Here is a 128,575-nt window from a genome sequence, read left to right as displayed (position 1 = left end):
TTTTTATGACTGACAAGCAGTATATAAACTGACGGCGGTGTTACAACTTGTATCGATTTGCTTTAAAAACTATGTTGAAATTCTTATCCTAATCAATTGCATTGTGCATCATTGATTAAGAATTGATTCTTAAAGAATTTCCTGGATATTAGAAATTATTCCCCGCTATTGTTTTCTTGGTTATGTTAACAATTATCGTTATAGAATGTTTTTCTTTTGTTCTAGGATGCCGCAGCGACCGGCTGTAATTTTATGGAGATCCTTGTTCATGATTGGAACTCTGAGGCAAAAGGATTTTATAAAGCAAAGGGCGCATATGATTACACCGAGAAAATGAAAGTACATTTGTTCAGGATGCCAATATCAGAATTGGAAAAACTATCAAAACCAAATTAAGAGAAAACAAAACAAGCAAAAAAAAAAAAAAAAAAACAAAAACAAACAAAAAAATTAACTGTGTTGTAACAAATCAATTATGGTGGTTTTATATCTGATTTGTTTTCAGATGTGAAAATGTGACAACATATACAGTTGTTTTTCGGCATAGCCGTATTATTTTCTTTTGGCCCCGGATATGACGCGACAGGTGGCGTTACTGGCCAAGATGAAGTATGTGATTGGTCAATGTAGCGGTCAATACAAAATGCAGATATGCAGTTAAAAACGAAAAAAAGATAAGATTTAATGCAAGCTGAATAAGTAGATTATATTTTTAAATGACACATTAATAAAATCAAATTCCTGATTCAAATGCAGTCTTATTATTACCGAAAATGATTCAAACTGATATAATTTTGTTATTCGTGCTAAAACGCTTTAGTTCGTTGATTTATTTCACCATCAGTTTTACATTATAACCACCAGCATTAAAACTATGCCGTTTATCTTTTTTAGAGATATTTCTTGTTTTATTTGATATGGAAGTCATCGTAAAGAATTGATGTAGACGTATCCAGCGTTTGACTCGGTTATATATATATATACAGTGTTTTAGAGCCATGCCTCTAGCTCCTGGTTTCTATTTGTATCTCATACATCTTGTGTCCTGCTTTAATTTCCTATGCAACCAGCAACTTATTCCGGTATGTATAAAGTGATGACCAGCCACTTATCACGAATACAATCAGTCGTATTGAAAATGAATTGTTTCATATCAAATATGGAGATGATGCCTATGTACAAGATTTTCTTCTTTGTGAAATGGATAAATCTGTTGCATGATCATTTTCGCGAGCCAAGGCTTCTGATTGCGGTACACTAATTTCGTGGAGTGTAACGCTATACAGAAGCCTTGGCTAGCGAAGATGGCGCACGATGTGCCGAAGAGAAAAACACGCTACAATAGAAAGTTTCAATATAACGTCAATGAAAGGTCAAAGCTTGTAATGTTTCGACAGTCCAGCGTAGACGACTTAAATATTCATAGGCGCTATATATGTCTCTGGCGCTATAAACGCAAGTATCAGCAACAGAAACCTTTATTATGATCAAACTGATGAATTATTCATTAACAAATACAGTAGTATGGATTTTAGGATAGAAATCTGTAAACTTTTTACCGTTGAGGACAGTAAATATGTCATATATGTGATATAAAAAAATGTATATATCCATTAACGGATGAATATTTGTTACTCTCCGTTAAAGAGGCTTACCCGCAGACGGACCGGTAAACGGCACATCTCCGATCACTAAATAAACTTCAGTACACGTTTCTATGTGACAAAATTAGAGGCTTTCCGACTTTATTTCTTGAAAACAATTACAGAATATGTATTTAAAAGACGTTTTAAAACTCAACCTGAGAGGGAAATGTATGGAATATAACGGCAAATCTTCTTTGTAAATCGCCGCTGCCTTTGAAGTTATCACTGTGCGGCACTGTGCACGTGCTTGTTTCTTTGATGTGTCAATCAAATTAGACTTATTGCGGGTTGCGATTAAATAAATAATATCTAAAAATGAGGTTTTAATATCACTTTTCAGCGTTTTATAAGGAAAATAAAATGAAAAACTCAACAATTCCAACAATCTGTCATGTGTAAAAAATCTTTTTCTATTAGCCAATTTTTCTGATCTCTCTGCGGGCAAGCCTCTTTAAACAAGGGTTGGAGTCGTGTAATCATTTGATGAACCAGTAATGACGAGAAGGAGACAATCACTCCCGCACCTCTTCCAACCTCGGGTCAGAGCATATATTAATTACGCTACCAGATCCCTTTTCTTCATTTAAATTTATCTAAGCTGGGTATATTTTGCATATGTAATTTTATTATGTACTTTAATATAATATCCAATGTTGTAGATGATCTTGTTCTTATTCCACGACATACTGCATATTCGTAAACTTAAGCAAAGGTGCTGTTGCAGGAATGCTCTAAAACCGCCCACGAAGGAAATCGATCCTTTACCTAATGCCCTGGATAGACATATCCATGGGGCATCTGATAGTACATATGAAAACCTTGTTCCGTTCCGGACATGCCAGAACGAGGCCATTTTGTACCAAAGTCGTAAATACTCACAAGCACACTTTATCAAGTATTTATAAGGTCAAAATGTTATTTGTTTGTGAGGAAAATTGTACTAAAATTACATTTATATATCGGGCAACGTAATCGGATATCGATTGTATGAATCTTTTCGTTAGTTTCTGTGAAATTTGACATCAAACATAAAAAATGATATTTCTCATAAAGTTGAATGCACGTTTAAACGGCATTTTGTCTAATTCAAACCCCGAGTACTATCGAATTTTGTCGATAGAAAATATCTTCATTTGTGTAATCCATGAAAAAAAATTGCGCTTCAGAATTACTGGATATGCCTCGTTTTTGCAACTTCTATTAGTCAACCCCCAATAAATCTTCATATAGATCAAAGTGCTGAAAGCACTGCATGCTAGTGAAGACATCTCGTCCGGACAAGAAATACGTTGAAATATTATAGGAAACACGATTGGACGAATTCGCCTTCAAGGAAACTATTTGTTTCAAGATTTTTGTCAGGATAATGTTAGTCCCTTTACCAATTTTCCTATCTCCATGACTTTGTTGTACAACTAATGTGCTTTGTTCTTGCTCATTCAGCTCATCATGTATTATTTGTGTATTTAGAACTTAATATCATATATATATGAGTATTATATTCCTTCACAGTTACATTCTAGACACTGTCGATCATTTTTGAAGAGTGACAATGACGCTACGTTGTGTATATCAGAAACATTCAATGTAGTATCTTCCCTACATTCTGGATTATATGTATTATTGGACACGTACAGTAGTAATTCTGTATTGGTGGTTGTTCGGTAACTGAGTACTGGATCCATATGTTGTATTTCGTTTGCGATTTATGACGAGATCGGATTTGACATCGAATCAGGTCAGAAGAGTGTTGGTATGCCATGACTTCATAATCTCCATCTGCTGTCAAATGTTCCGATATTTATCCGGGGGCCAACTTCACCTTGTACATCCCACATGCCAGAGTTTCTAGATATTCTTGGTCAAGACGTGGGAACTCGAGCTGGGCTGCCTCTAGCTTCTGCCATTGGGATTTGGCTCTCCGTGATAGGTCTGGCTCTTTCTCAACACGCTCTGCTAGGATGTTGGACTTGTTTAGAAGTGACTTCATCTCCAGAGCAACTTTTTCACCTTCGGCTGCTTTTGTAATGAGGTAAGTATCTTGTCAGTGATTTTGGCGTCATTATCACTACCAATAAATGGACCGACAGTGTCTAGAACGTAACCGTTAGGGAACACAATACTCATAAACTTCACGTAGTTGCCTTTTTTGTTGGACCGCAGTAACTTTTCCGCTGAAACTCGTGTTCTTCACTTTTGCCGATATATATATATATATATGTACCATCCAATATTACAGTGACTTTGTTGCCGAAGAATGTTTTTGTGAAAACTGTATTGTGATCCAACGCTTGCGCCCTAGACACGTGATCCGGACCAAGATGTTTGGGAACTACGGCTTGATTTAGAGCATCTGTAACGATCTGGAAAATTCTGCTGACGCTCGATTTGTGAATGCGGAAAAGAGAAGCCAACTGAGTGAAAGATATGTCTGTTTTGAGTTTAACCCAAAACATCAGAAGGGCATTCTTAGATGACAATGCTTTTGTACCAGTAATATGTTCGGAACATGCATCGTGTATTTGATTGAATTGATTACAATCCCAGCCTGTCCAAGCTTGGCAATCTTCATCATCCATGTTGTCGAAGTTTAATACAAGCGGTGACAAGTTCTGTATGATTTTGAGTAAATCGTTGATAACAGCTGGTGACTTGGTGGCTAAGTGATTAACAAGTTTATCCCTCCCTGTCAAAACCACAGGCGCTTGCATAGAAAATATGACTTTCATTTTTTTTTTGATAAGTACAAGGTTGGCAACAACGCCACGAGCGAAACGGCACCCCATCTCACTTCAATCGACTAAAAAACACATTTATTCAAACTGACACGGCGCACACTATATATACGACCGTCATCAGAAAACATTCATCTTTAACCTACCGTGTCACTCAATACGAATTGTTACATCCAAAACACAATAATCCATGAAAACATCGCCGACTTCCTCGTTTATGGGTCAAGTGGCAAATAACATCTGGTTCCATATGTATTTTTCATAGCTTTACTGGAAAATATAATCGATTGCAACAGCACCTTTAAAGTCAATAGCGCAATGTCATAAATCATGCACGAAATCCTACATATATAGATGAAGCATGTTTATACTCAATACACGCCAGAGAAAAAGAACATGTCATGCTTTGTGTTGCTATGCAGTCCACCGACAAATAACGTAATTCAAACCAACAATTTTAAGAACGACACATTCAACGTGGCCAGTGTCGTAGTAAAGAAAAAAAAACTCTTACTCTTTCGAAACGCATGGTCTTATTCTCCTTTGTATGTCGGTTTCATTTTTCACATCGTTTATGTTTGGTTGTAATATAAATTCTGGAATATTTCTTTACAGATGAAACACAATTACAAATTTTAAAATGTAGCTAATCGCATTGGTGTGGCAGATAATAGATTTGTTTCAGGGTTTTAAGGTCAATCTTGTCTAAGATATACTGTGCTGTATAATAACCAGTTTCATCAACGTCCCTATGTTTAATCCGTTAATATTAAATGTCCGACAGGATTATTGGATCGAAGGGTGAAAATGTAAGTTAAGGAACTCTCTTATAAAAAATCATGTAGTGCTTTTCCAATGTTAACCTTAAAGTTATATGATTTCATTAAGTCAAGAAATATTGATGAAAGTGAAACTGGTCAGAGCAGAGTAAGAAATGGCGGTGTTGTGAAACTTTAATATCAATGATGGAAACGAAACTTATTCGCCTTTTGTTATCCATGGTAAACTTAAAATCCAATGTATTGATAACCTTTCAACGATTATTGCACATGTATGTGTCGGAAAGGAATGTTGAATATTTACCCCCAGAATGCCCCCGACCTCAGCATACTCTATCGATAATAAACATAACAGAAAAATACCATGTTGCATGCCCACCTGATCAATACTCACAAACATGCTGGTCCCGACATAAACTGATATGATGGTTTTATATATATTCGTAAATACTATAATAATAATATGTTGGAATGATTTTCACCTATGTAGTTGATAGACTAGAGAGAGCGATCATTGATGATTAGGAGATCGGGAACTTCAGAGGTCAGTATTAGGGTCATATTTATTTTACCTTACCTTTATATAAATGATATTGAAGATCATTTAATCTCAATTATCAAATTCTGCCCTAATGATATGGTTTCATACTATATCAAGGAGAACAAGCAAACAGCTGCAAATATTTAAAAAAATGGTCTTAAGTTAAATATGGGCAAATAAATGGGATATTATCTATATTAGCAATGAAACAGAACAATTGTTATTCTCTAGGTGGAACGACTCTCGAAGTGAGTTTTTAAAACTGTCTGAGACTTTTGTCCAAATTTATCTGTACGGGCGTATTTAAATACAATGGAGATACAATTATTTTATGCCATTTAAGGTATTTGGTTCCCACCTACATTTTAGTATCTCTCTAAGTCATAGTCCCCTTTGCTTGTGTGACTCTCCTGTTGAGGATTGTGATCACTTCCTCTTACATTGATCACTAGTCAACGAAATCTTCTGATGAACTCGCTCTCTGATTCTTTCTTTCTATCAAATCCATGAATATTTGATTTGCTTTTGTTTGTGGTAAAGAGACATGTATATTTTCATTTTATTTTTGCTAATTCATCATTCCGCCATCTGATTAAGTTTGGTTATGGGCCAAGATTTGAGTGTGCCAAAACAAACAAGTTCATAGTTATTGTTTTTACTAACTATAAGTTACCATAAAATTAGTGAGCCAATGATCGACTAGGCGCACAGGGGCTCGGTTTCGGAATTTCTGAGTGACATATGACATCAGTTAACAACCACAACACTATACATTAAATATTCAATCGATTTTGTAAGGTTTTAGAATGTATATGAATACTTAATTTATAGTGTTGTGGATGTTAACTGATGTCATATGTTACTCAGAATCCGGAAACCGAGCCCCTGTGACTAGACGTACAATGTACACCATTTACCGTGTACAAAATTAATACAATAAAACTATATATAATAAGGTCGTGTGTTACGGAAGCATATGCGTTCACAGATGATAATTGTTTGTTTAGGGTAAAATGTAATCTGGTTTTTTGTTGTTTTTTTTTTAACAATTACCTTACCAGTCTTAGAAACAGTGTATAACAACTTAACATTTGAAGTACTATAAGCAGTACATATATGAAGACAGTTGCTATCTATTTGGAGCGTTGCATAAATCCCAAGCATTATGAAAATTTATATTGTAATGATTCTGCGATATCAAAATACACATTAACAAGTCCAAACACAAGGTTCTGAGAATAGAACATTATTTTGCTTTTCTGGTGGCGAACTGAACATAACAATTATGACACTTCATTGTTGTTTCATATGTGAACCTCAAAAATATGTCAGTTTTTCGTATTGCCACAGCTTCAGTTGCCCAAATGACATGTCAGATAACATAATCTAGCAAATGAGCAGATGGAATCACGATCACAGATACATTCCACTGCAGCCTGGTTTTATTGATAATGATCATTATTATTGCTATGTTCAGGTTGTGATTTCTTCAAAGAGCTATGAATTGTTTCTCTTTAATACAAACAGTTATAAGTTCTTTAAAATGTTTTATTTTACATACATGTACATTACTTCATACAATACATATACAAGGACACATTAAAATCTATACATAGAAAATTACTTAGTTAAACCACTTTGGTTAAACAACTGACAAATATCTTCTTAAAGGATACAGGTCAAAATCCTAGATTTTTCAATATTTCAAAATTTATTGAAATGATGTGATTTTTAACCAATTCCAAATAGCATTGCCTTTTCACTATTGATGCTTTGAAGTTTTCATTTAAAAAAATACAGTATACATAAGTATATCACCACTGAATAGCAGAGATGTGGACACTTTCATCCCTGCGGAATCTCTTTAGTCTAACCACTATGGTTTCTATATACAGTGGAACCACTTTAAATCAGAATGCCTTTAGTCCAGACACTTGTTTCTCTGTACAATGTTTAGTGCAGTGGTTTCCATACAAAGTGAATCTTGCTCACCAAATAAGACTCCACCTCTTTTCTGTCATATATGAATGTTCCATTGGTGAAATCATCATTCGTAAGTACTAACATATGACTACACAGATCTTCATTAGAACACATGTTACTACTGGTCAATGAGTGAGAGATGAACTGCTGATTTCAAAATGTCTAATGATTTTTACGAAATAAAATGTCTCGTGACAATAAATCACTTGACGTACTTTTCCATGAATTTTTTGTGAAACTCTGAACGTAAAGTGTCATTAATAAACAGCCCTTTCTTCTTGTCCTCCTCAGCCTTCGCACAGTTCTTAAACACCACATCGTCATCCCATCTGAAACATACCAGTAGGATTTTAGCATTATGTCTTCAGCATCTTGTACAAAATTTTGCAACTAACCTTTTGTCATATGGTACAATGATTCCAGTGTTCAGTTTGTTTATAATACAACCCAATACTCAGTGTAATGGTTCTCAATGGAAATACCATGATAAAACGAACTTAAAATGTCAACTTTCAAAATTGCCACTTGCAGCGATTTTGCATATCTACTTCATCCATAACATACACAGCTAGGAACTACAGTGAATATTACACAAAAGTTTCAAATAGATCACTTCAGTAGTTGTTGAGAAATGGCAGTAACAGGATTTGATTATGGGATGCAGATGAATGGAGCAACAACAACAAAAATTACAATCTGAAAAGCCCACCTTCTAATAAGCTAAAACATTATATATATGTGCGTATATAGAAGCATTTATGTGTTTCAAATTAAGTACTTGATATATCTGTCTTGTATTGATCAAGTCCACTCAATCATACAAAACAACCTACATGATGAAATGTGATCATATTAAATGTTCAAAAAGTACAGATCTTGTACAGCATAATGATTCAAACAGTACATTTTAAAGTTGGTATGATTTTTAAATTAGCATTTTAGCTACTTGTGAGTAGCTATATAAGTTACAGAAATCAACTACCGCTGCTGATACTGCTAATGTTTTCTTTAATACCCTACACAATAGTGACAAAGGGATACCAATACAAACCTTCTCTTGACTTTGAAGTCTGCTGCTGCCTTGGCCTCAGCCTGATTCATCAGTGGGTTTCCTTTAAGAATATTCTCAGTTCTAATTCTCTCCTCTTCAACTTTTTTCTCAGCATCCTGCATATCAGTTTTAAAGAATGTGTTGTGAAACATGAAAACTATCAATACTGTCATCTAGTCAGGCTACTTATTCGATTTTTTTACTTTGTTTTTTTTTCAATAATATCAAAACATCAAATGGCATATTAACAACCTATAGAACCAGTAAAGTTCAACGCCTCAAGCACAATGTATATACTAGGTATTTTTACAACAATAAATGACCCCTAATGGCCCCATTAAAATAGTATGGGTGAAAGTGTCCCAGTTCCTGAAATTCTAAATAGTTGGTTTTGTCAAAAGTTTAACATAGGCATATATATATAGGGGAAAATAATTCCAAAATACTGAATACAGCATTAATACTGAACACTTTCATCCATGAAATAGTAACAATGACCTCGACCCATCAACCCTATAACTTGAACTTGTTTAGAGATATTAAATAGTCCTTTATCATGGTGTGAAGTTTGATCAAAATCCCTCAAAGAATGAAGCCACTACAACACTGACAAACTTTGGCATAACTTACATATGTTCAAGAGGGACAGATTTAAAACCTTTAATCACCCTGTTTCACCTGTTTGGGATCGTAAATAGGGTCTAGCAATATATATGTACTTAAAAAAATAATTCTCAATATTAATGGAAAATTTATAACTTCAACATATTAAGCTACAAAATATTTCTCTCAATGACACCAGAGGTTCACTTACCAATCGAACCCGCTCATTGGCTCGTTCCTTTTTGATCTTCTGAAGTTCTGCCATCAACTCTGCAGTGTCATCTTCATCAGAGGATGAATCATCTTCATCCTGACAGTAACAGATATCAGGTGAAATACAAGGTATAAATCCTGACAGTAACAGATATCAGGTGAAATACAAAGTATAAGTTTACATACTGTATGTTAACACTCAAACTCCCACACTGTTCTTTTTTAACCCAGCAGTGGTACTTGGTAAGGTATGCAGTACTACATTAGGTCTAGTATTCATCTGAGTTAATGATTTATCTTCAACTCATTGATCTCCTAAATCATCGAGGAGTAACGTGATGCATTAATAGAAAACATGTTGTAATATGGAGAAATCTCCCAAAGGACATGGTACACCAAAATCAGCTATAGCCAGATATGATCTATATGGGGTTTGTGATATTTATTATTATTGTGATAGTTATTATTATATCTATTTATCACTTTCAAGAAAATAATCCCATCTATTAAAACTATAGATTTAATGAAACAAGGTAAAACTTAATGAATGCTTTGTTTCACTAGAGTATCACTCATTTTTTTTTCTACTGTATATAAATGTATATAAAGATTCAACAAATAGTTTGACAGTTTTAAATCCGTGTATCTTGTATATTGACACAATGTAACACATTGTAAGTGTTATTATCAGTTATGAATATCTTAATGGCATAATCATATTCCAGCCAACACTAAACAGGTTTTTATGCATGAAAAAAACCAATATGCCATAATAAAGATATGCATATATAGCAAGAAATGAGGAATTTTAACACACAATCTATTTACACTGCACAGTTAAATATTTATTACATTCAGTCACACATTTATGATTATAATGATATACTTCTGATGGTGTGTATATGTATATGTTTCTTCACAAATTGGCTGTTTTTTCGGGGAGAGGCAGACAGACTGACAGCAGCCACTGCCATCAACAATATTACAAACCCCATATAGATCATCATATGAAGATTTATCAAAGGGGCATAACTCTACAGCAAAACATAGGATCATGGACATAACTACCAGCAGATTAGTCCAAAGTAGAAAATAAAAGGGCAAATAAAAATAAATCCTCTTCACAGTAGGCATTACAATGTGTGATTGGACACACTGCCTTGTTAATGAGTTACATGTACATGTATATTAATTAAATTTGGAATTGACAAATCAGTAATTCATATACAAATATTTATATTTCCACTCAATTCAGACTCAATGAACCTACCACAGTTAACTCGAGTCATTTTTCAATGAACTATATCAAGTCCGGCGTAGGAATACATTTGTCGACCTTGGACTATATTTTTTTAATTCCTTTTCAAAAGTGATCATATTTATATGAAATAAATTCCTTTAAAACTAATATTTGTTTTAATTCGCTATTAAGTTCGTTCACGAAAGAAATCCTAAAAGTATTAACCATATGTAGACGAAGAGTGATGACGTACATTTCGGTAAGTTCTGTGGTAGACTTGCATAAGTCCCTATTTGTCAAAGACAAACTATTGTACAAAATATCAAAAAAATATAAATATAAGGATTGAATAAAGTTATGTTGAGGTGTATGGGGGTATAAACCTCAATAGGTCTTGAGACAAATTTTATGAACTGCGAAAGACCTATTGAGGTTTATACCCCCATACACCTCAACATAACATTATTCAATCCTTAAATGTACATCAGCATATTTGTACTACAGTCATATCTAACACATAACTTTGTAATGTTAATGGCCACATTACCCAGATTTCCAATTTCCTCTCGTCTCACATACCTCATCATCAACAGGATCATCAGCATCTAAATTTGCAGCCGGGATCTGTTCCAGGCGAGGACGCTTGCTTCCACTGCTACTGCTACCAGATTCTGTAAGACAATTGCAAGAACCACACGATGTAACAATCCTAGTTTACTATGATTAGTGACTTTGTAAGTTAAGTTTGATATAGTAAAGCCTAATATTCCTAGAATCTGTAAAATATCTTTAAAAACTCTATACTCATTTCCAGTATTGAATTTTTGGCATAAATCCTAGGAAATCTAACTTTGGCATTAATCAATTGTTAACTATAACAAATTTGTAATTAATAAGTCAGTAATTGCCAATTCACAAAGAAGCAATTTCAGTAATTCACTGCCAATGTTACTATGGTCAGAAATGGGCTTAGGGAGATAGTTTATGTGACATACAATTTTCATAAAAAAACTTTCCTGAGTTTCACCACAAAGATATTAATGATTATCACAGATTAAATAACCCATATAATTCCACTTTTCATGCTTCCCTGTAACCCTTTTCTGGAAATAAGAATGTTATGAACTTAAATGACCTCAGCCAGCTGTTCCACCATAACAATATGTAGTTACTGAAAGTCCAAGGGAGATAATTCATGAACTCTTAAGCACTCTTTAATAATTGTTAACATTTAAGACATGCTTAGCTGAGAAAACAATCAAAATAAACAAGAAGATAAAATAAAATAAACTATATTTTCTAGCTTCTTTTTAATATCCAAAGTAATGACCTAATGTAACCCTACTTTTTATTATCTAAATCTATTACCAGTAGTGACCAATCAGAATGGTTCTTTATGCTACATCAATGCCATTAGAATATTTTTGATGCCAAAGATGATATACTTCTGTCAAGTTTCCAATTCTTTAACTTATATTTAATGAATGAAAAATAAATTGGATTTCCATTGAATATATTATATTTCTCTCATACGACGGAGACCTACAATTGTATGTATAGTACCAATTTTGTATTTTTAAATCTAAATAATATGTAGCAAGTAGAAAGTCCTACACATCCTCTAGTTATGCTGTGAATAAGATTTGGAAACTGATTCTCAGACAATAAGGAAATATTACATACATGTACAGGTCAGATACTTTGCTGACCGATATGGCGCAGGCAGATATATATATAGGACCCAAATTTTACAACCAAGGTAGGATAATATAACGATAAAGTTATACCAAATTTTTTATCCTCAATTATCATGAAAATGAAGATTCTGAAACGTAACTGGAAGAAAAGAATTTAAAACCAGAACATGTATTTAAGACATAAATGCCCCTGCTGCTACCTGACACACCGAAACACAGTTTGGTGAGGATCACATCAGCAGTTCCTGAGATTAGTTAGTTACATTACATCAGGACGAGACAGGACGGGCATGGGTTTCACTGACTATATGCCCCTAACTTCATGGTTGGGACATAAAAAATATTAAATTAACGTTTGTGAGGATATCATACCCCTGTTCCTGTCTCGTTTGTCACGTACTGCCCTCTCACGATCTTCAAGATCACGGCGGAAATCACGTCCTCTCAGTTCATCAACAGTTCCCTGTCCTTCCTGTCTGTAAAATTTATAATTAGAAAATGTTTTAGTACAAATAATAGTGTGAACTTTTCTCGGCAGCTGCTAAATAAATGGATGAAAAGGTGTCCATTGTGTTTAGTTCAAGCAGACATTGTCCTGAAATCATGATCATGGAAAACTACACTGCAATAGGATCTGAACTACAGGGATGACAGATTGACAGTACTAGTGTACCTAATATAAAGTAACAATCCTTACATAATATGTTTTTGTTCATTATTTCAAGTTTTCTTTGTTTTGGTATTTTTTTAATACTTATATTTAGTTGTATATCTTACCTGTACTTGATTTTGGTATGTGAGGGTAGATCCCTACTGGAGTACTGTTTTGACAGGGCACTAAGATCTCCTTCATTCTTCCCTCTCCCTCCACGGGCAGGCTCAAATGTTGGGCGAGCCGCAGTTGTCATCCTTTACCTCGTGAGCAAAACTGTAGACAGAAAAATGCAGAAAGTAGGCCTCGGATATATAACTTTAGTGTATGGAATAGGCAACTTTAGAGCTCATCATATATGTAAGAGTTCAACTTGGTCTTTAAATCATGATCAATTGATCATAACTTCCCCTTATGGCCCGTGCTTGGCATATGGCAAAACACCAAACTTGAATGTTAACTTCAGTTTGCATGGAATCCAACACTTTATATATAGTGTGTATATATGCACTGAGGGGTGCCAAGTTGTTTACCATATATATATATATATATATTAATATAAATGTTCAAATCTTATCTTGAACAGTATGGCAATATGCAGCTGAATCCCACACTTTTGGTTTTGTTTGGTTTTATTTCTTCAACATCCTATCAACAGCTAAGGTCATTTAAGGACGGCCTCCCGTGCGTGCGACATGCATGCGTGTGGTAAGTGCGTATGTGTGTTTTGGGAGGCTACGGTATGTTTGTGTTAAGTCTCCTTTTGCCGATTCATAGTGCTATCTCACTGAAGCATACTGCCGAAGACATCCAGCAGGACAGCCCACATGGTCACATTATACTGACAACGGGCAAACCAGTCATCCCACTAGTCCTAATATGCTGAGCGCTAAGCAGGAGCAGCAACTACCATTTTTGAAGACTCTGGTATGTCTCGGCCTGAGGACAGAACCCAAAGCCTTCCTCACATGGGCGAACGCCCAACTAAAGGCCAAAAGTGAGACATTGTCAAATGAGACATTAATATTAGGAAGAAGAAAGTTGTTCAGAAAGGAAAGATAATATCCATAATTCACTCGCCTCTTACGATCATGCAATGGGGGCAGCAGGTACAATTCTTACGCCCTACCTGCATGGCAGGAATCCCACACAAAGGTAACATAATCATAATTAACCTATCAGCTTATTATCCGAGACTCAGACAGACGTACGCGTTATTATGCCGACACTGGGGACAGCGGTGTCACCCGTAATAAGTTTATAGAAGACTGATATATTTATTGACTTTGTCTGTTGTCTAATCAAATTGTTCTATTTTATCCTGTACAACAGACTTTGTTGAAATATGTTCTCTACTGTATATAATGTACTGTAGCATTGTTTACTTTTGGCGTTACAAACAGGACAAGCATGAGATGAAATCTGGAGATAATTTAGCGACATAGTCGTTGTAATTTAACGAACAAAGAGTAGCACGTATATAATGTCAAAAAGACTGTATTTGAATAACTTAGTCCTTATACATACCCACAGACAACGAACAGATGAATATACGAATACACACAACGTTGCTCCAGTAAAATTACCGGAAGTTAAAATGTAGTCTCTAAAAAATATTATTTAAGGTCCTAACATTTAAGTAACATTTTTTTTTATAAAATAGATAATTGTATTTTTAAACAACTTTAAAAAGATGATTTATCTCCGCATTTGATTATTCTAAATCATAGAATATCTTAATTTTCCTATTAAGAGATTAAGGTAGTCACTAATATACAAAGCCGGAAAGTTGGTCAGTCCGTGTACTTTCCGGAAAATAAGTTTAAACAAGAAAAAGAAGATAAACGTCATAGTTTTAATGCCTGTGGTTATAATATAAATCTGCTGGTGAAATTAATGAACGAACTAATGTATTTTAGTACAGATAACAAAATTATATCAGTTTGAATCATTTTTGGTGATACTGATAAGACTGCATTTGAATCAGGAATATAATTTTATTAATGTGTCATTTGAAAAGATACATCCACTTATTCAGCTTGCATTAAATCTTAACTTTGTTTCGTTTTTAACTGCATATCTGCATTTTGTATTGACCGCTACATTGACCAATCACATACTTTATCTTGACCAGTAACGCCACCTGTCGCGTCATATCCGGGCCAAAAGAATATTTACGGCTATGCCGAAAAAAAACTATCTGTACATGCTATATATTGAATACGTTTTTCGTAAAACAAAAACTAACGAAGCACTCCCTGTGTAAATATGTTTCTGTCTAAGTAAAACAACAATTACAGTGTATAGTATAGTACCTAATTGTTTCTTAGGCAGAAACATATTTACACAGCGAGTGTTTCGTTAGTTTTTGTTTTACGAAAAACGTATTCAATATATAGCATGTTACGCATCTACGTTATGATTATCCTCTTATTAGAGAACCTCGTCAATGTTAATCTCTCCGAATCTTCAATTATTGGAAAATTACCCACACACACAAAGAACAAGACCAAAAGAAACACAGCGAAACAAATACATCAATAAATAAACTGGAAAAACTTCTTTCTTGTCAATGCAAAACAAAACACAAAAAAACATACACACACAAAATTACTGGACTGAATTCTGAACACTGTGAGAGTCTAGCTCCTTTACATCACAGCTTTAGATAAGATATGGTTATCTTATGTAATCCCCAACTATTGATTTGAAATGGCTAACATTTCTATGTAAATGAAAATATCTTCATTATTTTTCACCATTGTGAACGTTTTTTTTTCGGAAAATCTTCTATTTCAAACTTTGTAGATTCTGATTGTTAGTTGAGTTATATCTTGACATCGTGCGACATACATTCTGGATTTTCTTTTAAAAATTTCAGCTCCTGAAAATTCAATTCATCATATTGATATACACTATAAAGATGGACAATCACTTATCTTATTCAATATCATTCCGCTTTCAGTCGTCCTATGCCAACACAAGCACGCTTATTTTATGCTTACACAAGTATAATTGTCATATTCTTCTGTTATAGGGTGGGCATAGTTTAAAGATACAACCCTTTCAGTATTTTAACGTAATTGCATATCTGGAGGGATAGCCTCAAAACCAAATTCTTCTTCTTCTTCTTCTTCTTCTATCGACGATAGCTGATGTATAATAAAAACGTAAAAAGCTATGTGGTAACTTACTGTTGGGTGGCCACAAGGTGGACCTTGTTGATGCTGTGGTAGAAAGTATCAGCGAATGGTGATGGCGCAACTGATGGTGGTAGGGGCTAGTTCCAAGTACTCACCTCAGACTGGGAGAGCAAATGTTTTAATGGCGACTGGATGAATCAATGTTTAGTTTAAACATATTTAATTTGAAAAATTCAATGAAATTGGACACAAATTATGAAACTTCGTAATGACCTCTTTCATAAAATATCATACAATGGTAAATACGTGACAGCATTTTATGAAAATTTATGTTCATGCACTCTAACCCTTAACTTAAGTCGAACATTATTTTATGATCCCCAGTAGACAAAGGAAGGAGGATGTTCCCTTGACGGCGATTAAAGCTCACTTGCCAAGCATACTCCCTCTCCCGTGTAGACTATCCAGGTACGGTTGCAAGGTAAGAGAGTCGTCACGAATGGAGATCGTTCTGTACAGCAAACAGGTCGTCCACAAACATCTGAGGAACAGAAGTTACACAAGAAGCTAGAACGTTGATGTCCATTGAGAAATAGAGGGGTCCGAGTATTTCTTCTAGGGACACCCTGGAAGTGATTGGTTGATGAATATGACTGATGACTTCCAAGAACTAATTTCGGTGTCCTACTATTAAGGGAATTCTTTATCTAACGGAGGGCATTTCAACGGATGCCATAGTGAATGAATTTACCTAGAAATATTTCGTGTTGGACCTTGCCGGTTGCTTTTGACAGGTCAGGATGATTGTTGACACTACTAGCAATGTCATCTATGGTCTGTGTTAACTGGTTCTATTCTTCTTTCTGAATTCGTGTTGATAGTCGGATAGGATGACGTGACAACAGAGGTGGTCCGTGAAGTAAAGTGTTGAGGATGTGCTCTAACAGCCTACTGCAGATGGACGTCAACGGAACTAATTAGATGATGTCTCCTTTCACGAAATAGGGATGATGTTCACTTTCTTCCAATAACCGGGAACGGTTCCAATGTCGATGGGTGTTTGGAGGTCCATGGTTTTCACATTATAGCTGAGATGGCATTGGCGCAGGTGCTGGGACTTCATCAGCACCCATGGATTTATACTTCCTATTATATGTGTTCTGAAGTAGCTGATACTTCTGACATCCACATGGATTGTTTTGACTGAGGTTGGGTATGGAACTTACGCCCTCTGTGATCTATGCACAGCAGTACTGGTCATTTGGAGATCTCAGCCATGACCCTGGGTTTACTTACCAGGATGCATTTCCTTGGTGAAGGATCTGGGGATACACCGGATGAGTCTGTTCTTGCTTTTGATGTGATTCCACAGTCTCTTACACGTTCCCTTATTTCAGTGATGAATAGGTTATTGCCATAGTCGCTGTGAATCCAGTGTCATTTATTGTCGATTGTGCATTGAAACTTCGTGTAACAGTTAGTCTTCTAATTTCTTTCTTTTCTCAGACGAACTGGCTTTATTGAAGACGAAATAATCTCTGGAGCTATCCATGAATGGTTGAACCTGACGGAAGTTGCTTTGTGGGTGGTTACGAGCTTCATACATTGTTTCGGTAACTCAAGGCCTTGTTGATGGTGTCGTTTAATAAATTCACCGCCACTCGATCAGCTCTGTCCTGGACTTCTCATTCCTTTTTTTTCTCACACGGACTAAGTTTGTTGAAGATACGATGTTTCTATCGATGTTTCCAGTTACCCGTGGTTCGTTGAACATGACGGAAGTTGCTTTTGGATGGTACAACCTCCATGAGTTTGTTACAACATTGCTTGAGTCGCTCAAGGTCCTGTTGTTACTTGATTAATTAACGGCCAGTCGATTCACTGTATCCTGGACTTCGCTGACTATTCTCTTAAATAAAATCAAGAATATTTTCACTTTTCCTTTCATTTACAATAATGCTAAAGAATCGAGCTTTAACAATAGATAATTAATTTCATATTAACTTTCAATATCACACAGTTCAAAACAATAGACATGTCATACGGTACACGTATTTGAGAACCGAACTCTTACTTGATTTCAAAAGGACTTTAGATGCATGACCGCATTCCCAGAATAGGACACACGGAGCTGTAACGTCACAATGTTATTTACTGGTTATGAACGCAATTGGTCAGCCTTATTTTGACTATTTTAAGTTCACGTCGGCCCGCGGTGAAGTTGCATATCTAAGTGATGAATGATTGAGTATTAGACAGACTGAGAGGAAGAATGAGTCATGGTTTACAAGGATTTCTCTCTTGTTACTTAAGTATGCTTTTTTGGTAAAATAATATCCACTTGCCTTTCAGACATGTAAATTTCTATAGCATTAGTTACTAAATTCATGGGGAAAGACTAGTTGTTATTTATAGGATAAATATTTCAAATGATGTTTTGTATGATTTTATTAAATACTAGATCAAAATTGCTCGAAAATAAATGACGACTTAGTTTGTAAAGGGCCTTTAAGTATACAGACAGGTATTTGGCATTATCTCCCAATTCACGAACTATCTAATGACACAGGGATTTTACACAATATCCCAACCCACGAATTATCTAATGACACAGGGATTTGACATAATCTCCCAATCCACGAATTATCTAATTACACAGGGATTTGGTATAATCTCCCAACCCACGAACTATAACCAATGACACAGGGATTTGGTATAATCTCCCAACCCACGAACTATAACCAATGACACAGGGATTTGGCATAATCTCCCCACCCACGAACTATAACCAATGACACAGGGATTTGGCATAATCTCCCCACCCACGAACTATAACCAATGACACAGGGATTTGGCATAATCTCCCCACCCACGAACTATAACCATTGACACAGGGATTTGGCATAATCTCCCCACCCACGAACTATAACCAATGACACAGGGATTTGGCATAATCTCCCAACCCACGAATTCTCTAATGACACAGGGATTTGGCATAATCTCCCAACCCACGAACTCTCTAATGACACAGGGATTTGGCATATTCTCCCAACCCACGAACTCACTAATGACATAGGGATTTGACACAAACTTCCAAACAACGGTACATCTGATGGCACAGGAACTTGGAATGTAACTGGAACGTGGACGAGAGTGACAATTATATACCAACAAGCGGACGTTTCAAAACCCAAAAGTTCCGTTAAGGAAATTCATTAGTTTATTGGGTACACTATAGTTTGCATACTTAAGAAAGTAGGATGACAATTAGTACGGCCCATACGACTAAATATTTTACCGTATGTTATTAATAGCGACTCTATCCCTTTATTCGCTCGTTTGAAGTTCAAAGGATGTGAAATGTATATCAAATCAAAGTTTTGAAGTCTTTTCTATCGGATAACTGTTGTTATTGTGTAGGTTTAATAGCATATTACAGCACGTGGGTACTCGAAAAACAATAACCCTGACATTAATTTTACAGTGCACTGAGGAGCCCCTACTTTGGGAATTCCTGCATTTTTACACCTGGAATCCTACGTTATTCTATTTTCAGTAGGAGTGTATATTTTCGATTTTGAAAAACTCAAGATCCTACCTTTTAGTCTCGTAGATAGAAAGTACCCATTTCAATGTTATTTACGCAGGAAAACAGCTACAAACCTAAGAAACGCATTTTCCTCAGGGACCTGGTTCAGCTGATTGGCTTAGTCCTAGTAGTGATGGCGGTAAAATTCAAAGCAAAATTTTTTTTTTTAGATAGTATCAATAAAAAAGGAATTTAAGAGGAGACAGGCGGGTCTATGCGTGAAATTTCGATAAAATATAGTATGGATATTTAATAAGGACGTTATAACTGTTGTTGCCTTACTGGTAGTAACAGGAAAGGGTTTATTCACGAAAAGTGTACAGGGTCCATGCCTATTATTGTGGCGAACATATTAAATGACGTGAAATGGCGCTGGATATTGAAAGGTCAGCATTAACTTATATGTGACCAGGAGCTTTTGTTTTTATGTGAATGAATACTTACCATGACGCAGACAGGAATCGCATGGGAAAAACCGCCAAGAAATTGCTTGCAAAAATCTGCGCAGTTTTACGTCACGGTAATATGTTCGTCACGATAAATAGGCATGGACCCTGAAAACAATTTACCGTACCAAAATGACTGTCTCCGCTTGATTATATCTTCCGCGTTTTGACTTTAAAAAATGTCTCGTGTAAGCTGATTTCTGATTTATGTGATAAAAAGTATTTATTTGTTTTCTTTTCCTGAGGGATTTTGTGAAACTCGTCTCGAAGTTTTAACTTTTTCACACCAAGGCTCGCAAAAAAAACAAAAACTTCTAAGACTCGTTTCATAAAATCTCATGAAATGCAAACCTAAGATCCTAACACTTATTGGGGAATACATACTATCTTAGCATGGTCTCTATTTAGATTTTATGGTATTCGGCATCGCCATTTGTGTTTTTACATCTTTCTCGTCGCAAGGTTTTTGAATTTTGTAAAGTCACAGTAAAACGATTCTCAGATTTTCAGAGCGTTGTTATCACAACGGACGTACCTTACGCGTTAAACTTATTATCCAATCCGGATCTTCAGTTCCGTTCCCGGTATTTGCTCCGCCCATTAGTTGACTACTGAAAATGTCAATAAGCCTCGGTCATGTCGGTGTATTCGAGGTTTGTGTATCGGAGCTAGCACAACAAAATGTCCTCACGGTGTTTTTACCTCGGATGTATCGTCGTATTTGGATTAATGACATGTCCAGCCGCTTATTTCAATATGTATCTTGACTCGGCGGAGACATTTAGACTTCTAGGTAAGTTGTAAACACAAGTTTGCTGCAGATGCAAAACATTATGTCGGGCATTTTGTTTTAGAGATGTGGGTTACTTGTACGGGTGTAATGTTGTTTACGGCGGTTTAAAGATGTTATTTGCCTCTGAGAAAGCAATATCATCCAAACAACACATTGTAATTCCTGTTATAACGGTGCTTTATTTTCAGACTTGTTCGGTTCGGGATTTGGGAGTTATTATATACTTAATGAAGCCTACTCTCATGAAAGGTGGAATACACATCATGTGTATTGCCCCAGATTTTCAGGGCATTGAAAGTTTCCTGTCTATTAGTCACCCCGAGAAAGTTCAACACTTAAAGCACCTTTTTTTTTACTGTCTTCTAGTTCTTAAAGTCTTTCAATATTACAGTTAACTGATCTCCTGTTAAATTTTATCTAAACTAATCGTAATATCAAGATGAAGCATACGAATAATTAGGTCTATCAGTAACGTTAGCAGTACACACTGCAAACACACGTGTGGTTCTACACATGTGGCACGAATACACGTGGTGCATATGTTATCACACTGATGTATTTACCAGAAATAATATGATTTCTTAAATCATTGGAATAAATAGTTTCAATTAAGAATTTTTAAAGCTAACTTTTAAGTTTTGATATACATACTAAATCCTTACTGTGTGTCAGTATGTATTTTATTATCCCATTACAAAATTTTATTGAACCTAGGTATTGGTTAAAATTAATTTCAATTTAATTTACTGGTGTTGTGTTAATCACACATAACATATTTTTTTTTATTATAGAAGCTCTGGAGCTTATGTTGCTTTTTACCATGTAAAAAATATAAATAAAAATAATGTTCAATATATATTTAAATGAATAATATGCACAAGGTACACACATTACAAATTTTCCTATGGTTTGTTTACTGGTATGTAGTGTAAAGAATCACATTTGAAAGTTATTTATAATCAATTGCAAGATTTCTCAAGTAATTAATGATCGATTATCGACTGATTATGAACAGAAATTAGGAAAATATAATCTATTTAAAAGCATTCAATAAAATGTGTTTAATGTGTAAGATGTGCTTATATTTTTTAGTAACTTAGGAATATAATATGGTAGTTTTAATGATTTTAAGGGAAAAATAAATTACCAAATTTGTTTAATTTTTCTCTTAGCTCTTAATTTTCATTAACTGTCAAAATTAACTTTTTCAAATCAAATCATGTCCAAGGCTTTATTGGGGCTGATAATATGGCACAGGCGATTGCATTTTGATTCCTATGACCCTAAATGAAAAAATACCGCTGCAACCCCTAGCTAGATTGCTTATCGTTGTACATGTCAAACCCATATGAATAATGGGCACCATTTTTGAAATTATTTTATATTCATCCAAATTACCAAATTTTGCACCCATGCAGAAGCAAGGAAAGAATATGCCTGCTGCATCTCACTGCATGCAGTAGGAGTTGACTAAATGTGGGTTACCCTGCAGGGTCGGGGTGGTTTCTCTGATGTCTTCGAATTCTATCCAGGGGGCACATTGGAGAGCCTAATAAGGCCCGCTGTATCCCACTACATGTTGATCGTAAAAGGCGACTGAAAGGGGGCCCCCTGAAGAATCAAGAATTGTCTGCCATGACTTCTATTTAGGGGACATTGAACGACTATGATACATCTTCTGCCTCTATTGCAACACTTGGGATCTTTTATTTTTTCTTTATTTTCTCGAGCTCACTGCTCTGTCTTTCTGTGCTTTGCTTTTCTTACTCTAGGAGTCTCCTTGACACCCATCCTCATATGACCCTGGCTGTTGTGAAGGCATTAACCACTGAAAAATAATAATAATAAAAAAAAAATTCTGTTTACTCTTGACAATTTCCTTTCCAATCACCAATATTCTTCCCAAAATGAAGCAAAAATGCTACATCCCAAACCTCTGAAAAAAACCAAACTGAACAGTCATAGAAATTTAAAGATGATCAATTAGTCATAGAAGAAAAATGACTAATCATCGATTAAATCAATTAATCCTAACGACACTACGTGTAAGCTCCTGATAAAACACAAGGTTTTCTGGTACTAAGCCGCCCTGTAGAAGGATTCTCACCCCAGTGTTTTGGGACTCTATAACGGGTCACAATACTGTTTGCATTAGCTATAGGAACATGTCTCTTGTCATTGTCCGTCTATAAAAAGATTCTATGTGGAGACCTATCCTGTTCTGTTATAACCATACAAATAGTAGGGGTCCTGAAAGAAGTCTTCATTGTTGAAGATCTTTTTTTTGTTGTGCCACCTTGATTGTTAAAGTGCGTCGTTATTACAGTGTTACAATTTCTGGTATTATTCTGTTGCAAACTTACATGTGTAATTGTGTAGTATATCATTACCAGTATATAGTACTAATCATTCCAGTCATATTATATACAGCCTCTGATTGAAGGCCACACACCGCAAGACAAAAAAATCCCACATTTCAATATTTGTTTTTTTTAACAATGTATTTTGAACTGGTCTGTAACTTTTTTCCCCCTTTATACATTTGTATCAATTAAAAAAAAAAAAAACTTTGGAAAAAAAAGATTGAGCTCATTATTTGTTTTTCTATATAGGAAATTTAAAAATTTCAGGACCTTTTGCAGCATGCATGACTGTCAAATTTTTGTTGTATTGATGTGTAATTTTCATTATGACCTTTTTAAAGTCTTTATATATATACACACTCCACAACCCACAATAATACCAACTTGTAAGTTTGAACAAAATAACCCACTGCGCCAACTGACCTACTATGAAAAAAATCCTGATTTATTTTGTAAGAATTATTAGCATAATACAATAGAAATGCTATTAAAAATAATGGTGATTATGATGCATGACTTCCTCTGAAAAAGATAATAGCATAATAAACGATTTAAAAAAGAAAATGTTGACACTTTTAATAGAACAAACAATTTCAAATAACAATTCCATCTTTTTTTTCAGTCCTTTTATCTGTACGTTACGACATGTGATACCTAAATTGGTGTAATTTGAGGATGAGATAGATTTATGGGTGCATTACGTTATTGTGGAGGTGGACAATACTGCATGATTTAGTTTTATTCTGGCATCAAATTGTTTGTCTACGGGTTTCCCTTTTGTGTTACAGTGTATTTAAGTTATTGAATACTCACAATAGAAGTGAATGTGGTATTTTCTTTTTGCTATATTTTTTGACATCTTCAGAAAAAAAGTTGTTCAGGGTAAAAATGCAAAAAAGAAAATAAATCAGTATTATTCACTGTAAATAACTCTCTCACTCCTTTGCATCCCCCCCCCCCCCCCCCCCAAAACCAATATAATCGTCATGATTGATGGAATTGGTCACATATATATAAAGGGTGAAAAGATTTTATTTTACAAATATAAAGCTGACAATCATCCTTTTACATATAGATACTTAAGTGTGGTCTTAGTTATAGATATAAAGCATTATGTATAATTTATTATGCTAAGATATAATGTTCGACCTTTTCATAAAAAAAATGTAGTTATAACTTAATATGAACCAATTCCTAGAGCATTGGTTTGGTTTTGTGTGGAAAATGATTTATTGTCTATTCGTCACAATGGTGCTATGCGTACCCTGTACTCATTGAAAAATTATCTGTTGAATATTGTGCCCTTGGTGAGGAGAAATAATTGTGAAATACGATTTATAGGCAAATATTTTAGTAACCCCTACTTCACAATCCCGCATGAGCAGATATAATAGAAAGCTTGATGGTTGATACCAGTATGCAAATCTACATCATTGGTAGATAATTATATGAATAGGATTGTTATAAATATCCATATTCCTCAAAAGTTAATTTGTAACACTACATTAAGATAAGTTTGTTAACAGATCTAGACAACTTTTGTTGTTTTTATAAGATAAAAAAAAAAAGCATTGTTCTCGGTGAATCTAACAATGCTTTTGAATAATAAGAATGCCTGCAGTTGACCTTCATACTTGATAGAACTCTGGTAATTATATTAACTTGGATCGTTAGTTAGTTTGTGTTTATAATCAATGAGTTGTTAATTCTATTCTGATAAAAATCTGTTAATTGGTTCAAAATTTTTAAACAGAAAGAATCTACTAGTGGAGATTTTGTCAACAGATTACAAAACAATATGTTACATAGTAGACACTATATTTCTGTTTGATCATTCTGTTGAGCCGAGATTGAATGATTTAGTTTCTTAAGAATAATATAATCATTGTGTGTTTTTGTACACATTGTGTGTAGATCATGTTTCATATGGACACTGAGATTAGAAATTATAAAACTTGGTGTAAATATTTCTTATGAGGTGTGAAGGTGGGCAAGAGGTGGAAGGTGGGTTTTCAGTTTTGGGAATTAGGATCTGATTGATCAGGTAGATCATAAAAATACTCAGAAAAAACATATCAACATGCATGCATCATGCTTTCTGGTCAGAGCATAATTAATTGAATTAATTGGGTAAAGTCTGTCTTACCCATAAACAAACCATGAGTAATTTAAATGTATGTCGCCCCCCCCCCCCCCCCCCCCCCCCATAAAATGGGGGTGGGGGGATCATAATAATAGTGTTACCCATGGCCGTCCTGTTCTGATGCAATGTAATTATATGTAAATAGCTAATCTCAGGAACTGCTGAGGTTTCGGGTATCATCAAGTGGCAGCGAGGGCATTTATATCTTTTCTTGATTTTTTTTTCTCGATTTTATTATATTTTGAAGATTCTGTAGAAGTAAAATATTCATTTTTAGTAAAATCTGTATACATACACATATATACACTGTAGATTGATCAGTCAAAATTAATCTTAAATCTGAAACATCAATTTTTATTTACCGGTATTAGTGTGTTGTACTTTTGGTACTGAGAGGAATCACTATATAAGTTGGGGTACATGTAGCTTACTATGTATCAAACTTGGCTTAATACAGACTTAATATTGAAACTTTCAGCCATGCTTTGAATGTTGATAAGAAGATTATATTATCAGGTATACATTTGTGCTGTATGATAATCATTTCATGAATGGGATAACTTTTGCAGAGAAAAACTTCTTGGGAACACATTTATTCTTGAAAACGTGTACATAAAGTGATTTGAATTTCATTATAAAGTTTGATTAAAATCAAGTCCTATTTGCATAAGCATTACTATTTCTCTTTAAGATGTTATTTTTCATTTTATACTAATCCCCATCTGTAATTGGTGTATAATGAAAACATGGTGATATTTAATATAAGTTAGAAATACATGCTGTGTTACAATGTTAACAGTGTAATGTATGTTGGGGCATGCGTTGACAAGGTGCCATATGTTCATTCTAAAAAGGCAAGAATTAAATTTTTAATTTCAAGGAAAAAAAAATCATAAGAAAATATTTTTCTCAGTAGAAGATAAAAACTATATCATAAAAACTAAAAAGAAATAGTTAAAATGTATTATTGGATATGATTACACATTGTATTATCCATGTGTGGTAAGCATTATAAGGTAGGATTTTTATTTGTGTGTACTTTTAAAACACTCTTATTGCAATCTGTCAGTTGAATTTACCTCCCAGAATTTGTTTCCACAGGAAGTGGTACTTGAAAGCTCTGTATAGCTTAACTACTCTTTGAAAAAATGAAATAATTACATTGTCTGATTTTTATGTACCAATGCTGTATACTAATTACTTTACAATTGTGGGGTTTTCTGAAAGTCATTAGCATGGTGATTCCTTGTACTTCAAAGCTTAAAACATCTAAGTTATAATCCAGGTAAACTACAAAACTACAAATACATATACAGTGTAGACTAGTGTACTAATAGTTATGCCATGAAATTGCCAGAGAGCTTTGTTGTTACTGCATAGCATAATCAAACGATGTATAGATGGTGAGCTGTTTGTTACCTCGTCCTGTGACACCTGAATGACCTTGGTACCCGTGTGACAATATTGTTCTCTGTGGGACACCTGTAGGACATTGTTACATGAGTGACACCTGAATGAAACCTGGATGACTTTGGTACCTGTACATGTGTAACACCTGAATGACATTGTTACCTCTGTGTGACACCTGTAGGATTGTTACATGTGTGACACCTGAATGACATTGTTACCTGTGTAACACCTGAATGACATTGTTACCTCTGTGTGACACCTGTAGGATTGTTACATAAGTGACACCTGAATGACATTGTTACCTGTGTAACACCTGAATGACATTGTTACCTGTGTGACACCTGAATGACTTTGTTACCTGTGTGACACCTGAATGACATTGTTACCTCTGTGTGACACCTGTAGGATTGTTACATGTGTGACACCTGAATGACATTGTTACCTGTGTGACACCTGAATGACATTGTTACCTCTGTGTGACACCTGTAGGATTGTTACGTATGTGACACCTGAATGACATTGTTACCTGTGTGACACCTGAATGACATGGTTACCTATGTGACACCTGAATGACATTGTTACCTGTGTGACACCTGAATGACATTGTTACCTGTGTGACACCTGAATGACATTGTTACCTCTGTGTGACACCTGAATGACATTGTTACCTGTGTGACACCTGAATGACATTGTTACCTGTGTGACATGTGATTGACATAACCGTGTGCCAACTAGACGACATTGTATTTGTTACCTGTTTGCCACTTGAATGTAGTGAACGTCATTGTAACCTGTAGGTGACACCTGAATGACATTTGTTACCTGTTTAACACCTAAATGAATTATTACCTGTACGATACCTGAATGACATTATTACCCTTGCGACACCTGAATGACATTGTTACCACTGTGTCAGACCTGATTGACATTTTTTCCTGTGTGACACCCTAATGATATTATTATCTGTGTGTCACCTGAATGACATTGTTACCTGTGTGACACGTGAAAAACATCATTACCTTTGTGATACTTGAATGACATTTTTACCTGTGTGACACCTGAATGACATTACTACCTTTGATACAACTGGATGGCATCTTACCCGTGTGACACCTGAAAGACTTTGTTACCTGCCACACCTGAATAACATTTTTTCAATGTAACAGTTTTTGAACTAATATCTAGTTAACTTCTTTTAAAAATTGATAGTTCAATCTTGATGTTGGCACTTTAATTTTGAGTTTGATAAGCTCTTATCAAACATGTTTCAACAATTCAAATCAGTAATTAAATATGAAACTTCTCTGATCACGAGATATGACTATAAATGTGGACCATTAAGCCTGGTGCTCCTCCAGAGCCGAGAAAACCTGTGTGTGCTAATTAATATAACAGTCGCTTGTTAGTATAGCACACTGGCACAATATCACTTACTTCTGTTTATAATATAACTATTGTAAAAGATTTAGGTTTATGCTGGAAACAGTATATTCCGAAAGGAAGGAGAAAGGCTGTTGAAGAATCGAGTGCTAGTGAGGAAGTTATGGATTGAGAGAAAGAGTGAGGAAGATATTGATTGAGAGAGAGAGAGAGAGTGAGGAAGTTATGGATTGAGAGAGAGAGCTATACTACTGGCCTAAAGGATAAATAGATCATATGTTTAGCGTTGAAGGAAAGAGATGATTTATTCCTCTGGCCTTGAGCTACGCACCTCCATTATGATGAACACATATACAGTCTGTCATTGATGAGAGTAGCTTTAAGTAGTGGTACTCGATTACTTGAGGAAACTACCCTGGATAATCATCTGTGTTTCTGTTAGAAAAACAAACTTTGATTGCTGTGTGTACAGTAGAATGTCATCTATCCAAAGGTCACATACATCCCAACTTTCAATTATCTGAACTTATATTGGTTTTGTCTAAATATGTTATGAACATCAGCATAATGAAAAAACAAAAACAAACAAACCACAAAATGAGCTGTTGATCTGTCTGGTCTGTCTGGGAAGGTCATGGTCATGTGATGAAATATAATATTGATTAAGTAGCCATTCCAGTTAGTTTAAGATATAATTTTTTTATGCTCAATATTTGCACCAATGTGATGTGTTTTGAATTCAACTTCTTTCTTTTTGTAAAATGCAAGACTTGATAGATAATAATTCTTAATCACATGTATATGGTTCCAAAAATGGTTTAGTAGTCTGTCATCATCATGAGAATTATAAGGCACTTTTGTTTTCATGTCAAAAAAGATCGTTGGATCTCTGTACTGAATTTAAATTAAGTTGTCGAAATATGTTACGATTTGTTAAGAAGTTGTCTTCTGTGGGAATAGAAAAGAATTTCCCTGAAACAGAGCTATAGGCCATAGGAAAAAAATATATCTGAAGAAACTTAAAAAAAAATGTTGTTGAGTAACGGAAAAAAGTCTGGCATTGTAATTTGTACACAGCTTGAAGACATGGTACATAATGATGTATTAGATGGTTATATACAGTAACCGAGTACACCGAGAGACAATTCATCATGTTTTCTGCTTCCAGTTTTAAGATCTGTCAATATACTGTATGGCTGTGCTAATGACAGAAAATCATTGGAGTTGAAATATATATTCACAGCAATTTGTATTCTGACGAAAACATTATATATTGTGGGTGAGTTTGCATAGATTCATCACATATTGATTTGTCTTTGGAGCGAAGAATATAGATCTAGAAAGATTACATTGGAAACATGTGGAAGGATGAGAAGATTATGACTGATGATGGAGCATTTTATACTGAGGAAGGAACTGGAAGGGAATTAATAATATAAGAAGGCATTTAATTAAGAAGGCTATTTCATATCTTAAAGATAATTTGTTACCTTTGATGAAATGAGTTATTTCCTGCCAAGTCTGCTGTATCTGTATGCCTGTCAACTATGGTTAAGATAAACCATTCTCTTCTTCATCGTATTATGAAGTTTGGTTTGGTTAATTTTGTTTAACGTCCTGTTAACAGCCAGGGTCATTTAAGGACGTGGCAGGTTTTGGAGGCAGAGGAAAGCCCGAGAACCCAGAGAAAAATCAATGGCCTATATACTACGTTTGGTCAGTACCAGGCAACTGCCCCATGTGAGTTTCAAACTCCTACGTATATACCCAGAGGTGGAGAGCTAGTGATGGAGTGTCAGGACACCTTAACTACTTGGCCACCGCGGCCCCAACATTAAGTTATTATAAATACATACTAATGTTATGATATGAGAATATATATCAATTATTGTATATCGTTGCTGAAACTGAATTGAACCCCAACCAATGAAACTGTGGGGAGGGGTGACTATATAAGATTTCCTCTCCATCTAGATCCGTCTTGTTTGTATGTACAGTACTTACATATAACACCAATGTCTGTCAGCATTCTAGCAGCTTCATTCCTGGAGGGATTTAGATCAAAATTCACACAATACAAAAGACTAAATATGTTACCTAGCTAGGACAAGTTGAACGTTCAGGGTTTTAGGGACAAGGTCAAGGTCAAGGTTATTATTTTCAGAAAATCCATATCAGCTCTCTAGTGACTTCATTCCTTGAAGGATTATTATCAAACTTCACACAAATACTAATTTAAAGGACCATATATATCTTGGAAAACTTTGAGTTTCAGGGATTTTGGGTCAAGGTCAAGGTCATTGTTGCTATTTTTAGTAGGGGTTGGTAGGGGACATGTATTGCTTTAGCATTACATCATGCAGTATGTTTGTTTTTTGTTCTTCTCTGTGTGTGACAGATTTAATTTCTGTTGGTATATATTAGCGAACCAGAACTGTGGAGTCGACCAATCAGAGAATTAATTGTCATGTAATGTAACATTAAACCAATTGCAATCAGTATTGTGGTACAATGAATTGACCAATCAGAATTGTAGTATGTGCATGTTGACCAATTAGAACAGTGTTTTTCACAAGCAAATCATACATTATAGAACACTTGGCAAATAATCTACCAATGTGAAGTTATATATAATTGTTGATCACTTAGAAAAAAACTAAAATTGGGATTTCCTGTGCAACTTATCTTTTCTTTTAAAATTTTTGCTTCCGTTTGATATCAAAGTGATTCTTCAATGTCAATGTGAACACAAGCTAATTGTAGCCTATCTTTGTTGCTTTAAACATATGCACCATTGTATGTCACAATACTGAAACATTTTCTTACGTCATTGGCTTTTAACTTACTGATATACATAATCTTTGTTTCGGACTGGAAACTGTGATGTAGGGTTCTGGCATATACATGATCATATCTTCAGGCCTGCTATAACACCATTTTCATATCTACGATTTAATGCAAGGACCATCTTATCGTAACAAATGTGATGCTTTCATACGTGATAGATTTAGTTTAATCAAATTTATGGGAAAACTTGGGGGACTATCAGCTTTTTGCCACTGCTACAGAAAAATGGGTGAAATTTCTAACAAACGGTCCTATTAGACATCAGCAAAATTTCCTACTTAACGACTTAGAAAAGGTCTTTAATGATAATTCAGATATACCAGATGGGTGTTGAAAACGGCAAAAAATTCTCCATAGGGCACAAAATAATAAACCATTTTTTGGCATTAAGAGTTTCAGCAAAATTTTGAATTATCTCTTTTAAAATCTATTTCTGCCATTATTACAGCCATTTGGTATAAAATGACTGGTATATTAGACGGCCATGTGGCCAGTTAATTTTTAATTACAAACTGCTATGTAGGTGATATTTTTATGATTGTAATGTTCAAGTATTAAAGGAATATAGTATATACTGCCCAATAATTCCATTTAAATTTGTTAGTTGGCCTTGCTGAGGTTTATGGTGCTGTGCTGTACGTGTCAGTCCTCAATTTGTCCTTCAAATTGATGTGTCCTCTCTATCATCCACCAAGCTTAATTATAGCAGTTACTTTCTTTAAACTGCTTCTCAATAACCAAGATGCCTATAGGGTGATGATATTGGATCTGTAACATCCTGGGAAGAAGCTTTAAGGGCTACCAACAAGTATATATAGAAATAAATGACCTTGCCCTAGCAGTTACTTTCAAGGTCATAAGTTTTAGTCTTGATTCAAGATCACTTGGCCTGTGACATGCTGGGATGAAAGGCTATTGGTAGTAAGTTTGCTCAAATAACAACCTTGGCCTATTTTGGTATTAGATTTTAGCTGGTATTCAGGACAGCATTCGCTTTATTAATGTTTGATCATCTGTGGCACAAAATTAAACCTTGCAGATTTGTTTTCTTAATTAGCTGCAGTTTTGATGAAATTGATTGATAGAGTACATGAATATAGAACCAGAACTTCTGGTTGTATATTTTGAAGCCAGATGAAGAGAAGCTCAAAGAACTGATTTGTGATTCATTTACTAGGTTTCATTAAGTTCATAACACATTATAGTTAGTTTATACTGGCATTTGTGCAATACAGGCCAATTTGGCCTCTTCTTTCATGAATATTTTAAAACTAGCTAAAGTGATGGTGTCTTAAGCATTCAATAGAGATCTATCTGTTTATCCCGATCAGACCACCTCTTACTAAATGGGTTTTTCTTTAACATGTAGGAATTATATATCAGTATTCAGGTTTTGAAAAAGTTTTGTCAAGGTTTAAAGACTTTGTGTTATTGTTTGAAGTGTCTTACCAAATCTGGGCCCCCAGGGATGTACAAGGCCCCCCCAAAGGAGTTCATAGTAGTCCTCATGATCAGTCCTCATGATGAGCACATAAAGCTCAACTATGATCAACTTATTGGTTGACTAAGAAGAAACAAATTTTATACATTAGAACTTTCATTCTTCATCTTTGAATTATCAGTTTTGTTTATCTCAATACAAAAGAATTATCTTATCTGAAAATCTTAAAGAGAATCTCCAGCTATTTCTTTTCACGTTGAAAACCTGAGGGTTGTCAAGCTTCACATGCTTCTGTCGAGATTTAAATGAAGCTTTGTACAGTAAGTAAAGGTTTGTCTGTAAACGTGGACATGAGATTATCACAGTATGATGGGTATTATAGTTGGCAGTTGTAAACTTACCCTGAGTGACACATAGTGACAAATTGCTCATAGACTGGAAAGTTTATGTCAGTTTTGAAATGGTAGAAATAACTTCTAGGCAAGACTTGTCAGATTTTTACTCATATTTCTGCTGAAAATCTCATATAAAATTTCAGAATGTAAATATATAATATTGTGTGCCAAAAAGGATGAAAACCACTTTCACTTCCTTCAATTTCTCCTATAACATATATATGTGATGAAGAATAATCTCTGAAATGATAATCATAGTGACCTTTCCACCTTAGAACCATCACCCTATCCCATAACCTACATTTTGTGAATACAATATTTAATGTATATAACCTAGTCACCTGTTTTGTTACCTTTTATAAGAATGTATTATAATAATTACTACAGGTAATTTCTAGCCCTCATGTTTCTGATGGGTTCTAACTAGAAATGGAATGCTTCAGGTATACAATATATGGGTATATATACATCGCTTTGTTGCTGTACTACCATGATATCACAGGACTAATGATATCATTTTCACAGATTTTGACCGTTTTTAACAAAGGAAAAATTCTTGTCTGGTCAATGTTGTCATTCAAAAACTGGAGTAAGAACTGACCCAGCCAGGAAAGCAATTATGATTGTCTTTAAATGTTGAAAAAGATAGAAAACATTCAATTGGCTTGATTCTCTTGAGCATAGACCCATTCAAATGCAAGCTCCCATCTGTATTGGATTTTACCGTGATAGAATATAGCTGGATTCTGTCATGAACACAAAAATATAAATAAATGTCACCTGGAATACTGTAAAATTCACAGATATTAGAGTTGGACATTGTTTTTCTAAATCATTTCCCAGTTTTTCATTATATTGCATCCAAATCAATGCATGACCTCCTGCCATCAGCTAGTATATTGTACAAAATATGTTCAAATGATGAAAAAAATGAGTGTTCAAGTCAGATTTGGAAAACAATATCCATGCAGTTGTAGCCAAGTGGCAGGTATAGACACTGCTTGGTTGATTATATTATAGTGTGTTACAACTTGAGGTACAAATAAACTATCCATCATGGTTAACCTTGAAGATTAAAGCTAACAAATTTTGTGATGTATTACAGACTGAGTTAAAAAGCTAACAAAACTTGCGATGTATTACGAACTGAGTTAAAAAGCTAACAAAGCTTGTGATGTATTACAGACTGAGTAAAAAAGCTAACAAAGCTTGCGATGTATTATAGACTGAGTAAAAAAGCTAACAAAGCTTGCAATGTATTACGAACTGAGTAAAAAAGCTAACAAAGCTTGCAATGTATTACAGACTGAGTTAAAAAGCTAACAAAGCTTGTGATGTATTACAGACTGAGTTAAAAAGCTAACAAAGCTTGTAATGTATTACAGACTGAGTAAAAAAGCTAACAAAGCTTGCGATGTATTACGAACTGAGTTAAAAAGCTAACAAAGCTTGTAATGTATTACAGACTGAGTTAAGAAGCTAACAAAGCTTGCAATGTATTACAGACTGAGTGAAAAAGCTAACAAAGCTTGCAATGTATTACAGACTGAGTAAAAAAGCTAACAAAGCTTGTGATGTATTACAGACTCAGTTAAATACACCTGATCAGCCAGGAAGACCAATTGTGCTCACTCATGTCTGGGCATAATCACTGGGTACAGAACCACTTCTTCCCTTCCCTCTGGATTTTTTCCTTCTGAAATATTTAAACTTAACTGGCCTGCTGTAGTCAGTTCTATCTGTTTCTCAGCTATAATACCCTATTTTATGCCAAGTCTGAGAATTTTGTATGGCAAGGCATCTTATTCCTTTTTTGGCACTTTCCTTTTGAAGAGGAATGAAACATTTGTAGTTTCAGTAGAGAGCAATTACCTACCTACGAAATAAATTGTACCCAAACGCACCAGTTTTTGAGTATGTGCCTACATCAGTAGTTTATATTGGATTAAGGGTTGTAGATGATGCTATTGTGAGAAACACTGAGTGTGGGGTCATGCATATGAAAAAGGGTGGTTTCTGTTATTTGTAATTTTTTCAGTTTCATCTGCTGTTTCGTTATTTGTTTATATATTTAGGGCAAGGGGTCCTTTTAAATACATTGTACACAAAATTTGTGTGTGAAGAAATTGTATTTTAATTAGTAATTGAATAATGTCTTAATGTATACATTGGATATATATGTATGTGGGCATGGTGATCCGTATATATGTACATCTTAATAAGACCCGGGCACTATTTCAAGTTGGGGTTTGATTCCCTGATCAGAGATGAAAAGGTATTCGGTCACCGGCCCAACCTCTTGGGTTTTCTTGAGGGTTTTTGGTTCCTCCAACAGTAAGACCCCTTGCAGTCTTCCATCTGCACTCTTCATGGGCCAACAAGAGTTATAATATAAGCTGGTATATATAAATTGTTTCGCGATTGCTGTCAGATAAATGAAGTCTATATATACAAATGTCCCTTAAAATTTAATCAGATCACCAGCAAAATGACCAACTGTATTTCTATTTCCTGTCATCGCCTTGAAGGATGTTGAATCGGTGGAAACTTCAGCTTATCAATATGTTGTGTTTTATACATTAATCCTGATAGATACTGACAGTATCTATATGTGGGTATATATATCTGGGGGGTTTAGCTGTGATTAATGGTTAGAATTCATGACAAGGCATAATATGTCTCCTTATCTCTCGACTGTATGCCATTTAATTCACTTTGACCAATGATAAACCTTTGATAAATAAATATCAAACAATCTGCCTGTCACTGACAAATTTGAAATAAAATCAATCATTCTCTATTCTTATCTCTAAATATTGGAGGGATTATGATTATGTATATATACACTGTATATTGAAACTGTCATGTTAGAAAAGTAAGATTTTCATGTTTTAAATTTGTAGAATATCAAAGTTGTCAGAAAAAAATTTCTTTGATCTGACAATGTTGAACTCTAAAATTTAATTATACTTACAACATACAGCAGAACTGCCAGAGGATGAAAAAAAAAAAAAGAAAAGTGGCCTGTATACTGGAAGACACATATATAGACAATCAAGAAGCTTTAGACAAAATATGTAAAGAAATGAATTTGATTTTGTCATCATGACACTTATTAAAATTGAGCAAATTTCAACTATTATATTATAGATATGCATGGTTTGTGCAGCAGAAACATCTGGTGATTTTAATTACAATTTTGAGAATGTGACTTCACTGGATTTGACCAAGTTTTACAAGGAAGTTGTCATCGATAAAGTAGAAGAATCCATTCTCCATGCAAGTCTCAATTGCTCAATGTAAACACTTAGCAACTTCACAATCTGTGACAGATTTTGATCAAGCTTTATACAAAGGTCAAGTATGAGTATACTTTCGGACAGTATTGTGTTTTATGGTTCCAAGGTCAAGGCCAAGGTCACATACTGTTGCTATGTATAGAAAATCATCAACTGATTCAATTTAATTAACACTTGGCAACTTCATGCTATATGCAAAAGTCAAATATGGGTATACCACCACTGGTGACTGTGCAGCTCTGATCATGACATCCTTGTGTTTCAGAGTTCCAAGGTCAAGACCAAATTCACAGTTGCTATATAGAAAATCATCAATAGTTTAAGTATCATCGCTCTAGCTTCTTCATTTCTTAATAGATTTAAAGATCAAAGTCAGGTTGTAACTTTTTATATAACACTGAAACTGATGACAGTGGGGTAATTTTTGTCTTACAAATATTTTCTAGTTTGTTGTTGATTTGCCCTTGTTTTATGGGTATTGATTAGAACTACTATTTGTTAGCAATGTCTTTATAAATGTAACTTGACAGAGTTATTGCCCATTTTGTATATGTTCTTGAGATGAAGAGATTACAGACTTGCTGAAACTACATTGTATGTCATTTATCCATCAGTTTAGTTTCTATTCTGTAATTGATCTGAAATTTTAAATATTACATCATGAGATACCTTGAATATTTTTCAAAATTGTTTCTTGAAAATTATATCTGAAAATCTAATACAGGATTGTAGAAAATCTGGTATGTTTGACAGCATTTGGAAATCACCATCTTCTGATTTTACACACTGTCAGCAAAATATCAAGATAATGACAAGAACAGCCATTTTGTGTTTCTCTCCTTGTTCATCTTTCACTAGACATGTCGGAACACACCTGATGTTTTCAGTTCCTGCATGATTGAGGAACAAAAGCTGATGGCTATTAGGAGAATTACCATTTAAAGGTTGAACCGTACTAATGGGAGGGTTACTGTTGAGAAAGGGTTAACCACACTAATAGGAGGGAAACCGATGATAGCAGGTTTAACCTTTGTAATGGAAGGGACGCATGGATGCGTTCCTGCTGTTTTGTAAGTGAGTAACCCTAGACAATGTTCCTATGATGTTGGCTGTGAAATCTAGTTGTCATCAGCGATGTCAAAACACCACTCTTTCACACATATCTTTTGTGTTAATTGGAACACAAGAAATTGGGAGCACCTCTCATAACATCTTTTTTACCTACTTAAACTGTGAAGACTTGTCATTTTAGCAGACTTGTAATGGAGGTGAACTTTCTGTTTAAATTTGATGAGTTCTCCATCGAGGGAGATGTGTATAGGTGTGTTTGTTGAATTATCCCAACACAGGTTTTGAAGTGTTAGGTGATTTGGCCTGTATAACAAATAGATTGAGTTCTACACCAAATTGTGTCCCGGCTTTCTTAGGAAATCGGCACTGAGTGATGCTCCTTATAACGGAGCTAATTATAACAGTTGCATGTTGAGTGCTTGAGGGTAAAACTAATTTCTGAAATAAATAAACATAGGAATATCCGTGTTTTAAGCATATCATTTTACTAATAAGGTCCCGGTTGTTCTTTTGGAAATTGTATACTAACACATATTCAACACGGTACAATAATGACAGGAAATCTTGAATTCAACCTTTGGATCAACAGCACATAGTGCATGATGATAGTATGTGTAAATAACTACCGGTATATAGGGTAGACATATCAAAAAGTAAAGTAAAATTAGAAAGGAAGACAATTTTATGACTCGTGCCCTAGGCCTGCTGACTGGGCCTGAAACTCGGGTCTACATGTACAGCTCCTAATCGCTAATTTACCTATATATAGCTGGTTTAAACCAGCATATGTTAGATATATATATATAGTCCTACAGTAAGTCCATCCCTAGTAATGCCATAATCATCCATATCTATTGCAGTTGAATAAAAATGTTCATTATTGTCCCACATTGAACCCATCCCCTACTTAATGTCGGGGTGAGTTTAGCTGTTCAACCCCACTACTTATTACACAATGATTATGGTAATTAATTCAATTATAGTGTTTGTTATTGCAGGATTGAAAGTATGTGTCATGCCGTTAGCGAATACTAGCCAATATCATATGTTGGATACAAAATCCATTCAGATATTGATAGATACTAGTGTTAGGAAGTACTGGAAATTGTGAAGTTGTGTTTCATTGCACGAGGTAAAACCAATTTTGAGTGAATGTGACTTTTAATGAGGAAAACTTACAGTAAGATGTAAAATATTTTGAATAAAAACTCTATCAAGATTTCATATTAAAGTCACGCTGTGACTGAAATTATAAGCAAATTGGTATTGACTACACTTAGTACAACTACACTATATAAAATTGATAATTTTAAAATTGTAACCATCATTGGCTAGCTAGCATACTAAAAATTCATTGAATTAAAGGGTTTTGTACTTGTTCAGTGAAGGGATGTTTGGAGTTGTACAATATATATATAAATATTAAATATCTGATGGGCACTGGAGTACTGGTGCTGACCGTACACAATACATCCCATGAATTTCTATACATTTGTCAGATGTGCCAGCTTCAAAGATTATTTCTTTAAAGAATTGTAAACTTTGTTTAAATTTCATTTAATTTAAATGTTGCTGGATTATGAAATATCTTTGACACAAATTAGAAGCTGAAACCTCTGAGACCCTGATTTAAGCCTTAAATTCCATTAAACACTTTTTTTTGCAGTTTGAGGCAATATGATAAAATTTTCATCATGACATTGAATTATTTTTGAAAGGCAGATTTTAATTCCTTATAATTCAGAAGTCATAAATATCAGATGTAAGGATGGGGCACCACTTCTCGGGCCATGTGACTTGCTTGTGTAAAATTTAATTCAAATATTATCATAACATGTATATTTATCTATCTCTTGATGACTAACAGAGGATATGAATATGAAATATTCACCTTAAAGATAAATTTTAACATTTACAGCATAAACGTTAAATTCTGTACGCAAAATTTTTGAGAATCTCCACCATTGAAAGCACTGTATATAATCAAGAGAGATACAGAAGATTAGAATCTAAAATTGTGTAGGCCGCTTCCTTTGATGAGTCAAATCTTAATTTTGTATTGATTTTTATATTTGTTGTATAGAAGTACTGCTGTGTTCAGATGTAGAAAGCGTAATGCAGTAATTTCAGCAGTTATAGCTTGTGCTCATATCACTTGGGAGGTAATATTCCAAACACGTCTTCATCTTCACTGTAAGCTTTATTGTTTTCCTGGCAGACTTAATAACCGATCCAAAATGAAAAATGCATGAAATGAAACCAAAAATAATTGAACGAAGAATTTCGGAAGCAGTAAAGTGTTGACCTAAACATAATTAAGTCTTAGAATGTCTGACATCGTAATGAATAGAATAATGCCCTTCTGTAGATGATACAGATTTACCTGTACCTGGATAAAACTGCAGATTGATTTAATATTTAAAGGAATTTAATGCATACTTAAATTGTTCAACCTTGACCTATATAGGAACATAAACTTGACCTATTTGACCTGAATGTATTGTCCTATCTACAAGAACATACACTTTATCTTTTTGACCTTAAGCTTGACCTTTATAAAGGAACATACACTTTATCTGATTGACCTTGACCTTTTATAAAGGAACATACACTATCTGATTGACCTTGGCCTTTATACAGGAACACTTGATCTGTTTGACCTTGACCCATTTGATACATGAGGAACATACCTTAAATTGTTTGACCTTGACCTATATACACGTATGTATACTGTACATGAATGTACATTTGACCTATATTGGTATTTGACCAGGATAAAGTTTATAGAATGTTTACTTGACCAGTATAATTTACGGTATACCTCTTAAATATTGTATATCATGGGAATTTCAAACAATATCCTATACACATTTCTCATTGATCTGATCACTGACAGTCTGAAGCGAAATGCCCCTTAAAATTCACATCGTTGTTCAGGTTATGCATTTCTTTGCATGAATGTACTAAAAAAGATTATTCCACACAAAATTGATACAGCTTGTGACATACATTCTAATACCCTGGTCTGTGGATAATGTCCATAGATAAAAAATCGGATAAAACTATGTAATACAGGATCAGAAAAAACTGCCTCCACTCTTTGAGTGTTGTCTTCATGGCTGGATGGTAATAAATGAGCACCACATTTCCTTATAAACAGATAAAATGGCACTATCTCAGCCAGATGTTCTGCTAGTGTAAGATTATAGCTGTGTTTTCTACTGTTACAAGCACTGAATTGATCCTGATCAGGTGTTCCATGGATGATCCAGTTTTTCCGTTTGTTACCATCAAATTGATTGCATTCAATTAATGTAACAATGATTATAACTATACATAATTAAGATTTCAAAGGGTACATCATGGTTTTAGGACTAATATTATATGTACATGTATATTATTTAACGAAAATGGAAACATTAATGAATACTAGTAAATAAAATGTCAGATTAGAATTGATGAACATTTTATCTTTTGTAAGAGTATGATAGTTTAAAAATGCACGGCCAGACTAGGGTTCGAACCCGGGACCTCCAAACACTTGCTAGATGCTCTACTGATTGATCTACCTGGTCTCCGATTATCGAACCGGTCCAGTTCCGCTTCATTCTTCCCTCCCTTTTAAAGTCTTCGACCACGAAGACCTAACAACTCACAACCCACATCAATTGAAACAACGTTTGGTCACACTCATGGCACCAAATGTAAGAGGAGTCGGAAAATGCACGGCCAGACCGGGGTTCGAACCCGGGACCTCCGAACACTAGCCGTATGCTCTATCAATTGAGCTACCTGGTTGCTGATGATCGACCTGGTCCAGTTCCACTACATTTTAATACAGGCCTGAACTTTTATCTTTATATTTCAGAAGTCACTTATGATTATACCAGCAAAAGTCACTAGAAATAAAAATATGTGATTGGTATAAATAAACAAAGATTCTGTGGTATTTGCATTGGCCTTGTAGGCCGGTGGGCATTTATCAGATGGAATGGGGACATTTCACCCTAGTGAGATTAAGCTCATCTGTGTCAACATTGATGGAATACTTTAATGGCAGCCACTTAAGATAAAACCTACTGAGTGACAGCCAGGTCGATTAAATTGAAATGTGACATCATTTTTGGAGTGACCTAAGTCTTGGTCACAAGGGTGTTTGTATGCTATAGGATTATCATTTCACAAGTCAAGTGTATTTTTTTTAACTGTAATGATAAAATCTTGTTTGCTGATATAAAACAAAATGGGTCTTCCATGTGAGGAGATTATACACAGACTAATCATTGTTTATCAAACAGCTTTGATAGGATACACTTTTCCATTTAGAGAATTTATGTCCTCCTTTAACCAGTTTGAAGTGACCCCTGAGAGACATATTTTTATGTTTAAAAATATGTGGAATTCGAAAAGTACTGTTCTTCATATAAAATATGTTTTTATCCTGATGCATGTATATCCTGTTTTGCCCATTACCTGTTGGATATTTGTGAGCATTTTTGTAGTTGTCTAAAATACAACATTTTACATTCCAAATTGTTGAAGATAGATTTCAGACTAAGTGGAATGTGACTGTTAGGAATTTAAAACAAGAAGAAGCTTAATTATTTGCAGCATTCCACATTTATTTTCTGTCTATATAAAAAGTTTAACGCCTCAATTTTCAAATTGTATGAATTTTAAACTGTCAGGAATTATAAAACCAAATACTTAGTTTTCTTACTGGCAGTTTTATGATTATACATTTTGTGGTTATTAAAATCCAGGTAAAATTCTGAAATGTGCACTTTTTAATATAATTTCAGTAACTTTGAAAATACTGGAGATTGAAAATCTGACATAAATAACATCCTTTAAAATACTAACAATGCTTTGAAACTTAAATTAACCCCTCCCCCAATCCTTCCAAGAGGAAGCCTGTCTGAATTCTGTAAAGTCTCACACATTTCACTGCTAACTGAGACCAACACATCTATCTTAATCCCAGAATGTTGTTACATATCACCTGTATAACCACCACAATAAATTAATTAATTTATCTCAGAAAAACATGCTGATTTATTCTCCGCCTAACTATTTTAAATTGCCAACAATCACAATTCATTTCAAGGTTGACGAGATTTAGGCATGGGTGTCAGTGTTACATTGCCCCAGGAACGCTGCATTTTGAAAGCACTGTTAGCGTCATGGATCATTCTGTATATATGTTAGTCCAATCCTAGGTTTGATATGAATTTAATTTCATAACTTGGTGAAGTTATTGTGATGTTATTATAATATTTGTTGTGTTAATGTTATAATGTTTTATTAGAGTTAAAATTAAGAATGAAGTTTCAGAGTATTTGATATATACTTTAAACATCACAAGTTGACAAAAAAAAATTACCGTAAAATGACCCTCCTTTAAGGATAAGATATACACCTTTATGAAAAAGATTGCAGTCTACCTTGCAGACTCCCAGCTGCTCCAAAAGGAATTCTGTTCTGGGAAGGGGTCATGAGGTTTAGTTAATGGAGATTATAACCAAAGGGTCCGGTATACTGGTGCATGTACTGTTGAGAAATTAATGTGGACTGTATCTAAATAACGATATTGTGATGTAAGATTGGGTAGAGATCCTGAGAGGAACCAGTCTGGAATCTGACAGCAAATGTCAATAGTTAACAAATTAAGAAATCCCTGTATACATTTTAATTATAAAACCGGGGATAGGCGGTAACTAGGGTCAATAGGGGTCATCAGGGTCAATTGGGGTCATTTTTTTATCAGGAAAGGGTCAGATAATCATATATCCGACCCCAGACAGCCATTGACATAGAAATTTTAATTAACAAGCAAATGGAGTCGACGGATACTGGTCAGCTTTTTGAAGTATTAGGATTATTTTTATATTAATTTCTATTCTGATGGATGGAACAGTGTACATAAACATATATTATCTAAGTAGATAGAATCAGTTATATGGGTCAAAACTAAATTTTACTTTTGAAAATGAAATCAGACACAGAAAAAAAGATGCATGATTTGAACTGATATCAGTCAGGATCTTCAATGATATAATTTTGAAAATATTTTTCACTCCGACGCACCCAACAATGAAAAGTATGTACATTCAAAACAGTTATATGTTTAAAATTAATTTCCTTAATCTTCAAATTGAAATCGGACACACCAAAAAGAGATGTATGATTTAAATTAAGATGACTATGCTTTCGAACAGCGTTACATGTGCAGAAATTAATGAGTTGAGTAGTTAGTGTGGGTGGGCACCTTATAGGTTTAGCAGATATCTGCCTTCTCCAGTGACATGCTAGAAAGTTTGACAGGAGATGATATTTATACTGGCCATCCTGTTTTGTCTAAATGTTATAGCATTTTCTACTTACTAAAACAAATTCTCCAACAATGTTTTCAGTTTGTTGAGTACAAAATGATGATGCTGTTTTCCTGTTAGGGTTTAATGTAGGTACATTTTGTCACTAATAAGTTGACTGCATAACTTGTCAGAAATATGAAACGTGTCACAGGATTTTTAATTCCTGTAGCAGAATTTTTAAAATCTTAATCAGGCGCATGACCTGGAGCCATGTTGGCATTAAATAGGTGTAAATGCCTTATACTCAACATAATTCTTAATTAGGTACAGATTAAGAAGTTCGTTTAGATTAAATCTGTATTGATAATTAATTCACTGAATATTTTTGCACAGTAATATCCTGTAATATCGTGTGTATCAACTTTAGTGCGTATAGATAGAATATTGGTGGCAATAGAAAAAATATTAGTATGGTACCGGTTAGTATGGTACCGGTTCACTCTGTGATTAAAAACTTTGGCAATTGTATTTGTATATATAAATGTTCTGCATTTTGATCCAGAATCCGAAACTCACAGGAATCTCCCATGATAATTAAGGGTGCTATATTTTAGTACAATTTGACCCCCTGTCTATAGAATTAGTAATCTTACATGATGATCATGAAGATGTTATATGTTTCAGTACATTTTGACCGAGTGTCTAGAACTGGTAATTAGTATAATCTTACATGATGAGGATGTTATATATTTTAGTACATTTTGACCCAGTGTCTAGAACTGGTAATTAGTATAATCTTACATGATGAGGATGTTATGTGTTTTAGTAAATTTTGACCCAGTGTCTAGAACTGGCGATCTCTTATGATAAGGATGTTACATTTAGGGTCTTCAAGTTCAGTTTTATCAAATCAGTGCGCGATATCCCAGATGACTAATATTTATTACATTGATTTAATGGTTAAACACAAAATCCTTCAGCCAACTTTTTTATTTTGGAGAGTTTAAATAAGTTATAAAGTGGTGTTTCATTACAGGACAGACTGAATGATTCATGGCAACTGTCTAGCAAAAATAAACAGTTCGTATAATATTTCAGTATTCTGACATTTTCAATACAGCTCAATTTCCTGCTAAAGTACAACTTGTACAGGACAGGTACACTCTTACTCACAGACAACAGGGAAGACGGCCAGTGTCATCTCTCAAGTATTACGTATAATTGTCGGTTTCTTTAGTGCTTAATGTAATTATAACATTTTTGATATATTCTGCTATTTTAAATTTTTAAGTTATATATATTATATCTGCTTGTGCTTTCTGAATGTGATGATATCAGGGAGCTAATTGATAATAATATGAATAGCTAATTAAGTATGATAATGTAACAATACCATTGATATACATGTATTATATGATTATCTGATTATAGTGTGGACCTTGATGCTTTTAATCTGGTTATAGTTAATTATAATGTGGAGAGTTATAACCTGGTTATACATATGTAGTATAGACACCTTAATCTGGTTATAATGGTTACCAGGTTATAATGTAGAGAGGGTATTGATTATAATACTAGCTAGACCTGGTTATAATGTAGACCTGTATTCAGATATCTATACCTGGCTAAGGTGTGGCCAGCTATTATGACCTGGTTTAACGGAATTATAATTTATAATTGGAAACTCAAACATGCAATGTTATAAAAGTGTCAGGTAAATATTAAAAATCAGATAGCAGTTCAGAAATGATTTCAAAGTTAAATTGATAGAATTTGGGATAATTAATGACCCCCCCCCCCCCCCCCCAAAAAAAAAAATAAAAATAAAAAAAAAAAAAATTTAAACAAGACAAATTCATTTACCTATTTGATCCATGTAGAACATTATAATTGTTAGTTCCAAAAGTGAAATTTTCCTTTATTCAACATATTTGGATTACAAGCTCTCGGAGAATGTAAAAGATTTTTATTTACCGATGGCCTGACTTTTGAAGTATTATCACTTTACCGGATATTACATAACTCATGTTTATTTTAAATCTGCCTGATCATTATCACTGAGAAGCTTTGACATGCAATAACAAACCTTGGATGGAAAATAATCTTTATTGACTGCTGGAGAAATGAGTGTTCTCTGAATCATATATCAAACCTTTCGACATTTTCATTATAATGTCACTCTATCAAGGGAAGTAACTTTATCATGATGCAAGTATAGAAAGGCCAATGTGGATTGAATTTACAATGAAAGTCAGACAGTTTGACCGTACTGTATATATATGTATATTTAGAGTATTTTCTAAAACTTTTATATTAAAACAGGAATTTGTAAAGATTATGTGACATCAGATAGTATTTGTTTGTCAAGAGGCCTAGCTATATAGGTTGCAGTGGTGATAAAGGGGATTCCAATACGAGACACTAGTACTGTTATCAGTATATCAGTACACTCCTTACATAAGCTGTGTAACATGTAGAAAAGTCTTTACGTAATTGGTTGTAATTTCACATTTTCAATTGTGATGTCATAACTTCTTGATATTACATGTGTTATGACAAAGAAAGAGGAATGGAGTAACAATAGCATTTTAGATTTCATATCTGTCTGATAAAATGCAGTTTTCACAATTTTTTTTTTTTAAATATCTTAGGTGGTTATATGTGATAAACAGTCTTTCATCCATATCCATTTCGTAAGAAATTTATGAAACTCATCACAATTTTTTTCATTTCATCTCATGATCACCACAGCTAAAATGTAAAATGATTTTTTTTATACTTGTTTCATAAGTCTTTTATGAAATGGAAACTTGAGTAAGAATTAAGCCTCTACATATTGTCCTTATGAAAATTTTCACAGACGACAGAATAATTTCTTTGTGCAGAATCTAAAATGTATACTGTACATGATTAAAATGTCTCCTGAGTGAAAAATTAAAAAATATTCCAGTTAGCATCACATAGATGTCACAATTAAAAAATACATTTCAAGAAGGTCCCATTTGCTATAACAGCTAATTGTTGGAAGCTTCCATGCAGATTGAGCCTTCAAAGCAGAAGAAAGGTATTAGAATTGTTAGCAGGCATGTTCATGGACAATTCTGAAATACAATCAAAATTTATGGCCAGTCTGGAAGAAATATTATCAGATCATTTGTCAAAAAACATCTTCTCAATTTCTTAACTGATTGCTGTAAACAATGGCCAGAAGATACAAACCACATACCTCGTAACTTACTTAAGGTTGATGCTGTGACACAGAACATATCATTATCTTAAGTACCAAGTGTTCATTTTCACAATGATCATGATAAAACTAGAGTATCTCTACCTAGAGCATTGTCAGCTCAACTGAGGTAAATATTAAGACTTTATTTGATGTCAAATGTAGAAAAATATGACCAAAGAATTCCTTTAAGTCTGTTACTCATCTTTTGTTGTGATTTGACAATTAAGAAAATAAATTTTACCTGTATGAACGTAAGACAATAGGTTTTTGGTTGACCAGGTGAGACTTGGTGAAATAAGGTAAATCTAAAGCCATAGAGTTTTATTGTAACCCGGCCTGTACCTATATCCTTCAGATTTATGCCCTGTTTGTTTTCAGGAAAGTCAGAGTGCAGGCAATTTAAGAGGAAAACACTTACAGATTGTTGTACTTGGGTCTGGCTAGTGTGCTTGTAACATGCAGGGGGCATTGTGTTGATGAAACAGCCACACACACACAACTGGTGGCTATATGGGGCACCAGAGAGGGGTAATTCATTGCAGCGAGGCCACATAGGGGTTGTTGTGTGTGGTATCTGTTAGGTATCATATGTAATCAGATTTTGTTTTGAGAGATATAAAAAATCTTCATGTGGGTGAGGGGGATGAGAAGGGGTGGAGGTGGGTGGTGATTGGCGGCTGGATACTTTTTTGATGGGGGATACAAATATGATATGACAATAGTGGAACATAATGAAGTTTCTTGAATTACGACCAAATCTGATATAGGTGTTCTTGCGTATTAGATGAGGAATTAATTACTTTTTACCATGATTGTTTTTTCTCTCATATCCAACAAGGTGAGGACTTTTGGCAAGAAAGGAAAGAATGCTTTTTTTTTTTCTATTTGTATCTGCCAAGCTTACTGTCAACACATTGATACTATTGTGGGATCAAACAGCTTTTCATTGTGATATCAGAAATGATTTTCAGTGTTGGCCATAAATAGCTAAAATTATGGACACAGATCAAAACCACTATAGGAATTATGTTTATATTATATAATCTATTAACAAAGATTCAAACACGACCCCACCTCCAAAACCTAGCTGGCACGTCCTTAAATGACCCTGGCTGTTAATAGGACGTTAATCAAAACAAACAACACAAACAACCCCAAGAGATGAGGCAACTAGAGGCTATAACTATCTGAGAAATTATCTGCAAATGTTTAAGGTGAGAGAAGACCTAATACTGGATCAATTGTCAATGTCCAGGTCGTTGAATTGGATATTGCATTCCATGGGCATTTTATTCGACAGACATATGAAGCCCCATACTTTATGTAAAAGATAGCACTATAGATCAGCTCAAAGTCATGTGTTGTACGTGCAGTGAAATTCAACTGCAACAATAATTTCAAAATCCTGAAAATATATCAACATCTTACAGTCAGTAATTTGATATATTTCATGCGTAAAATTATGTAAATTTAGATATATTAAACCAAAAGAAAAAGCATTAACCAAGCTAGGACCATAATTTTTCCATAAAATAATAGGAAACGTCAAAATATTTTCATATGAATAATGTAAAGTGCCTTAACTTGATGTTACCTGGTCGTTAGTCCAGCTCAGATAGCAGATGTACGGCATGCAAACAGGTGATGTTATGGCGTTAGGATTTTGCCGCACCAACTTAATTCATACATCACGAGAGATTTAAATCTGAAAGATGATTGCAGTCATATATAGCTCAGCAGAAAATTAACCTTTCCTGAAATTGTCATTGTTTCTATATATGTAGCTTTAATTTATACAAAATGCCTAAAGGATTCCAATATTGTCATCGTTTGTGAATCAATATTTCATTAAGAAAATTGACATTGGTAGTTGGTTGTTTCAAAAAAAAATTAATATTACATGTATTTTAAAAGAGCAAGATTTTGTCCATACTACTATATAATTAATGATGTAGTTTGAGAAACTATTACTCAAGTGAAGGAGAGTGTCATTTCTTTCCACTCAGCTGACAGAGCAGAATTTTTTTTGGCGTAGATGTTAAGAGGTACAGCTAGATCACTATCTCGCTGGAGGCCTGGGTTTAATCCTTGTTGGCATTTTCGATAAGAATTTGTTTTCCCTTTTCTTTCACATATATGTCCTTCCTTAATGACCATTTTGTAAGTGTCTGATGATGTTTTGTTCATCATTAAAGTATTAATGAAGACATTTCTTTTTCCACGTTGTTGAGTAATGACCACAGGCAGACTTCATTGAAGGAAAAAAAAATGAGATTCTGGTTGTAGACAAATTGGTGGAATCTTAAGAATTCAGCTGGTTAAATGTTACTTCGGTTGTTCATACTGTGGAACTGGCCTTGCTTGTAGAGTTGATTGCATCGAGATACAACAGGAGACTATTGTAGTCAGGATAATCTGATTTAAGATTTTGTTCAAATAGACTAATGTTTTATTGATACCAGGTTTAAGAGAGACTAATTAATTACAGACTCTTTTTCAAATGTTTACTATGAAATTGTTTAAATTCTGACTGAAATTTCATTTAAATCACTCTATTCTGCCGTAAACAAATTAACTTTAACTGCAAAATCTGATTAGTTATCATCAAGTCATCAAGTGTGCCACACTCAGTGGAAGAAGCCTGATCAAGGTCATCAAGATTTAAGCAACAAGGGGAGATAATTAAAGGAGATACCTGATGACAGTCAACAATCGCCAAGGTCGATGGTGTATAATATTTTTGAGAATGTAAATTACTTCTGCTCTCACAATTCAGCCTGATTGAGTATGAAATGGTCTGTGTGCATGCATGGTTTAACAGAATCTTTTTGAAAGCATAAGTACAATTTTGGTGCAAATTAATCACTTGCAAAACATGTTTATTTTTGTTTGTTTGCCGAGCTTGTAAACACAAACTGACACTGGTACGGAGCGTCATTATATAAAGTTGTTAAAGGGAAATAACTTGCAAGCTAACACATAAAGCTGTTGACGGGAGTTAACTGTTCAAGGCCATCAGGCATCGCTGTGAAGGGGAGATAACTGTTAAATGTCATTATATGTAGTTGTGAAGGGGAGATTATTGGTCAATGTCATTATGTTTAGTTGTGAAGGGAAGATAACTGTTCAATGGCATGGTGTTTAGCTGTGAAGGGGAGATAACTGTTCAATGTCATTATGTTTAGCTGTGAAGGGGAGATAACTGCTCAATGTCATTATGTTTAGTTTTGAAGGGGAGATAACTGTTCAATGTCATTATGTTTAGCTGTGAAGGGGAGATAACTGTTCAATGTCATTATGTTTAGCTGTAAAGGGGAGATAACTGTTCAATGTCATTATGTTTAGCTGTGAAGGGGAGATAACTGTTCAATGTCATTATATTTAGTTGTTAAGGGGAGATAACTGTTCAGTGTCATTATGTTTAACTGTGAAGGGGAGATAACTGTTAAAGGTCATCATGTTTAACTGTGAAGGGGAAATAATTTTTCAATGTCGTCATGTTTATAACTGTGAAGCTGTTTATGTTTAGCTGTATATGACTGGAACTGGTATTTGTTAAGTGTTATTTCCATGATATTGATCTTGTTTGCCTACCTACACCCAGGTATATATAGTTAGGGATGTTACACAAATTCCAGTTCACGCAAGTAATTTAAATATATTCGAAATATTTAGGTTGTCAGTGAAAAAATTAATATGACAGTCAATAATGATGGACTTTACATACGTGTCAGACTTAGAAGTACAAAAATGTATGTTTTTATATATCAACACTGTTGTATGCCATGTCGAAATTGGCTGGGTTTGGCAACACATTTGTCAGTTTTTATCAACATTATCAGTGACTATCAAATCAATTTATACTTTAATATTCTACGTTTGGCTGAGGAGTTGACAGGGTACAGCCTTCTGAAAAGAAAATTACCACACCGGTCTGATAAATCTGTTTGCAGAGAATTTATATACAGGGTGTCGACACACTGAGTGACAGACATGTACACTGGTCCTACTGTCAGTACTATAGTATGTGGTCCGGCAGAATAAAGCTAGATTGGACTTAAATCATAGGTCATCAACTGTGATCATTGAAATATAACACGGAGTAATTATTATAGCAAGATAACTTATATCCAAAAGTTTGCTAAATTTTTGTGATATGAATTAATATAGCTCTATAAAAAGTTCATAATTAATTTAAGTTAAGACTTGCAGGTCTTTAAATGTGACCACACTCCTTGCTTTTATCTTCCGTACGTGAATATTACGATTTCTAATTGTTATATCTGGTCATATATATAGTGTTTAATTTATCATCATGACAGTGTTTGATCTTCAGTAAGTACAGAAAAAATATAAGGTCAGTCTGTTACTATTGTTATGATTATAGTACAGAGTACATATTACTTAATATAATTATATTTTGGTAAGAATCATGTGCAAAATGTATCTTACATCTCGCATTTGGTGACACACACCTGTACTAATTTGCTCTATATAATGATACAATAAGCAATCATATGTATGATGTATATGGAAGATCTGTCTGTTTGTCTGTACAGTAAATTCTGTTGTTTATCTGTCTGTCTGTCCAGTTGATTTCTCTGTTTTGTCTGCCAATTTGTCCACTCTTTGTGTGATTTTGGAGATTACAGATGATTTTGTCCCTTCTTTGTGTGATTTTGGAGATTAAAGCCTATTTTTTCCACTCTTTGTGTGATTTTGGAGATAACAGCCGATTTTGTCCACTCTTTGTGTGATTTTGGAGATTATCTCGTGTAAAAGCACATCATTTGGTTTCCTTGTAGGTCAAGGTCACCTTTTTTTCTAAAAAAAAAGAACAAGGGAAGAGAAAAGTACTGGAAAAGTACAAATCTAAAAGGCACACAACTATGGGAATCTGTTCTAGGTCAACTTGTATTTGTATACTTCCAGGGAAATCTCAAGATTTATTATGAACTTCGGATTGATGAAGGGCTGACCACCCGAAAAATATGCCATTTAACATTGTATTTCATTTTTTATTAATTTACAATGAAGTCAACAAAACATAAAGAATATTTCCCCCTGAAAGCTGTGATGGTTATCTGTCAGTTTAGAGACATAAAGTGTGTTTTCCTTGGCACCAACTTTGCTGTAGACCTGTCCAAATGTTTTGTGAGATTTTTCATTATAAATCATAAATAGTGCTTGATTATACCACATTTTGCATCTGTTGAAAAGCTTACATGACACTCATAGTCAGAATATGCTGTATTTTAAGCTGACGATGCAATTTATTTACGGTTAATTTTTTTTTTCTATCTTGGGGAAGGGGGAGCAGGGATCCGGAGGTAGATTGGGTTTCAGATTCTTCCCTGGGTACCTCATGCAGCAAGTAACAAATATTGTTGTTTTGTTTTATTCCAACTGTCGCCAGATCTAGACCCTATATATAATATCAGGCAGATAGCATGCATGCGTCTTTTGTTCATCATGCACCCATCCTCAGAACATACACTGCCTTTATTTTGTGAGACAAAGCCTAGCAGAGTTATGTAATCACGAGTATAAAACCAGTCACTATATATAAACTGGAATCGTCTTCATCACTCCATGCTTACAGAACGCTGACTATTGCTGGTGAGGATTAATGTAGGTGAAGTACCATATAGGGAATCTGACATCAGATAATGTAGCCAACATGTCGTCATCGGTCTGCATATCCAGGGAAAAAACTACAATGTTGGGTGACACATGCAACAGTGAATGGTATTAACTGTCAATCACTCATTATTCACCTAGGTAGGTGGGAAGGGGATGCTTTAATAGCTCACTCGGGTCAGAGAACCAGCCATGTAACCTGAGGATGAAGATCTAAGGTGTGTGGTTTGATACTCCCTACCTGTGTTGGTTTGTGTTTCTCGGAAGCTGTGAAACAGGTTGGATTGTGCTGTATGTTGTAGTAATGTCCTTGGGCTAATTGCTCTGGATAGCATATGGCAGGCCTCTCATACGTTGTTCAGTGAGGTAGTCACCAACTACTACAGGGGTCCCTGCCTCAAAATGAACCCGGTTTTTCAAAGGGCAATAAATCCAGTAAACAAACCAAGGTAGCTAGGGTTTGATTACCTGTATAGATGTAATATGGGGGAGTGGTCATTAAGATCACCTGCCAGACCATTTGGGTTTTCTCTGGGAAATCAAGTTACCTCCCACAGTTTTTCTAATGTTTTGAAATGAATAAAGTTGATTTGATTCATTAAACTTTCATTTTTTTTTTACATTGATCTAAAAGTTGGAATTTAATTACATAATTAACTGCAATTAGTTGCTATTGAAAACTGTAACACACCTGCTTTATAATTATGAGAATATATTATATCTAACTAAAAGTACATCATGACATCCATTTCCTCTATGTATCTAGTAATGAAGGAATACCAAAAGGAACTAAAATCTTCAACTCGGAGACTTCCGTGATTCAGAAATATAATTAAACCAATTAAAATGACTGGAAGGTGTTAATCAACAGTTTATTTAGCAGGTGTTACATTTTACCTGATATCTTTAAATGAATGGCCTGAAGGATTTGACAAACAGGGGCAATATTGTGGTAGAAAAAAAAACTTTCCCAGGCTCAAATTGATTATTGACATTAGGTATGAAAATGGAGACTAAACTAACACAATCCATATCATTTGACCTGTGGCAGTGTTTGATTTTCATTTTAAACACCAGTGTGAAATCCCAATGTCGTGGCTGGTCATATTAAGCTAATATTGTATTAATACTTAAGATATTAGTATTTTCATTTTGAAAGATTTGTTATGTTTACTGGAGATAGACGGAACTTCTGTCAATTAAATTCTGCTCTGCTGATATTGAGCCAATATATCACGCTACCTAAACATTTTCATTTTGAAATTTATACCACATGGGTTATATTGCCTCAGGGATGCAAATTTGGCCCAATGTTATTTTAACTTTTCATAAAAATTGTATTTAGGTACTTATCTTGCTGAATTCCTGGCAAGTACTCAGAAATTTTAAATCGATGGATTTTTAATGCAGGAAACTTGTGACTGTTAATCAATCTTATATAAAATCCTATATAGATGTAGCAAGTACCCCACCCCGGTAATAAAGCTGGGGTGGGGTGGCCATGGGTGTTCTGGGATCTGTCCGTCTGTAACACGTTAGAATTTTGTCCGGAAATGACAACTACACCAGGCACTTAAGTTTTCATCCAAACTTACGGAAACTTCTGTAATATTAGCATCCTAAACTAAAGTTGTGATTCTGAGGTTATTGTTTTAAGTCCACCTGTAGTAATGGTAGTTATGCCCCTTTCAATTATAATTATAGACTGAATCTTGTCTGGAAAAGTCCTACAGTTGTCTTTATTTTGAAGCCTTGTGGATGTAGTACTCACATAATTAATGAACTTATTAAGTTGTCCATCTAGCTTATTTTTATATCAGTTATATATATCCCTTTTCCTGTGTTTGTTTTCATCCAAACTTCTCGAAACAGTACTCGGCATACATGTACACCGAAGTTGTGCATCTTTGCTTACTGTTTAATTTTTATCTGTTATTTTCCCCCTTTTCATACTTATTATAAAGTACTTTGGGCTGTCGAGTGGGAATTGGGTGGATTGGGGAGAATTAGTCAGCCATCCTGGCTGCAGTAATGGTTCTATACTTTTGTTTTATGTTTAATTTTCAAGTAAAACATCAACAGGAAAGCCACTGATGCAAACATTGAAAAAATATATGCTCCTTAATATAGAATACAAATAATTCATGATCAACTGGGTTTTGTTTTTTTATTTCATTTTGTAAATTTTTAGCAATGCTACAATTTTGACATATTACTTTTCATAAAAAAACACAAAAAGGGTTTAAGAGTATAAATGGTATAGCCAGGTCACATGATTGAGTTATACCTACTTGACGATATCACATTACAGGTGTTGTAATCACCTTTGTCAATACTATGATCCCAAGCAACAACAGCCACAGGAAGTTTACATCCAAATAAAAACGGGTGTTAATTGATTCATGAATCAGGAATGTGTTGTGAGATATAAAGTTTATCAAGCACCTGTCTATTACAGTAGTCTAAGCTGGCTCAACATCATAAGTCTTTACTGTCTTTTTCAACTTTCTTTATATATAATACCTCACTCTGTCACTGACTCTCCTTGTTTCATTTGCCTGCCTAAGCCTGTTTTTCTGTCACTGGGTTCTGTCCCCTGGCTGAGACATACAAGAGTCTTTAAAAATGGTAGTTGCTACTGACCTGATTAGCGCTTAGTATTTTGAGAGTGGGACGACTGTTTTGTTGGTTGGGACGACTTGTTTCCTGTTGTCAGTATAATGTGAACGGGTTGAGTGTTCTACTGAGTGTCTTCGTCTGTATGTTTCAGTGAGGTTGCACTATAAATTGGCAAAAGTTCCGGACTGTCACAAGAAGACAAATATACTTCAGACTCCCAAAACACACGCACTCACCACACGCATTCATGTCGCACACACAGGAAGCCGTCCTTAAATGACCTTAGCTGTACTATATATATAGTGCGTTAAACAAAATCTAACCGAACCAAACCAAGTTCATGATCATAGAACAAAACTTGCACTTGAACAGTCACCAGACAAGAGTATGTACTGGGATAAACACACAGTTATATATAGAGTTACACCATTATCATTTAACTTTTTATTGGAGTTATGGCCCTTTTCAATTTGAACTCTTCAAGCCATTCTCTGCATATTTTCTTGTGAATGCAATGAACTCACTAAAAAGTGCAAGTTTCATAATAATAAGAAAATTTTCTACAGGTTCAATTTAAGACATGATATATATTGAGGACCATCATCCAGTGCATTTTCATGCTCGCCAACATGTCTTTCTCTGAGTTATATGTACTCCTTGTAAATTTATATTTGGATTTTGCTAATATAAAGGTACTTAAGCTGTCATTCCCTTCCCCCAGCTTTTATCTGTTAATGGTAAATATTAAATGCATTACTTTCTGACTTCTCTGCTCCATCATACATGAGGTACAGAGAGGACGTAGTAATTACAAGGGTAATACTCTTACATACATGTATTTGTAAACTCTAAATTATTTCTTAAAATAGTTGGCTTAAATGACCTTTAGGTTGTTTATTGTAAAACATAATTTTTTCCAGCAGAATGGAAGTTTAAAACTGCACTGTGTGTTTTTGCAGCTGTTTGACAATGATTCACTTAAATCTAATTTGTATGTTAATTTGCAAGCTAATTACTTCTGAATTTTCTGCAATATTACTTTCTAAGGATAATTAGTGTCAATCTTAAGGAGCATTATCTCCCTTACCAACTGACTTTTTCTGCAGGCAGGGTTTATAGAATTAAGTACCTGGGAAAGAAATTGAAGAATTAAATCTTGAAATCCCGAGAAACAATTATATTTCCAGCACCAAAGTTTCTTTTACTCTTTCACTAACTGTTGATGTTTTTCTCTGCAGGTATAAATGCTGAGCTGTACTATGTGAGAAATGGCATCATCAATGACTACGCTTTGTCATTTGAACTTCTCATACAACCCAACATAGATAAGATCTACTTCACATGGCAAAGTATTCGCCAACAGGTAATTAATATATACATAAATAACATACAGTAATGGATTGTCCATTTTTGCCTGTCAAGAAGAACACTGATAATATATCCAAACCCAGATTTTTGGAACATTTAGTAGATTCCTTGAATTAAACCTTTGCCAACTTTTGCCAATTTTTTTCAACAATGTAGCCACAGGTACTCGCCTTGTCTGTAAATACAGCCGTTATGTAATGATTTAATATTGGGTGTATTGACAGACGCCTTTTCTGTAAATAAACCCAATATACAATGATTATATATCTGGTGTTGGGTCGTATTGACAAACAAGGAGGGTACCTGTGATGTAGCAACATTTTGAATACTTCCTAGTACTGTAAATATTTTACATGTATAAAGTTATATTAGGACAAAGTTTCAACAGGTATCAAAACAAATTTAAACAATTAAGAGACTTCCCATAATTAGTCTATTATTCTTTGCTGTACTGCAGGTAATAACATATATACACTTTCTTTCTGTTGCATGTTATTCCTTTACAGTGATTTTTCAGCCTCAGATACTGATCCCATTCCCAAAGATATTTCATTAAAAAGATACCCAATTGCCCCGCTGAAATTCAAATTGCGGATTTTGATTCCGGATATTTTGACCCTGACCGTTTTTTTTCCCCATTACGTTACATGTCACTTTAAAGCGCTTGGATGATCGTGAAATGCAAAATATGGCTGCACCATTATGATGAAAAAAGGAAAAAGAAATCAAACAACTTTAAGTGATCAAAATATATCCAATGTGTTTGTTTAATAGCTTTTATGTATACATTTCAAATTTCCCAAAAAGGTAAGTTTCTGCATTAAAATTTTCCAATTTCCTGAAAAATCACTGCTTTAGTTCTAAAGCAAAGTGCTTTATTTGTATTTCAGATCATGTTTTACAGTCTAAAGACTAACACCTCCAACCCGAGGGCCATGTTGGCACCTGTCGCTAACATCAGCAGTGAGGGCAAAGTGCCCACTACCCTCTCAGGTGAGTCATATGACTAGAGTGTGGGGGAGGGTGTTACTCAAATTTCACAATCTTCAGAGCAATTACTGGGGTACACATTTCCAATTCCACTTTACAAATGGGTAAGTTAAACAATTAAGTACTGCCTCTCATGTAAGGTGAGTCACCTTATAGTAATAAGAGGTTGTTTTTTTTGGGGGGGGGGGGGGGTCTTTGCCAATGTTCCTTACTTTAAGGAAATTCCATAAAAAAAATTTCATAAGGAAAGCATCACATGTATAGAATTTACAGAAAGTTTCCTTGGCCAAAGATTTTTTCCTGAACTAATTAAAACAGTGAATTACTGTAGAAAATTAAGAAATTGATGGAAGGTGGGCCTGGTCTTATTTTTCAAGGGTCCATATAAACCAGTATCTTTTGTTCAAATTTTCCCCCTTTTCTTCGCTTTTGAATTCGAATTTGTTCTGTGCACATGTCGGTATAAGACCCTGCCTACACTGCTGCGACGACCATCTGTCAGAAATTGTCCGTCCGTCGTCCAAAGCTACGTTATCACAGATAATATCAGTATTCTCCCTTTGTGTTGACAGTGTTCCATGTGAAGGTCCCATGTACAGGCCGACTAAATAGAGAGGTCCACTTCCTCATTCAGATGGAGGTCAGCATCTTCTCAGTAGTCAACAAAACTCTCATTAACATCCGACGCAAGAAGAACTGCCAGATAGGTACGTATCGGTCACATGACGTAAGAAATACATATATCAGTCACATGATGTAAGAAATACGTATTTATATCAGTCACATGATGTAAGAAATACGTATTTATATCGGTCACATGACGTAAGAAATACGTATTTATATCAGTCACATGATGTAAGAAATACGTATTTATATCGGTCACATGATGTAAGAAATACGTATTTATATCAGTCACATGATGTAAGAAATAGGTATTTATATCAGTCACATGACGTAAGAAATACGTATTTATATCAGTCACATGACGTAAGAAATACGTATTTATATCGGTCACATGACGTAAGAAATACGTATTTATATCGGTCACATGATGTAAGAAATACGTATTTATATCAGTCACATGACGTAAGAAATACGTATTTATATCAGTCACATGACGTAAGAAATACGTATTTATATCGGTCACATTATGTGAAATACGTATTTATATCGGTCACATGATGTAAGAAATACGTATTTATATCGGCCACATGATGTAAGAAATACGTATTTATATCGGTCACATGATGTAAGAAATACGTATTTATATCGGTCACATGATGTAAGAAATACGTATTTATATCGGTCACATGATGTAAGAAATACGTATTTATATCAGTCACATGATGTAAGAAATACGTATTTATATCGGTCACATGATGTAAGAAATACGTATTTATATCGGTCACATGATGTAAGAAAGACGTATTTATATCAGTCACATGACGTAAGAAATACGTATTTATATCGGTCACATGACGTAAGAAATAGGTATTTATATCGGTCACATGACGTAAGAAATAGGTATTTATATCGGTCACATGACGTAAGAAATACTTATTTATATCGGTCACATGACGTAAGAAATACGTATTTATATCGGTCACATGACGTAAGAAATACGTATTTATATCGGTCACATGACGTAAGAAATACGTATTTATATCGGTCACATGACGTAAGAAATACGTATTTATATCGGTCACATGACGTAAGAAATACGTATTTATATCGGCCACATGATGTAAGAAATACGTATTTATATCGGTCACATGATGTAAGAAATACGTATTTATATCAGTCACATGATGTAAGAAATACATATTTATATCAGTCACATGACGTAAGAAATACATATTTATATCAGTCACATGATGTAAGAAATGCATATTTATATTGGCCACATGATGTAAGAAATGCATATTTATATCAGTCACATTTTATATCAGTCACATGATCATGATGTAAGAAATACATATTTATATCAGTCACATGATGTAAGAAATACGTATTTATATCAGTCACATGATGTAAGAAATACGTATTTATATTTGAAAAGGAAAAGGGGCCTTGTAAATTTCAAGAACTTAAGCCACCCAATCCCTTTGATAGATTGCGGAAATAAATAATGTTTGAATGAACTACAGAACAAATTAGAGGGCCGTTTCGTACCTGTTATTAGAGGTCAAAGATGGAAAACAGGCGATCTCCAGTTTGGAAGGCATCAATATGCTTCACAAAGGGAGATTTTGTATTATCTTATAGTTTAATTCAAATTTTACTGTATTTATCCTCATAAAGCCTCCTCCCCTTAAAAGTCAGCTGCCCTAGTGTAAAAATCTGTTATAAGATTTTGGAGAGGGCTTAGTTGATGAATATTTGTGGATAGGGGCTTACTTGCGGATAAATATGGTAATGTCCAACTTGATGATAAACTCATACAGAAGTTGTTATTTCTAGAAATTTATTAATACACCATCTTCAGTTCATGGATATATATTAATCAGGAGGCAGGACCCATGGTTCCATAAAGGCGTTTGGATGAGAGACAGTCTTACTCTATTCACAAAGGGAGGGACCCTCTTAAGAAAGATCGTCTAAAAGTGCGATTCCTGACTGATTGAGTGTGTCTGATATTCTTCTCCTAGATTTACGCAATCATGAACAGTGTTGCTTATCAGCTATGATAGAATTACCCATATTCAAAGTACATATACACTGTATACCAATCAATTACACAACTTTTAAACTTTTGTACTCCTACAGAGTACATGTATTAGCTTTACCGATTAACAACCGATTTACAAATCACCTTAATGTTTATTTTGTAGTTGATGATGTTGAAATAATTTAAGTGATTGATGGATGCACCAGGATATATACTGAGAGGAAAGATTCATTTAACTGACACGGCAAATTGAAATTTGCTTCCAAAATGCATTACCAGTGTAATCTATGCTCTGAATAGCTATAGCCTTGAATTAGATATTTCGGTAAATGACACTTCTACTTAAAGATGTGAAGCGTATGAAAGAGTTGTGTAACTGCAGCAGTAACTGTATTTCTAACACGTAGGAATATCTTCCTGCACACACTGCGATGGCTATATTAGTGCTACTATTTTATCTTAACATAGAGTTACATATACTCTCTTAATTGAGTCAGTTATATCAAATTTAGATATAAAGTACTTTGAGACATTTTTAGAACTTCCCAAATGTACATGCATATACAATTATTTCTCCATGTGAAATACCAGAGGTAAAAATTGTCTCTGTGCAAAATGTCATGTCAGTAATTGTAAAATGTTATAATGTAAATCTTGATATCATGTATCTGTGCAGAGAATGCAGTATTTATACAGCAGTAAGGCTAGTTATATCTATCAGAGTTTTGTAATAAAGGCTCACCAATACTATTTACATTGTCCTGTAATAAGCCTAGCCTACGTGGAGTTAAACATGGTGTGATGGCCCCTGAGGAGGATAAATAACAGTACATGCAGATCAGCTACCATAATTATATAACATTCAATACTTTTTCAGTTACATGTACATGTACTAAAAATTTCTCCATCAGGTTCAAGATATTGTGGTACTAAAATCAAGAACCGAAAAACAGAAAATTGGAGATCAGATGTTATGATCGTTGTATTAGTCCTCTACTGGTAGGGTGGGTGGGGGAGGGGTGGGGCGACAATAGGTTTCCTCTCCACCTGTCTAGTACATATGTACGTATATAACGCCAAAGTTTGTTAGTAATCAAGCAGCTTCATTCCTTGAGGGATTTTTATCAAACTTCACACAATGATATCTCCGACTGGTTCGAATTTCAGGGAATTTGGATCAAGGTCACTGATACCATGTTTTAGCGGGGACTGGTAGGGAACATGTATTGCTTTAGCAATGCATACCCAGTATACATATTTTGATTATAATTTTGAATATAAGATGATTTTGCAGTGAAAATATAAGTTTTGCAGTGAAAATATAAGCTTTTCATTTTTGACCAATCTGAGCAAACCTTTGTATTCACCTCGTATGACAGAATATTTCGATATTTTTCAATCGTGAAAATATTGATATTCTGTCATACTAAACATATATGTTATACTAAACGGGAATATACAGATTGCCATGAGTTTTGTACAGATAATAATGAAGTATCAGTACAATGTATACGTAAGCTGTATAGTATCTGTATTCTTGCTTGATGAAGCAACTTTGTAAAACCCTTATTGCTATCACATCGGAAATTATTTTTCTTGTGAAAAGTACATGTATATGGAAGACAGATTTTGTATCTGACTAGCGTGCAGACATCATTAAAGAATCACCATCACGAGGATTTCATTGATGTGGTTTTGTCTAAGTCGGCTAGGTCAGTTGATATGAGTTGGACTCGTTTGTTGTTGTTTATATGGGTCAGATGATGTGTCATAGATTCGCATAGTAATTGGCCTGATGGTGTTCTTCTTGATGGAAATATTTTCATGTCTGATTCCAACTTTATGTCAAAATGTAAACAAAAAGGGAAAGAAATTATTTGTTTAGTAATGTAAATAAAAAATACCCTGGGCAGTTGCCATTGTTTCTCAACTGAGTTGATACTCTGGAGTAAAATAAAAGTCATTTTCATATAAAATGATAAGTTTTAGTATGAAAATAAAACCTTATATAATGCTTGATTATTATATGTTTTTACGTTCCTTGTGAAGTGAATTTGGTGGGTAATAGTATTTAGACTGGACTTTACGCACATATTCCTGCATGTACATGTATAGCAGCTGATTGTATGGGAGAGCTTCCAAATTTTATTTTTTTTTCAATTTTATGAAAAAGTTCAGATTTTGAAAGAAACAAAAAATTAAAGTTCTGTGCACCTCAGCTGGTAAAATTCTGCCTGTTATCTGAAGTTTTCAGTCGCAGTACAGAGTGTGTGTTTATATACATATAGTGTTCTAGATCTTCATCATTACTCATAGTTTAGTTAATATCCAAACATATAGAGGTGATTTTGTAGCTTTAACAGTATTCTATGTATGTGATATTTGACTTCTGTATGCATGTCCTACAGTCAATCTGCTCTGTATAATATACAACATTAATTTATTTTGCCCACATATGTGCAGATGACCCAAGAAGTTGACAGATTTCAAAATCCACATTGCCATATTTTTTCTGAATAAATACATATGTATATATAATTATGTAGTACATTTGCATCCATGTATATTATGATCCAGGTTTTCATATCATTTAATAGATGATTTGTTACGATGATTATGTCAGGGTATCCAGCTGACCATCACTGTGCCATTGAAATATTCTGACTAAGTATATACATGTATGTAGATGTGGTGCGGTGGTGTAAGCTGCAGGCTAGGTAAGGTCATGAGTTTGAGGCCAGTTAAGGGGACAAGTTTCAAATTTGTCTTCCTTCATCATATGTGTTACTTTGTTACATAAATAATTATGTAGTGATATAGATAATTTTTGAATTAGTACAACTCTAATTGTCAAGTTTCCATCAAATTTATTCACTCTTGAAACATTGTGATAAAGTATACATGTATATGTAGATGTGGTGCAGTGGTGTACGCTGCAGGTATTTCTGGCTAGGTGATTACAGGTGTCAAAGATCATGAGTTCAAGACCTGTTCAGGGCACAAGTTGTAAAATTGTCTTCCTTCATCATTTATGTTGACCTGGTATGTTATGTAAATAATTATCTAGTGATATAGATGATTATAAAATTAGTACAACTCTAATCGTCACGTTTACCTGCTTTCCATCAAATTCATTCACTATCTGAAATCAAACATGTACAATCAATTTCTTTTCATATGGATCTGAGTAAGACGGAAGAGCCCAACCTTCCTTGTATCTAATCTTGCTGACGTTGAATTGAGAACTAGATCTATTTCAGACAGACTACTCAGTACATGTGTTTTATTAGTTACAGGCAAACATTATCTACAATCTGATCACGAGGGTCAATTGTTTTTCTGACATTTGCTGGTTTCAACAGGTTTCCGATGTTGAAATACACAAATTCTTTAAAGACAGAATTACCTGTCTTCTTCTGCTGATTAGTGAGGGATAAAGCCCTCTTTATGGGTCCACGACTCTGGGCCCCTAAAAGGTGCTGAGGGATGCCATTGATGGGATATAGATAGCCCCAGGTTTGTTTTCCAGTGAAACTTAAAACTCCTTCAAAGGCCTGGTTACTGCCTCCATGGTGCATGGGTTTGAGGCATGAGGTCATAATAGTTCAAAGTTCATCTGAGGTCAAACAGGTTCAGATAAAAATTGATGCCTACTTGTGTGTTTAATGGAGTACACCCCTCTAGCTGAACATGGACTGATCAAAATGAAACATTTTGGCATGCTTAATGTTAGTCAATGGGGAGGGGAGGTACATATTGTTAGTATTAATTTACCTGAATAAAAAATTATAATGTATTACTGTGGTTTTACATGCAAACAGGTGTAGGGGGCAGAAACACTAAGTGACCTATTTTTTGTGCCATTCAAAAACTGATGAACTTAATGTGTTGGTATTGATATTTAATACTGAAGGATGAAACATTGAATTCAACCAAGCAGGTTATTTCACATGTATTTTTTAACATATCTGATTTTCATTGGGGTGATTTTTCAGCGATAACATGATTGAATGATACTGTTCTTAAGTACATTAACAGCTTAGTGATAACATGTCCTCTTTAATTTGTAGTCTCTTGAACATTCAGAAATTCATTATGAATCATTTGTGAAGTAAATTTTCCAGCCACCTATCATTGCCATCACTAATCATAAAGTTGTAATATTATTTAAATCACCCTACATCAGTGTTCTAGTTTGGCCTGTCTTTCTGTCATCCCTAAACCACCAGGCTACAGTTCAATTAAATCGCCAAAAGTTCTCTCTCAAATTCATATACCAGACATATTAGTTTGTTTATAGCTCTTTTAAACATGTTTGATTTTAAGACTATAATCAGAAAAGAAAGTTAGCTGACACTTAGCTAGTGGCCATCTTGGATTTTTGATGGTTGACATTTGTTTGTTATAATAATTTCTCATTATTTTAAGACATTTTCAGAGTTTGTAATTTACTCGGAGGGTCTCCTAAGACAATGGTCCCATGTAGATATTTCATTCTGAGATTGATAAAAATAGACTGGGGCACTTCTATTATAAAGATTGTTGATGCTATTTTGAAAACTTGATAACTCTTTTTCAACTTTCGTTTGTATATATATTCCCCGATTGTGCTTGCTAAATTTTGGAATTGATAATATTAAAACAAAAGCAGTATAATTTTGTCATTACACCATGTATATTGACACAATTAGAGCTATAAAATATGGCATGGATATCAGGCTTCAACATTTGAAATGAAATCTCAAAACATCAAAAAGATTATGACTGATCTCTATCAAGTATAAAGTCAGAAAAATGTTTGTAATCTACTTGGGGTGTATGTTGATTAAATTGGTTTGATAAGAAAAGTTATCAGATATATAAGACTAATGTTATGAGACCCTTCATATAAAGCTGTGTATACAGAAGTTTCTGCTTCCACTTACTTTCATTTTTTCACACATTATGAAACTAATTTCATGCAGAATGAGGCAAAAGTGAATACAAATTACAACATTAATGGAGTATAATTTTCTTTATGTGTTCAGAAAAAAACCATAATTTAAATAAAGTAAAAAGTTAAAAATGGTAATCTTCAGCTGCATATTCATTAAAACATCATTAGGGATTTCTAAATCTTGTCAACTTGATAAATTGTAAAACAAGGCGATAATTAATTAAATATCCTTACAGTGAATTAACACACGTGTTTGGCACAAAAATAAAACTTTATTAAACTTTTAAAAATGGAACACATTGAAAATAAAAGCAACATTTTTTTTCCAAAAAAAAAAAAAAAAAAACCAACAGGAAATTTGTAAACCAGGCTTTTGACTGGAGACCATGTAAAAGCTTATCTCCATGGAGAAACTGGGTGAGTGGCAGAGCCTAATAAACGGGGTACCTGTTGTGTGAAGATAGAAAGCTGCACTGAGAGTTGCTGAAGCTGGAGGAAGGTATTTGACGAATGATAATCAAATTAGCTGTTTGTGATAAAAGAAATAACTTTGTCAAAATAGGTGATGTATCACTTCTCAACTGAAACAGTTTCTACAGCAAAATATCTGTCTTTAGATAGATGGTACATTCTTGCAACTCTTGAGATTAGGATCCCTCAACTCACTGCAGTAGTTTAATGCATATGTATTACAAACTCACTTACACAAAACAGTTTTAAACACCAATTTTCATTACTGAAGCTAATGCTGACTTACAGTTATGTGTTATATTTAAAAGCAGCAATTTGTAACAGCGCAGTATTTTTATGATCAAAATTTTTCTTTTGGAAACCTCAAGGCTAAAATCATAATAGAAAAAAAATAGGGAAAAAAGTGTTTGTTTTTTAAAGAATTAATTTGGCTAAAATCTTATTTAAAATCCCACAAAACTTTTTAACTTGTACAATTACATAAGGCCTGTGTTGGGTTGTCATTCTTTGATAAAAGAGAGTTGTATTTTTTTCTTTTTTCTCTCTCTTTTTCCTTCTCTTAAGTTATTTCAAAGTCTTTGAACTTTTCCCAAATGGCAGTGTGATAATTTGAATTGTAGCTACAGTGTTCAGTTGTGGCAGTTCACAGGTAGGAAATGAGGGTAGAACTGTCAGACAAAATTTATGAGGAATGTTTGTTCCTGGCAAAAAAGGACTAAGTAATTGATTTCTCAAGTTCTTGTATAATGTGCAAAAACGTTTTCAGTACTTGGGGAAGGAAGAGTTTTTAATTTCTCATTTTGTTCCTCAGTTTTTCAGTGGAAGTTTTTACGGATGGTGTATACTTAGATAAATGATCCTTCTGTACTTATCTGTAGGGGTTGGTGCTACACTTATATAAGTTCACGGAAATTAGTCTAATTAATAAAATGGATGTCTTAATTCCACAAATCACCTGCCAAATTCTAACTGCTCTTTATTTCACTGCCCGTTTGAATTGAGGGTTTGGTATAATTGACTCTGTAAATTATCGTTGTTTTTTCTTTTCAATTTCTCTTTCTGTTTTTTTCCCAGGGGGTAGAAGCAGAACAACACAATTTGTGTACTCTTGTACAAATTTGTGCACACTTAAAAACAGTTTCTTGTCTTCATGCCTGTCATTAAAATGCAATATTGTTTTTATCCAGTTCATTTATGGACTTTAAATGTGGATATCTTTATGTTTTAGAGTCTATCTATGCATGAGATCTTAACGAGTTTTGAATATACCTGGAGTAGTGTACTTTTGTATATTCAGCAAATCGAGAACCAATCATAAAAAAGTACCCAGTACAGTACAGCTCTCCAAACTGGCTTAGAAAATGTACATAGAAAATGAACAGAAACATTTGGTCAGTTTAGGGAGGGTTCCGTTTGCAGAAATGGTTAATATATATAATGGTAAATTGTGTGGGTGTTCCAAAGATTTAAATCATAAGGATGGTGCTTCTCCTTTTCTGGCACATTTGATTTTTTCCAAAAAAAACAACAACGTATTATCAGCTCAGACTGTAATACGGTGTTAGAGGATGGTAGTTCCTGGGATTATCCAATGCTGGTGTAATTATCCTGCCAATGTAAATCAGGCCCAGCTCTCAAAACCTATCAACGTGTCAACCCTACAGTCTGATTGGTCGATTTAGTGTCACAGACAGCCATTGACCTAATTAATGGCGACACATCGCCATGGAAACAATAAACAATGGAGCAGTGAATCAGCCTTGATTCCCCGGCCAGGTGTAGGGTTAGCAAGATGATATCAGTGGGGAATTATGTAAGAACAGCCCCTAAAGGGATCAGCATGTCAGTCATCAACACCGCTAATTGGCACTCTTTTATTTGTTTTTTTCAGTTTCTTGGCAGATTTATTGGTTTATTAACAACCCTGATCTATAGAAAGGATTATGTATTGGCAGAAATGTTCAGTTGACATATTAGGGGAACAGTATAAAGGGAGCCATTTAAAAAAGTCATGATTTCATTTAGATCCGTTTAATATTAGTTTCACCATATGTATCTATGGAAATCAATCTGGATAGCAATAATGGTTGCTGATATAAACGTAACTTAATTAATTGCCATCAGGGTGTCGGGCGAGGGGATGGGGACCTGTAATCACCAAAGACCCATTAAAACAGATTTAACTAGGGACCTGTAATCACCAATGACCCATTAAAACAGATTTAACTACATGTATTTTACTGCTGTCGGGACGCATGACCTATATAAAAAGGTGTTTAATATAGAAAGAAGTGGCTTTTATAGGCAGGTAATTTCAGTTATAGGTGACACTTATAGACCTGTATTTGTGGTTCAAGGTAGCATTTACAGCTGATACTCAAATAATTCTCTCGTAGAAAATTTCTTCAGAAGAATTTTATTGGAGTCAGTTTCTAGAAAATACCATGTGAATAATTAATTAATCAATTAATCAAAATGATTTTACAAAGATTGGTGATAAGCGCTAAAAAATATTGTATGAAATATCCTAATGCTGACAGCAGCTAAGTCAATGGCCAGATTTGGGTACCCTATACAAATACTGTTCGTCCAATGTCAATAAAAGACTAGTACTTCATGTAAGAAGTGTCTATCCAGTGTCCATCCATGGCCAATACCACACAAAAAAGTGTCTATTCCGTACCTAATACAAAAGTGTCTGACCAGTTTCTGTGTGGTTTTAGTCCAGTACCCCTTACAAAAAAGTCTCTATCTTCCTAATCAGCTTAAGAAGAACAAAGACTGTTACATCTTGTATTTCATACAATTTCAAAAAAATGTCCATATGTTGTCATTATTTCGTGATTTGCCCTTTATTTTAAAAAACAGTTTGTATTGGTAAAGTTAAAAGCAGTGTTTGGTCATTATAGAAATCAGTTTAAGATCTGATATAAATGTGCCGCAGGAAGAACGTACATCTTATGTACAACGTTGCAATTGTTTTTGAACATGAAGCAAGTTAATACTTTCTTATTACTAGTTTTATTCAGTAATCACAACCTGTAATTAATTTATCTTGATGATTACAACAGGTCCAGTAGGGAGTTCTTCTCTATTACAGTTACATCCTATTTTATAAGATGTTTATTTTACAGATTCATCAATGTCCAGACCGTTCCTACATGATCAGCCATTGGGAGGAGTGTACCCCTTTACGTCACTGCCCCCGACTAAAAACACCACTGTCCATCAAGTCTCTCCTCCAGGTAGGTTCAATGTTATTTCCAAGATCAACATTTTTAATATAGCTCTAACTAGTAGCTCAGATTGGCCTAGAGGTTCGGAAATTGAAATTGTTAAATCTCTGTGTATTATGGTTATGACAATAAGACTCTTAGTGTTGGAAGCTATTTGTGTATGACTTTTACAGTTTCTTATACTAACTGTATTGGTACAATATATCTCAGGACAATTCTTGTGAGAGAATATCTTAAATAGTTCTTAATCTTAGATAGATTCTTTGATTAATGAGACGGTCCCATAGATGGAATATTGTTTCTTAAATCTACATTACTTTAGAATTCTACCTTATAAGCTACTGCTGTCCCTATTATCCCCCCCCCCCCCCCCCCCAAACTTCCTCCTCCCAACCCAGCCCAACCTCCACCTACATTTGTATTAATGTGAAATGATGGTCCAGAGAAGCTCTGAAGACAATATTTCTTAAAAAATAATTCATTTTTCCCCCGACCAAGATTTTACATGGAAACATATTTTCATGAAAACATAGTTCTAATCTAGCAACAACTTTTGTGATTTGTAAGAACATTGTACATGGTGCACTTTAAACAACCGAAAACAGCCACTCTAAGACAATGTAATCTTGATTTAACAGAACCTGCCGGAGCACACACAATGTCAACTCACATTTTCTACATTGCTGTCGGATGTGCTTGTGCCGTGATTCTCTTGATTGCTCTGGCGGTAGCTGTGTACTATCTCAACACACAGAAAAACAACAACCGCGGCTACACGGACAGGATCAAATACTAGTAAGTTACACCTGAAATGATATAAAAATTAAATAATAGTTACATACCAAAGACTAGAGTCAGGACCAGATACCATATAGACAAAATCAGATTCTATTTACATTTCTATAGAGATAGAATGTAATTACATTTCCATAGAAACAAAATCAGATTCTATTTACATTTCTATAGAGATAGAATGTAATTACATTTCTATAGAGATAGAATGTAATTACATTTCTGTAGAAACAAAACCAGATTCAGTTTCTAGTTACATTTCCATAGAAACAAAATCAGATTCTAGTTGCATTTCTATAGAGATAGAATATAATTACATTTCCATAGAAACAAAATCAGATTCTATTTACATTTCATCCAGACAGGATCATAGTCTATAATTAGATTTCTCTAGAAACAGAATCAGATTATATTGTTACATTTCCAAAGTGATGGGATAAAATTTCATTTCCGTAAAAACAGAATCAGATTATAGTTGCATTTCTTTAATTGGAGACAGAATTACCGGGGTAAATTCTTGTCCACAGAGACCGGATCAATTCCTCCTGTTATATTTCCATAATAACAGAATTAAATACAAATGTCGGTCTAGCTTCACTTCCATGTGAAAATGAAAAAGAAAATCAAATACAAGAATCATCATGCTGCTATCATGTCTAGATGTTAACAGATTGAAGTCGGTGTTATGTTATGTAATAACAGATTTGATAATTACAACATTTGATGGAAACAATGATTTTCTCGATTATATACAGAGTATACAGAGTTATCTACCTTATATCGTTTTATAGGAGTTACCTCCCTTAGGGTGCTTGTGAACTTAGGTGTCAGTCTGGGGTCAAATTACAACCGGTAGCTCATGATCACTGTGCAATATAGAAAAAAGATACATGACTAAAAAAAAAAAAACGAATTCAATTGATTTATATTTTCAAACCCCTGGTTGATTCATGTGTCAGTTACAAATACCTCAAAGGGTACATTTATTATCTTTTTTTCATTCTTTTTTAAAAATTCATAGTCCTAGTTGTAGTATTCATGATATACCTAATTTCATAAATTTCTAATTTCAGTATATTTATACCCTATTACTATTGGTATATACATTATACGTCTAATTACATAAATAGAATTACAGTTTATTTTCTCTCAATAAAGATATATTTTTGTGTTTACAGTGATAATACTAGTAGTTCTCAGGCGCTGACCAAACAACAAAGCCAGTCTTTCTTACGGGTTGAGACACCAGTTGACAGTAGTATAAAGGGTTCAGGTAGGACTGTCTTCTTATTTGTATTTGTATTCTGTGTATAGCATTCTACATAGCTTTATATATGTCAACTAGTCTACGTACTTTAAAATAAATATATCGAATGCTGAGTAATATTTCTGCAGTGATGAAAACAATTTTAACAAATGAAACTGAATGAGAAGTCAATAAAATATACATATAAAAGTTTTTGTGAAATAACTCCTTATCGTATGACTTATTTGTAACAAAAAACCTGTATATAAGTGAGGTAGGTCTATATGTAAGGAAAGTATGTATATATGTACATGTAAACCATACATACCTTACAAGTATCTACTGATAAGATATTTAAGCTATTCATACAGCACATGTTTATAGATAGGTTTTGAAACTTAAAAAAATTACACAACTATAAAACCACGTTTCATCTGATTTCAGTGAGAAATTGTTCAGTACTTGGACCATCTCCTATACCAGAGTTGTCTCCACCTGATCCAAAAGAAATTTTAACAGAAATTGCAATCAGTAGAAAAAGAATATCTTTAGCGGAAATGTTATTAGAAGGTAAGTGTGAAAACTCAGGAACACTGTATACTATATCAAGAAGTTGCTTTTATACTGGTACATGTAGAATTGATATAAATTCAGAATTTTTTCAAATTATAAAATTATAAAATATTAAGTACAGAATCTCAAAGCAAGCAGTTAAAAATCTGCATATTGTATAATTTCTGTTTATGTTGTGTATTATTTGTTATTTAAGTTTCCTTCATCTGTTGTAGGCACATTTGGGAAAGTCTATCAAGGGACATTACTCAGTGAAGGAGATAACAATTTTGGGGCTGACCAAGAGATTATTGTTAAAACAGTCACAGGTACCATTTAATTTTCTTAATCACTCAATGGTGTGATAACAAGCTTATTACATAAAATATATATGTTGTTTGAAAATCCATTATTGAGACAAGAAAGGAAAAATAATTATCTGGACAAGAAAGGGAAATTAACTATCCAGATAATTTTAAGGAAGGAGAAATAATTATCCAGACAATTTTAAGGAAGGAAAATTAATTATCCAGACAAGAAAGGAAAATTAATCACGAGATCAAGGCATTAGTGTTACCCGTGCCTAATTGCGCATGCGTGCTGTTTCAGCTTCCGTAAATAAACAAGTTGAACGTTATCAGTTTCTGGCAACATTCTGGATTTATAAGGTGATTAATTTAGAAGTATGAAATAACTAAGTACTGCTATATCATTTCAAGTTTTGTTTGATGTTAATTGAGATGTTATACATCGTTTTGGACCTGAATACGGGAACATGCTCAAGTGAGATCGTATGTGTACGGAACATGTGGCTCACGATCGACTTAGATAAATCCACGTAATTGCTGATAAATACACAATTTCAAGGAATTAAACATTAAAATAACTATTCATTTCTTTGATTATTTGTTAACCATTACTTTCTTAATGCTTTATATATGTTATATATATATATAAGTATTAAATCAATCCTGCTGTGAAAGGAAACGATCACAAATCTCAGTCAAATCACATTTATTCTGACCGGGAAAAGGCTTGTACTTGCGTATAGCGCGCAGTGGTCTTTTTCACTTGTCAATTTTTGAAAAAAAAGTGCGCACTATACGCGAATATTTACGGTACCCAGTTGAGAAAGTATCAACATGACGCACAATGAAATGTTCCATCAATTTGATAAAATTAGTACAGTTGACATTGTGATTAATATGCGAATGTTATTTAATTTCAAAATATTTTATTCAGTCAAATCATTTAACAGGGATTGGGCAACGGGTTATATGTATACAAGCCCTCTCCCTTGGGTTACACACATTTTAAACAATAACTGAATCACAATTCAGTCATTAGCATATTAGCACTGGCTTGGAACATTAAATAGTACAGTTTTAATAAATATTCAAAGTTTGGGTAGAAATCTTGTGTTCTACAAAAATCTTTTCGCATACATATATCAAATACTCTTACCAATCAGAGGAATCCCTTTCTACTTTTAGGATATCGCAAAAACATTTCACCCCAGATAAGGTATTACTTCTTATCCAGACAAATGATTAATGTATTTCTCCAAAGTGATTTTAGACTTCAGTTTTCTTCTGTCAAATGAAGATAGCAATTGTTTTTCATTAATATCATATTAATCCATAAATATAAGCCCCTGCTCACAAAAAATCCCCCTACTTCATATTTGCAGAATAATCAACTTTAGAATTGTAAGCTAAAAGGGGTTTATATATAAGCTCACCCTAAACTTTAATACTAACTTTAACAATAAATAAAAGGGGGCTTATTTCAGAATTAATATGGTATGTTTTGTTTTCTTTTATTGTCACCATCATCATATGAAATCGACTGTGAAGTCATTATGACACTTACTTCAGGAGAGTAGAGTTTATTTATCTACTTATTCTAGGAATGATAGCTGGTTCTTTTTGATTATGGAACACACTTGTGAATTTTGGAGAGTGAAATGTCATCCTTGAAATCTTACATAAAGATTATATCTAGAATAACATTATGATTTGAGTTATCTCCCTTCCTTTTACAGATCAGGCGAGATCGGATCAGGTACATTTATTTCTCACGGAGAGCTGTATGATGAAAGGCTTGGTTCACCAAAACATATACCCAGTGATTGGAGCCTGTGTGGAGGACCAGTTGTGTCCCTATGTAATTTATCCTAACACAACGGAAGGAAACCTTAAAAAGTTTTTACAGAAGTGTGGTGTGTCCGATACAGGATCTCACTGTGTATGTACTCAACCAAACTACTGTTGTTGTTTGACCCCAGTTTAATCAACATTCTTTAGCTTCGGGAAATTTCTAAATTTAACAGTTTTCATTGGGAAGCATTGCACAAATTAAGGATTTTTTCCGGAAATCCGTCATTAAATGCTTTCCTACGGAAATGTTTTGTCCTAGACTTTCCTTGATTTAAGGAAGGTTGATTAAGCTGGATCCAGCTGTTATCAGCGGTAACTGTCTGTCATATTTCCCTATTCCCTACTTCCTGTTCCATATATACAGTACTTGCCTGTCTTCATTGTTTATATCTATCGGTCCTTCCCATCAAATGATAATTCCTTCCCCCATCATACACCCATTCTACTGTTTTCACTTGTATATCTGTCTTGCAGGCCAATTTTCTTCTGTTTTTGACTGCTGCTGATTTCAAACTAAATAAATATGTGTATTGTTTGATATTTATCACTGAAGCACTCACAGTTGCAGATGTTCAGTGTTATGTCATAGCTGCTAAACAGAAATGAAGCAAACCAACATTAATTTTTTATGAAATTATTGCCAATAAATCTACACACAAAAAGAGCCACACAAATTAACAGCGCTTGAAATAAGATATGTAAAGTTGTTAATCTAAGTGCATTTGTATTTCAGACACTTTCTACACAACAGCTGGTATATCTAGCTATACAGATAGTTAGGGGTATACAGTTCCTTCACAGACAGAAGATCCTACACAAAGACATAGCAACAAGGAACTGTGTGTAAGTATATACAGACACTGTGAAAATTTGTGCCACTCAGTTTAGAAGTAGAATATGTGCCACTCCTCTAGCAGATCCAGGGGGGGTGGGGGATCCTGGGGGTTCTTAAATGAGTGGTACATAACTAAGTTGGGGGGGGGGGGGGGGGGGGGGGGGGGTTGGCGCATAGGTAGGGGGGGGGGGGGGGGTGTCCTGACCCCCAGGACCCCCCTCCCCCTTTTTCAAACGAAGAAATTTTTTTTTAGCCTTAATAAAAAACGCCTATGCGCCAAACACCCCCCCCCCCCCCCCCACTCATTTAAGAAGTAGAATATGTGCCACTCATTTAAGAAGTAGAATGTGTGCCAATCAATTGCAAAGTAGAATATGTGCTTCACACCTAAAAAGTGGAATGTCTGCCACTCAGTTTAAAGGTAACATTGGTGTCGCTCTGTTTAAAAGTAGAATACATGCCACTCAGTTAAAAAGTAGAATATGTGCTATTCAATTGCAAGGTAGAATGTTTGGTACACACTTAAAAAGTAGAATGTCTGCCACTCAGTTAAAGCATAACATGGGTGTCACTCAAAACAGGATGGGTACCATTTAGAAAGAGAAGTTATCTTTTACAACTCAGAAAAACGAAAATTGCATGCATGCCACTCTGGAAAAGGATGGATTGCACTTAAATGATGATGCATGCCACTTAGAATTATGTACTGTACTATAATGGAACATTATTATGTGTTTGCAGCATCGACAACGATTTGGTTTTAAAGATAACAGACAACGCTCTGTCACGAGACCTGTTCTCTGGAGATTATAATTGTCTTGGCGACAATGAGAATCGACCAATCAAATGGTTATCTATCGAAGCTCTGCTGGAAAAACGATTTTCGACAGCCAGTGATGTGGTAAGTGAATAAATATGTCTACTAATTTAAGTATAGGGGAATGTAAATCCTATAATTAAGTATATTATGCGTAACATTTTGTAAATCAAAACAGTACATCATTTCGGAATAATCAAAATAGATTGTATCAGGATTAAGTACATTTGTATTGAGTTCAAAGTGAATGTTTCACTTACAGTTTCATTTAACAGTTGTAACCAAACGTTCTCAAAGACATGCTATAGTAGAGTATCTATTAAAATTTGTGGAAACATTAACCCCCATTCATCTGTTCAGTGTTTCTGTTTCGTATATATACCAACAAATATCATTTCATTGTAGTGGTCATTTGGTGTGACTTTGTGGGAGTTGATGACCGTTGGCCAGCAGCCCTATGCTGACATAGATCCATTTGAAATGGCCGCCTACCTCCGTGAGGGTTATAGAATAGCTCAACCTATCAACTGTCCTGATGAACTGTAAGTCGCAATAGGTCAAAGTAATAAATTGTTAATGATAATGACATGCTATTTGTACTTCATATGAGGTGTTGTCACTATCAATAACCTCAAGAATACTCTGCACTGACTATCTACTGTTGAAGAGTTGACAGAATGGGAGATACAGTTAATGCAATTTAATGTAGTTGGATCAATAGCAACAAAAATTGTTTACATTAGTCTTAACCTTTCCTTGACCTGCTCACCTGCCTGAAGGAAAGGAAACAGACTTTAGCAACCAAATAGGACCTGTCACAAGAAACACAGCATTTAAGAAACAGACTTTAACACACAACACAAACCTGTAATAAGCAACACCACATTTAAGATACAGAATTCAGCAGACAAATAGGACCTATAAAAAGACAAAGTTTGAAGTTATTGTTGAAGTGGTCTAGTTCAAAGTGGGGAATAGCTTAATGCCTGCCTCTAACAAGAACTGGACACAGATTGATTATTTAGTCTGGTTTGATTTACTAAAACAAAAATTAGAGGAAAACTTTTGTTCTGTTGTAGGTTCTCTGTGATGGCATGCTGCTGGGCTGGAACTCCGGAAGAACGGCCAAAATTCTCACAGCTCCTTATATGTTTACAGGACTTCTACACAGCTCTGGGTCAATACATATGAACCAATTCTCAAAAATAACATTACAAGGTTCAGCTTCATGGCCAGTGCTTGTGTTCTCAAAAAGGACAGGGTTGTTTATATCTTAATATCAATTCAGTGCTATGTGTAAAAGAATGTCTCTAAACTGTTGTTAAATACTGCAGAATTACTTGGGAGATTACACACATCTGAAGATTTTTAAAATAATTACGGAAAATCATAATTAGAGAAATACCAAACGTTGCATGCCAAACTATTCAATTGACCTGGATTTCTTCCCCACTGTGGATGACTGCCAAAACTTGGATTTCTTCCCCACCATGAATGACTGCCAAATGGCAGTTGACATTTCATCATCTTATCCCACCTTAAAGCATGTGATTTTGTCGTGTTGGTGTCATTTTAATTTATGTACATTTAGGTGAACGAATAGTGTTGTCCCCATCTGGCACGTCTTTATGGTAGTCAAACATTCATATGACAGATTAAGTTTCAAAACACTTTATTGAAGTTTGAACCAAAACTTTCTAGGCATTATTTTGTGACAATCTGATGAAGAATGGTGTGATAGAGAGTATGATTACAACCTTAATACCGTATTTATCTTGTAACAAACCTACTCAAATCTATTGATTACTGTAAATCACTTTTATTTCATGTGGGAGCTCAAATCTATTGATAACTGCAAATCACTTATATTTAGCATGGGAGCTCAAATCTATTGATTATTGCAAATCACTTATTAGCTCACCTGGCCCGAAGGGCCGGTGAGCTTATGGCATGGCGCAGCGTCCGTCGTCTGTCGTCCGTCCGTCGTCCGTCGTCCGTCCGTCAACTTTTCCTTTAAATCGCTACTAGTCCTAAACTACTCAGTGGGTTTTGACCAAATTTGGTCTGAAGCATCCTTGGGTGAAGGGGAACCAATTTTGTATAAACGGTGGGTCTGGCCCCCCAGGGACCTTAGGGGCGGGGCCCAATAGGGGAAATATAGCAAATTCTTTAAAATCCTTCTTCTTCTGTAGAAATGAAGGGATGTGATTCATATTTGGTCTGAAGCATCCTTGGGTGAAGGGGAACCAATTTTGTATAAACGGTGGGTCTGGCCCCCAAGGGACCTTAGGGGCGGGGCCCAATAGGGGAAATATAGCAAATTCTTTAAAATCCTTCTTCTTCTGTAAAAATGAAGGGATTTGATTCATATTTGGTCTGAAACCATCCTTGGGTGAAGGGGAACCAATTTTGTATAAACGGTGGGTCTGGCCCCCCAGGGACCTTAGGGGCGGGGCCCAATAGGGGAAATATAGCAAATTCTTTAAAATCCTTCTTCTTCTGTAGAAATGAAGGGATGTGATTCATATTTGGTCTGAAGCATCCTTGGGTGAAGGGGAACCAATTTTGTATAAACGGTGGGTCTGGCCCCCAAGGGACCTTAGGGGCGGGGCCCAATAGGGGAAATATAGCAAATTCTTTAAAATCCTTCTTCTTCTGTAAAAATGAAGGGATTTGATTCATATTTTGTCTGAAACATCCTTGGGTGAAGGGGAACCAATTTTGTATAAACGGTGGGTCTGGCCCCCCAGGGACCTTAGGGGCGGGGCCCAATAGGGGAAATATAGCAAATTCTTTAAAATCCTTCTTCTTCTGTAGAAATGAAGGGATGTGATTCATATTTGGTCTGAAGCATCCTTGGGTGAAGTGGAACCAATTTTGTATAAACGGTGGGTCTGGCCCCCCAGGGACCTTAGGGGCGGGGCCCAATAGGGGAAATATAGCAAATTCTTTAAAATCCTTCTTCTTCTGTAAAAATGAAGGGATTTGATTCATATTTTGTCTGAAACATCCTTGGGTGAAGGGGAACCAATTTTGTATAAACGGTGGGTCTGGCCCCCCAGGGACCTTAGGGGCGGGGCCAAATAGGGGAAATATAGCAAATTCTTTAAAATCCTTCTTCTGTAGAAATGAAGGGATGTGATTCATATTTGGTCTGAAGCATCCTTGGGTGAAGGGGAACCAATTTTGTATAAATGGTGGGTCTGGCCCCCAAGTTACCTTAGGGGCGGGGCCCAATAGGGGAAATATAGCAAATTCTTTAAAATCCTTCTTCTTCTGTAGAAATGAAGGGATTTGATTCATATTTGGTCTGAAGCATCCTTGGGTGAAGGGGAACCAATTTTGTATAAACGGTGGGTCTGGCCCCCCAGGGACCTTAGAGGCGGGGCCCAATAGGGGAAATATAGCAAATTCTTTAAAATCCTTCTTCTTCTGTAGAAATGAAGGGATTTGATTCATATTTGGTCTGAAGCCTCCTTGGGTGAAGGGGAACCAATTTTGTATAAACGGTGGGTCTGGCCCCCCCAAGGGCCTTAGGGGCGGGGCCCAATAGGGGAAATATAGCAAATTCTTTAAAATCCTTCTTCTTCTGTAGAAATGAAGGGATTTGATTCATATTTAGTCTGAAGCATCCTTGGGTGAAGGGGAACCAATTTTGTATAAACGGTGGGTCTGGCCCCCCAGGGGCCTTAGTGGCGGGGCCCAATAGGGGAAATATAGCAAATTCTTTAAAATCCTTCTTCTGTAGAAATGAAGGGATTTGATTCATATTTGGTCTGAAGCATCCTTGGGTGAAGGAGAACCAATTTTGTATAAACGGTGGGTCTGGCCCCCCAGAGGCCTGGGGGGTGGGGCCCAATAGGGGAATATAGCATATTCTTTAAAATCCTTCTTCTTCTGCAGGAATAAAAGGATTTGATCCATGTTTGGTCTGAAGCATCCTTGGGTGAAGGGGAACCAATTTTGTATAAACAGTGGGTCTGGCCTCCCAGGGGCCTGAGGGGCGGGGCCCAATAGGGGAAATAAAGCAAATTCTTTGAAATCCTTCTTTGTTCCGTAGGAATAAAAGGATTTGATCCATATTTGGTCTGAAACATCCTTGGGTGAAGAGGAACCAATTTTGTATAAACGGTTGGTCTGGCCCCCAATGGCCTAACAGGCGGGGCCCAATAGGGGAAATAGGGTTAATCCTTTAAATTGCTACTAGTCATAAAGTTATAAATGAATTTAAACCAAATTTGGTCAGGAACATTCTTGGGAGAAGGGGAACAGAGTTTGTATAAATTTTTACTCTGAATCCCCAGGGGCCTGAGGGACGGGGCCAAATAGGGGAAATAAAGATTAGTCTTTAAATCGCTTCTCGTCATAAAGTTTTTAATGGATTTTAACTAGATTTGGTCAGGAACATCCTTGGGGGAAGGGGAACAGAGTTTGTATAAATTTTTACTCTGAACCCCCAGGGGCCTGAGGGGCCGGGCCCAATAGGGGAAATAGGGTTAATCTTTTAAATCACTACTAGTCATAAAGTTATGAATGAATTAGAATCAAATTTGGTCAGGAACATCCTTGGGAGAAGGGGGAACATAGATTGTATAAATTTTTACTCTGAACCCCCAGGGGCCTGAGGGGCGGGGCCAGATAGGGGAAATAGAGATTAGTCTTTAAATCGCTACAAGTCATAAAGTTATGAATGAATTAGAACCAAATTTGGTCAGGAACATCCTTGGGGGAGGGGAACACAGAGTTTGTATAAATTTTACTCTGAACCCCCAGGGGCCTGAGGGGCGGAGTCTAAGAGGGGAAATAGGTGTTAATCCTTTAAATTGCTACTAGTCGTAAAGTTATGAATGAATTTGAACCAAATTTGGTCAGGAACATCCTTGGGAGAAGGGGAACCGTGTTTGTATAAATTTTTACTCTGAACCCCCAGGGGCATTAGGGGCGGGGCCCAAAAAGGAAAATAGGGGTTTATCCTATGAATCGCTATTTATCATAAAGTTATGTATGGATTTGAACCAAATTTGGTCTGGAATATCCTTGGGGGAAGAGGGGAAAGAAAGTTTATGTAAATATTGGCTCTGACCCCCAAGGGGCCTGAAGGGTGGGGCCAAATAGGGGAAATAGAGATCTGTCTTTATATCGCTCCTAGTCATAAAGTTTTAAATGGATTTGAACCCAATTTGGTCAGAAACATCCTTGGTGAAAAGGGGAACAGGTTTTGCATAAATGGTTACTGTGACCCTCCATCCCATAACTATGTATAACATCGTTGGACATTAAGGGATAAACACAATTCTGATGTAAAAATAGGCCCAAGAGTCTTTCCCCACCCTAAGGGACTTAGTTTCTTAGAACACAATTAGGTTGTAAAAATAATCCATAGGGTCTTTCAGTCCCTTAGAGAGTATGTGTATTAACAATTTGAACATGAACATTATTTTGACATTTGGTCAAAACCAACCAGGTGAGCGATACAGGCCCCATGGGCCTCTTGTTTTTAGCATGGGAGCTGAAATCTATTGATTACTGCAAATCTCTTATATTTCGCATGGGAGCTCAAATCTATTGATTACTGCAAATCACTTATATTTTGTGTGGGAGTTATTTTCATGTTAATATGTACGGGGAGCCTCAGACACAAATTAAAATTCTTCGCAATTATTTGTACGAAAATAACACTTTTGGATGGTGACAAAGCTATCAAATTGAAAGTAATTTCTAGATCAGCATTCGCTTAATCATTTGTACATGAATATGTAAAGAGGTAAGTTTGTGAAATAAAGTATTTGTGAAATGTAAGTGATTCCCAGTAGTGGTGCTGGGACCGTGGTGGCCGAGTGGTTAATGTGTCCCAACACTATATCACTAGCCGTCCACGTCTTGTTGTGAGTTTGAAGCCCTCATGGGGCAGTTGCCTGGTACTGAGTGTATAAAGCTGGTTGATTTCTGCGGGTTCTCAGGCTTTCCTCCACCTCCTAAACCTGGAAGTCCTTAAATGACCCTGGCTGTTAATAGGACGTTAAACTAAATAAACCAATCACAGTAATTGGGTGAAAATGCTAGCAAGTACTATTTTATTGTCTTGCTTTCCCTAGTTTACAGCAAAGTGTGTTGGCGAACTAGGCTTATTACAGGATAAATATGGTTGTTAGGGTTCTTTTTGTATACAGGGTAATAGATGTGCCAGTTATCAGGAAGAGTCTATGAAACTAGATAGGAAGTATTTTCTGTGTAATAAATGTACTAATATTAGATAATGATTAATTGTGAAACCTCATGTTCAACACTGCCCAGAAGTTTTCATATTGACATGTAATAACAGAAATAACATTTCATATAATTAGAGATGTATGAGGCAGTCCTTGTTGTAAGTCAGTGTGTTTGTCTCATCCAAATTTCATATTTTCATGATAAAAAAAATGTCACTAAATTCTAATGTCTAGATAAAATACTGCAGAACATCCTGAAATTAAACAAATCTTGCACCTCCTCTACCGAAACTAAATAGTTCAGCGTCAACATAATTCTTACTCTCAATGTAATAACATTTTCTCGCTTTTTTCTGACTATGGAAAATTCTGCATTAAATGTTGAATATGAGTGAATTGATTCTGGATATAACATCAAATACAAAATCACAAAAGATAATATAACTTGAATTTTTTGTGGTTGTTGTCTTCGAATAAATTCACAGGATTCCATGGATAACGCATTAGACTATTTATCAACAGCATTATGAACAATATCTTTACCCTAAATGTTAGCAAAGTGTATATTTTGTCAAAGTGATTGACTTCTTTCCTCCTTGGGTACAAATGCTAAAGAAACTATGGTCATGTAGCCATACTGTCTTGTTATGTTGAAATAACAACTGAAACACAGGAGACAGCAGATGTATGGCTGTTGTTTTATACTTTTTATTTAAGTTCTTGAATTATATCTGTGGAAATGAAAGTAAAATTACCCCTATACTGTTTTAGGGTTTTGTATGCCCATACACAATCATAACCACAATCTTGTTTGGTACATAATACTAACAGATCGTTAAAATCTTATACAGGTTGTGGACGTTTGATAATACTGAAATTTTGAAATTCATCAGGTTGTTCAATTTTTTTTACAGTTTTATTATCCTTCTTTCAGATTTTAAATAATATAATTCTGCTAATAGTATATCTGTAAACAAATGTGTGTTAATTAATCCCTGTTTCTCCTAAAAGGTTGTAGGTGTCATCATTATTCCCAGCCATAGTTTATCCTTTGAGTAAGTGTGAAATATTATCCTGTGGTATCATATCCTCTTTCAGTTTTGTGTTTTCAAGGAAGCAGAATACTCGCATTGTCTTAAGTTATCTGTCTCCATATCTGTGAGATTATTTTGTATACAATTTCCTCCCTGGAATGAGTGAACTATCAATTTTGTACCGGAGAATTGATCTAATTAACAGAAACAAACATCACATGACCAGTCAATTCTTAACTGTTAATTCATTAATCAGCAGTAATAGATTTCAAAAGGAAATCATTGTATTTTAAAGATTGTAAATAAATTGCACATCCAAAATTTTCATTTTCAAATTTTCTAAATGAATATAATCAGCCTATCCCCCACATGATCGTTTGATTTTACATTTTATTTAAAATCGTTCGGGTAAAATTTGTCTAGTCTTCCAGAAAAGGTGAGACACTGCTGAAGAATCATCTTGAACATGAATTCAATTGAACTTTTTTCAGCAGTCACCAACAATAACAATGTTCAATGATTAAGTGTGTGCAGGTACCTTCAATACATCAGTTGTCTCCCCTTTAATATACAGGTTGTCTCGCCTTAACTTCGCAGAAGCTGATGAGCTCTTCCATGATATATATATATCTGATCACCTGTATGCATCATATGTTTAAGAAAGATTTTCATAGGATCCCCATACAGCATTGCAGTTAAAGCCAGATATTAATCTGTCTTCAATGAATTTCAGTATAGGCTCCAGAAGGTGATATTTTACAAGACTGTGACTTCCTGTATCGCTGTGGAAATATCTCTCATGTTGATTGGTCGCCAGGTGTATAAAATATACCTGTGTCACTTATTCCCCACCGTCTGTCATTATAAAAAGGAACAATAATTTTAAAATGCTTCAGGAACTATCTTATTAATTTGATGATGGGTTGTTGTTCTCAGAACAGTGGTGATACAACTGTCTATGAAGTAATGACAAACGCATATCAAAATTTGTAAGTTGTAATTATCTTAATGGGAAATGATCAAATGATTCAAATATGTATTTTAAATCTAATGTACTGAGTAGTACAGCCTAGATGGAAAAACTCGAGGGTTGTACAGAAATTGGAGCTTATGTTTTTTCTTTTCTTTTTTTTTTTTTAATATACATGTATAAATATAAGGTGTAATATTATCAGAGAATGTTGCTCTGAATTGTTGAAGTCCAGATAAATGTCTGATAAGAGGAATCAAAAGTCAGTGTCGAAGGTTCTGTATGTTGTAATTTCTCACCCCCGTTGTGTATTTTGTTCATCACTTTATAAATGATTATTTTTACTTGTGATCCATTTGTGAACTAATGCAGTGTTAGTGTTGAGACTGTGTTCCTGTAAGTCTTGTGTAGCATGATGTAGTTTTAAACTGACCTGGAGTTACAACACCACATATCTATATCTACCCATAGTCTTCATATTTATAAAGTCCGTTTTTTTTGTGTTGTTTAAATCAATTATGTGAACATGGTGTAAAATTTTGATTAGATTGAAAAAGGTTGTTTTCATAACTGTCAAAAATATATATTTATTCCAAAAAGAATTGAGTAGCTGCTATAAAAGTGTACTGAATTTTAATTCATTTAAATTATGTCTGGTAAAAGTTGACCTATATCTATTGGAGTACTGTATAAATGATTTAAATGGGCCACTTTTTTATATAGTATAGATTTATATACAATATTGGGTAGGATTAATAGATTAAATGAAAATGATTAATGGCCTCATGAAAATAAAATTCTCCGTTAAAATGCTAGCAAGTACTAAATACTAAATTATTTAGTATTTAGTACTTGCTAGCATTTTAACGGAGAATTTTTAAAATATTTCAACCATATGAACAGGTATGCAGAACGCATTTTTTTTTTTTACATTGAAGTCCTTCGCACATGTTTGACATTTCATTTCAGCCATCCTAATCGGAACTAGCCTGAGTTTCCTCTGGCCCTGGCACCATGCCTGGTACACCAGACATGGTGTCAGGGCCAGAGGAAACTCAGGCTATACCGGAATCATATAACAAATTATCCCTTTCCTTAATTACAGTACAATATTTGTATAAATTCACATTTCCCTGTGTATGTTTTGTGTGTGAAAAGTGCCAAATATTTTATTACTGGGAATGTGTGTGCATATTCTGTAGTAGAATTTATGATTTTGTAATGTTTTATAAACTTGTATATCTAATAGATGTATGGAACGCAAGCATTAAATATTGTACTAATCTAATGTAAGTTGATATATAATATCTAACATATGCTATGAAATATAAGTCATTAATTTACATTGTATTTGTATTGAACTGTAAGAATGTACTGTAATTGAGTACCAATAAGACAGTCTGTCAAAACTGTTTGTTATCAAGACGGGTGTATTAGAGAAAAATATACCTTTGTGCATTTGTTATTACGTGTAGAGCTTTTATTCTTTGAATATTTGCAAAACTTGCCAGATTTTAAGTAGTTTTGATATGTTGTCATTTCAGCTAGATTAAGCAAAGATGACTTTGAAAATGGTGATGTTTTCGTAATGACTAATTAATAGTTCACACATATGGGTTTTGATTGTTTTTCTTAAACGTACATGCATGTATGAAAATAGAATTTGAAAGCTGGGCATTTTCTTTCAGTTATTAAAAGGCTTTTGATCACAGTGTTCAATCTCAGCTAGCCTCTGTCTGAAACCCACGAGACTTGTGTTGTCGTTTGAGTTAAATGACAAGACCAGAGACTTGTGTTGTCGTTTGAGTTAACTGACAAGACCAGAGACTTGTGTTGTCGTTTGAGTTAACTGACAAGACCAGAGACTTGTGTTGTCGTTTGAGTTAACTGACAAGACCAGAGACTTGTGTTGTCGTTTGAGTTAACTGACAAGACCAGAGACTTGTGTTGTCGTTTGAGTTAACTGACAAGACCAGAGACTTGTGTTGTCGTTTGAGTTAACTGACATGACCAGAGACTTGTGTTGTCGTTTGAGTTAACTGACATGACCAGAGACTTGTGTTGTCGCTTGAGTTAACTGACATGACCAGAGACTTGTGTTGTCGTTTGAGTTAACTGACATGACCAGAGACTTGTGTTGTCGCTTGAGTTAACTGACATGACCAGAGACTTGTGTTGTCGTTTGAGTTAACTGACATGACCAGAGACTTGTGTTGTCGTTTGAGTTAACTGACATGACCAGAGACTTGTGTTGTCGTTTGAGTTAACTGACATGACCAGAGACTTGTGTTGTCGTTTGAGTTAACTGACATGACCAGAGACTTGTGTTGTCGTTTGAGTTAACTGACATGACCAGAGACTTGTGTTGTCGTTTGAGTTAACTGACATGACCAGAGACTTGTGTTGTCGTTTGAGTTAACTGACATGACCAGAGACTTGTGTTGTCGTTTGAGTTAACAGACGTGACCAGAGACTTGTGTTGTCGTTTGAGTTAACTGACATGACCAGAGACTTGTGTTGTCGTTTGAGTTAACAGACGTGACCAGAGCCTTGTGGGTTTCCGATGATGCCCCTTTGTATTGGTTTTAAACATTTTATCAAGATAAACCTGCATGTATATCGTTATGAGTGGACGAATTGTCTTATCGTGTATGCTTTCATTGTGGTATTTATGACACAAGCCTGTGTATTCACTTAAAAAAGTGTCCCGACACTTTAACACTAGCCCTCCACCTCTGGGTTGCGAGTTCGAAACCTACGTGGGGCAGTTGCCAGGTACTGACCGTAGGCCGGTGGTTTTTCTCCGGGTGCTCCGGCTTTCCTCCACCTCCAAAACCTGGCACGTCTTTAAATGACCCTGGCTGTTAATAGGACGTTAAACAAAAACAAACCAAACAAACCAATCACTTAAAAAATTGATGAAATAATTTGAGAAGTTTTCAATTTAAAGCAGTCCATCATAGTTGAAACTTTACTGAACAATGTATATGTAATTATATCTGGTAAAAACGCGGAACAAACTTTGGAACCACCTGTCAATCAGATTATGTTTTGAGGAAGGCTAGCTCCAGTAGGAGCTCGCCATGTATTCAGCTGGTAATTAGCCCACTTAATATCTGTTGTAGTTCTGGAAAAATGTCATAATAATATTCATTATTCTAGAATAATCCCAATCTCTACCTTAATGAGTTAAAGTTAAAAGTATTGACCCTCTGGGATTATTACATGTACATTATGGTAGTGTTAGGTATAGTTACAAAATATTGGTATTGATTGGAATGCTACTTTATATTTCAACTTCTTCTGAAAATGGATCAATTTAACATTCAGTTTGATGACTTAATAAAGTCAGAATATTTGAGGGATTTCACATTTTACTCCCATAAGCTTGTGTATTGGACTACATGTCATATTGTCAATCCAATTACGGTATTATCTTAACCAATTTTTGCATGGATTTATTGAATACACACTAAAGGTAATTGTTTGAATCAAAATGATTTAAAAACATCTTGATAATGATGTTTTGTATTTATTTATATAATATGAATTAATTTAGTATCAAAGTTTTGAGAAAGTTTATCAGAACCCACCTGTTTATCAGCTTGTTGGTATACATTGTATTTTTACTCAAAACTTATTGTTCATTATAATTCCTGCCAGAGCATTACAAAATTTTGTAGAATTTATTTCAAGGAAATTCATTCAAGATTGAAACAAAATAGGGCAAGATATTATGCTTAAAATGTATGCTTGTAGTTCTTACCCGTAATGAGTTTGACGTTTATGTGAGAGTTTGCAGATTTGGAGAGATGTTTTAGTTGATGTGCAAGTGAATTTAATTTGCTTTCTGAATGTAAGTGCTTTAATAGTTTCTGTTTTGACTTGATTTGCCAAATTTTATATACATTTAATATTATATCTATATATGTATTGTATAATCCAGTACTGTATGGAGTTATCTCCACCTTAAATACAAAACTAGTATTATCGTTTTCTATGATCAACTTACATCAATTTATATATAATCCCATATATATGTATATACGATTACTATAATATAATACATAAAACTCATGCATTTTGTTTTTTTCTTTTTCGTGTCAACTAATTTATGATTATAAATACGAAATAAAAGTATTTGAAATATAAATGTGTTGTTTCTGTGATTTATTGGTATGGTCTGTTAAGACAGATATGTACATAAAGCAAGGATATCAATTTATTGATATCATTACATTTTATTTTTTACATGTTGTATAAACAAAATCAGTTTGACACTTTAAAACATTGAATCAATCTACCCCCTGGACAGAATAGAATCAATTTGTAAGTGTTGAGAGATCTCTTATCACTGTAATATAAGTCTAAGAAGTAATTTTCGGGAGATATGCTTTACCTACGATTGCAATAATTACTGTTCAATACATACTATCCCAGACAATTTACCCAGCAGGTATATACATACTCTCAATTCAACCCCAATTCATGGACAAATGTCATTTGGTTTGTAGAACTCTGTACCTATATAACGGACTCATTTCCAGAGCTATGAGAGTCACAATTATTTGTAGTTAAAAGTATTTGTCTACCCTTACTTGGTATTTGTGTCCAAGGTAAATTTATTTGCTGGGATGATAGGGTTAAACTGCTACTCCAGCATGAATAGCCAGTGTCATTTTGAGGTAAAATCTCCTTATAGTAAATGGAAGCTAGCTACGTACCTTACTAAATAACATATGGGAAGCTAGTGTCACATGTTACTCGGAGCTCAGTGGGGTTAACTGTCTTGCCAAAGAACACAACCACAACAAAACGGGATGTGAAATGATCAAACTTACACCAAGTTTGGGGTGAAACATTCACTACAGATCTCGAATCAAAGACTTCATTGATGCTCTACCAACTCAGCTAATGCAGCTCTCGAGATGAAATAAAACAAAGGGGTAAAAATAGTGTGATCCGTTTTGCTACTGTATTTTGAAATAGTGACTTCTTGTGATGCACCATATAGGTGTAAATAGCAAGTCCATAAATGAAGTTGTGGAAGAGATAATTGTGGCGTGTTCATTCAAGTGGATAAACTGGTTTGTGAATCTTTTAATGTAACATTTCTGGCATACATCTTGATGAACTGTCCTGCAGTTAAATGTTGATATACATTTCATGTACATGTATTGGCTTTGATAAGTCTTTTAAGGTGCATCAGAAAGCAACATAAAATCACTAGATTCTTTATTTCATAAACATTTCCGATCTTTTACTAGTCTATGATCACAATAATTATGAAAACAGCACTGGAAACCTACCCAGTACGTAATACTTACAGTCAAGGGTCAAAAACAGCTCAGAGCTAACATTATATGTAACCTAAGAATATGTTTGCTTATGTTTTCTTAACAACCTTTTATTTTCCATGTTTCAGGATCTGATATACAAGTTTTTGGTTGATTTGTGGACGACATATTGACTAGAAGCTGGTGCCAACTCTACATATATTGGTTAGAGGGGTTGATTTGGTAATAAAGAGCTTACATATACCAGAGGCTAATCTGGAAGCGGTATCATTTGGTGGACCATGTAGACTCTAGACTTGTGTATGCCGAATCTTTGAAGCACTCCATCCTTGTTACCTGCTGGTATAATATAAGGCATATGCAAGTCTTAAACTTCAAAAGGAGATACCTGACTCTGGTAACTTTAAAAACAGGTCAAGGTCATCGGTCCGAGGAAATTTCACAGCACTCCATAGCAAGCACCTATAATGGCTACTGGCCAAAGATGGGACTTTTAGAACATGAGAGGAAGATTCACAAATAACTTTTAAAGTATCTGGCTCACAACTTTGAAAATAGGTAAATGGCATTCATGAGAAAATGTATTCTTTCCAATGTATCTCCTGGCCATGGTCAAATATCAGTAAATAAGTTGCTTAGTTTTCTAGAAGTGTTTAAAGTGACAGATGACAAACATCTAATCTTGCACCACACCATTAACTCACTGGTATATAGTGCCATGGGAGATATAGAGGTTACACAACGAGTGGTTGTTGGATATGGAATTTATTTCACACGAGTAAGTTATTTTTTAAAAGTTACAAAAGACACGAGCTTTAGCGAGTGTTTTTTGCAACTTTTAAAAAATAACTTACTCGTGTGAAATAAATTCCATATCCAACAATTTCGAGTCGTGTGACCTGTTTCTACCACAATAATATCGGCTTGAATCAAAGGGAAACGTGGCCAAGTATAATTTCGCGTATGCAAATAAAGTGTACCGGTGACGCCCGGGACCCGGTGATGTGACGTCATTAGATTATTGATGACGTCAATAACATTTGCAGCTTGGGTCAAAGTTCACCGTGTTAGCCAATCAAAATGCGTACAGAGTTTATACCACGTGGTATAAACAGATTGTTAATCAACAGCTGTAATGATTAACTGATAGTCTGAGAGTTGAATAACACAGGGTATTGTGGTAGAAAATAATGTATACGTATGGAATTGGATGTTCATAATCTTTGGCCTAGAAATTATAATGAACTACCATGGCCAGTATATTTCCATCTCAAAATTGTTTTTAAAACATTCTTGCCACACTGTTGAAATATAGCCATTCAGATTTGAGAGTGTTTGGGGTGATTTACAGAAAGCATACTCATTAATTACCAAACCATTAGGCACTCCAACACAAAAATGTTCTAAAGGGGCAAAGCTCCCAATGCAATGAAGGGCTCATATTTAATACATCAAAACTTGATTGAGATAAGTTTTGCTCTGAACATTTAACTTAACTTCCTTCTACAGACAGTTGTATGAACACTGCCTGGTCCCAGTAAACATGTTGGCTACTTCTGAAGAAAATATTTTGATTGAAAACTGTCGAAGTGTTCAGGGCTTCCAGTAGAACCTTGAGAGTATGTTTTTGACTCCCCTAAATGAGATTCGACTCTTGGACTGAAGGGACAAGTCCATTTGACATAAATAAGATATAGTGATATGACTAGCCGAATTTCGGGCTCAGAATTAATTTGAATGCCCGACTTTCTATTTCTGTTCCTGGTGTCAAGTGCCAAATCCTGTTTATGACTATCTACAGGCATATTCTTGAGAATAAAAGCAAGAAAACTTTTAAATTCACTGAAGCCAGACAAAAACGGATAGACATGCACGTGTACACAAATGACCTTAAAAAATAACACACAATAATTTTGTAATTTAAAAACATTTAATTACATTTAAATAAAACTTTTCATGTTAATTAAATGACCTGACTTTCTTTGCCTACACAGTAACAGTGTAGTACTTAACAATATTAACGTGGAATACTTCAGTTTGACATAACTTTATTCCAGTCTCTCTAATCCATTCATTCTTAACCTATGTCAGTCTTGTGTTGGAAAACTGCATAACGACCAGGACACCTTCAGTTAACAATGAACAAACTAGAGAAGGCTTGAAGCCATATTCACAAAAGACACATAATTTCTTTACAACATTGCTGTTTTGGGGAAAAAATAGGAAAGTCGACTATTTTTAATCCAAGAGAGACATGAAGTTGACGATGACTGGCACCCAATGTTAAAGCAGATGAACACATTGAGGAGTCGGTTCTCATCCATCCATTACCATGACAAAACACATATGAAATTCATGCGATAATGACTGCACAATGATTTATGATGAAGATAGTGATGCATTCAAGTTTAGTCCGTGGTCCGTTTCCTTGATCCCTTTAGAATGTCCATGTCATGAATTGTCTGTCCCTGTCAGCAGTGTGTTACTCACTACGTCATCCTGATGCTCTGGATGATCTGGAACACCGCTGCAAACAAAAATACAGAACATGTCAGGCCATCTTATACTTCTAATGTACAGCTGAAATTTGTTACAGCAATGTTAATGGGGCCATGAAAAAAATCAAGAAATCCTGAGTATTCAAGGTAAGCGAGAAGGAAGTGGTGTTGACTAAAGTTAAGTGGGATCTTCCAAGCTTTTTGGGTTAGATATAACAAGGTTTTGATATGATAAAGACTGCAGCTGTATGTGATGTACATATGCAAAGTGTTATTTTGCCTAAAGCAAATTATATATATAATTTCATGTGAATCAATAAATCACCACCTAACAGTTTTATTTTAATTGGTATATGAAGTATTACCTTATATTATGAACCTTGTATTTTTTTCATCTTAATTGATTGATATTAATCAAAATGAAGAAATATATAGGATGTCTCAATGTTTTGCCTGGGAATTCACTTGAACTAGTCCCATTGACACCTATATCTCTGAATTTCAAAGGTCAACATATGTCAGACATGTTCCTTAAAACTCAAGTCTAAAAATTCATACCTTCTATAGATCTGGAGCCATGTTTACAAAAAATGGAACCTAATTTACAGTAATAATTTTACAGTAATAATTTGCTCCTATCATTTTTTCATAAAAACTTACCTGACCCACAGACAACAAACACAAACAATGCTAAGAGCCAGGGCCCCACTGGATACTTTTCTTCTGATGGTTTCTGAAAATACATAATAATACAATTTTTTTTAAGATCGATGTAAAATTTGATCTGATCCTAGTGATCTGTTAATACTTGAAATGCATTAACTGATATATGACTTCCTAAGCTTGAAGGCATGCCATATTGAAAAGGCATATCATTAATTATAACCAATGGCAAATAATGCCTGAAAGCATACATATTAAAGTGTGGCACAGACAACCTGTCTCGAGGCATTCTTTGTCAAACACCCAGGAAGTTTGTATCTAAAAAGGAATTTTACAGAATTATAATCATAAAACACCATCTCCATAATTTTCTTATAATTGACCCAAAAAATCTAATTCAAAGAATGAAAAAAAAACTTTATTTATCAAAGGACAGTTCTTTACTTTACATTTAAAGTTGACTAAAATTGCAGAAAGAGCTGTAAAAAGCTGAAAACTGAAATGAAGATTTTTTAAAAGATAATATCTACATCCCCTCTACATCCCAATATTAGGTTTGTATATGATACAACTCATTACTAGTACGGTACTTGGGCTTTTATCAACATTTCACAGCTATAGCTATAGTCTACACTAATTTTAACCGCCTTCAACATTACTTATTTTATGGATTATTTCCATTTTTTATGTCTGAAAGTTTCTATTCAACTTATTATATTGTGTAATAATTTCAAAGAACAATAAATATTTTGGATTTTACAGTGGTTTATTGCACATTATATTACTTATCTTTTTTTTTTTTTTATCTTTTCAACAATCGTATATTATATGTAACAGATTCTTGAATAAAGACCTTTTCTTCTAAATACAAATAAGGTGCCCTAAAAAATATCTGGTACACGTTTTTTTCTGAAATGTAAACTTTAAAACCAATTGCCTGCTTGCATAATAGATGAGATTAATCAAATATTTCCATCACCTTATAGTTACTTTTGAATATGGAAAACTAAAATTTGTTAAATTGTTTATCTGTTGCTTCGTCATAATGTGTATTCATTAAACACAAAAAAAATAAAGTGTGGAAAATATACCAAACTTAATATCCAAACCAGGTAAGAAGCGATACAATATGTTTGACATGACACGTCCCAAAATCGGGAGCGTCAAACGTCAGGTGTGCAAGCGCATAATATTCTCACCAATGACTTCGGAACGTTTCCTCGAGTCGTGATGTTTTTACTGTGCTTGTCGCTAGCAATTCTCATTCTCTGTTTTGCAGCCATGGTTCTTCGTTTGCTTTCTCCGGATAAAAGATGTAAAATATCAGAGACACGATCGGCTCAAGCCTTACGGTTTTACACGTCAATATTGTGAAAAGGAAGTCGACCGGTTTTCATTCAATTAGTTCGAGCAATAAAATAGTGCATAAGTTCTTGTTGTTGAAGACAAATTTTCTTTCAAAAGACAATTAATTTTTATTTACAACAAAACGATAAGATAATTGATAAATTAAATGAATAATGTTAATAAAATCACACTTAAAATGAAAATATAGAAAGACTCGCGTATGAATATTTAACGGTAAATCACGCGATCAAAACGAGACTTTTCGTGATTAAGTCGACCGTACTGAAAAAAGCAGATGAATTCCGATTAAACAAAATGGCGCCCCCCTTGACACGTGAGTGAATCGCGATTTGCTTATCATCGATTCGTGTCATGTAGTCATAATATAGTACATATGTATGGCATATTTAGGTTCCTATGACATAATGTGAATTCAATCTGAACGACTTGATGTAATTTCATCTATTCACTGTAAGCTGGTAAAATATCTGTATCTTCAATTATCTTCGACTGAGGCGCATACCATATAAGCAGAAGTCATTATGGAAAACTAATTTTCCCATCTAGTACAAGATACAAACATTTATGCGTCTCGCATAAAGAGACAAACTCAGAACATATCCATTAATACCTTAATACCCCCCCCCCCCCCCCCCCCCCCCCCACACACACACCTAGTATGCATGTATAACTAAGGCAATAAGATTGTAATGGATGCACATATGTATATATGTAATGTTTTTTGCAACAATTGTGAAACTATTTAGTCACTGCAATATATATATTGACTTGTCATAGCATTTTACATGTACTTTTAGGACAGACTGTCAGTTTGTATTGTAGTATTTTTATATATTCTAGTAGTATTTTTCTAACATTCTATTTAATTACTGTTTTATGTACAGGGAATTTCCTACAAAAAAAACAGTGTCCGTTAAAAGAACCCATTCCCCTTAAAAAATTCTTGTGAAAATTGCCAATTTGCCACTGAAAAATTCCCAATTTTTAAGTCACTCTTCAATGATTATGTATGTTTCAGGCAATTTATAAAATCAGATAACAAAATTAATTCAAAAATGATATAAAGGCAATATTTACCAAAGAAAAAATTAAATTTGTATGAATTTCGCAAATCTTTGTTTTTGCCAATGTCACAATTTGTCACGTAGAAATTCCCAATGTATTTTAGTAGTGCATCTGTCTGTTGACCGTTAGTAAGTAGATGGGGGACACACCCGGCCGTTAATCTGTGAAGTAATTAAAGCTTTATGTCCGTGGCACTAATCATTCGCATGGCTGTCCTTCAGTTTTATTGCCCCATGTGAGGGAGGTATTTATCGCCTTTCAATCTCATTTATCTATTGCAGATGGGTATGCTCCTGCCATTTGATTGTCAATATCTATATATATTACACAAAGTCAACATTTACTTGTCGCTAATTGTTTTTGTAAATGTTATGTGTATTATTTATAATATTTCCACATTTAAGTAAAAGAAGCGTGAAGGAGCAGGTGCTCCTTCTACGAGGGCTTCTGCAGGTATAATTGGGGTGAGAGCGAGAGCGGTGTTGCTTTGCTGGATTTTACTGGTATTCCTTAGTCGAGAGCTGTGTTGCGAACTACTCTTAAACTGCAACAATGTCCTATGAACATAGCCTGAAACTGTACTGCAGTGTTGAATGTGTTTTCTCGACGACCCACTCTACATTTTCTCTAAACTCTGGTAATGTGGCGGGTGTCTGACACTAACTTGAAGACACCTACCGAGGGCTACGGCACTCAAATTCGACAGTTCTGCAGGGTTTGCTACAGTATATTATATATATATACATATATAAATAAAACAGGAAAGTGAGAAGTGTTTTACTGTGTGTCTCCACTGGAGATCGAACCTGTGACCCTTGACTTGCTGGTCCGCCACTCAACTAATGTATGAGCTAAAGGGAAATTGCCCCTAGCACAAAGCTACATATAGAAGGCAACATATCAATTAGAATGAATATTCACACTCTGCCTACACTGAGGACACTATTTACAATGAAAATTTAACCCTCTCAATGTTCTATAGCTTGGATTTAGTCAACAGCATAATTTTTATGCATGTTATAAAGTGTCACAGTAATGTTCTGCCTCCAGGGATTGAACATGTACACGTATCCCTGATCTTGCTGGTCCTTCACTCTACCTTCTCGGCTAAAAGGAAAATTTACCCTAGCTCAAATTAAAGCTAATAGGGACACTATCATATCACAGATTGTCACTATGTACACTATTTACCAAAGTTTCCTCTGAATCTTGATGAACATATGTCTGGTATATATGTATATGTTACCTAATATATCTGTCAAAATATCGGAATGTCTTGTGTTTCTGAACATTTGATGGGGATTGACTCTTTCCCGTTTCTTGGGTCCAGGGTCTCTGTGTCCAAATATTTCATGTGTGGCGACCTACTTTTTGTTATCTGGTATCAAAACAACTTATACGTGTATTACACAATTTCAAATTCTCTGCAACCCAAAGACCCAGATTTATTAGGGCCATGAAACTGGAACAATACAAGCCTATTGAATTTGTACAAACACAAACCAAGAGGCCTAGTGGCCAGTATCGTCCTTGGATCGAGTATATATATATATATAGTCAAATGATTCAATGGACTTGGCAGATTATCATTTGACAGTATAACATAGAAACTTGGCTTGCAATTGTTTCCATTTGTGGATTGATGTTTAACTTTTACTTGAAAATAATAATAATAGGCTTGAGTTCAAGTGGCTAAAAGATTTTAGCTAACTTTGGAATGTTTATTTTGCTGACAATTTGGTAGCCACTGCATTTAAAAGTCTAAGATCCAATTCACACTGCAGATATAAAGATTCAGTTTAATGTATATATTTTTTCAGTTGAACAAAACAATCATAGTTTTATGCTACCTCTATCAATATCTCACTTTTACAGTTCGTGGCTCGGATGGGATATGGATGGTCAATGGACCGCCAGATACTGGCTCGGCCTCACAGTTTCCAGGGTAACATAAAAATACCTCTAATCCTATAAAGAAACCTAACACAAATCATTAACACTTGTGTTTTTCATCCGATCACTTTAAAATATCCATTTGAAGATTTATTATGTAATTTTGCACATACGTAGATAACTTGATAGACTTGATAGGCAAGGGTATGCCTACGCTGTTAAAATTGGTGTTTATCCATCAAAATGTTCATCATAGTATCACTTTCAATACAAATGTTAACTTATCTGTGTTAAAATATTTTTATGAAGTTAGTTTCTAACTTATAGGTATGATATAACAACTTTTATATTAATTGGGATACAGAGATGATGCGATGTTTTTTTTCAGGGAGAAGTCCCATTGTCGGTGTATGGCCTACAATGACGATGGTTCTCGCCTTGGCTGGTGTACTGAAAATCAGTCAGTATAATTGATTATTTTTAGCATGACATTGCTTGCAAATATAATTTGAAATTCTTAAAAAGTCGTTATACATTTGACAAACAAATTCTTCATGAATGTCAGCTGATTTTAATTTTATTGTCCAGATTAGGCAAAATTATACCTCAAATATGTTTAAGTTTTTAAAAAAGACTTAAGATGTCAACTTAAAAATGTGTTCCTTATATGTATAAAAATTAAAAAAGAAATATTGCTTAATTGTTTTTAATGAATGAATTATTCTATCTTTGTTGATTTGACTGATGAGCTGTGATGTTTTACATCCAAGTGCTATAATATAAATATGATCAATAGTTGTTTGTATTTTTGTTTTATAATCAATAGTTGTTTTTATTTGTTTTTTAGGGTCATCGTTATCAACACAAACACTTTCAAAAAGGTTTTTCAACTTGACATCAACAAAGTTGTTTGTATGAAGTTTTCTCCTAAGGGCTCGGTCCTGGTGATGTGGCAGAATTACTCAGGTAAATATCTAAATGTAAAACCTACAGTTACATATCTATACAGGTAAATATCTACATGTTAAACCTACAGTTACATAGCTATACAGGTAAATATCTACATGTAAAACCTACAGTTACATATATATCTATACAGGTAAAAATATCCAATACCTACAGTTACATATCTATACAGATCAATATCTACATGTAAAACCTACAGTTACATATCTATACAGGTAAAAATATCCAATACCTACAGTTACATATCTATACAGGTCAATATCTACATGTAAAACCTACAGTTACATATCTATACAGGTAAATATCTACATGTTTAACCTACAGTTACATATCTATACAGGTAAATATCTACATGTACAACCTACAGTTACATATCTATACAGGTAAATATCTACATGTAAAACCTACAGTTACGTATCTATACAGGTAAAATATGCAATACCTACAGTTACATATCTAGTGTCTATACAGGTAAAATTACATATCTAGTATCTATACAGGTTAAATTATCCAATACAATTACATATCTAGTATCTATATAGGTAAAATTATCCAATACAATTACATATCTAGTATCTGTACAGGTAAACTTATCCAATACAATTACATATCTAGTATCTATACAGGTAAACTTATCCAATACAATTACATATCTAGTATCTATACAGGTAAACTTATCCAATACAATTACATATCTAGTATCTATACAGGTAAAATTATCAAAAACAATTACATATCTAATCATTATCTTGTATCTATACAGGTAAAATTACATATCTAGTATCTATACAGGTAACATTATCCAGTATCTATAAAGTTACGTATCTAAAGCATACATAAATTTGTATCTAATATGTAATCGGACACCAATAATAAATTTATAATAGACAAAATTATCTACACTGGTTGGTGCTTTATTATATATGAGAACTAAAGGCCTATGGGGTAAATTTTTACCAGACAGACAGTGGGGCACTAGGTTGCTGTCCTGTCAGTATTCTAGTATTGAATGAATAACATGATACTTCATAATTCCATGTAATCCGTAAGTATCTTTTATAATACACAAATACCTGGTAAATGTTATAATGTTAGTGTTAAACATAAGACACCCAAAAATATCAAAGGTTGAGCTGGTATTAAATCCACAGTTGTGTTCAGACGTAGATAATAATCCAAAATATCACGGGTAGATTTCATAATTCTCCGGTAGTGTTAAGCTGAATATAATCGAAAAAATAACACAGGCAGATCTGATAGTTAAGCTTAAGACAACCAAAAATATCACAGGCAGATCTGACACATAAGCTGAATACAATCGTAAAAATATCACGGGTAGATCTGATGACTCTAGAGGTAGTGTTAAAGCTTAGACAACCAAAAATGTCACAGGCAGATCTGATAATTCTCAGGTAGTGTTCAGTCATAGATATTAACCAAAAATGTTAAAAATTAAAAAGTCCCAAATGATAAGTATAAATAATCTTCCAGTAGTCGATGAAATGAAATGTCATTGCCCTGGACGTACGGTAGCATGACAACCCACTAGTGGTGCTCCAATTAATCGAGTATCACTTATTTGAGGTGTTTTACCAATTAAGTAATGTTTTATTTTCACCCTTATAATCGTAATTAAAAGGAAATGGGCGATTGTTTTCTGCCAATTCATTATTATCATAGCAATAAATTACCTACTGATTTTCAACATACACAACATTTTTCGTATAAAGTTTAAGAAATATTCATGTGTTTTATCATTACTCATTATATAGATATATACATATCAATTGAAACAGACAATAAATAAAGATACAAATGTATATCAATTAAAACAGACAATCTATCAATCGAGATATATCAGTTAAAGCAGACAATTAATATAGATATATCAATTAAAACAGACAATCAATTAATATAGATATATCAATTAAACAGACAATCTATTAATATAGATATATTAATTAAAACAGACAATCAATTAATATAGATATATCAGTTAAAGCAGACAATTAATATAGATATATCAATTGAAACAGACAATCAATTAATATGCATATCAATTAATAGACAATTTTTTAAAGGATATGTCTAAGATCCTATTTGTTGATGAATCATTGTGTTATATATGGTAATTCATTGAAGTTTATACATTCTCAAAGTCCCATAGACCTGATGTCTATAGAACTACATTTTTTTTTTTTGCAACTGTTTTTGACCTTTGAGAGCCTACTCCAATGAAATAACAGGCGGCTGGTTGCCAATTTACTATCTAACGTTATTGTGTTGACTGCAACACAGTGCCTGTCGAAAATCTATTGCTTCTTGAAACTTAACATAATTGAAGTAACCTTTGTGTTGTGCAAGGGAGAACACTTTTACCGAATGCCCTTTTTTTCTGTGCCCAGGCCTATGAGTCAGCACACAGAAATAATTTCAGATTGGTACAGTTTATTTATGGTCTTTGTTTCAGTCAACCCAGAAACCAAGCAGGGAAACCCCAACCTTCACCTCTATGATACCTCCACAGGCCTTCTCCTCCGCAGTTTTATACAAAAGAAACAGAAAAACTGGTGAGTTAGTCGTATAAACATCTAGTTGGCAGTCAGAATTGTGATTCTGATCACAAGACATTGATCATCGATTCTGTCTTGATTAAATAATCTTACAGGATCTATGTGATGGCCCTGACCATTCAAGAATGTTTTCCCTTTTGCAGGGATCCCAATTGGACCAAGGATGAAGGCATTTGCTGTAGAAATGTTAACAATGAACTCCAATTTTTTGAAAACAACAAATTCGGTGAGCATTTAAGCCATTTACTGCTGCTTATAGAGTCAAGTTATAGGAATATTCATAGGATAATACATTCACTTCAACTTCATACAGAAAGTCATTTAAGTTCAGTTAAAATACATTTCTTCCAAAATAAATTCTGCTAAAGCATTTAGGAACTATATATCAAAAGTTAATGCACCCCTTGAATTTTTTCGGATGCATATCTGTTCACTTGTATCAATTAGATTAAAAAATATGTTCCAACACTGCAATGGAAAATACAATGAAATATAGTTCAAGTAAGATTAATCATTTATCAGTTTCGTAGTCATTATATCAAATGAAATTGTCAATTTTCAGACTGCAATCTTGTATAAAAACATCATATTTTCAGATGAGATTAAAGTTAAATTGATGATGCAGAAGATCTCTGAGTACAGCCTGGCTTCCTGTGGGCCTCCGTATGTGGTAGCTGGCTATGTACCCGGAGTCAAAGTAAGTAACTTTTACACGTGTGTGAATATTGGAGAAGTACCCAGTGTGAACAGATCTTTGAGATTGCTTTCAAATTAGGATTTCAAACAGCCAAAAGAATTGTTCTGTCGATGGCACATTCAATGTACCATTGGTGAGAAAATCTTGACTTGTCTATAAAGGGAACCCCTGTCTATAGGGACCGTTTTTCTACCTCCCCTTGGGCGGTCTTTATAGACAGGTTTGACTGTATTATACTGTAAAATTGTGTATGAAATTCTATTTTTTGACTTATGAATGCATAGAGTATTGGGTAGTTCCGTCAAGATATACAAAAATAAAAAAAAACGAATTAAGGATTTTACAGTAAATTAAACACATTCTGAATATTCCAGGGTCAGCCGTCCTTTGTAAGAGTGTACCAGTACCCAAACTTCGGGGGCCAGCAGGCTGCTTTGGCCAGTAAAAGTTTCTTTAAATCTGACACGGTGACAATGAACTGGAACAGCATGGGGTCTGCCCTCCTAGTCCTGTCCTCCACAGAGACCTCGGAGCAAAATTACTACGGTGATCAGGGCCTCCATTTTATATCAACACGCGGGGAGGCCTGTCTCGTACCTAGATGTAGGTATCAATGTATTAAAGGGACATCACGGTAAAAACGTTGTAATTTTCAATGAATGTACGTGTTTTGTTCCTTTCCAGTTATATTTCTGTGCTGTCCCAATGTTCACAGTCGATCCTCATGTCCAGCTTGACCACTTGATTTAGTTGGGAATCCCCCTCTAAATTTAGCGCGGAAATTATTTTTAAATCATCACGTAACTGTTTTGAAATCGAGGCAACACAAACACACGATAGTTTACAAGGCGAATTGGATTAGTTGGACAACGATATTATACAGTGGTTTAAATGTTAAATAACACGTTCTGTATATATTCCGGCACATATATTTATGTGTAAATAAGTGTAAACACCGTACATATAGTATAGTGACAGTAGCAATGTACTGGTACAGACTGTATAAATATTACCGAGTTTGTGTAAATATTACCATTGTCATGGCCTACTATCCAGCAATCAAGCAGAATACGAGCAGCGTCCGTATTACTGCTGTTTTCATGTTTGAACTGTATTGTACTGCTTCCCCAGTTTAATTCTAGGATTGTGTTTGACCCATTTTCCAATTATTCTCTTCATTGCGGAAGCTGTTATCGTTTTCAACCGCAGTCGATTCACATTGGAAGCCATTTTTGTTTTCAGGTGTTTTAGTGTGTTGTGCGCATGCGTGTTATCGTATATGTCACAAAATTAGCATATTCAGACTATTGATCAACGAATTGTGATAACCTTTTTATAATTAATAATTGATGTTTTTTATATACATATATCATCAAATTCGAATGGTTATTGTTCATAAGGATATTTTTTTTAAAGATATACCCAATAATATGAAAAAATACAAAATAAAAATTGGTTTACCGTGATGTCCCTTTAAGATCCCTGTACATGTGAAGAGATTAGTGTTTTGAAGTTTTAGTTTTTATTGATAAATTGGTATGAAAAGAGATTTCAAATTTTGGTAATTTCATGGTCTTTTTAAATAAAGATGAATTCTTGCCTTAGTACTTACCTGTTCTTCTTTTTAAGGAAGGCTTGCATTTTATTTAACCCTAAACTTATAGATAAATTATCTTTTAAATTTCATTAAGTCCTGAAGAAAGAGTAGTTCGAAATATGTAGTTTAAGGTAATATTTTGTCAAAAAGAGGACAATACAATTTTCTGAGGCTTGAAAATTTGAACATATTATATCTACTCGTGGAAATTTCCAAGATGTTTGCAAGGGTGAATCAGGTTTTTTTTTTACACCGAATCATGATTTAAATTTTGTCACATGGCCTTCATCATCAATGGTGCAAAAATGAAATAGAGATAAAAGAATTGTTCAAGAAAACAGTTTTAAGATATGAAAGGTTATCTAAGATCAACACTATTATAAACTTCCTCTCACCACTTATGCTGAGAATAACATTCTGAAGTATTCAATCTATGATATTGCTGTAAATTATTTTAAGGCAAGTTTTCTTCAGAAATGTGTAATGACAGCAATATGATTCTGTCAGTATAACAGTACCTACCAGTAATTAATGTGAAAAGGGTTTTTAATATAATTTGTTTTCAAATGAATGATCTTGTCTCACTGACAGTGTCACAGATTGGGTATAGAAACATGGGAATTAAATCTATTTTCTTTATATTTATAGATTGTTTATAAAAGATTGTGAGTGTGAAGAACTTTTTATTTTGTTCGAAAGAAATACATTACAAATACAGTTATGGATTTAACATGGATCAATTCAGACTTTCAAAAAACTTTTGCAGAACAATGAATATAAGGATGCTTAGAATTTTGGTATTTGTCCTGTAAATTGGTGCAGGTACCTTATGTTACCTAATGTTACCTAATGTTACCTAATGTTACCTGATGTTACCTTATATTACCTTATGTTACCTTATGTTACCTTATGTTACCTTATATTACCTTATGTTACCTTATATTACCTTATGTTACCTTATGTTACTTAATGTTACCTAATGTTACCTTATGTTACTTAATGTTACCTAATGTTACCTAATGTTACCTTATGTTTCCTTATATTACCTTATGTTACCTTATATTACCTTATGTTACTTAATGTTACCTTATTTTACCTTATGTTACCTGATGTTACCTTATGTTACCTTATATTACCTAATGTTACCTTATGTTACCTTATATTACCTTATATTACCTAATGTTACCTTATGTTACCTTATATTACCTTATGTTACCTTATGTTACCTTATATTACCTAATGTTACCTTATGTTACCTTATATTACCTTATGTTACTTAATGTTACCTAATGTTACCTTATTTTACCTTATGTTACCTGATGTTACCTTATGTTACCTTATATTACCTAATGTTACCTTATCTTACCTTATATTACCTTATATTACCTTATATTACCTAATGTTACCTTATGTTACCTTATATTACCTAATGTTACCTTATGTTACCTTATCTTACCTTATATTACCTTATATTACCTAATGTTACCTTATATTACCTTATATTACCTAATGTTACCTTATGTTACCTTATGTTACCTTATATTACCTTATTTTACCTAATGTTACCTTATGTTACCTAATGTTACCTTATGTCTGTAGGACCTTGTGGTCCTCTATAGACAGTCCAGAATTGTCCTTTAGTTGTAAATGGTTAGTTCTCCCTCTGGTGACTGGTCCAAGATGTAGGCTTTCAGCTTTATACATGTTTTTATATCTAGAGTAATGAAATGGTGATACATTTGGTATATTTCAGCTAAGAACGGCCCGGTTTACCATGTGGAGTGGAGTCCTAAGGGTACCGAATTCTGTGTTGTGTATGGATGTATCCTTATCTCTACAATAGGCAGGCCTACTGAAGAAGTAATACAACATGTAATACATGTATGTCCATATGTACCATTCTGTGAATTATCAGACAATTTTAACTTCAAAATGAGTTTCTGTCTGTAAGCATTGATCTGGACTGTTTTTGTTTTTGCGGTACAAACAGTTAGACCACTTGGACCGGTGTTGTTTGTTTATGAAAGAATGACGGACCTGGTGATTTTATATTGTTTTCAGAAAAGCCTTGAAAAAGACTTCCAATGCCTGTATTAACATTTGCAGGTCCGTCAAGATATGTGTTTGAAATATAACATTTAAAAACTGACAAACCGGTTTATCCGCATAAACGAACAGGCCCCTAGTAAGCATGTCAACTTCACTGCCAAAGTCACTGAAATGCTTGAAATTATTTGATTTTTCCTTGTTACGTATACAGACCTGCCAACTACTATTTTATAGTAATCTTTACTATTTTGTGGTGGTCGTTACTCTTTTTTCTCTCGAAATAGTAGCAAATTACTCTTTTTGATGCAATAGATTTGGCAAGAATTGTTAAGAATTACTCTTTTTTTGCTCAAAAATGGGCCAAATTACTATTTTTGAATTTGAAAGGTTGGCAGGTCTGCGTATATGTTGTGAAAATTCTGAACAGATTTCCTTAACTATCTCTCAGTCATGCCAGCAAAGGCCACCTTATACAACCTCAAATCGGAACCTTTGTTTGACTTTGGAACTGGCCCCCGTAACGTGGCTTATTTCAACCCTCAGGGATCCAATATCCTTCACTACGAACAACTTTGTAGTTAAATTAAGTGTATTCTTGTGTGAATTATATACAGTAATTTTGTTGGTAGTTCTGTTAAAATATCAGCATTACCACATCTGTTTACATTGATATGATTGTTGTAAAAAGAATTATTCTTTACATGATGAAATGATATTCCTTAATGTTCCACTTCTTTGTCTCGCTGGATTTGGAAATCTCCGTGGAAACCTAGAATTCTGGGACACCAAGCAACGGAAACTCATTTGTCAGGCTCAAGCTCCGGACACGACAATTTTTCAGTTTCATCCAGATGGGGAACACTTTCTCACAGCGACTACGGCACCACGGTTGCGTGTCGGTAATGGGTGAGGTCATCTCGTTATTTGACATTTATTGTATACCTAACAAATTGAACATGTTTGTAAAATTTGACTGAAGTGTTGTAATAGTTTTGTGTCATCCATTCTGCATCAAATTTGTTTTGTCTGTAGATCTTCTCTCCGTTTTCTTTCGGTCTCTTGGCACTTCACAAGTTTCTTTTTGTGTCTAGGTACCGAATATGGCACTTCACAGGTTCACTGCTGCAGCAGGTCAACGTTGACGGAGATAAGGAACTGTGGGAGGCGCAGTGGCAGTCTGTCCCTGAGGGAACTTTTCCAGAACGTCTCCTAAACTACAAAGCTGCTCAGGCTATGGCTGCAGAAGTAGCTCCGTTACCTGGAGGTTGGTTTACAATTAAGCACCTGTGGCAGGAGGTCGGTTTACAATTAAGCACCTGTGGCAGGAGGTCGGTTTACAATTAAGCACCTGTGGCAGGAGGTCGGTTTACAATTAAGCACCTGTGGCAGGAGGTCAAACAATTTTCTGTATATTTGAAAGGAAACTTAGTGGTCCTGTATCAAATTGATCAGTTGTAAAATTTGAAATTGAGCAGTTAACTGTAATTGATGATTATGGAGAGCTACTTTAGAGAATGCTAATCTATGTGGTGTGTATAAAGTTGTTGTAAATGTTAATGTTTATATTGCAGTAAAAGCGGGTGTTTACCGTCCACCACAAGCTAGAGGTACAGAGCCGTCATTCAAGCTGCATGACTATGAGGCACCGTCGGACCCAAACAGAAAACAACCAACAGATTCTGGTAAGAATTATTACACATAGATTAAAAAAACATCAATTTCATATTACTCAAAACTACAATTCATCATTTTGCTTCTTGCCAAGCAGTCAATGTGGCCAGTATTCGGAATGTTGGCTTTCTTGCAAGCTTTTATCATATATTTGTCTTGCAATTTGTCTTGCAATTTGTCTAAAGAGATCATTTGCTGTTCAGTAGAATTACAAAGTGTAATTGTATTGTCCTTTATATGAATGTAATAGGTCTCCTTCTTTGTGACAGAGTGTTATTATAGGTTATGTATGATATTTAACACAGTTTTAGCAATAAAGTGAAGAATTATGATTTCAAATACATTGTACATACATTGTATTGTAATCAAGAAGGAGAATTTATGTAATACATAGTATTTCATTCAGAAGTATTCCGAATGTCAGTGATAATTTTATGTTTCCCTATAGAAGACTTGTGTACTATATATACTGAAATATCATTTAGAAATATATCTTTTACAGGTGAAAGCAAATCTGCAAGTAAAAATAAGAAGAAGAGGGATGCACGCAAAGCTAAGATGGCTCGGGAAAATGTGGTATGTATTAATGGATGTCAAAGTCACTAATCAAAAACTATATTTGTATATCTCAACAAAATTTCAGGCTAGTACTATAGATGAGTCATTTGCTAATGGGTATTAACATTTTCAATGTCATTCAATGTCATGAAAAAATACCTGTCCCCTCCCAAAATTTTTTTTTTAATGTATATATATATTTTATACCTATATATTTGATGCAAGAATAGAGTGTTAATGTCGTTGTTATCCTAATATGCGACTTAAAAATTTCTTGATTCTTGACAATTATACATAAAATCATGTATTGGTTTCAGGGCTTTCCATACCATGGCCATTGCTTCCAATTATTTCATATTTCTGAAGTTATTTTACATATCTGTTCATTGATAAGCTAGCTGCTTATGATGTATACTTTCTGCAGTTTAAAAAAATAATCACTGTTTCTGTAAGACATGACATTTGCAGACCTTAAACAATTCATTATGGTGTTCTGTAGAGTGAAGCCGCAAGTCCAGCCCCGTCAGCAGTATCTGGACCAGGGCCAGTCATGGGAGCTCTTGCCTCACAGGCGCCCTCTACTGGTGACCCAGACAAGGATAAGAAGGCCCGTAATCTCAGGAAGGTGAGCACAACCATATCTACATCGGTTACAAACTCTCCTTTCATCTGGGTGGCGAGGGTTTTATTTTGGAAAGGGAAAATGTTGGGGGTCACCCGTCCAACCAAACATGGCTTTTCTCCAGGTACTCTGGTTTCCTCCTACATTAAGACTCCCAGCATTTTTCCATCCAAGCCAACAAAAAGTAATTAATGCAAGTTGTTTTAACTTAGTTTTGCAATTATAAGATAAATATAAAAGTTTACATTCACAAAAATTTCTGATAAGGCTTTCATATATAAAATTAACTGCATGTTCATTTACAAACTCTCACTTAGGGCTAAGTATATTTGCTACAGGACAATTCCTTAAAAGAAATTCTATGCATGGTGCCAAGGTTCAGTAGAAAATATAGCTGATTATGTGGTTCTGTTTTGTCTTGTTGGGTAGATAATTAACTGGAATGATATATATAACCCATATACATGTACATGCATGGGAGTCCCCGGACAGTGTACAGTGTATTTTACAGTGTATTTATACCATTGCAGAAACTACAAGCGATACAGAAACTGAAAGAACAGAAGGCTGCAGGAAAACAGCTGGAGATAAACCAGGTACCAGTCATACTTTTTATAATCCTTGTCAAATCATTATAATATCAGAAATGTATGAATTTTCTTATTTTATTTATGGCAATATGGATGGTAGGACATGTTGTACCAGAGTTGTTCGTTTATGAAATAATGACAGACCTAGTGAGTTTATGTTGTTTTTGGACAAGCTTTTACAAAGACTTAAGAGAGAAAGACATTCAAGGCCGGTATAAATGTCTACATGTCTGTCAAGAATTATGTCAGAGATGTTTGTCCACATAAACAAACAGGCTCCAACAGAAAATTTGCAAACAGCTAAAAATTAGGTTGTAGAAAGCCTCCAACTACCAAAAGCATCTATTTTTTCCAGGCAGGCCCCTCTCAAAAGATTAGTTTCAAAGACATTTTGTACCAGTATTTATTTTTTATCTTCTTTGAAACAAAGTGATGTAATTATCCATTTGTTCCCTGCAATTACATTTAACGACTCGCACAGCTAAATATTTTACTATACAATGTATGTTATTACTAGTGACATCATCCCCTCAATCGCTCATCTGAAGTTCATTTGATGTTCTCACTAGTTTTCACTACCTGAGAAATGATGTTATTGTATAGGTTTAGGGACAAAAAAACACACGAGTACTCCTGGGTACTCGGAAGACAGTATCCCAGGTATTAACAGTGCACAGGGAATTTCTGCCTTTTTTCATCTGTAGTCCTGCATCATTCTATTTTCAGTAGGAGTGTATATTTTTGTTTTTCAGATCTTGAGACATTACTCTTTTTTCTTGTGTATTGGAAGTAAATATGTATCTACTCCATATGTTCATGTGAAACAGCAGCTGATTGGCAGAATTAGTTGTTGGAGTCCAGAATGTGATTTTAATATCAATACATGAAACGGGAAAACATCTGTTTAATAAAAATCTTGAATTTTTCCTACAGTAATTTGTTGTTTCAAGCACTTTTTCATGTGAATTGTATTATCATAAGATGATTTAAATACTTAAAATATTTTCATTTCAGATTGAGAAGTTGAAAACAGAGGCCTCACTTATAGAAGAGCTATCAGCACTTGGCTTGGATGATGACTGGAGTTGATGATATAATTTTGTCTTGTTTGAGTAATAAAAATTCAGCTACCACCTGGATTGAATGCCTTTGTTGATGTTCATTAAGCCAAGCCAGTGTTCAACTCTACCTGTGATACATGTGAATAAAAAGTTCAATATTTATTTTACGTTGCATTATTTTTCACCTTCTTGATCTGTTCATTTCTAGTGAAAATTGAAATCAACAGGTCAGGGCTCAGAGTGGCATCTATTTTAGTGGCAATGGCGCCTTAAATTCATCATTGGGGACTAGTTATTGGCCTATAAGGCGCCTGCATGGCCACTAAAAATTGTTCAAAAGTTGCAGTCAATGCTAAATGATGTTCACAATTGAAAAAGTTACAGAGAGATGTATAAATACTGAACTAAAGAATTAGGATTTTTAGCTCACCTGGACCGAAGGTCCGGTGAGCTTATGTCATGGCGCAGCGTCCGTCGTCCGTCCGTCGTCCGTCCGTCCGTCCGTCCGTCGTCCGTCCGTCCGTCGTCCGTCAACATTTGCTTCAAATCGCTACTAGTCAAAAAGTTCTTATTGGATTTTGACCAAATTCGACCAGAAACATCCTTGGCAGAAGGGGAACAGATTTTGCATAAATGGTGACTCTGACCCCCGAAGGGCCAAAGGGGCAGGGCCCAATAGGGGAAATAGAGGTAATTCCTTTAAATCACTACTAGTCATAGAGTTATGAATGGATTTGAACCCAATTTGGTCAGAAACATCCTTGGGGGAAGGGGAACAGATTTTGCATAAATGGTAGCTCTGACCCCGGAGGGGCCAAAGGGACGGGGCCCAATAGGGGAAATAGAGGTAATTCCTTTAAAGCGCTACTAGGCATAAAGTTATGAATGGATTTGAACCCAATTTGGTCAGAAACATCCTTGGCAGAAGGGGAACAGATTTTGCATAAATGGTGACTCTGACCCCAGAGGGGCCAAAAGGGCTGGGCCCATTAGGGGAAATAGAGGTAATTCCTTTAAATCGCTACTTGTTGTTAAGTTATGAAGGGATTTGAACCCAATTTGGTCAGAAACATCCTTGGGAGAAGGGGAACAGATTTTGCATAAATGGTGACTCTGACCCCCGAGGGGCCAAAGGGGCGGGGCCCAATAGGGAAAATAGAGGTAATTCCTTTAAATCGCTACTTGTCATAAAGTTATGAATGGATTTGAACCCAATTTGGTCAGAAACATCCTTGGGGGAAGGGGAACAGATTTTGCATAAATGGTGACTCTGACCCCCGAGGGGCCAAAGGGGCGGGGCCCAATAGGGGAAATAGAGGTAATTCCTTTGATTCGCTACTAGTCATAAAGTTATGAATGGATTTGAACCCAATTTGGTCAGAAACATCCTTGAGGGAAGAAGAACAGATTTTGCATAAATGGTGACTCTGACCGCAAAGGGGCCAAAGGGGCGGGGCCCAATAGGGGAAATAGAGGTAATTCCTTTAAATCGCTACTAGTCATAAAGATTTGAATGGATTTGAACCCAAGTTGGTCAGAAGCATCCTTTGGGGAAGGGGAACAGATTTTGCATAAATGGTAGCTCTGACCCCAGAGGGGCCAAAGGGGCGGGGCCCAATAGGGGAAATAGAGGTAATTCCTTTAAATCGCTACTTGTCATAAAATTATGAATGGATTTGAACCCAATTTGGTCAGAAACATCCTTGGTGGAAGGGGAACAGATTGTGCATAAATGGTGACTCTGACCCCCGAGGGGCCAAAAGGGCGGGGCCCAATAGGTGAAATAGAGGTAATTCCTTTGAATCGCTACTAGTCATAAAGTTATGAATGGATTTGAACCCAATTTGGTCAGAAACATCCTTGGGGGAAGAAGAACAGATTTTGCATAAATGGTGACTCTGACCCCAAAGGGGCCAAAGGGGCGGGGCCCAATAGGGGAAATAGAGGTAATTCCTTTAAATCGCTATTAGTTATTAAGTTATGAATGGATTTGAACCCAATTTGGTCAGAAACATCCTTGGGGGAAGGGGAACAGATATTGCATAAATGGTGACTCTGACCCCAAAGGGGCGGGGCCCAATAGGGGAAATAGGGGTAATTATTTTAAATCGCTACTAATCATAAAGTTATGAATGGATTTGAACCCAATTTAATTAGAAACATCCTTGGGGGAGGAAGAACAGATTTTGCGTAAATGGTGACTCTGACCCCAAAGGGGCCAAAGGGGCGGGGCCCAAAAGGGGAAATAGAGGTAATTACTTTAAATCACTACTAGTCATACAGATTTGAATGGATTTGAACCCAATTTGGTCAGAAACATCCTTGGGGGAAGGGGAACAGATTTTGCATAAATGGTGACTCTGACCCCCGAGGGGCCAAAGGGACGGGGCCCAATAGGGGAAATAGAGGTAATTCCTTTAAATCGCTACTAGTCATAAAGTTATGAATGGATTTGAACCCAATTTAGTCAGAAACATCCTTGGGGGAAGGGGAACAGATTTTGCATAAATGGTGACTCTGACCCCCGAGGGGCCAAAGGGGCGGGGCCCAATAGGTGAAATAGAGGTAATTCCTTTTAATCGCTACTAGTCATAAAGTGATGAATGCATGTTCTAAAAGCAATTCTTGAGGTCTTTCAGACCTTAGAGAGTCTGGACTTCATTAATCTTTAAAGTAGTTTGGATTCCCACACTATAACCATATATAGCATTTAAGTTAGACAACTTGAGTACTTTGGCAACTAACTTTTCTAATTGGTGTCTAGATTTTATGACTTGGTAGCCAAATAGGCCAACTGGTAAAAATATCCACTTTGAGCCCTGCCAGTTCTTGTTGCATGCAGTTAATTTCTCTATGAGCTGGATGCTATTACTAGTAGACATGTGCCTATGGGAAAAAAAACAGTAACCAGCCCCTGTGATGGAATCCAGCTACTCGGTAACAGTTTTACTATCTGTACCGACATATCATGTTTGTTAGCTCACCTGTAGGAAATGTGAGCTATAATTAGCCATGGTGCAGTATAAACAACTTCCCAGTAACCGAGACTCCCAGAGAGTTGAGAGGTCAATTAGATAGGTGTATGTGTAGGTACACAAGAGAATGGAGTCGAAAACACTGCTACCTCTAGGAAAAAACATCTTCAAGCTGAGAAAATAATATCCATAGTACCTGTTTAACATCTCGGCATCATACCTGGAACTTGCACAATGTTTTATTATTGTGACATGTACTTTTGTAGGAGTTGTATTGACATGAAAATGTGATGACTGGAGACACTGTGAAGTTAGAGTCCCGACTAATCAAACTTGTCTCAGACTAAAATCAAAGAGGTTCTCAAACTTGAAACTTCAAATTGGAAGACCATCGGCAAATAAGTAATGACAGACTAATAAATTGATAAAACAGTTTATTTCACAAACTTAATATTCAATCTAGACTTTAAAACACCATGTAAATAGTTTCAATCAGTGTTAAAAGTACCATACATTATTGGGCAAATTTAATGTTACATGTTGTTGACTGTATCCTTACTTGTACTTCGATCAACAAGATTGGTTTACATTTAATCAACAAACTTGTTTTTCTTCAATATTTTGTTTGGTTTTCAAAATGTCATTTGACTTACGACAACATAAGCCGATATCTATTTAGCAGTCTATGACTCCTGTAATCTGGAACAGTTGGTCACTGACACGTCCATTATATACAAGCATCCCCATCCACACACAAACTCACACTAATTCACACTTTTCTATAAAACACGACTCCTGATATTATCAACAGTGCATTGTCCAGCGTCCTACTCGATGAATAAAACAGTACTTGTACTTCCACTAATCATTTGATGTAGTAAAAGTGACCACCCATCACCTTTGATTCATTCTGAGAGAAGTATGGACAAGACTTAATAACCAATTAAAGTCTTCATAATGATCTATGTTGGCAGCCTCTTTCTGAAGGTAAATATATACCATTGTACCAGGTGTAAATGGTCTTCTCCTAAGACAAACTAGGTTTCCTTGGTGATTGCTACTGGTTGTAACACTGGGTGATGAAAATGATGATGACTGATGTTGATTAAGGTGGCCATGATGAAAAACACCTTCAATTCTGTATTTATGTCGAAAAACTATCTGAAATGTCTCATTTCTTTGAACTTGAATCTACGAAGTCCTTTGCCTCATTTATTTTGGCTGCTAAATAGGGTGATCCGCCTACAAAATCAAACCATTATGTTAAGAATATCACAATACGAAGGAAAGCTGATAAACTATCGAGTTATATCTTTTTATAAACATTCTCAATGCGACAGGTTCTGTAAGAAACCGCCATACAAAGGGCAATTACTCTGTACAGTCTAAATGAAAACAAAAGGCCAAAACTCTGTATATAAAGTAGTGTTAAGTTATTTAAAACATGTACATAAAACAATTGTCAATTACTGGTGGTGTATTAATAGTTAATATAAATGTAAATAAATCCTGGTACCTCTGTCTGGGTGGTTTAAAAGCATTATTCTTTTGTGTGCCTCCTTCACCTTGGCCTTGCTTGCATTGGGGCTACAAAACGCAATGTAGCATGTAAATATACTAATTTAGATTTAGATAAATTCCCAAAATATCAAAGTTTGTCTAAAGATAACATTTCCATATTTTTTGGGTATTTTCTTATTTGAAAAAATCCAGTTCAAAATTTCCACATGTTAATATTTTCTATTTCAAATATCGGTATACTCTATAATCAATGTGAGAAATCAAAATAAAGAAATGATTTTCATAAGATTTAATTGCAGTGATGATTTACTTTTATTTAAGCAATGAACAGTGGTTTTAATGTTGTTATTGTCGATATGGCAGCAAGATGTATGGTGGGCAAATGGCATGGGAACCCGTTAGGGTATCCATGCTACATTTGCCCACCATACATCTTGCTGCCATATCGACTATAACAACATTAAAACCACTGTTCAATACTTATATTTACATTGTCTTACCATTTCTGTCAACTTTGAAAAAAAACTGAACCAACAAAAAAAATCCCGCCTTTTTTAAGTCATATGACCCACTGGGTGTTATAGCCTGAGGCACTGTGTGTTATAGGCGTATGGTGGCAACTGCCTCTTATAGTATTGTGTCAAAGGGGAAATGTGGAGCAAATGTAAATATACATACCTGACACCTAAGATAAGACCGGCCTCTCGTTTGTTCATTTTTGGATCAAATCCTCCTTTGTAGTATTTACTGAATGACTAAAAATATCAAAAAAGTTTTATAGATTGCAGTGAGATATAAAAAAATATGGATATGATAACACTCATGAAAATGCCTATAAAAAGTTGCATTCCTCCTATAATACATAAACTTTGTAGCTGTATTTATATGTTAAACATTTGTTAATGGGAAATCAATTTAGATACTGAATTCATTGTCAGCAATACATGAAGGATGTACATGTACTATTGTAACTCAAACCTACCCCATTTGGAATTGAGTCAAGTGTTTGCTTCACTTTCTGGTGTGCATTTTTTCCATATTTCAAGTAGGCACGGCCTAAAATTAAAAAAATCAGACACCAAATTTAGTAATATCTTGGTATAGGTCAGCCAACATTTGAAATTTCTAAAAAAAAATCTAGGCCCGGATTATATTGAGATTAAGATAAAGCAGAGTTTGGTTCATATATGAATGAATCTGAATGAATATAGGCATCTACATCAGGGGTTGACACTAACTTAGTTGCTTAAACAGACCGCTGGGCTGCCAATGGTTAAACCCCTCTTAGGGGATTTGGGGGAAGGTCCCTAAAATGCAGTTTCCTGCTGTCTAGTTCATTCTGAGCATAAAAATATTAGATCTTACACCTACAGTTTTTATATAAGCAGTTTTGAAAATAAAATTATTGAAGTAAACGAGGACAATTTTAGCTGGACATTATGCATTTGGCTGAAAATGCTGGCAGCCCACAGGGTTGCTGGTCTGGACATTCTGGCAGTCTGACCAGATTTCAGGCTGCCCAGGGCTGCTGGGCTACTGTTAGTGTCAATACCTGTACATATTATTAAAGATATTTAACTGTCACAAGTGCTTGTTTAAAACAAGTAGACTGTACAAAGCATCATTTTCTGAAAACATTATCATGTTATGAACAACGCAATATTTGAAACATGGATGTCCCATTACTTATGTTATTCCAAGTCATATCACTTACCAGCCACTCCTACAGCAGCCATACCAAGTCCCATTAACAAAGCGGTTGTCTGAAATACATTGAAGTACTAATGAACATTTTGTTATGACATGATGGAGCAAAATTGGTTGAAATTAAACAAGGAGTCAACTAAAGAAAAGTCAAGGTCACTTGGTCAAAGGTCAAGGTCACTGGGTCAAAAGTCAAGGTCTTAATTGTATCTTTCAATGATAAAAGTTTTGGTATAATAGAAATTAAACACATTTATAACAAAAAGTTTAATATGCCACTGTATGGCAGCAACATTGCCGTCTCAAAAGTGGTTCACAATTATCAACGGTGTCTAGCTATAGGCCTTTAGCAACCCCGAAATGTTTTCCTCAGCTCCCTGGGGAGCGATCCTTCGAACATACAGCCTGTGCTGTCATTAGCTGAGTCGACTGGAACACATCAGAGTAAAGTATCTTGTTTAAGCAAAACTAGCTAGTCCCTTCAGTCACATATCCCAACATCCTACCACTAGACAACCATGCCTCCACAGCGGAGTTGTTCAGAATTAAACAAGGATTCGAAGGTCATAATAAATAAGTTATAACTCAAATGCAGGAATTCTGAAATAGAATAAGAAACACAAAGTTCTTTTATGCATTTGTAACCAAAAAGGGCATCATCCTTTTAACATGGCCTAATAACCAATGTGACACTGTGTACATTTGTGCAAGAACTGTTAATTTCTGTTAATGTTTTTTTTTATCTTTGTGCTAAAATGACAGTCTATAATCACTGACGTTCTTCTCCACTGACTAAAGTGTACATGCATCTATAGCCATTGGGAGCATTTAGTGCAGGTGCCGAAGTACATGCACATGTATGTGGCGGAGACATCCAGTCTTAGAAATTAATATTAAATGCAATTTTCATAGAATATTTTAAACAGTGTGTATAACATATATATATAATATATATATATATAATAGTATAGTAGTGAGGTTGTGAGTTTCTGTCTATTGTATGTCACCGTCTATGTCAACTGTAATCAAGTCGTGTCAGTGTCCATGTCAAGTGCCATGTGCTTGTGTTTATGTTTTGTATTTGTGACCCTTGACCTCATACCCTTCACCTGTAACCATGTGACCACCTTTTGCACACCTGGCCCACCCTGCACATGCAGAGCTGGGACAGAGATAGTTGGACCACCAGGGGACACACAGAGCCATGATATTATAAGGTATTTTTAAGTATATGCATAAAGTTCTTTAAGTTAGTTTTAAGTATTGTAGTTCACTTAGAAATTGTATTTGTACATACCATTTAGCCAATTACAATATTACCTGGTAATTAATTGTCTTCAGGTTCAGTATCTACTTTATCTGCAAAAATATGTAAGGTGTTGGGCCTGGCGGCCATATTGAAAATAATTCTTAATTATTTCTAAGTTCAGGCCATTTGTCCAATATAGCACTTTTAAGTGGTATTTTAGTTATCTCTGAAGTATTTTTATAGATATATATATATTTGTCACTGTATAAAGTATAGTGGTATATGGTGGTCTTTTTCATTTTGTCAGGTTCTTTGTAACAACAGGACGGAATTGATATTGAGAACCCCTGTCACATTGATAGAGTAAGTGTTATTAATATAAGACATGGCAAATTAGTTATAAGGTCATTTTCCTTATCATTCATATTATTGTCAATGTAATTTGGGGATGATGTAATTGTATTATTATCATGGTAACTGTATGTGGTCATATGTAGAGTTTTATTACTGTATTGTTAAATGTATCTGTGATGTCCATATCTACTGTAAATTGATAGTATTTGTTTCTACTGTTTTAGGGTGTCTGACTGAAGTTGTCTATGAATAAAACGTGAAAAGAACTGTACCATTGTGGTTATCAATCAGCCTCTGCCCAAATCCCCACCCCGTTTCATTGGCGCCCAACGTGGGGCAGAGGCGCCCAACATCAGTACAGAACAGTTCTGAGAACTTTCAACATGTTTCCATATGTGGAGAGGAATATGATGTTCTAGTGAAGCTAAGAAGGTAACAGTTAGCTTTATCTCGCCGGTTGCCGGTTAGACACGATATTTGCCACGCTTTTAACCAACTTTACCTATGAACTTCACCAACATGCTATTTTTGAATATAACTATATATATACTCATGGGAAGTCGCCAAGTGCTCGCTTCTCAGAAGACCAGTGAATTCCACGGGGTACGTGTGCTGTGACCCCATACGCGTACGTGAGTTTCTAATCGAACAAGAGGTTACGTCACACCGGAAGTCAACGTTATACCGGAAGTGATTGCGGAAAACAGAACTTTACATTCTATCGCCGAGAAGTTACTACTGCAGTTTATGGAACATTGAACAATTACTGTTACAAGGAATGTCATACATCACCGGGAATACTACGTGAGACTCGAACTGTTAACTTAATTGTGTATGAATATTGTTTTTTGCGTGTTTTTTTTAAAAACAATTTAGTTGTAACTTGTGTACGATAGATAGATTACTCATATTTCGTGTTACAATACTGTCATATTTTTGGTAAGTACATAGTGTTAAATTCTACCAGTGGGTTAAAGCTCTGAAGCAGGTCACCTACCCATTACCCTATTAACTTACTCTCATTCATTCACACTTGCATTTTATGTTTATATGTTCAGTGTTATATGTAGTACACCCTTGTTTTTTGTTGACTCAGTGTTGAATGTTCTTATTTGTTGTGTGTGGATCTGGTAAGCTAGATATTTTACATTGGCATATTCATTTTTTTCTTTGCATATATATATGATTAATTGCTTTGTAGTGGGTACCCAGTGTGGCTGTCCATACTTGGTGTCATTCTGGTCATCTGTCGACGGTAGCAACTAGTGAGCAGGTGCCCCTCCCAATCAAGGGGAGATAATTGTATAGGGTTTGACCCTTAGCGTTATAAGGGGAATAACTCTTTATTTTTTATATTTTTTTTAATTTTTTTCTCTTGTTGTTGTTGTTGTTAATTATTCCTTACTTTGTTTTTTTTTTTCCCTTTCAGCTGATGACTTATATTAGACTTGGTTTTCAGAATTTTCTATTTATTTCAGCTTTGGTTCTATTCTTGTTTAACATTTTACCATTTGTAATGGCTGAGGGTGGACAAGAACCATTAGTTGACAGGTCTGAGGGTGCGGATTCCGAAGTGGATCCAATGAAGGAATTTTTTGATAAACTCGGGGTGAAGCCCAAGACTAGCAACAAGGAGGAGCTTCAGTCATGGATGGTGAACTATCTAAAGCAGCAAGGGGTCCTAACTACTGCTGATATTGACAGGCCCATTAAGGAGGAAGATGAGGGCACTACCAATGATGACGAAGTCTTTGAAGATGAAAATGCCCCTGTTCAGGTTCATCTTAACAGAAAACCCTGGATTGCCAAGTTTAATGGGACTGATAAGGATAGCTATGCAGTTTGGAGACATCAACTCATCAGTTTGGTGCAGGAGAACCATAAGACTCAGGATATCATGGATGCTCTCCGTTCATCTCTGCAAGGTAAGGCTGCAAGTGTATTTGCCAGGATTAGGAATGGAGCTTCCATTGAAGAAATACTGAAGAAGATGGACAGCGTTTTTGGAGAGATTGATAGTGAGGCTGATCTCCTTGCAGAATTTTATGGAGCCAAACAACTCAAGGATGAGTCTGTGGCTGATTGGGGATGTAGGCTGGAAAGTGTCCTGGATTCTGTACAGAAGCAGTGTAACCTGCCTCATTCGGCCAACAAGATGTTGAGAAATATGCTGTGGACAGGGTTGAGACAGGACCTCAAGGATATATCGGGGTATTTGGTTGATCAGATTTCCAATTTTGACGATCTTCGTATAGCCCTGAGACGTATTGAGAAGCAGCATAAGATTCCAGCCACCAGTGCAGATGTACTAAAGGAGCCTACAGGGAAGAAGTCTGTACCTGCAAAGTCAGCTCAAGAGGATCCCCTTCAGAAGTTAGCAGTTATGGTACAGCAGCTTACTGTGGATATGGCTGAGTTGAAGAAAGGGAATTCCAAGAAACAGTATGACAACAAGAATAAACAACAAGGAGACAGACATCAACAGTCTCAGCATAACAAGCACAACAAAAACCAACAAGGAAACAACCAACACAGGGAGGATAGGGCTTCTCATCAACAAGCAACAAACAACTGGGGTGGATCTACTTATCCTCAACACCATAGCCACAATGATGGTGGGACATGGGAACAGCGGGACGAACCAACATGTTGGAGATGTGGACAGAGTGGACATCTACAATACGGCTGTCGTGTTAATGTGGATCATGTCCGACGACCACAGGATTTTTGAGAAGGACCTATGAGAAGGGACACTCTGTAGGTCTGTACCAACAATATAGTCCCAATATAGCGGCCCAGTCCGAGTCACAGCAGCTAGTTGGTGAAGCCAATGAGACCACAGTATTTATTGAAAATATTGCAACACCAGTTTTATTGGATACAGGATCTTGTGTGTCAACTATCAGTACTGGATTTTACCAGGCTAATTTTCCACACTTAGATGTGAAGCCATTGGATATTTTGTTAAACATAGAATGTGCTGATGGGAATCCTTTGCCCTATGAAGGTTTCATAGAGGTGGAACTTTCGTGGGATGGACAGCCTGAAGGTATTAGAGTACCTTGCCTGATGTTAGTGGTGGCGGAGAGTACATATAATTCCCGAGTTCCTGTTCTGCTGGGAACTAATGTACTTGGCAGGATTATGTCTGTTTTTCAGTCACGTTATGGAGCACGCTTTATGCAGCGATGTTCCATGGATACCCCATCTTATATCGCTTTTAGATGCATAGCCCTAAGGGAGCAGAGAATGGCCCGTCATCACCATCGATTGGGAATTGTAAAGAGTGCAGAGCGCAGGAGTATTACCATTAACCCTAACCGACAGGTTGTTGTTTCAGGATATGTGGACAAAAGTCAGCACTATCCTAACTCATGTGCTTTATTACAAGCATGTAAGGACTCTGTCCTTGAATCTGACCTCAGTATTGCACCGACAGTTATAAATTACAACTACAGAGGGACAGGACCAGTGCAGGTAAGTATCGCCAATCTCTCTACTCGCACTGTAACGATAGCACCTGGGGCGGTGTTGTGCGAATTGCAACCAGTAAGTATTGAGCAGTTGGAAACTCGTGTGGACTCTGCGAAAGATGATTCAACACTTTCCAAGATTGATTTCACACAAGGCAGTCTCACTGATGAGGAATTTCGTGAGGGAACCAAGGTTATTGAGTATTTTGATGACATTTTTTCTCACGGGGATACCGATATTGGACACAGTACCACGGTCCAACATTACATCAACTTAGAAGATACCAAGCCATTTAAACAGAAACACCGGCGAATACCACCTGGCCTGTATGATGAGGTTAGAGCCCACCTTCAGACACTGCTGAACTCTGGTATCATTAGAAGATCTCACAGCCCCTGGGCATCAGCCGTTGTTTTAGCTAGGAAGAAAGATAATTCCCTCAGGATGTGCATTGACTACAGAGAGCTGAATAAGATGTCGATACGGGATTCCTATGCACTTCCTCGTGTGGAGGATATCCTGGACTGTTTGGCGGGTTCACGTTTCTTCTCTGTTATCGATATGAAAAGTGGATACCACCAGGTTGAGGTTGCTGAAGTACATAAGGAGAGGACGGCTTTCACAGTGGGCCCTTTAGGGTTTTATGAATTCAATCGCCTCCCATTTGGCTTGACAAACAGCCCAGCAACCTATCAACGTCTAATGGAGGATATCCTGGGAGACTACAATTTGAACATCTGTCTCATATACCTCGACGATGTGATTATTTTCTCAAGAACATACCAAGAACATATGGAAAGACTTCAAAAGGTGTTTCAGCGGATCAGAGAGAGTGGATTGAAGCTTTCCCCAAAGAAGTGCAAGTTTTTCAAGGAAGAGGTCGTCTATGTTGGACATTGTGTTTCGGCAGCTGGTATTAAGCCCGATCCTGCGAAGACAGAGGTAATACGGACATGGCCCACTCCGAAAACCCCAGAGGATGTCCAACGCTTCCTGGGGTTTGCGGGATACTACAGGAAATTCGTGAGAGATTTCTCGAAGATAGCTAGGCCTTTGTCGGAGTTGATGCCAGTGCCAAAACGGAAAACATCAAAGACCAAGCGGAATCAGAACTCTGTGCAGAAAGCCTGGGAATGGGGAGAGCGGCAACAGTTAGCATTCCAGACCTTGAGACAGGCCCTAGCAGAACCACCCATTCTTGGATATGCGAACTATAGCTTGCCATTCGAGTTACACACAGATGCATCGCAAGATGGGTTAGGCGCTGTTCTTTACCAGGAACAAGAGGGTGTGAAGAAAGTCATTGCCTATGCCAGTAGGGGCCTTACCAAGGCCGAGAGGAATTACCCGGCCCATCGCTTGGAGTTCCTGGCATTGAAATGGGCGATTTCTGAAAAATTTAAGGACTATCTGTATGGAGCTCAGAAGTTTATAGTATTAACAGATAACAACCCATTAACATATGTGCTTTCTACAGCAAAGTTGGATGCCACCGGGCACCGTTGGTTGGCTGCATTGGCTGCTTATAACTTTGAGATACGGTACAGGCCTGGAACCAGCAATATAGATGCTGACACTTTGTCGCGCCTACCAAGGCAGGAATCGCAACCCAGCCTGGAGTGTATTGCAGAAGATACCATCAAGGCCTTATGTGGAGCTATCACCACGGAGCCTATCATTGGGAAATGCAGTATGTCTGTCGATGCTGTGGATGTTTTTGAGCAGCCTGACGAGTATAAGCTTACTGAGTTAACATTCCGGGATTGGAGGAAAAGACAGGAACAGGATCCTAGGCTAGCACCCTGGATGTCTGCAGTGAGAAAGGGAGTGAGACCTAAATGGAAGGATATCCCTCATACGCCGGAGAATGCAGCGTTGCTTAAGAATTTTTCCAATCTCAAGTTCAGGCAAGGAGTCTTGCATAGGGTGACAATGGTAGAAGATGTTGAGCACATACAGCTTGTTTTGCCGACAGCTTACCAGGAGCGAGCCCTTCAGGAACTTCACACTGACACGGGACACCCGGGAAGGGATCGGACCGCGAGTTTAGTTCGAGATCGGTTTTATTGGCCAAACATGTTTACTCATATAGAGAAATGGGTTAAGTCATGTCCGAGATGTCTTCGACGAAAATCACCGGTGGACAGAGCTCCCATGGTCAGTATCACATCTAGACAACCTATGGAATTAGTCTGCATTGACTACCTGTCATTGGAAACTTCAATCGGGGGATATCAACATATTCTAGTTGTAACCGACCATTTTTCAAGGTATGCGCAGGCCTTTCCAGCGAAAAATCAAACAGCCAGGACCACCGCTGATATCCTTTTTCGGAATTTCATGGTCCATTATGGATTTCCCCAACGCCTCCATTCCGATCAGGGAGCGAACTTCGTCGGTAAGGTTATAACAGAACTTTGCGCATTAGCAGGGATAAGGAAATCTAGAACATCTCCTTATCATCCCATGGGAAACGGTATGACCGAACGATTTAACCGTACTTTATTGGACATGCTAGGCACTCTAGATGTAGACAAGAAAAAGGATTGGAAATCACACGTGGCCCCGCTGGTTCACGCATACAACTGTACCAGACACGAGAGTACTGGATACACACCATATTTCTTGATGTTTGGCAGGGATCCGAGGTTGCCGATCGACATCGCTTTTGATCTCCGGAAAGATGACTCCAGTTCATTCGTTCCCATGACGAAGTATGCGAAGGATTTACGGGAACGGCTGAGGCATTCCTATGAGGCGGCGGCTGCAGCCTCACGGAAGAGACAGAGCCGTCAGAAGGGAACCTATGACCTTAAGACCAGAGGGGCATCTATTCAGGAAGGGGACCGTGTTTTGGTTCGGAAGTTAGCGTTTGAGGGGAAACACAAGATTGAGGATAGGTGGGAGGATGCGCCCTACACAGTCATAAAGCAACCAAGTTATGATATCCCTGTTTTTGTTGTTGAGAGTGAAGCTGATGGTCGTATGAGGACACTCCATAGAAATAATCTACTACCTATCGGTTATCTTCCGACAGAGGAAGAGGTTCCGAAAATATCAGAGTCTGAAACACCAACACCTAAGCCTAAGCCTAGGCCACGGAAAATACAGGCACCACTTATAATTGAGAAACAGGAAGATCACAAAGGAAATAGTGAAGAGGATGAAGATGATGAAGATGAGGATGAAAACTCAATTCTACTGGAAGTAACTCCTGTCAGGAAACCTCTCTCAGAGGAGAGGTCTTTATTGGACGGGGAGGAGACTAGTGAAGTACAGACACCGGTACCGGAATATTTGCCGCAACAGCAAGACGGTGGTGACGACCCCGTTGAGGCTGTGCGGGAGGAGGAGGTTGTCACGGCCGAGCCATCGGAAGGAGGTGGAGCGGAGTCAGATTTATCTGGGAAGGCAGAACCGGAAGGCCGCCCCACAAGGAATCGACAGCCTCCTAAATGGATGAGAAGCGAGGAGTATGTCTTGGCTCAGCAGATTGTGGAGCCCGAGTGGAAGGAAAAGGCAGATATCCTCGAGAGATTGATCGACCGTGGTGGCCTGGTCAATGCTCGGACTCTAGACCGGGTAGCAAACTGTTTGGTAGACATCTTGTCCAGTAGTGGGTAAGTTGTTTTTTTTATTTCAGCATGACATAGCAGTTTTGATAAGCATGTTTTTATTTTCTTGTAGCCGCAGGACTTAATTCGAATTCCGGGACGTCATTCAACCTTGAGGGGGTGTATGTGGCGGAGACATCCAGTCTTAGAAATTAATATTAAATGCAATTTTCATAGAATATTTTAAACAGTGTGTATAACATATATATATAATATATATATATATAATAGTATAGTAGTGAGGTTGTGAGTTTCTGTCTATTGTATGTCACCGTCTATGTCAACTGTAATCAAGTCGTGTCAGTGTCCATGTCAAGTGCCATGTGCTTGTGTTTATGTTTTGTATTTGTGACCCTTGACCTCATACCCTTCACCTGTAACCATGTGACCACCTTTTGCACACCTGGCCCACCCTGCACATGCAGAGCTGGGACAGAGATAGTTGGACCACCAGGGGACACACAGAGCCATGATATTATAAGGTATTTTTAAGTATATGCATAAAGTTCTTTAAGTTAGTTTTAAGTATTGTAGTTCACTTAGAAATTGTATTTGTACATACCATTTAGCCAATTACAATATTACCTGGTAATTAATTGTCTTCAGGTTCAGTATCTACTTTATCTGCAAAAATATGTAAGGTGTTGGGCCTGGCGGCCATATTGAAAATAATTCTTAATTATTTCTAAGTTCAGGCCATTTGTCCAATATAGCACTTTTAAGTGGTATTTTAGTTATCTCTGAAGTATTTTTATAGATATATATATATTTGTCACTGTATAAAGTATAGTGGTATATGGTGGTCTTTTTCATTTTGTCAGGTTCTTTGTAACAACAGGACGGAATTGATATTGAGAACCCCTGTCACATTGATAGAGTAAGTGTTATTAATATAAGACATGGCAAATTAGTTATAAGGTCATTTTCCTTATCATTCATATTATTGTCAATGTAATTTGGGGATGATGTAATTGTATTATTATCATGGTAACTGTATGTGGTCATATGTAGAGTTTTATTACTGTATTGTTAAATGTATCTGTGATGTCCATATCTACTGTAAATTGATAGTATTTGTTTCTACTGTTTTAGGGTGTCTGACTGAAGTTGTCTATGAATAAAACGTGAAAAGAACTGTACCATTGTGGTTATCAATCAGCCTCTGCCCAAATCCCCACCCCGTTTCATGTACATGGCATGTAGTCTAGATCTAGTCTTATATAATATAAAAGAAAATAGCCAGAAACACCTACAGTACTGTATATGGGTATAAGGCCAGAGATATATCTACAGTATATGTCTCTGATAAGGCTATACATGCCCCTCTGGTACATGTACATGTGAGCATGAATTTAAAACCAACGGAGGTAATAAAGTTTGTGACTTTTACATAAAAACAGATAACTAAATTGTTGCTTTTGTCAGGCTATTGGGCAACATGTCATAGATCTATGATATTACGCACTTTTTGTAACAAATGTATAAAAGATATGTTAGAACTACGTGTTTATTTCGAATCATCCTGCATTTGAGTAACTTATTAATCACTCAAAGTAGTAACTGTTACTCAAATGCAGGACTATTATCCATATGGAGGGTTGTGCCCAACTAGGCCTAGTATAATTATTAATTAGGCCCTGCCCCTAGGCCTATATTCTGTTACACAACTATTTTGAACTAGACAAGTGAAGTGGACTAGTTAGACAGTAGATACTCTAGGAGTCCTACACGATATCAACACAAACATGTAAAGACAGAAAATTTGACAAAATACTCACTGCCATTTTCTTTTCCAATATCCTTTCTATCAGTTATAAGAAAACAATCATCAATTCAAGGAGTTTTGTTGTGGATGACGAAACTTCAGTTCATGTTTGCACGAACGACCGGAGGAAAACTTCTCCTTGACATCATGACGTTTCGCCCCAAAACCGTTCTCACCACGACGTTTCGTCCCAAAATATTTCACATCGCGTTGTTTCGCCCCAAACGTTTCGCACCACTAATTTATTTCTTTGTCGTCTTGACATAAACTTTAGTTACCTTTTTAATAACATTGTGTTTTGTTCTTGCAATCTGAAGAAGAGCCGCAACAATATAGTGAAAAAAGTAGCTAACAGATTTAGTTATAGTTTCTTGTCCGTCAGTATATTGTCTGTGCTTCTTAAGAGTTGAGCAAACAATAAAACGATAAAATGTATCCTATTTGTGATTCGGTACTTTCAGTATTTGTCAAAATCACAATCAAAGCCACTATTAGAGAAAGCAATATTTATCTAAAAAATAATGATCCGACATCTATACAAGTGACACCATTGTGTTTAGATGTATACATAATTTCATCAAATCCAGCAATAGATTTTAGAGTGTTATTTTTATATTGTATACTTGTACCTGTTATCATATATTATATGGCATACATGATATTATCATGCAAGTGTAAATGTATGATGGAAGAAGGTTCCAATAAGTTGCAATAACTTGTGCCCAATACCTTGTTCAAATTAATTTTGCCAATAAAATGTGTTTAAAGTTAAGTGAAAGTTAAAAATGTGCCATGTATAACCTGAAGAATAGTTCTTGTACGAAAATGAAATTTAAATTCAAAAATGAAATGAAATGCGAAAGTTTAATTTCTGCTCTTTCCTTATGTTTCTATGCATAGAAATGCTCGGACAATCAAATTCAATTTAAAACCGAAAAAAAACAACAATCAACTACATGCGATCATTCATGATATATATTTAGTCTAAGATAATGGTAAAGAGGTAAGCATAGTCTTTTGTGATATTAGTAAAGCTTTTGATCGTGTTTGGCATAAGGGTCTTCTTTGTAAATTATCCGGTTTTGGAATCAGAAATTCATTGCTAGTTTGGTTTCAAAATTAGCTTTCCAATCGTGCTCAGAGAGTTGTCATCAATGGTAAAAAAATAAATTGGTTAAATATTAATGCTGGTGTCCACAGGGCTCGATTCTTGGTCCTCTTTTATTCTTGATATACATAAATGACATTGTTGAAGATATACAGGGGGAAATAGAATTATTCGCTGATGACACCTCTCTTTATGTCACTGTTGATATTCCTAGGGTCAGTGCAGAACTTCTCGATAATGACCTAAATAAAATTCACAACTGGTCGCAAAGACGGTTAGTGAATTGTAATCCTTCTAAAACAGTAACTATCTAATATCACAGATTTCGCCGAAAATTAATGTGTTAAGGACATTTAAATTTTCTCTGGACAGGTATAGTCTTCAAACTATGTACTTTACGCTAATTCGGCCAATATTTGACTACGGTGATATCATTTGGGACTGTTTTACTAAAACTCAATCACAGTCATTAGAAAATCTTCAATTAGAAGCAGCACGCATTATTACTGGCGGTACTAGACTAACCAGTAGAGTTAAACTATATACTGAAACAGGCTGGCTTCCCCTCGAGGAAAGATGAAAGCATTACAAACTTATTCTATTCCACAAAATGGTTCATTTTCTTGCTCCTCAATATCTTCTCAATATTCTTCCTCAGCGGAATAGATACCACAACCATGATATTTGCACGGGTAGTAATTTTCGTCCTCCAGTGTGACACACGAGTCTACAAAATACGTCTATTTTGCCATCTGTCATCAGTATCTGGAACTCATTGCCAAATTTTATTAAAAATGACCCTTCAATTTACAAACTTAAAACCCATCTACGCACTCCCACTAAAAAAATCCAATAGTTTTATTTTAACGACACTAAACTGGGACAAATTCACCATGCTAGGTTAGGAATGGAATGTAGTTCCCTAAAATGTTATCTATTCCAACGAAACCTTATTGATAGTCCTCTATGTTTATGTATGCAAACAAATGAAACAAACGAACATTACCTATTGCATTGTTGTCTATTTTCGTAACTACAACTATGTACTAGAACATAAACAAAATCAACTACCCGCTTTCAAAAGATTTACTCTTGTTCTGGAACGACGAGCTTACAAATGATGAAAATACTTTAATTTTTTCAATTTTTCAAAATTTCATCATCCTCTCTAACAGATTTGAATAAGCACTTTTCATGAACAAATCATCCTCTATTTTCATTTCATCTATCCCTTCTATTCTTATTGGCACGGGCAACTTCTCTCCCCTCCCCAATCCCAAACCGAGACCCCACCCCCTCACCAATCTTTCTTTACTCACATTTCCATATATGTATTAGTAAGTTACTGTAACAACTTGTGTGTATGTGGATTTCAGTAATTAGCCATCATGTCCAAATTAAATCAGATAATGTGAGGAAACGGATTTACATAAGTTACTACAACTTGTTTCCGGGTCCTACTCTTTCCTACTATGCCATATGTTGTTATAAAGTTAATATTATATTATGAATGCAATAAAGTTTGTATAAAAAATTGTGATGTCATGATCCAGGATTAAACCTGAACATTGCGATGTACAATTAATATAATTAGTTTCAATTTTGGTTAGGCTCTTTGTTCATTATTATTATTTGTCTCATCTTTCTGTTCTAGAACAATTTTAGTAACTTTTTATTTGTTGGTACGAAATTTGGAATCGTCACTTTTAATTTTTTAAGTATCGGCCGAACCGTCTTATTTTGGTACGAAACGTCTTGGTACGAAAAAACTCTGGGACGAAACGACCGACGACAGACATGTGCTTCCGGTTTGTTGTCGTAAAATAGCTGTTAGTTTGGTTGCATAGATATTTAAATCATGGAATTTTTAACTATTTCTAGCAAAACAATATATCAATATTTGATACACGAAAAGAATAACTGTATGATTATTATTTACTTACAATTAAAAGATAGGATATATCGTAATATATATACTGAGTTCATTTACGCTAATCAAAATGGCGCTGCCCATGAGACAAATCACGCGAAAAATCTTCTGGAGAAAAGTTTTATCACGTTGTAGATTTTCAACAAGTTGTACCCATTTTCACCATGA

The 128,575-nt window shown here is 35.2% G+C and overlaps 6 protein-coding genes across 7 annotated transcripts in view; 4 read left to right on the top strand and 2 right to left on the bottom strand.

The window, feature by feature from the left end:
• The window catches only part of LOC117342444 (diamine acetyltransferase 2-like), a 6,386-nt gene extending 5,759 nt beyond the window's left edge, over nucleotides 1–627 (top strand). Inside the window, exon 5 of the mRNA XM_033904603.1 lies at nucleotides 226–627. Within this exon, the coding sequence (XP_033760494.1) occupies nucleotides 226–396 (171 nt within the window). The 3' untranslated portion in view covers nucleotides 397–627. The remainder of the gene's footprint in view (nucleotides 1–225) is intronic.
• Nucleotides 628–7,231: 6,604 nt separating this feature from the next.
• Nucleotides 7,232–14,765, bottom strand: LOC117342443 (spliceosome-associated protein CWC15 homolog). The gene is made up of 7 exons (XM_033904602.1): nucleotides 14,668–14,765; nucleotides 13,266–13,416; nucleotides 12,861–12,964; nucleotides 11,371–11,462; nucleotides 9,550–9,648; nucleotides 8,736–8,851; nucleotides 7,232–8,013 (listed from the first exon to the last, which is right to left on the bottom strand). Exons 2-7 carry the CDS (start codon nucleotides 13,394–13,396, stop codon nucleotides 7,887–7,889), a joined length of 669 nt encoding a protein of 222 aa, XP_033760493.1. The 5' UTR covers nucleotides 13,397–13,416; nucleotides 14,668–14,765; the 3' UTR covers nucleotides 7,232–7,886.
• Nucleotides 14,766–20,948: 6,183 nt separating this feature from the next.
• Nucleotides 20,949–77,240, top strand: LOC117342814 (tyrosine-protein kinase RYK-like). The gene is made up of 14 exons (XM_033905073.1): nucleotides 20,949–21,111; nucleotides 56,501–56,625; nucleotides 57,521–57,623; nucleotides 58,193–58,327; nucleotides 68,830–68,940; nucleotides 69,570–69,726; nucleotides 70,902–70,996; nucleotides 71,414–71,539; nucleotides 71,758–71,850; nucleotides 73,566–73,768; nucleotides 74,414–74,523; nucleotides 75,257–75,416; nucleotides 75,738–75,874; nucleotides 76,412–77,240. The coding sequence occupies exons 1-14, from the start codon at nucleotides 21,000–21,002 to the stop codon at nucleotides 76,521–76,523; spliced, it is 1,779 nt and encodes a 592-aa protein (XP_033760964.1). The 5' UTR covers nucleotides 20,949–20,999; the 3' UTR covers nucleotides 76,524–77,240.
• Nucleotides 77,241–93,627: 16,387 nt separating this feature from the next.
• On the top strand, nucleotides 93,628–108,875 carry LOC117342813 (eukaryotic translation initiation factor 2A-like). Of its 2 annotated transcripts, XM_033905072.1 has the most exons (17): nucleotides 93,628–93,684; nucleotides 96,312–96,381; nucleotides 96,718–96,789; nucleotides 97,177–97,295; nucleotides 99,766–99,865; nucleotides 100,012–100,094; nucleotides 100,465–100,565; nucleotides 100,940–101,168; nucleotides 103,916–103,984; nucleotides 104,660–104,761; nucleotides 104,943–105,117; nucleotides 105,303–105,475; nucleotides 105,783–105,893; nucleotides 106,385–106,458; nucleotides 106,940–107,065; nucleotides 107,593–107,658; nucleotides 108,667–108,875. In XM_033905072.1, exons 1-17 carry the CDS (start codon nucleotides 93,666–93,668, stop codon nucleotides 108,739–108,741), a joined length of 1,764 nt encoding a protein of 587 aa, XP_033760963.1. In that variant the 5' UTR covers nucleotides 93,628–93,665; the 3' UTR covers nucleotides 108,742–108,875. The 2 variants fall into 2 exon arrangements, with proteins under 2 accessions (XP_033760963.1, XP_033760962.1); XM_033905071.1 differs by lacking the exon at nucleotides 93,628–93,684 and having other exon boundaries at nucleotides 96,224–96,381.
• A 3,984-nt stretch (nucleotides 108,876–112,859) lies between these two features.
• LOC117341814 (mitochondrial import inner membrane translocase subunit TIM14-like) lies at nucleotides 112,860–114,945 on the bottom strand. The gene is made up of 5 exons (XM_033903677.1): nucleotides 114,924–114,945; nucleotides 114,192–114,265; nucleotides 113,888–113,964; nucleotides 113,205–113,275; nucleotides 112,860–112,930 (listed from the first exon to the last, which is right to left on the bottom strand). Exons 1-5 carry the CDS (start codon nucleotides 114,943–114,945, stop codon nucleotides 112,860–112,862), a joined length of 315 nt encoding a protein of 104 aa, XP_033759568.1.
• A 13,530-nt stretch (nucleotides 114,946–128,475) lies between these two features.
• The window catches only part of LOC117342812 (probable glutamate--tRNA ligase, mitochondrial), an 11,196-nt gene continuing 11,096 nt past the window's right edge, over nucleotides 128,476–128,575 (top strand). The window contains exon 1 of the mRNA XM_033905070.1: nucleotides 128,476–128,575. This exon is cut by the window's right edge and continues 136 nt beyond it. Coding sequence (XP_033760961.1) covers nucleotides 128,478–128,575 — 98 coding nt within the window. The 5' untranslated portion in view covers nucleotides 128,476–128,477.

The sequence above is a fragment of the Pecten maximus genome, chromosome 14 (genome assembly GCF_902652985.1).
Source record: "Pecten maximus chromosome 14, xPecMax1.1, whole genome shotgun sequence".
NCBI lineage: Eukaryota > Metazoa > Mollusca > Bivalvia > Pectinida > Pectinidae > Pecten > Pecten maximus.
Note: the sequence above shows the minus strand (reverse complement) of the source record. Positions and strands in the feature narration are given on the sequence as shown.

Bases quoted from the DNA above. Each gene is read 5' to 3' on its own strand.
- LOC117342813 (XM_033905071.1), top strand. From the start codon at position 96,239: ATGTATATATTTTTTCAGTTGAACAAAACAATCATAGTTTTATGCTAC. The intron at 106,459-106,939 runs GTATGTATTAAT...GGTGTTCTGTAG, and splicing joins AGATGGCTCGGGAAAATGTG to AGTGAAGCCGCAAGTCCAGC. The intron at 107,066-107,592 runs GTGAGCACAACC...ATACCATTGCAG, and splicing joins AGGCCCGTAATCTCAGGAAG to AAACTACAAGCGATACAGAA.
- LOC117342443 (XM_033904602.1), bottom strand. From the start codon at position 13,396: ATGACAACTGCGGCTCGCCCAACATTTGAGCCTGCCCGTGGAGGGAGA. The intron at 12,965-13,265 runs GTAAGATATACA...TAAATTTTACAG, and splicing joins CATACCAAAATCAAGTACAG to ACAGGAAGGACAGGGAACTG. The intron at 8,014-8,735 runs GTTTGTATTGGT...GGTATGTTTCAG, and splicing joins GACTTCAAAGTCAAGAGAAG to ATGGGATGACGATGTGGTGT.
- LOC117341814 (XM_033903677.1), bottom strand. From the start codon at position 114,945: ATGGCTGCTGTAGGAGTGGCTG. The intron at 114,266-114,923 runs GTAAGTGATATG...TTTTAATTTTAG, and splicing joins GGCTGCTGTAGGAGTGGCTG to GCCGTGCCTACTTGAAATAT. The intron at 113,276-113,887 runs GTATGTATATTT...TGCGTTTTGTAG, and splicing joins GGTCTTATCTTAGGTGTCAG to CCCCAATGCAAGCAAGGCCA.
- LOC117342814 (XM_033905073.1), top strand. From the start codon at position 21,000: ATGTCCTCACGGTGTTTTTACCTCGGATGTATCGTCGTATTTGGATTA. The intron at 56,626-57,520 runs GTAATTAATATA...TTTGTATTTCAG, and splicing joins GGCAAAGTATTCGCCAACAG to ATCATGTTTTACAGTCTAAA. The intron at 70,997-71,413 runs GTAGGACTGTCT...ATCTGATTTCAG, and splicing joins CAGTAGTATAAAGGGTTCAG to TGAGAAATTGTTCAGTACTT.